The following is a 144,179-nucleotide window of genomic DNA, read 5'->3' on the forward strand; positions in this document are numbered from 1 at the left end:
TCTGAATGGCATAGGAAAAAGGTTTCCTTTTTAGCCCTCACACAAGACAACAGATGATTTCAGACACTTGTTGGCTGTGTTACTCATCACAGCAACTTTTCCTGAGCTATTCATCATTCTGAATAGGTCTCAAGGCTGTCTCAAAAGAATAACTCCTAAAGCCCCAGGGACGAGAGCTTTGTGTAGCTGAGGAAACAGATGAAGGCAAAGGTCCTATCTGTGTTTAGTTTCCACTGTGGTATTCCAGGGCCTAAAGAGTTGCCCAGACTCAAATGAGTTCAAGTGATCAGGAGGGATTTCCCTGGCACAATTTCCTTGACCTTCACAGGGCAGCGTGCACTGAGTAAGTGCCTTGCTCTCCACTGAGTAGGTGCCTTGCCCTATAGTTCTATTCTGCAGAAGAGCAAACTCAGGGTAGGGATGAGCTCAGGTTCTCATTTGTAGTGACACTTCCCAGGACTTGGAACTCCTATTTCAGGCTTTATTCAAGAACGTGGGTTCTTTTGTTTTCCATTTAGACTTACAGAAGGCAGTCTCTTGAGATCCCAGTAAATCTCTCTATTCCTCCCTCCTGATTCTCACCAGTTCCGCATGTGTCCTCACAGACAGACAGACACACATCAGTCATCACACTGAGTTTCTTATCAATCTATCAGTTACAACACACTGAGTTTATCAGTCTTCTCAAGCAGGGTTTCTGACACAGTAGGGAATACTTCCTGGTTCTATAACTGATCTGAGTGTTGAAGGTTAGCAACATCCCTAGGGGAAGCACCCCACTTGGTGACAGCAGCACAGCTGTCCATAGATCTGACAAACCCATCTCCAGACTTGACCTAAAGCTATCTGAGCTACTGTGTTGCCCTGGCTGAGAACACCCTGAAGTACAATATAAGCAGAGCTCTGCCTTGTGATTTCAGAGTGCAGGAAGAAGACTAATATTTTAATTATCTGGTTTGATAATAAAGTAGAGGAGTAAGGACTGTTTCTTTCAGATTGTAGCGGTCCATTAAGGGATCCACAAGTTCCTGAGTACTGGAATGACAGGAATGCACCACTACGATAGCTGGAGTTTGCATTCGAGTGCCTATTATTGGAAAGGTCAGAGGCCTCTCTTTCTCCAGGCATGAGGGTAAAGGGTTTTCGGTGTGTGCCTCTTCTCACTCCAGGCACCTCTGGAACCCTGCATGCAGGGGCCACCTCTCCTTGGCAACTGGGATGTTTGCACATCTTAGTCACTTGGGTCTCTTTTCCTTGCCCCCTTTATTGAGAAAATGCTAAAGTTCTGCAAATACAGAGCAACTGTCAACACTGGGACAAGAATGAGCATTCTCAGGGTGGGCCTTCCCTATCTCAGTGGCCAACCTAAAATCTCCAGACAGCACAGAGCTGAGCAGACAGAAGCCTCAGATCTCGAGCACTGAGTAGAAGAAAAGAGCCAATGCTGCTTTTGCAGAGCAGCACAGACGGGCAGCGTGGCTGGGTAGGGGTTTCAGTGCACTTGAGACACTGCTGCCTCTCCCAACCTGTCTTCTTTCTCTCTTTTCTGACATTAGAACTGTTCACATTTGTCATTTCCGTGTTATAACACAAATTAAAAAATCATTTCACCTCCTAAAGAGGTACACCAGGGAGTATGAACAGCAGTGCCTGACAGACCAGGTCAGTGTGGAGATCACAGAGACAGGAGGATTGTGTGTCAGCTGCTCAGCTTGTGCTGTGCTGCACCAATGGAGTCCGTGATTTTAACGGACTAGGTCATTAGGGACACACGGACCGGTAACTCAGCGCAGTCAATGGCCAATAGTGATATGGAGGATTCTCACAGATTCAGCTTATGCGTCCAGGAGGATGACTGGAGGACAGACACCTGTGACCTTTCTACTTATCTACAGCAAGAAACCTGACCACAGTGAACATTTTCACCAGAACATAAGGTGTTTCACAGGCAGGAATGAGAAGTTCAGATCACATGAGGTTATCCCATCTGTAGTCAATGATCTTCCCAGAGCTTGTATAGTATCTTGTTAGGGTTAGCTTTAGCTTGGGGAGAAGCATGTAGGGCTCAGCAGTACCCCTAGCGGACAAGAATACACACTATAAGCAACTACATACTAATTTATATCTGTTTGCTGAGGTATTCTGTAAGCTGGTGTTGTCAGTCAGTAGAGGGCTGAACAGCTCTGCATTATACATCTCCAAACCCCTGAGTGAAGGGAGTTTATTACTTAATGTTTGGTGATGTTTTAAATTTCACTGGAAGTGAGCATCAGAAAAATATTGCAGGCTTTTTTATATTTCAATTCAAATTCAATATACTAGAGACCAATCATCAGGGTAACGATTACTCTCAGCCTTGCCTGGGATACAGAATATATGTGTCAGCACAGCTGTGGAGTAGAACTGTAGGTGACAGGTTATCACATACAATGTAGGGGCATCAAGACCTCAGGAAAGAAGAAATTGTAGGCCTGAGAGATCCTCAGTCCATAAAGTGCTCATCAGGCAGTGTGAGAACCTGATCCCTAGGCTCTGAACCCAAATATCAACAATATGGATGATGACACCACATTCAGTGGGAAGGTGGTGCACACTTGTAATTCCAGAACTGGGAAGGAAGAGACAGGGTGATCCCTGGTATGTGCTAGCCAGCAAGCATTACCAAATGGGTAAGTTTCAATACCAATAAAAGATTCTCCCTGCAAAACCGAGGTAGTCCACAACTAAAGATTGACAACTGAGCTCCACAATAATATGAATGTGCGCATGTGTGCACACACACACACACACAAAGTACAATGGGGTATTGGAAATATTGAGGCTTCACACACACAAAGTACAATGGGGTACTGGAAATATTGAGGCTTCACTGTTCCTAAAGACAATTATATGATAATTCAGTAAGGGTGTAGTAACTGTGCTTTATGACTCTTGGGGTATGCAGGAGAGCATGGGTTCTGTATTAGCAAATAAGACCAGAGTAAAACTACACTTTGGTTCATATCCATGTTGAGACCTTTTTGTGAGCTATAAACTATAAGCATAAGTAATTTTTTCTTTTTGTCTATGGAAGGACAAGAAGAGGAAGCAACCCAGAAAGTTGCCCTCTGGTATGAACTGCAAAAAATAAAATAAAAATTTGTCTAGGGATTTCATCAAGGAGGTCCCATTACGTCAGTGGTGGCTGATTAGAAAATCCCTATGAGGAGGCAGGCTTCACTACATCATGGTCATCCACCAAGGTTGCAATTCCCTTCACAGAAAACACCTTAAAAAAGCACTATTGGCCGGGCGGTGGTGACACACGCCTTTAATCCCAGCACTCGGAGGCAGAGGCAGGCGGATCTCTGTGAGTTCGAGGCCAGGCTGAACAGACAGACTCCAAAATACAGAGAAACCCTGTCTCATAAAACCAAAAAAAAAATCACTATTGGTGCACAGTGCAGAAGATGCCTGTGAAGATATAACTTGGACTAGGGATAGCACCATTTTAAAAAAATGGGGCCCCTCAGCACATCAGCATCACCCTTTCAGAATGGAGAAGCATCATTCTAAAGGAAGTGATCTCCAGCATATCAGGACCAGCCACTCTGGCTATAAAGCCAGGTAAGTCACCACTGGTTCTTTACTTGCAAAAGTCTTCCGCAGAGGTGGCCCTCATTTCATCTGGAAGCCTGTGAAGTCAGAAATCCACACACTTCCAGATACGGAAGAGAGTCAGTATTCGTTGGCCTTGAGCCTATGCACTGGGCAATCTACAGACTTGCAAAAATCAATGGAAGTTCAGCAGAAGGGAGAAACAATCAAGAAGGAGGTGATTAGTTCCAGAACTCTGCCTACTATGACTTTGTTAGGCTCAGTCCATCAGATGCTGTCTCAGTTGGGAATCTCAGGACTACATCTTTTCCAGGTTGCAGCTTTCTGCACATTCTCCGTTACAAGATGGCGCCGACACCCGGCCGTTATGCCCTGCAAACAAGTAGAGTGCGCACGTGCCTGGTACTTTTCCATCCCTTACTCTCTGCCTCTCCCATGGCGTCATATGGGCTGATGAGCAGGAGCCAGTCAGGAGATGACACGTCCAAGGCGGGGACTGCTGGGCTATATAAGGGTTGGGTTTTTCGCTCTATAAGCATATGCTCTCCCTCTCAAGACACATTAAAGCTGTTCTGCAGAAGGATCCTAAGTGTGCCGCGTCGTTCTTGCTGGCGAGACGGTAGCGTGGGACACTATACTCCCACTCTTTGCCATAGAGGAGACTTACTGTGGGAAGCTTCTCTTGAGACAGTTTTTGTCTTGGCACTGAGGCTGGCCCTAGCAGTCTTTGAAATCTAAGTGAAGTTCCTCTGGGCCAACAGCTCTTAGGGGAAGAGGCCAATGTGGCTGAGTATTCCCACGACAGGCTTTGTGCAAGGTGGAAGCTTTGCATTACTGGTAGCTGGGCTCAGTCTATGTCTGAAAGCAGAGACCAGGGAAGCCACCTGTGCGAGCCTCAGTCTGAGGCCAGAGATCTGAGGACCCAGCACAAGTCCACAACCCAGAGTCCAGAGTCCAGCTGACTCAGAGTTATAATGTCTAAGGACAGAGGAAGAGCATATCTGTCCCAGGAGAGATACAGAGGAAAATTTCTTTTGCTCTGCTTGTTGGTCCCATGTAGCTCCTGCCTGGCTGCATGTTGTCCACCTGTGTTGAGAGTGGACCTTGCCCACAGAGCTCAGGCACCCACATACATACCAGTCCTTAGAAATCCCTCATGGTCACATCCAGAAATAATGCTTCAGTAAGGTGGACACTAAGTTCCATGGCCTCAACATCCAGTCACCTGTGGCAGAGGTTAGAGAAGACTTTATGCCCCCTTCGTGGTGCCATCAGGAAAGAGGTCCTCGTGGAGAGGAAACCAATGACTCAGCATTTTCTCATGTTCTCATTTTATAACTGGACTTTTTAAACTAACACCTCTTGGCTTTAGGAAATATTGTTCCGCACACGTAGAGGATTCCTTCCACATAAACAGGACACAACTCTGTTCTGTGTACACATCAAAGAAGAAATAAAAGCCATGTCAGCAGTCAGGACATAGAGATGATGAGTCACTTGGAAGTTCAGCCTTGTCACTCACCTTCCTAGAAATCCATAATGACCATGTATCTAGGATGCGGTGGGTGGTAGAAATGGGTTTTCTCAGCCTTGTCACCTGGATAATGAATGGGAAATATTTTGAAATTAATTAGATGGTATCTGGAAGTTCCTTTAAAATGAAACAGAATGGGACCAGGCAGGTCACAGTACAGATGAAATATGCCTTACATGAGTAATGGAATATTCTGGCACATGTACAGCCCAAATGAAGCCTGGAGACATGATTAGTGATTAGTGATTAGTGATGCAAGTCAGGCAGGAAGGGAAGAACATTATATGATTCTATTCGTACAAACAGAGAGAGCAGAGACTTCTAGGAGAAGCAGAGATTTTTGTTTTGGGATAACACTGGTTACGTTTCCAGCCTTGGTAAACATGCACACACACTGCACTTCTGTGCTTATCTGTGACCCACAACTGAATAAACTGAGAATATCAACATTAAAACAGAAATAGAAACAGTTCCTATTTATCTACAACTTAGCACTGAATTCTATTTCACAGATGTTCATAAAATTTTCTTCCCACAATTCTAATTTTCAATGAATTTCCAGTAGTCACCTTTTTGACATAGGAGAATAAACTATTTATGTTCCTAGTCTAGTTAAGCCAACACATTCACACATTAAAACACATTATTATAAATTTATTTTATTCATTAGAGTATTACAATGATGTGTTTCCCTGAAAGTACATGAAAGTCAATCAAATTGATCTGTGAGTTTCATTTCTGGTTAGTAAATTAATATCACACAGTCACTTTACTATAAGAAGGGAAAATGTAAAGCAATCTGGTTGAGAACTAGCTTTCTACATGGGATATTTGTATTTCTAAAAGAATCCTGCATTGATTTTCACTTACCTTTCACAAAGGAACTTTGAAAGCAGCAAAATGAGTCCCACGCATCACCAGTCCACTGGAAGATAGTCTTTCCACCTGTTACATAGGATCGTTGTTGGCCAAATTGCATGTTAGCCTTGTCCTCTTCAAGGAATTAAGGTGCCTTTATGGTGGACAGCCAATCCCATACAACATGTCCCTTCTCTCTGCTCGGCCTTTTCCCACTCAACCTATACACCTCCTAATAACCACCTCTACTTTCCTTCTTCCTGTTTCCATTTCTCAAAAATAGATAAACAGCAACAAAACAATGTAGCAATCTCCAAATATAAGCAACACCCCAAACCAGGTATGGCCAGAACTTCTGTGTACTTGATAAAACAACCTGAAGTCAAATATTAAGGAAACATGAAGGACAAATGAGCAAGACTGGGATTATGCCGGAGCAAGAAAGATTCTAAGAGGAGGGGAGAGGAAACAAGAGATGAGACTGGAGTATTTTTTCCACATGTGGAAATGTGTGTGTGTGTGTGTGTGTGTACATAGGTTTATATGCATACACACATATATGCCTGAATATATAAGGTTGATAATTTGGGAGAAGGAAACCAGTGGGAGTTGCAAAGGACACAGAAGAGAATAGTGGGGAGTGAACACGAGCAAAGTATAATGGTTACATCATGAAGATTTTGTTTGCTAACTAAATTTGTTAATGAAAACACTAAGGAGTAATAAACACCAGCGGGAAGAGGCCAAGCTCCAGCCTTTCCATACACAGTAGTCTTCACATAACTGACACCAATTCTGTCAGTAGAAATCTGGTTCTTAAAATGAACAACCTGCACATCACAGTCACACCAGGGGACACCGTGGAGAGTAAGACTGGGGCTTGTTTCTGTAGATCAATTACAGCTAAGCAGGGCTCATTCGGTGTGCCTGAAGCATGAGCGTGAGGACCGAGTGGCAAGAGAGGGCTGCAGAAAGAGGACCCCAGACCATCAGAGTCTTGTGTTCCATGCCACGAGGGGTTTCTTTGTGTAACTCTTAAAGCAATGCTGTCTATGACCAGACTCACAGTTTCAACCGCATCTCAGTTTTAAACAACTACATAAAAGTACCTAAGGAATGGATTAGAGAGAGAAGGGCAGAAAAATGAGTATCTGTAGAACTTGTCTGCAGTTATGTCAGGCAAGTTCTGAACAGGACTGTGAGGGGGAAAGTAGACACAGTATATATTCCGGGAATAAAACTAAAGAATGATTAGTAAAGGACAGCCTGGTCACCCCTGGAGATAATACGAAGAGCCACAAGGACAGAGTGTATCCAACTCAGACTGGATCCCTCACACAGTCAGCAGGACTTAAACAACCTTAGCACTGTGGAACCCTGTGATCAAGGGCCAACCCAGTACTGGCAACAGCACCATTCCGGGCATGCCCGAGCTCCACAGATTGGGACCATACAAATGAGGGGAGGCAGCATGGGGACCACTGGGAGGTGGAAGACAGGCAGGTCCCCGAGAACACCGAGACCCCATGGCGGTGGAACCAGGCAGGAACCAAAGCCTCTAACCTTTTCTGGACATGGTTCCCTTCCTTCTTCCTGAGTGGATCACGTCCATGAACCCACCACGACAATTAACGCCATGATGCCCCTGGCTCATGTAGGCGCTGCGATGCTGCCCACTCAACGGGGACAGCCCTAACGGCAAGCAACGACCTCCTTGAGGCCTCGAGATTCAGAAGCCAACGATCAACGCTCTCCTAGGCGCGCGCCTTGCTAGTGCACATGCGCTCCAGCCCACCATGATGACAACCGTGGCGAGGTTTGTCAGCAGGCCTGTGGTCCCACAGCACCTGTAGCTTGAGGCCTGTGGATCAGGTAGTGCACTGTACTCTGGGGTGTTATGATAAAGCGCAAGGGGAACCTTGGCAGATTGCATGGCAGGTGAGGGTGACCAAGCCGGGGGACAAACACACCAGGCAGACAGAGCTTAAGTGAGAAGTTTTATTAGAAAGGGGATGGAGGGGGAAGGAACGAGAGAAGAGGTAAAGAGACAGAGAGAGAGGACAGAAGAGAAGAGGGAGATGGAAAAGTCCTGTCTGCCTCCATGGGAACAGCGGGAAAGAGAGCATAAGTGGGCAGGGGGGTCTTTCTTTGGGGTCCTTTGCACCTGCCTGCAGACTAGTACTCATGGAACCCTGGGTGGACCAGGGTACTGCCTGAGTGCTATCTGCCAGGTGACAGGGGCAGGCCAGCATATTGCCTGAATCGTTACAAGGAGTAGCTCCAATCTCAGGACAGGGGACAGAAAAGTTGAATCCTCCTCCAACCCTGCTGCAGACACCTGTGAGGTCTTTAGGACACTGTCAATCGTCATCAATTTTGTATATCGTTCATAAATATGTATTTCACACATGTATCCTTTATCTGTCCAAAAGCAATATATTACATTTTACAAATTTCTCCTAATCTATGCACATACATACTTAGTATATCCATTCTAGTTTTAAAGACCACAGAACTTTTCTGTCATTTCACTGACTATAATCTACAGCCTAAAAATATCATAGTTTAACTGTCCGATATTGACATACCTCCTGCCTATTTTGGAGGTTTCCATTTGTTTCAGTTGCGATATTGATCTTGGTATAGAAAGTGCTGCACTGTGAATACCATTTTAAGTGTGGACTATATCTAAATTTCTAGATGTAGAATTGCTAGAATGAAAGAAACACACACTAATGCTCTCAGAAATACTGACTGACTGCCTCCCAAAAATTCTATCAGCCCATCCTTCCATTCCGTCAGTTTTACTAGAATCACATACCTGGTATCATGATAACTGTGGACAATATGGTTTTATGTTATAACCAATACCAACAGAGACCTGAAATCACCTGGAGTCCAAGAGTTTCACATAATGTTATGCACAGAGAACTATGGGTAATAATATGAATTCAAGAGGAAGGCTAAATGACAGGACATATGAAGTTAGAATATTGGTGTATGCTTGTTACAAATTGAAATGCAGAAATTTATGATAGGACTTTCAAAAGTAAGTTTTCCCTTTCGGTTTGAAATTTCTGTAAGTAGCTTACACACACTGTTAATATGTTTCACAATCTTAGATCTAAGTAAATGAGAGACAGGTCAGTTACTGAATGAACGAGTAGATGAATGGACAAAAGTCACTAAGTATACATGGGGGAGGACTATATTCTAACCAGTTTTAAAGCCATTTACAATTCTGAAAATTCTCCCAATGCCAGCACTTGGGAGTCAGAGGCAGGTGGATTTCTATGGGTTCAAGGCAGGCCTGGTCTACATAGTAAGTTCCATGCCAGTCTACATGGACTTGCCACAAAAAAAAGAAGAAAAAGAAAATTCTCCCATAATTAAAATATATCAATGCTTTCAATATTGCTATTTGGAAAAAAGAAATGTTTGTAGGCCTATGCTCATTCCAAATTGGCATTAAATTATAAAATACTCCCTTGAGAAGGTATTAAATTTGTTCATATGTGGCCCAATGTATAGTACAAATGTCTGCTAGCATGATGACATACAAGCCTGGCATAAATATGTAAAAACTAAATTGAGCCGGATGGTGGTGGTGCATGCCTTTAATCCCAACACTTGGGAGGCAGAGGCAGGCGAATCTCTGTGAGTTCAAGACCAGTCTGGTCTACAAGAGCTAGTTCCAGGACAGCCTCCAAAGCCACAGAGAAACCCTGTCTCAAAAAACAAACAACAACAACAAAACTAAATTGATTTTATCCTGCTTACTTTTTAATTAACTTAACATCAATGTAGACATATCTAGGAAGAAGTAATCTTACTTGAGAAAGTTCTTCCATAAGATTGACCTACAGGTGAATCTATGGGGCATTTTCTTGAATCATGTTTGAAGTAGGACAGCAAAGCAAACTGTAGCCAGTGCCATCCCTAGGCAGGTGGTCCAGGTATGTACAAAAAAAGCAGTCTGAGCAAACCATAGGATGCATGAGAGTAAGCAGCACCTTCCCATGAACCCCACTTTAGTTCCTGCTTCCAGGCTAGTGCTGTGATTGGTAATGAAGACAATCACAGTGGGGAGGTGGGCACTGGTGCAGCATGGTCATCTACAAAGGCTGAGCCTCTTGTATGGGAACCAGACTTGCCAAGCCACTGCCAGTGTGTGGCCTAGAGGAAGCCTCTGATGAGTTAGCCCCCAGCACATCGGCATCAGTCACTCAGACTAGGGAAAGTGTGATGCTGACAAGGCAAGGTTAGTCACCACAGGTCCCTGACTTGGAAAACACTTGTGTAGACGTGGTCCCCATTGCATCTGGGTCATCCACACAGGTGTGAGACGAGCTCACTGGTAACGTGAGGCAGCGCTGGTGGACAGGTGTCTGAGTCTGGAGCCCTGAGATCCACAGAGAATGCTGTGTCCCCTTGTCCTTGTCCTCAGACTTTGCTTCCATGCTCCCACTTACTCTGCTGTGGTGACAGAACCTCGAGTGATGAGTGCTGTTTGTGTGTCCTGCCCCCCTGACTGTCGTGTACAACTGGTGTTTAACTTAAGGCAGGTCAGTTTTCTGAAAGCTTGTTGGAAGTCAGACCCTCACTTTTTAAGGCTTCAATAGAGATTTGAAGACTCCAAAGTATCTACTGAAATCATCTCCATAAGGAATGTGTTGTGCTGCACTGTTATTCTCTGAAAGCCAGACTCTCGGAAAATCTTGTGACTTAGGGAGAGATGTGAAGTCAAGAGAATTTCAGTTGTATGTGATTATTTTCAGCATCTGGTAGACCCTCATAGGAAACCCTCATATAGCCAGGGAGATGTTGACTTCATGGATGAAGCAGGAGCAGTGACTGTGTTAGGGCCTGGGATGGAAGCTCCTGAAAGCACGTGAACACCAGGTAGGGTTAGCCACATACAAAGTTCTCTTAAGGTGAGGAGATGTGAAGACAGAGAGTCCCTGGCTTCTGACCAGCACCAGAAGCTAAGACAAGAAAATGGTGAGTTTGAGGCTAAACCTGAGTTACACAACAAGACCACCATCCTCCAAAAACAGAACAGTGTCTTGGGGATGAATATTATGGCGATGGTAAAGACTACTGTCTTGATGAGCTTAGCTCTCAGGGAAGAGAGATGAGGCAGCTCTTGGTAGAGCTGTGTTGGCAGAGTGCATACAGTTTGGACACATATTTTGACCTGGCCTTACTTTTCCAAAAGCTTTGTGTGTTAAAATATAGCCTACTCTCATGAGTGTACATGGTCTAACTGCAGTTTCATAAATCATTAAACAAAACCTATGTTTCCACACTATTTAAGTAAGGAAACAGGACCCTGCTAGGAACCTGTCCCACCCTTCCAACTTTGTACGTGCAAGAGTGAGCCACCTCCTGCTTACACCACCTTAAGCTACTTCCTGCTCCTAGCTTTCCTTAAGTGGGCATTCCTGCATGCTCTACTTGAACACTGTTTGGGTCTAGCCTTCTTGAAATCCTTCTTGAAACAAGTTGTCATTTTTACATATGACTTCCTTGCCTTAACCTCTCCAAGTTTCAACCACACTCTGGGTATGTAGTTATCTGATGTGTTTTTACATCTGGTGCACCAATGGAGGAGCCAGGAGAGATCCAGAGGGGTAAAATTATATAACAATAGTACAGTACCACATCAGAACTTTACAAGGCATTCATCTTTGAACAAGGAGAAAGCACACAGGTCTCAGATGCTGACCTCATGTCTGATGTAGTCACGGGAACTCTTGGTGGAGCTGGAGTCAGAGTCTGCTGTGAGCAGGAGGGAAGCAGAGAGGGTTCAAGGCTGGAGAACAAAGGTTACTGTTTAGACATCAGGCAGAACTAAGCATAGATGATAGAGGGATTTGGCCTCAGGGAGGGACCAGCTAGGAAGAAACTGAGATATAGATGACTTTTCTTCATCATTTCTTCATATTGAGATTTAAAACAAAATAAACTTCAGGAGGACAAAGTGAAATGCCCCCCTCTTTCTTCTCCACCAACAGATCAGCATTTCCTTCATGATGCCCCAAGCTCAGCCTCAGGCCTCTCCATACTTGGCTTCTTCTACTCCCCTGAGCTTTTCAAATTGATTTTACTATATGTGTTCTAGGGATTTATTATAATGACAGAATGCACATATTCTACTTTATTTTTATGAGAAAAATTGAATATACCTATGTATGATTATAACATGATATTTTGAGATGCTAAGTTGACTTAGTGCTACATTAATATATATTTTATCTTTTTATATAAGAACAGCATTACATTTTATCTGTACATTGAGCTGTTAAAGCTCCTCAGCTGTAAAGAGAAGCCTTCCTTGAGAGAAGCCTTCCTGCCAGCCTGATTCCAGAGCCGCATCAGGCCCAAATAAACACACAGGATGCTGTTTTAATTATGAAGCTGTTGGCATTGTTTGTTTCTTACTGGCTAGCTCTGACTTAAGTAATTACCCCATAATTGTTGATCTAAGTATTTCTCTTACCGGAGAACTTTCCGGGCTTCCTACCCCATGGCATTACATCTTGACTCTCTGTGTTTTCTCCCGTGTTTCTCCTACCCAGAGTCCTCCTGGATTCCTAGTCCCACCTATCTTGGTTCCCTATTGGCCAACAGTGCTTTATTGACATATACACAGGACTTCCCCCATCACTCGGCCCTGCCTTCTGTGAAGGAAGCTGGGCTCACTGGGAATTCTTCTTGGCTTGTTTTGTCTTCTTAGAGCCATCCAACCCAGAAAGCCTTCCTGTCCAGTGTTGACTTACACACACACTTTGGCACATCAAAAGATTCTGCCTGAATCAGTCATAGTGGTACTTTTGCACATCAAAAGATTCTGTCACAGTGGTGTGTTCCTCCAAATACAGTGAGTATGTGGGATACTGTGGGTCTCCTTTCTGTCGTGGGTCTTGGGCCACCAGCCCATCAGGATGAAAAGAGCAGAATCTGTAAGCAGGATTCGAACAGCCATGAGTACTACAGAAAGATCTTCCAGAAGTCTGCTTCAGACAGCTCATTTTATTCTTCTAGGGGTAAGGTATGTAAAGGTTCTCATTGTAAGAGCAGAAGAAAGGAGCGAGACTTAGGTGCTGAGTCATACAGAGTTTGGGGGCTGCTCTGTGCACGGGCACCCTCCAAATAAAGTCAGTCATCTGAGTATAGCAACACTCTGCAATTAAGGTTAGACAAAGAAGAAATATCCTTGCTGAGAAAGGGAGTCCTCCATTTTTGTGCTGAACTTAGAGAGCTGGCCTGACATGGACATGGTAGACTGTAACCTTAATAGCAGGGTTCTCCAACATTGCCCCTGTTTTATTTTATAATGGAGAGGTGTCATCATTGGCTTCAGGAGTCTTATAACCTATATCAGAGGGGTTCAGAGTCTCATAGTGGACCATAACCTGGTTGGTGGTAATTCTAGCAATGGTGGTAATCTGTCATCAAAAAAAATGAATAAGGCAGGGTCTTGTTGGTTATTGTTTTACTCTCTACTCTTTACTCTTTGTTTGGAGGGGCACCACCCAGCTCCAAAATGAGTCACACATGGAGGTTTATTCTTACTTATAAATTCCCAGTCTTAGCTTGGCTTATTTCTAGTCAGCTTTTCTTAAATTATGCCATAAATCTTTGCCTCTGGGCTTTTACTTTTCTCTATTTCTGTATATCTCTTCTTTCCTTTTTACTGCATGGCCAGCTGTGTTGCTGGGTGGCTGACCTCTTCTTTTCTCACTCCTTAATCCCGTGCTCCTCCTTTTCTTCTCTTTTTCCTCCTATCTATTCTCTCTGCCTGCCAGGCCTGCCTATCCTTTCTCCTGCCTCACTATTGGCTGTTCAGCTCTTTATTAGACCATCAGGTATTTTCAGACAGGCAAAGAATCACAGCTTCACAGTTAAATGAATGTAACATAAACAAAAGCAACACATCTTTAAATCATTAAATGTTCCACAGCATAAGCAAATGTAACATACCTTAAAGCAATATTCTACACTTCCCCCTTTTTGTCTAGATAAAAATGAAGGATTTTAACTTTAACATAGTAAAACTATATACAACAAAAACAGTTATCAAGTAAGGAGTAATCTACAATATACAGTCTATTTGCATTTAGCAAATTCAGAGAAAATACATTACCTATCTTAGTGAATCCAAACTTTTATACCTAACTTACTTTGTTTCATAATTAAGGAAAACTGCAACTGTAGCAGTCTAGTCTTCAACTCCATCCAAGACCCCAGAAGGAATTAATACTACCTAAGTAAACAGAAGTGCTTTGTAAGAAACGCCCAAGGCTCTAGAAATGACAGAGGCATCTGGCTGCCTGGACAGTCACCCAAAGTTTCTCTGCAATATTGGGGCTTCCATCTTTGGTTCTCATGCCTAAAGTATCTGACAGGCTTTTCAGTGAAGCAGGAAATTTGAAGGACTGTCCTACCTTGTGTTGACAGTTCAACAGTATTTTTCCTGTGTGCCCTGCATGTTCAGTCTGCACACTACATTATCAGCAGTCAAAGGCAAGAACAGTTTCTTTGCCCAGTGACTAGCCTTGCCACAATGAAAGCAAACTCCATAAGGAGTTTCTTCAGTGCCCATCATCTCTGAAGTAAGTTGATGCTGCTAGGAATAGATGTGTCTTACTGTCATGAAAAACTCTAAGCTAGCAATCATTTTAAATTTCATATTCTGTAGGTCTTTAAAGTGTTTGAAAACCATTTATCTATCTAAAATATATCTCTATATGATCTTGAAAACACACCTAATATGTCTACAAATTTGACTGTTATAGATGACTAACTACTAATCTATATTTCTTGATTATCCTGAATAGTTTATTATAATAGCTTTTCAAAAATTAGAATTTTACCTTACATTGGCAAATGAACTACATAAGTACAATACCTTAAACAAGAGTAGAAGCATATATACAATATGTTGTAACAAAATAACCTTAAATTGGCATCAATATACCAAAAAATCTTTTAAACAAAAATAGATATATACATACAGTATAACAAAAATAATTTTAAACTTGTATCAATAAGCCAAAATCCATGCAAAGTATCTGAGATTAATAGTTGTCTTTTTATCCTATATTCTTATATTCTCCTAAATATAACAAACATCCATGACCAAATAACCAAGAGCCTCCCATAACCCAACCCTTGGGAACGTGGATGTTGTTTTTGCTAGACTGCTTCCTGATGCCTGTGGATGAAGTATCTTTAGGGGTTCCTGAGAAAATTTAAGATAACAACCAAGTCCTGGAAAGATCAATGGTAACCTTTGTTGATAGAGGTCTTCCTTAATCAAACCAGATCCATATCAACCTGGAAAAAACCCACAGTCTCTTGTTTCCTATGGAAACAAAAGCAAAACTGCTTCTCCAAAGCAATGCATCTTTTAAATTACATTTTACAAATACATTTTTTACTTTCTTTTAAGTTAATGCATTCCTAAAGTATATATGCTGGTTTATTTCAACAGTCTCTCGTTCAATTCAAGGTCTCTTAGCAGCTGTTGTTTCCTTACCAGCATTCAAAAATTTCAAAGTCAACACAGTACTATAGAGGATCCCGACTCCCTGTGTATTTCCCATCTTTACATTGCTTTTTTTCTGTTACTTTTACTGCCTCTTTAAGGACTTTATTTTATTTTTTAACTATTTATTTCTCTAACTGCCTATTCCCATTTCTTTCTCTCTTAAGCTTACACACATTGTAAAACACACTGGAACCTGTTTAGAGGTTTGTTTTGTTTTCCCGTCTGGACTTCTTTACTACGTATCTTTTTGGCCTTTAGTGACCGCACAAGCAAACTTTAGACTGATAGGCTACACCTGGACCCTCTGTGTGCTCTGTAGGCTGGCTCTAACTGCTCTTGGGTCAGGTCATGAAAGCCAAGTCCAAAGTTTGTGGTGCACAGAGGTGCATGACCAGGAACAGCATTCAACACCCAGAGCTCTAGAATTTTGATGCTTGCCTGTGGCAGGCATTTCTTCTTCTTCTTCTTCTTCTTCTTCTTCTTCTTCTTCTTCTTCTTCTTCTTCTTCTTCTTCTTCTTCTTCTTCTTCTTCTTCTCCTCCTCCTCCTCCTCCTCCTCCTCCTCCTCCTCCTCCTCCTCCTTTCCCCCCCCCCTCCTCCTCCTCCCCCTCCTCCCTACTTAACACACTGGCTGCTCAAGGGTTCACCATCAGGCAAAAACTCTTATGGGAGTCAATTACTTTACTTCCCCTGCCACCTGGCCCCCATTTCTCAGACACTACATGGAAATACAGCCCCATGTTGGTATGCCAAAATGTTGCTGGATTTCTTTTCTCTAGCCCCACATTGGGCCACCAGAAAGGTGGTGTTGGTTGTTTTACTCTTTTGGCTTTTGGGGGGCCTGCCACCCAGGTCCTAAATAAATACACACAGAGATGTAATTCTTATAAATACAAGGCCTCATCTTGGCATATTTCTTGCCAGCTTTTCTTAAATTATCCCAACTACCTTTTGCCTCTGAGCCTTTTCTTTTCCTTACCTCTGTAAAACTTACTTTCACTCTTACACCATGGCTGGCCAGGTGACTGGCCCCTAATGTCCTCCTTTGCTCATTCTGTCTTGCTCTTCCTTTCTCCTTCCAGATTTCTCCTACTCATTCTATTTATTATTTCTATTTATTCTCTCTGCCTGCCATCCCTGCCTGTCCTTTCTCCAGCCTCACTATTGGCTGTTCAGCTCTTTATTAAACCATCAGGTGTTTTGGACAGGCAAAGAATCACAGCTTCACAGAGTTAAATAAATGCAATATAAACAGAAGCAACACATCTTTACATCATTAAACAAATGTTCCACAGCATAAACAAATATAACACACCTTAAAGCAACATTCTACAACAGCAGAGAACAAGCATTAGAATAAAAATAGCATAATTAGGGAGCTAACACAGAGGTCTCTGTTCAGGCACAAGGTGTGGGTCTCCTTTTCCTCTTGGGTTGTTGGCCAGTGGGCCATGAGGGTAAAGGGAGCAGAGTCTGCAAGCAGGATTCAGACAGCTATGAGTACTACAGAAAGAACTTCCGGGTGTCAACTTCAAAGAGACAACTCATTTTTTTTTCATGTTTTTTTATTTTAAATAGCTTGTTTTACATGTCAATCCCAGTTCCCTCTCCCTCCCCTCCTCTTGCACTCCCCTTCCCCCCACCCTCCCACCCTATTGCCAAATCCATCCACATAGGGGATATCAGAGTCTGTCATTTTACTCTGGGTAGGGTCCAGGCACTCCCCTAAGAGTCCAGGCTGAGAGAGCATCCCTCTTTGTGCTATAGGCACACGAAGACTGTATATCAGGGATAGACACTGATCCACAGCTCAGGGCCCCATAGGTTGCCCAGGCCTTCTCGCTGAAACTCACATTTGGGGGTCCAGATCAGTCCCATGCTGGCCTCCCCACTGTCAGTCTGGGGTCCAAGAGCTCTCCCCTGTTCAGATCAGCTGTCTCTGCTGGTTTTGCCAGCCCATTCTTTGCCAATTTGCTCATCACTCCTCTCTCTCTGTCACTGGGTTCCTTGGGTTCAGTTCAGTGATTAATTGTGTGTTTGCCTCTGCTTCCATCAGTCACAGGATGAAGGCTCCCGGATGGTTATAGACATCAAGTTCATTATCAGGAATGGGCATTCGAGGTGGTCTCTCCACTATTGCTTAGCTTGCCAATTGGTGTTATCCCTTTAGATCACTCGAGGTCGCTCTGGTGCCTGATCTGTATGCGATCCTATGATTCCCTCTTCCCCCTATTCTACCCCCACCCCCTCAACTTCCTTTTCCCACATGACCAACTCTCTTCCTCTTCACCCCCTCTCTTCTTCCCAGGTCCCACTCCCCCCCACCCCTCGCCGTGTTCCCCATCCATTCAGGGGATCTTGTCTCCATCCTCTTCTCTTGGGTACTATGCATATATGCATATCTTTTAGGTTCTTTCCTGTTTCCCAGACTCTCTATCAGTGGAAGTGCAAACTGGCACTATCCTGATCCATGTCTAAAATCCATATATGAGTGAGTACATACCATGTTTGTCTTTTTGCGACTGGGTTACCTCACTCAGGATGGTTTCTTCCAGTGCTATCCATTTCCCTGCGAATTTCAAGATTCCATTGTTTTTTTCTGCTGAGTAATACTCCATTGTGTAAATGTACCACATTTTCTCTATCCACTCTTCAGTTGAAGGGCATCTAGGTTGCTTCCAGGTTCTGGCTATTACAAATAATGCTGCTATGAACATAGTGGAACAGATGCCCTTGTTGTATGAACTTGCCTCATTTGGATATATGCCTAAGAGTGGAATTGCTGGGTCTAGTGGTATATTAATTCCCATTTTCCTGAGGAATCTCCATACTGATTTCCAAAGAGGCTGTATGAGTCGGCACTCCCACCAGCAGTGGAGGAGTGTTCCTCTCTCTCCACATCCTCTCCAGCATAAATTGTCTTCGGTGTTTTTGATTCTAGCCATTCTGACAGGAGTAAGATGGTATCTCAGAGTTGTTTTGATTTGCATTTCCCTGATGGCTAAGGATGTTGAGCACTTTCTTAAGTGTCTCTTGGCCATTTTAGCCTCCTCTACTGAGAATTCTCTATTTAACCCTGTACCCCACCTTTTAATTTGGTGTTTTGGAGACTTGTTTCTTGAGTTCTTTGTAAATTTTGGAGATTAGCCTTCTGTCAGACGTAGGGTTAGGGAATATCTTTTCCCATTCTGTGGCCTGCCTTTTTGTCTTTTTGACTGTGTCCTTTGCCTTACAGAAGCTTTTTAGTTTCAGAAGGTCCCATTTGTTAATTGTCGATGTCAGTGTTTGCGCCACTGGTGTTATGTTTAGGAAGTGGTCTCCTGTACCAACTCGTTGAAGAGTATCTCACACTTTCTCTTCTAAAAGTTTCAGTGTGGCTGGATTTATGTTGATATCTTCGATCCATTTAGACTTAAGTTTTGTACAAGGCGATAAACATGGATCTATCTGCAGTCTTCTGCATACCAGTACCCAGTTATGCAAGCACCATTTGTTGAAGATGCTTTCTTTTTTCCATTGTACAGTTTTAGCTTCTTTGTCAAAAATCAAGTGTTCATAGGTGTGTGGGTTAAAATTAGGGCTTTCGATTCGGTTCCATTGGTCTACCTGCCTATTTTTGTGCCAATACCAAGCTGTTTTCAGGACTATAGCTCTATAATAGAGCTTGAAGTCAGGTATGGTGATGCCTCCTGAAGTTCCTTTATTGTATAGGGATGTTTTGGCGATCCTGGGCCTTTTGTTTTTCCATATAAAGTTGATTAATGTTCTTTCCAGGTCCTTGAAGAATTGTGGTGGAATTTTGACAGGGATTGCATTGAATCTATACACTGCTTTTGGCAAGATTGCCATTTTTATTATGTTGATCCTACCAATCCAAGAGCATGGGAGATCTTTCCATTTTCTGGTATCTTCTTTGATTTCTTTCTTTAAAGACACAAAGTTCTTGATATACAGGTCTTTCACTTCCTTGGTTAACATTATCCCCAGATATTTGATGCTGTTTTTGGCTATTGTAAAAGGTGATGTTTCTCTGATTTCTTTCTCAGTCACTTCATCATCTGTATATAATAGGGCCACTGATTTTTTTGAGTTTACCTTGTATCCTGCCACATTGCTGAAGGTGTTTATCAGCTCTAGGAGTAACCTTGCGGAGTTTTTTGGGTCACTTATGTAAACTATCATATCATCTGCAAATAGTGAAAGTTTGACTTCTTCTTTTCCTATATGTATCCCCTTTATCTCCTTTTGTTGTCTTATTGCTGTAGCTAGAACTTCAAGTACAATATTGAAGAGATATGGAGAGAGTGGACAGCCTTGTCTTGTTCCTGATTTTAGAGGAATTGCTTTGAGTTTCTCTGCATTTAGTTTGATGTTAGCTGTTGGTTTACTGTATATTGCTTTTATTATATTCAGGTACGTTCCTGTTATCCCTGATCTCTCTAGGACCTTTATCATGAAGGGGTGCTGGATTTTGTCAAAGGCTTTTTCAGCATCTAGTGAGATGATCATGTGGTTTTTCTTTCGCAGTTTGTTAATATGGTGGATTACATTGATAGATATTCTAATGTTGAACCATCCCTGCATTCTTGGAATAAAGCCTACTTGATCATGGTGGATGATTTTTCTGATGTGTTCTTGAATCCAGTTTGCGAGTATTTTATTGAGTATTTTTGCATCAATGTTCCTGAGGGAAATTGGTCTATAGTTCTCTTTCTTAGTTGTGTCTTTGTGTGGCTTGGGTATCAAGGTAATTGTAGCCTCGTAGAAAGAGTTTGGCAGTGAGCCTCCTGCTTCTATTGTGTGGAATACTTTGAGGAGTATTGGAATTAGCTCTTCTTTGAATTTCTGGTAGAATTCTGCACTGAAGCCATCTGGGCCTGGGCTTTTTTTATTTGGGAGACTTTTGATGACTGCTTCTATTTCATTAGGGGTTATAGGTCTGTTTAGATTGTTTATCTGTTCTTGATTTAGTTTTGGCAAGTGATATCTATCCAGGAAATTGTCCATTTCCTTTATATTTTCAAATTTTGTGGAGTACAGATTTTCAAAGTATGCCCTGATGATTCTCTGGATTTCCTCAGACTCTGTTGTTATGTCCCCTTTTTCATCCCTGATTTTGTTAATTAGCATGCTCTCCCTCTGTCTTTTGGTTAGTTTGGACAGAGGTTTATCTATTTTGTTGATTTTCTCAAAGAACCAACTCTTTGTTTCATTGATTCTTCTCAGTGTTTTCCTGGTTTCTACTTGATTGATTTCAGCCCTCAATTTGATTATTTCCTGGCATCTGCTCCTCCTGGGGGGAGTTTGCTTCTTTTTGTTCTAGAACATTCAGCTGTGCTATTAATTCTCTAGTATGACTGTTCTCCAGTTTTTTCATGTGGGCACTCAGTGCTATAAACTTTCCTCTCAGCACTGCTTTCAAAGTGTCCCATAAGTTTGTGTATGTTGTGTCTTCATTCTCATTGAAATCGAGGAAGTCTTTAATTTCTTTTTTTTATTTGTTCCTTTACCCAGGGATGGTGCAATTGTGCATTGTTCAATCTCCATGAGTTTGTAGGGTTTCTGCGATTTGTGTTATTGTTGAATTCTAATGTTAATGCATGATGGTCTGATAAGATGCAGGGGGTTATTCCAATTTTTTTGTATCTGTGGAGATTTGCTATGTTTCCTATTATGTGGTCAATTTTAGAGAAGGTTCCATGTGGTGCCGAGAAGAAGGTATATCCCTTTGTATTTGGGTGGAATGTTCTATAGATGTCTGTTAAACCCAGTTGGGTCATAACTTCTATTAGTTCTTTTGTTTCTTTGTTAAGTTTCTATCTGGAGGTCCTGTCTAGTGGTGAGAGCGGAGTGTTGAAGTCTCCTACTATTAGTGTGTGAGATTTTATGTGCATTTTGAGCTTTAGTAATGTTTCTTTCATGAATGTAGATGCCTTTGTATTTGGGGCATAGATGTTTAAAATTGAGACTTCGTATTGATGTATTTTTCCTTTGATGAAAATGATGTGTCCTTCTTCATCTCTTTTGATTGATTTTAATTTGAAGTCTAATTTGTTAGATATTAGGATTGCTACACCCGCTTGTTTCTTGGGACCGTTTGATTGGAAGATCTTTTCCCAACCCTTTACTCTGAGATAACGTCTGTCTTTGATGTTGAGATGTGTTTCTTGTATGCAGCAGAAGGAAGGGTTCTGTCTTCGTATCCATTCTGCTAGTCTGTGTCTTTTTATAGGCAAGTTGAGGCCGTTGACATTGAGGGATATTAATGACCATTGATTGGTGATCCTTGTTTGTGCTTGATTTATTGTTAGTGAAGTTATTTTGTGTAGTTTCTCCTCCCTTTTTCTTTTGGTGTTTTGTAAAGTGGGATTATATATTGCCTGTGTCTTTGTGAATGTAGTTATCTTCCTTGGCTCTGGGTTTTCCTTCTAGCATTTTGTGTAGAGCTGGATTCATGGATACATATTGTTTAAATCTGACTTTGTCATGGAATATTTTGTTTTCTCCATCTATGGTAATTGAGAGCTTTGCTGGATATAGTAGTCTGGGCTGGCATCCTTGTTCCCTTAGCGTTTGTAGGACATCTGTCCAGGATCTTCTGGCTTTCATCATTTCCATTGAGAAGTCAGGTGTAATTTGGATAGGTCTGCCTTTGTATGTTACTTGGCCTTTTTCTTTAGCTGCTCTTAATATTTTCTCTTTACTCTGTAGGTTTGATGTTTTGATTATTATATGGTGAGGTGGCTTCTTTTTCTGGTCGAGCCTATTTGGTGTTCTGTAAGATTCTTGTACTTTCATAGGCATATCTTTCTTTAGGTTAGGGAAGTTTTCTTCTATGATTTTGTTGAATATGTTTTCTGTACCTTTAAGTTGAATTTCTTCACCTTCTTCTATACCTATTATTCTCAGGTTTGGCTTCTTCATGGTGTCCCATATTTCCTGGATATTTTGTGTTAAGGATTTGTTGGTTTTGAGATTTTCTTTGGTTGACGACTCTATATCCTCTAATGAGTCTTCAACACCTGAGATTCTCTCTTCTATCTCTTGTATTCTATTGGTGATACTTGCATCTGCAGTTCCTGATCGTTTACCCAGCTTTTCTATTTCCAGCATCCCTTCATTCTGTGTTTTCTTTATCGTTTCTATTTCAGCTTTCAATCCTTCAACTGTTTGAGTTGTTTCCTTCATTTTTTGGTTGTTCTTTCTTGGTGCTCTTTAGATTCTTTGAGATATTTGTTTATTTCTTGAATTTTTCCCCCATTTCATGGATTTTTTGTTTGTTTTTTCTTCTATTTCTTTGAGGGATTTCCTCGTTTCTTCTTTGAGGGTCTCCATCATCTTCATGAAATAATTTTTAAGGTCTGTCTCCTCTTCTTCGTCTATGTAGTGCTTTTCGGGTCTTGCTGGTGTTGGATCCCTGGATTCTGGTGGGGTCATGTTGGTGTTTCTATTGCTGAGTGATCTCTTTATTCTGTCTTCTTCCCATCTCTTCTTTCAGTGGGTGCTGGTGGGGTCTTTCCATCTCCACTGGTCTCCTTCCTTCCTGCAGCTGAAGCTGGGGATGCTGACACGGAGTTTGGGTCCTGGTAGGGCTGATGTCTTTCCTGAAGCTGGTCTCACTGGGGTTGGGGTCTTGGAATTGTTGACTTCTTTGCTGTGTGGGCAGGTCTCCTGAAGCTGTACTCGCTGGGCTTGGGGTCTTGGAAGGGCTGATGTCTTTCCTGAAGCTGGACTCACTGGGGTTGAGGTCTTGGAAGGGCTGATGTCTTTCCTGAAGCTGGACTCGCTGGGGTTGGGGTCTTGGAAGGGCTGATGTCTTTCCTGTGTGGGCAGGTCTTCTGGATGCCAGGAGCGGCCCCAAAGATCAAGCGGGATGGGGGAAGGACGGGTGGTTCCCGCCGGAGACCCAATCTCACCTGAAGCTGGACTCCGAGACAACTCATTTTATTCTTCCAGGGTTCTTAGGGTTACAAGCAGGAAAAGCTGATTGATCATAACACAGCACCTAATTATCACGCTAGCAAGAGGAGGGTGCAAGACTTATGTGCTGAGTCATACAGCATTTTCAGGAAACTCTGTGTGGGGTCATCCTCCAAATAAGGTCAGGCATCTGAACTTAAGACATACTCTCTAATTAAGGTAGACTGAGAAGAGGAAGCCCCACTGAGAAAGGGAGTCCTCCATTTTCCTATCAGAGAGCTATCTGGACATTGTGGACCCTTACCTTAATAGTGGGGTTCTCAACAGGATACAGTTCTGAGAGGTGTAGCGTGAAAAATAAATGCCCAGAGACTGATATTGGGGTTCAAGCTTCAAGCTGAAGGTCAGAAAAGCAAAGTAGCCGGCCACTAGCTCTTACCACTACCTCAGGCTGAAAGCACTGATCCTCCTGCCTCTCCTCAGAGTGGCTGGAGAATCCTGAAACTGAGTATCTTCCTATCTTCAATGTGGCCGGAGAATGAATGCCTGATACTGACTACTGAAGAAGCTGTTCCTATCTTTTATACCCCTTTAGTGCTGGGATTAAAGGCATGTGATCCCAGGTGCTGAGATCTTTGTGTGAGCTGTTTCTCTTTGGGACTGGATCAATCTTGTGTAGCTCTGGGTGGCCTTGGACTCACAGAGATCCCTCTAACCTCTTAATCCTGAGTCCTAGGAATAAAGGTATGTACCACCATCTCCTAGCTTCTAGATGCTGGGATTAAAAGTATGTATCACAATTGCCTGATCTCTATAGCTTGTGGCTGACTTTGCTTTCTGAATCATCGGGTAAGCTTTAATAAATCATAGATAATACATCCCCACAGAGAGGCACAGAACCATAAGGGCTTTGCGGTCAAGGCCTTTTAAAAAAAATGATTGTCTTCACTAGCTATTGAAAAGGCCTTCTCTTAAGTCCCAAGTCCTGATACACACAACCTTCTCTTTGGAAGATAACAATGTTGCTGGTTTTCTAAGAAAAGCCATCAAGAAACCAGAACTATTTGATGTGAATGACAGGACATCTAGAGCCAAACGTTAAAAGACCTCACACCACAAACAGTTCTGAGTGTCAGTTCTTTTCATTCAGAATGTCGGGTTTGCTCTGAATTCCTCAGAAGAGTTAGTGTGGAGACAGTGACGTGCCAGCCTGCTTTTTCTTTCTTTCTTTCTTTTTTAAAGATTTATTTATTTATTATGTATACAGTGTTCTGCCAGAAGAAGGCACTAGATTGAATTGTAGATGGTTGTGAGCCACCATATGGGTGCTGGGAATTGAACTCAGAACCTCTGGAAGAGCAGTCAGTGCTCCTAACCTCTGAGCCACCTCTCCAGCCCGCTTTCCTTGTTTTTTAAATTTTACTTATGTTTTTTTTTATGCTGGATGTTGTCCCATGGGGCCTTGTGAACTGTTTTTACTACTCTTTTTTTTTCTTTTTAATGCCTGTTTATTACATTGAGTAATCTGAAAAGATCCAACCACTGTTTGATTATTTCTTGTTTATACTCATTTCCTCTGTGGAGTTCCTATAAAGTATGTTTCTTTTCAGTTAGTCTTCAACTCAAGAATTTTTGTTTCATTTGTATTTAATAATTTCTAGATGAATCACTCTTTATGAACCATTAACTAGAGAAGAGAGCTTATAGTCAGTAGGTCATGAAAGCCGTATCAAAATTGCCTCTGCTCCACTGAGTCAGTGTGCAAGAGATAGAGAGGGCTAGAGGAGAGGAGAGAGGAAATGTGGGGATGAAAGGGTACCTCTGCTTCACCAAGCATGCTTTTATAACAGGCCTTTCTTTGGCTTGCCAGCTCCCAAATAATGACACAGAGTCTTATTATTAATTATGAAAGCTTGGCCTTAGCTTAGGCTTGTTCCCAACTAACTTAAATTGACCTGTTTGTATTAATCTACACTCTGTCACACAGCTTGTTACCTCTCCTTCATAAGGCACATCCTGCTTCCTCTGTGTTTTGATGGCGAATCCCCACCTTTCAGATCCCTCCCCTGTATTCCCCTCTCTGCTCAGAAGCCCCGCCTAGTCTCTCCTGCCTAGCTATTGGCCATTCCACTTTTCATTAAACCAGTCACAATAAAACATCTTCACACACTGAGATCAAATATCTACAACATATATTTTCTCCATTTCAGAATTGGACTTTTTAAACTGACAGCAAATGACTTGAAGGAAAGTTCTGCCTATACAGAAGGCTCAATCCACAGAAACAAGGCACAACTCTGAGTACACATCTATGCAGAAGAAATCTAGGCCATATTTGTAAGCAAGACATACATCTCATGAGGCTTATGGTCCTTCCTAACCCACCTAGAAGATCATTTGTCATTAACTTTCCTATAATTCAACAATCAGGGATCTAGGAAGCAGTAGAAACTGGAAGTAGGCTTGGATTTCATCTTTTTCACCCCAAGAACTCAGGTCTGTGGTGCTACTGACCCTAGCTGGGTCTTTCATCTGATATGCATGTTGATAATAACACATACTTTATAGAATGGTTCAGAAGATGAAGCGAGACTAGGATGTAGTTCAGAAACAGAATGTATTCTTGGCATGCATAAGACCCTGGGTTCAGTTCCCAGCATCACTGGGAAAGGAAGTAATAACAAATACCTAATGCATTATCTGCTTAGTAAATGTTACTTTGTTCAGTATCAGTTACTAAGTTTCAGTCAGCAATCTGAACATAAAGAGAAAAGTCATGTAAACTAGGTAAACTAAGCATATTCTACTTTGCATAGAAAATAGTGTTCTCACACCCCTAGAAAGTGGTTTCTTCTCCCAGCTTGTGTCCATGACAACTGGTTTAGCTGATCAGATCACAGAGTGACAGATCAGCCTCAGATCAACGAGATTCTGGTGCTTTACTCCAAACCAGCCTGAACGTTTCCATTTCTTTGGGGTTCAGAGTAAAGCAAATAACATAGAGAAAGGAACAAGAGCCCTGACCCATAATATATGAGTGACCTAGAGAGAGGTCAAAGTGAGACCTATGAAAGGTTAGGATCATGGGATCTGAGAGCTGATTTTGTGTGGTAGAACAGTAACTATATATGTATACTCATCTATACAGTAACTATATATGTATATACATATATACCTATGGGGGTTTGGTGTGCCTCACACTGATCCCAGTATTAATATTAATGCCTCATGAAATGACAGCTTTTGAAACAATATACATACATTACTGATAAGCTTTATGTTTACTTATCCATTTAATTTCATTTGTTCAGTCTTGTGAATAGACAATATTTTTCAGCTGAACATAAGAAAGAACTTTCTGGCAGATTTGTGCAAAAACCATTGTTCTGTATATGAATATAATAATGTGTAGGTAGCAGCATGATGAAATAGAGACTACACCATTTAAACATTGTGTTTTTCACAGTGCCCAGGTATCCAGTTATAAAAGCCTTTTTTTTGAACCTGGCCATAGTTCAACAATGATGCCAGCACATAGAGGCTGCCGCAGGAGGATCACTAGTTTGAGGCCAACATAGGCTACATAACTAGACTGCCTCAGATTAATAGATGAGTAAGATTTGTATGTCAGAAGTGCATGATCTCCTCAAAACTGCAATGAACCCACTGATTGTTTTTTAAAAACAGAGGAATATCTCACAAGTGACCCTAGAAAGTATGTGCAAAACTAGATGAGAAGACTGAGTCAGACCATGATGAAAGTTCAGTGGGAGGGGTGGTTCCCAGGTCCATTGCCATAGGTGCCACTGATGTCATGGTTTCACCTCAAGGTTGACAACCTCTGGCCTTTTAAAGAGCATCTTAAATAAGAAGCTTAAGGCTGGGGTTGTGGCTCAGTTAGGAGAGTGCTTGCCTTTTGATCACAAGGCCTTGGGTTCAATCCCCTGCACTACCTAAGTCTATTGTGGTGGTATTTGCATATAACCCATTACTGTGGAGGTGGGAGCAGGAGTTTAGAATCATCCTGGGGTACCTAGGCAATGTAGTTCTCCTTGGGTCACATGAAGCTCATTTGGGATATAATATAAAACACATACATGGATTAGAAAAAAGGCAGTTCCATTCCTTAAGCTTACTTCCTTATCTCCTATTTCAGGCTACAAACATGTTACCATTCTGAACAGCATGGTGACTCACAGGTTTAAAATAAGTCGCACCCCATACACCTAAATCATGGGGAATTTGTGTGTGTGTGTGTGTGTGTGTGTGTGTGTGTGTGTGTGTGTGTGTTTGGTGCACCTGTGGTGTGGTATCTGGGTGTATATTACTCTATGCCACGTATGTTCACTTATGTGTGTGTATAGCATGCTGACCATGTGCAGAGGCCAGAGGAGGATGCTAGTATCACTAATGGAACTTACATTCAGACAGGAAAATAGGGAGCTCACAACCCCTGTATGTTGATTTTGTTAGACAGCATGTCATTTAATAGGTTAAGATGTTATTTTCTTCTGAAATAAAAATTAACTTTTGTGTTGTGTTGTGCTCTAGAATGATCTGCCTGAAGAAGCTAAGAACCAAGGAGGACCCTAAGAGAGACATGCATGGTCCCTGGGAGAAGGGGAAAGGAACAAGAGCTCCTGAAAACAAATGGAAGCACAGGGGAGGGGGGAGGGAGGAGAAAGAGGAGGGGAGAAGAGGAGGGGGAGGAGAACATGAGGGATCAATAAGAATGAGTCAGGGGATAAATAGAGGAGAGCAAGAAAAGAGATACCTTAATAGAGGGAGACATTATAGGTTTAAAGAGAAATCAGGCACTAGGGAAATGTCCAGAAATCCACAAGGATGAACCCAACTAAGAATCTAAGCAATAGTGGAGAGGCTGCCTTAAATTCCCTTCCCCTATATTGAGATTGATGATTACCTTAAATGCCACCTGGAGCCTTCGTCCAGTAGCTTATGGAAGCAGAAGCAGAGATCCACAGCTAAGCACTGTGCCAAACTCCTGGAATCCAGTTGTAGAGAGGGAAGAGTAATGAGCAAAGGGATCAAGACTGTGCTAGAGAAACCCACAGAAACAGCTGACCTGAGCAAGTGGGAGCTCATGGACCCCAGCCAGACAGCTGGGAAACCAGCATAGGACGAACCAGGCCCTCTGAATGTGGGTGACTGTTAGGAGGCCTGGGCAATCTATGGGGCCTCTGGAAGTGGAACCAGTATTTATCCCTAGTGCACAAATGGACTTTAGAAGCCCATTCCCCCATGGAGGGATACTCTCTCAGCCTAGATACATGGGGTGGGCCTAGATCCTGCCCCAAATGATGTGACAGACTTTGATGATCCCCTATGGAAGGCCTCACTCGCCCTGGGGAGTGGATGGGGGGGGCTGGTAGGGGGGCCCGGTGGGGAGCATGGGAGGATGGGAGGGAGAGGGAACTGGGATTGATATATAAAATAAGATTGCTTCTAATTTAAATTAAAAGAATAAAAAACGATCTATCTGATCAGGAATCACATAAGCATATTAAATGAAAGGAAGGTCTTATTGCAAGCAAATGGGAGTGGAGAGGTGCTGCATGAAAGTCTCAATTCACTTTAAACTAGTCAATGAAGTGTTTTATTTCATAGGTATATACACACACACACACACACACACACACACACACATATATTCATGTTGATCATAAACTCCTCTTCCATTCATTCTGGAATGTTGAAGGGGGAGAAAGAAGCAATTCTATTCACATTCTAGCTGGCTTCAGAGGTACAGAACTCTCCATCATGCTGCAGTCCCAGGCAGAGTCTTCAGAGAGGCTGTTGTGCTGGTCACAGAACTGGCCTAAGCCCCTCACCATCACTTGCATATCCTCCTGGATGAACAGACCAAAGAAAAGAAACCTTTTTCCTTCCACTGCTCTTCAGGGTGCCAGGCACCAAGCAACTGAAAACTCAGTGTGGAAGAAGCATTCTTCAGTGGGGTCAATAGCAAGGAGGATGTCTTATGTTTGGAAGGCAAAGGCTTTTCTGTTAAAAACTATTTTAAATTGGAAGCTCCTCTCCATTTGACTTCTGCAAGGAGAGCTTTTTGTTCTGGAAGGGTTCTGCCGCCCTTGAGAGCCACAAACAAGATTTAATTATAGATCTGTTGGCCAGTGGCTAGGGCTTCTTATTGGCTAGCTCTGTCTTAATAAGCCATTTCTATTAATCTAAGTATTTCCACGTGGTCTTATCTTACTGGAGAAGGGTCAGAATCTCCTACTCCCTCCTCCGCTATATGGTGTCTGACTCTGCCTATGTTTCCCAGAATTTTCCTCTGTCCCGCGCTACCGTCTCGCCAGCAAGAACGATGCAGGACACTCGGATCCTTCTGCAGTAAAGCTTTAATACATCTTGAGAGATAGATGATCAGCTTCTGAGAGGGAGACCCCAAGCTAAGAAACCCAGCCCCTTATATAAGCCTAGGAGCTCCGAGTGAGACGTGTAGAGCCGGGATTGGTGGTTTGCTCATCACCCCAGATGACGGGTGAGGCACAGCTTAAACGGTAAACTCAACTGACAGCAGATGTCAGCGCCATCTTCTAATGGCGATAGCGATAGCGAGGGCGGCTCCTCACATCTCCCCCTATTCATTTATTTTTGAAGCCATAGGACACCCACAACTTTGGAGTGGAGATAGAGGTCAAATCCCCATGTGCAAATTTGGAACATGTACAAAGCTCCTCTCCAGGGTCTTATCCCCAGAGGGAGCCCTGACCAGTCCCGATGTCGTTTTTCTGGGGGAAGGAGATCATGACATAGAACCTTCATGCAAGATGACTTATCTCCCAGGAGAAAGTCGTTATACCGCAGACCTCTCCTGTGCAGTGCTTAGCCTTGCAACTCCTTGGGCTGCTGAAGCCTACCCACTCTATCCCGTGCAATGAGACTAGCCTCGTGGGGTGCAAGAGCCGGGAGGCCAGCGACCTATTGCTTTAACATGGTTAACCAAATGTCAGGGGAGGCTCCGTGTTCTAAGGCAGCAAGTGCTTGTGCCACCATCACTTTGTCTCTTTTGTTTGGGCTCTGAGCTTACACACCATCCAAAGCATCAACACTATTCCACAGCAGAGAACTAGGCTAAATGATCCCACCCCCACCCATTCCTTAAAATAAGAAAATGCAGATGAAATCCAGGAGGAGAGGCCTTCCATCAGAGAAAGATCCAGACGCGTCGAATTCACTTGCAGGATCGCCACTCTCAACTCACGGAGTGTCTGCTCAAACTCAAAAGTCCAATTCTGTAATAAATGTTGAGACAGAGCTTTTGACAGGTTAGCTGCTCTTGTAAAATTCTCATATTGTACTGAAGTGACACAAAGGCCAGGCAACTTTTGTTCACATCCCAATTGGGCCATCTGCCACAATATATCCAATTGTTCCTGAACCAAATTAATCTGTTGGTTTACCAACATCAGGCCTCCTTGTATCTGAGAATTGGCAGTGGCCTGTTTATCTAGGGCCATGGTCACAGTGGCCGATAGTTCATTAATGGTTTGAGTTGTCTGCACAGTGGCGGAAAGTGCAAGGGCCGAGGCGGTAACCGAAGCAGTAACCGCGGCGGCGGCTATCAGGCCCACAATAATAGCAGAGATCCCAAAAATCTCGCTTTTCCCTAAACAAACTCAAACTACTTGGCACCTCAACAGGAACTGGAACAAATCGAGGCATGCGCATTACCAAAGCAAAAGGGTGCTTAATAGCATCCCAGCATAATGCATAAAAACAATTCTAAGCAGAGCAATTTATTTCTTTCTGATTCTTACCTAAGGTATCATTACTCACAACCCAAATAAAGGGCAGCCAAACACAAATTGGAGCAGCTGAATAATTAGTTCTCTTAAAAGGGGTATACTTAACATTGGAGGAGGACCAATCAGATGATCCAGAGCTCTGTCCCTCACTCAGACTGTTGCCTAATGCCCCTTTCCAATCAAAAGTAATCTGTCCCTTCTCACTATATCCTCCAGCAATCATTGCCATAGGAGAAAGATCAGTACAGCTTCCATTAATTCAAAAGGATTAGCACTAGATCTTTCTGGATCCATATGAATAAAATTATCCTTTAATGAAGAAATCACAGTAAAGCACAAGCTTCCTACCAATGACAAGGTTCTCTCAATCCTGAAAACTCTGTATCTGAGGATCTAAAGGCAAAAAGGCAAGCCCCAACTCTCTATTAGTTGTGAAAAATCTAGGGAACTCCTGGGCATTATGCATCACTGGCATCGGTAGGGGAAGGTAGACATGATGGCCCACCGTAACTCTCCCATCATACTAGGAACCATCATCCCGAGTAGGAGAGTCTTCATCACCCACTTGGCCTCCATCCTTCTTATTCTGGAGTTGTGAAGGAGCTCTTCGAGTGAGTCTTTCAGGGATCCACAGGGGGTTTTCTTCCTCCTGTGGAAAAACACACACAGCTCCCCTGGATCTTATTAGAATAGGATCCGGGCCTTTCCATTCATTAGTTAGCACATCTTTCCATTTTACAAATTCTTTTGGCCTATCAGGCTCTAAACTGTGGCGATCGGCCGCAGTGTGGCCTTGGGCATCAGAGTTCAAGAAATTAAGGGTAAAAAGTGCCATGGACACAGCAACTCTTGGTACCGAGGGTAGAACATCCTCAATACTCCCCTTTTGTTTAATCAGATATGATTTGAGTGTACGATGGGCACGTTCCACAATGCACTGTCCTTGAGGGTTATAAGGTAGGCCAGTTAGATGGGTAACATCCATTTGCCGACAAAACTGTCGGAATTTTTGAGAGGTATATGCTGGTCCATTGTCTGTTTTTAAAATTCTGGGTTTTCCCCAAGCACTCCAGGCCTCAAGGCAATGTTGAATCACATATGAGGCCTTTTCCCCTGTTAGGGGCGTGGCGAACATTACGCCAGAACAGGTGTCAACAGAAACATGAACATATTGAAGCCTTCTAAAAGAGGGAATATGAGTAACATCCATCTGCCACATCTGCAATGGTCTAATGCCATGCGGGTTTATTCCCACGTGGGGAGCAGGTAAGAATTCACAGCAATTCTGGCATTGAGTAACAATTTCCCTAGCCTCTTTCCTGAATAGAGCAAAACGACGGCGCAAGGTCTCAGCCATCACATGAAAGCGGTGATGGAACTCTTTTGCTGCTTGTGGGTGGGTAGACAAGGCAGCGGCCACCAGCTTTGTAGCCTTGTCCGCTAAGTCATTCCCTAAGGACATGGGACCTGGGAGTCCAGATGGGTAATGAAAACAGGAAATCTCCTATTTAACAAGGCAGCTTGTATCTTCTGAAAGATGTTAGCAACTCTGCTGGAGGATCTTATTATTCCAGCTATCTCAAGGAGATTAACTGCATTAACCACATAAGAGGAATCTGATACAATATTGAGGGGTCCTGGAAAAGCCTCAAGAACCTCCAGTACTATCAGACATTCTACAACTTGAGGTGAAGTTTCATTATATTGTTTAGATATAACCCTATCCTTGACCACATAAGCTCCCATACCAGTTTTCGATCCATCAGTGTACACCACAGTCCCATCTGGGAGTGGGTCTTTAGCTGTCACTTGCGGAAACACTATAGCCTGGTTTAGGGCAAACTGTAAAATTGGATGCTTTGGAAAATGATTATCAATTTGTCCTGAAAAGGAAGTAACTAAAACTGCCCAATCACTAGATGTGGCTGCCAAGGTCTGAACTTGTGCAGCAGTATAAGGCACAATCAAGGAATCAGGATCCCTGCCAAAATGCGTAACAGCTGCTTTTATTCCGTGAAGCGCGAGCTGTGCAACAGCATCAGGGTACCAGTCAATAATCTTAGCAGGGGAAGCATTTGGATGAATCCAAAGTAATGGTCCATGTTGCCACAGGACTGCAGTTGGCAATTGAGCTGTCTTAAAAACACACAGATTAAAAGGTTTACAATACGTTGTAATTGTGCTTCCTGTAAGGCCTCTTCCACCATCTGTAAGGCTCGGTGGGTGGCAGGGGTAAATTTTCTGGGTGAGGAGATATGAGGCTCACCCTCCAGGAGATCGAAGAGGGGTTTTAGATCAGCAGATGGAATTTTTAAAAAGGGCCTCAACCAATTTATATCTCCCAGAAGTTTCTGAAAATCATTTAATGTTTGTAAGTGGTCTTTGCGAATTTCTATTTTCTGAGGAACTATATTTTTGGGAGTAATCATTGAGCCCAAAAAGAGGCCTGTATCTGCAATTTGAACCTTTTCTGAGGCAATCTCTAATCCCCACTGTTTTAATTCAGCCACCAGCATGGGAAAAGCCTTTTGTAAAACATCTAACTCTTTGTGACAAATAAGAATATCGTCCATATAATGGATCATGATTAAAGATGTAAATTGCTTCCTAATTGGCTCCAAAGCCTCCTGCACATACAGCTGACATATTGTTGGGCTATTGGCCATGTCTTGCGGCAGTACCTTCCACTGAAATCTCTTGTCTGGTTCCATATGATTAAGAGAAGGGATAGTGAAGGCAAACCTTGGTCTATCCCATGGGTAAAGTGGAATAGAGAAGAAACAATCCTTAATATCTATAATAATAAGCTTCCAATCTTGAGGAAGTGCAGAAAGCAAAGGAAGGCCTCTTTGAACAGGGCCAAAAAGATGCATCTGATTGTTAATGGCCCGCAGGTCATGGAGTAATCTCCACTTCCCAGATTTCTTCTTAATAACAAAAATTGGTGTATTCCATGGGGAGGTAGAAGGCTCTAGATGCCCCAGCCGTTCCTGTTCTTGCACTAATCTTGTGACAGCCTCTAATTTTTCAGAGGATAGAGGCCATTGAGAGACCCATAACGGCTCCTCTGTTTTCCACGGTATGGGTCGTGAAGCCTCAACGGCCCCTAAATAAAACCCAGTCCTTTTCTACCCCGATTTCCATGTTGCGTAATGGGTTTTATTCTGCCTTGTTCTTGCCTACCCAAGCCTCTACCCTTTGTATACCCCATCTTTGCCATAATGGCTGATGCCTGGGGGAGTATTCATTAGTTAGGGTCATGCCCATGGCTTGTAACACATCCCGTCCCCATAAATTTACAGGGAGTGGCAACACATAGGGGGTAAAACATCCCTGTTTTCCCTCAGCGTTCCGCCAGGTTAAGGCTGAGGCACTGATGGCAGGAGAGGACTGGTATCCAAGACCTTGTAGAGAATGAGATGAAACAACAGTGAGCCAAGACTTCAGCCACCAATGGAGTGAAATAATGCTTTTGTCTGCTCCCGTATCCATTATCCCTTCAAATTCTTTTCCATTAATTAACAATTTTATTGTAGGTCTCTCATTTAGGGGTATAGCCAGATAGGCTGAATCACTTCCAGAAGATCCCATAGCCCTTTTTTGTAAAGTGTAGGTTTCTCCATCCCCGAGGGAGGGCAGCAACACCAGTTGTGCAATTCTATCTCCCTGCTTTATAGAAAATACACCCCGAGGGCTAGAACAGAGAACTTGAATCTCCTCTTTATGATACGGGTCAACAATCCCAGGATATATAATGAGTCCCTGTAAAGTTAAGGAGCCACGGCCCAGAATAAGCCCAATGGTGGCAGGGGGCAAAGGTCCAGGGGAATGGACTGGGACCGGTTGAACATTCATTTGGGGCATGAGTAAGAAGTCGGAGGCGGCACACAAGTCCATTCCGGGGTTCCTCGGAAGCCTCTACTTCCTCTTGATTGCTTTTCTGAAATCGGTTCCCATATTTCTGAGGGCCCTGGGACCATGGGCCCCGTGACCCGTTTTTTGATTGGGGTACCTTGGGTTCTTCAATAGGGGGCAGAAGCCTCCCTTTCATATCCCGGACTGACCTGCATTCACTAGCCCTATGATAACCTTTACCACAACGACGGCAAAGCTCCAGTTCTCTTGTTCTTTCAGGGGCTTGACAATCTTTCTTAAGGTGCCCCATTTTCCCACAATTAAAACAAGCTTTTCGACTAGATAAATCTCCACGCCTGTGCGTTTGTAAAATGGCGGCAGCTAGTCCTGCATTGGTTAGGGGTCCCCCCAGCTCCCTGCACACTCTGAGCCAATCTTGTAAACCTTTGCTTTTGTGAGGGGCGATAGCCGCTCGACATTCCTGGGTTGCTTGTTCATAGACAAGTTGCTCAATCAGGGGCATAGCTTGTTCTGAATCACCAAAGATGCGACCGGCGGCCTCGGTCATTCTGGCCACAAAGTCTGAAAATGGCTCTTGGGATCCTTGGACAATCTTTGTAAGGTGTCCACTGGATTCTCCCCTTTTGTGAGGGCCTTCCATGCTTTAATAGCGGCGGCCGACACCTGACCATAGACGCCCCAGATGTAGTTGGTTTGATTAAGGGCATGTTGACCCTGACCTGTCAGCATTTCAAATGTCCACTGCCTCTGATTCTCATCTTCAGCTGTGGCATTAACTCTAGCTTGCGCCTGGGCTGCATCATACCAGAGAGCCTTCCATTCCATGTATTGTCCCATGTTGGGAAGCACTGCTTTCACTGTCGTCTGCCAGTCAGTGGGAGTCATGGCAAAATTAGCAAGCCTTTCCACCTGTATTGTGGTAAAGTTAGCATTGACCCCATAATTACGAACGGATTCGGCCAATTCTTTGATTTGATTGTAATCTACGGGGGTATGTACTCTTCCGCCTTCCGCATTCTCGAATACTGGAAAAGCCATTTGTATTTTTCTCCGTTCCTCTAAAGGTAAAAAGGAGTCAGTACCAGTATTCAGCCGAAGCTCATACTGCGGAGGCGCCGAAGGCGTGAGCCCGCCGGATTTATAGGCGGTGGCCTCACATTCATTTTTGTTTTCAGCGGCCGGTGTCTATCAGGGTGATATCTTTCTTCCTCATACCGTGCCACCTCCTCCTCTAGACCACCTTCTTCGCTAGAATCCAGAGTGTCAGAATCGGAATTATCTAGCTCCAAGGCTTCTAGCTCTACCGTAGGGTATAGGCTAGATTCTGGCTTTTTCTTTTTCTTAGATTTGTTAGGGGGTGAATGATCACTTCCTTCTTTCTCTCCCCCTTTCTTAACTTCTTGGGGAGGGCCTTTTTTCTTAGACATGTCTTTCCTTTTGCGAGCTCCCATTCTCTCACTCCGTTCAGTTTCTGACATGCTATCCTGAACTTCCTCTAAGGTTCCCTGACTTTCTACTATAGCAGGGTGACAGGCCTCATCCTCCAAGCAGTTTTTAACTAGCTTCCAAATGGCTTTGGTACCTAAGCGGAGATCTCCTTCTGCATGCTTCCTGTCTAGTTCTTTACCTAGCTTGTTCCATGAGGCCACAGTGAGGGACCCGGAACAAGCATACCATGGTGCCACTCTATCTACCTCCTTCACAAAATTTTGAAGTGTTCGTGGTGCAATTTTAAAATCTCTTTGTTTTAGCACAGTCTGTAGGGCAGTAACCACTGACTGTGACAACCCCATCGCGCTGGCAGCTTATCTAAAAAACGGCGCTCGACTCCTTTACCAGACTGACAGCACCGTTCTGTCAGCACCAGCCACGATGAAGAAGAAGGACAAACAGGACTAGCACCAAAGCCTCCACTGACCCGTCCCACGGTGATGACAAACTAAGGCCAAAGTCGAGAAAAGGGGTGTTCAGGATAAAGCATACCTCTCTGAACTTACGTCCCTGCAGTTCTGAATCCGCCCTGTCTTCCGAGGGGTCTCCCGCGGTGCCGGCGATGTTGAAGAGTTCCCGGGTTTCGGCACCAGATGTCCCGCGCTACCGTCTCGCCAGCAAGAACGATGCAGGACACTCGGATCCTTCTGCAGTAAAGCTTTAATACATCTTGAGAGATAGATGATCAGCTTCTGAGAGGGAGACCCCAAGCTAAGAAACCCAGCCCCTTATATAAGCCTAGGAACTCCGAGTGAGACGTGTAGAGCCGGGATTGGTGGTTTGCTCATCACCCCAGATGACGGGTGAGGCACAGCTTAAACGGTAAACTCCAACTGACAGCAGATGTCAGCGCCATCTTCTAATGGCGATAGCGATATCGAGGGCGGCTCCTCACATTCCTCATCTCCTAGTGTCACCTATCTCCCAGTGTCACCTATCTCTCTGCGTCTATTGGCCATAGTGTTTTATTAATCAACCAATAAGAGAAACATATATAAAACATATATACAGAAGGCCATCTCCCATTAGATTTCTGGTGACTTCTTTTAAGGAGAAACTTTCAAGTAGGCTTGGGTGGTAGAGGAAGGCCACTGAGGACAAAACTTGAATGGCAGATGTCAGAGGATTTGAGAACATCATTTTAAATGGTTCCATAGAAAATAAGTTAGCTATTGGTCTAGCGTCTCTCGTCTCATACTTTTGTGTTAAGTCTACTAGGTGTAGAAGACAGCTTGCCTGAGGATCACTGACACATGTGATCCCACAGAAGAGATTTCAGGTCCAGGCTCATTTCTTTCTGTGAGGTCAAAGTAGATTGCACCAAGTTAGGTGTGACTCTCCATGAGGGCAAGTGTGATTGTCTGAATCTCAGGCACAGGACAGAATGATGAGAGGGAATGTGAGCCAACCTGACACCATGATGGGACAGTCAGGACAAATAATACTGACACTGTGTCTTGGTCAGTGATCTGTTGCTGTGAGGAAACCCCATGATCGTGACAGTTCTTATAAAAGAAAATTTTAAATGGGGCTTGCTTACAGTTTCAGAGGTTTAGTCCATTTTCATCATGGTGGGAAGTCCATTGTCATCAACGCACCACACAGGCAAAAATGGTGCTGGATGAGTAACTGAGAGCTCCATCCTGTTCCAATGGCATAGAGGAAGGCTCTGGGCTTGGCCATACCTTTTAATCTTTTCAAGTAATGCTGCTCCCTGATGACTGAGCATTCAAATTTATGAGCCCATGGATGCAATTTTTATTCAAACCACATTCCCAGCCACTGCCTTGTCTACAGCAGAAGCTTATGACCCTGACACCCAATATTGTGACATAGTGTCCTTGATGGTACAACTGATTTCAACCACCATATTCCATATAACAGGCTCAAGAAGGGGAGTGACCCCTATTAAAATCTCCATGATAACCTGGAAAGACTCCAAGGGAAGGGACCCAGGTGTGTGGCAATTTGGAGTGGGAGAGACAGGTTTTGGACAGTTGAGCATGAAGGGCCCACAGTCACCTGGATGCAGCTCTGCAGGCGACAAGTGAATATTTTGTGGATTGTGTGTTAAGTGTGGTGAAGTGGGAACTAACTGCCACAGAGCTGGTGGTGGACACTGTGGGGGTATGAAACAGCTGCCCAGGGAGAGAATGCATTGTGTAAGAAAATCCACAAGCCCAGGACTCTGGAAAGTTGTGCCTGCCCGTGGGTCTTGCTAGGTGTGCTCAGTCTTGAGGACCCTCATTCTGCATTCCCCAGCACTTGGGGACGGGTGGAACAACTCCAGGAAGGAGGTCAGAGTTGTGGTCCTCAACCTGTGGGCTCTCAATCCTACTCTGGGGATCACATAATCAGATATTTACACCACAAATTTTAACAGTAGCAAAGCTACAGTTATGAAGTAGCAGCCAAATAATTTCATGGTAGGGGAGGCCACGATCACATGAGGAACTGTATTACAGGGTTGCAGCATTAGGAAGATTGAGAACCACTAGTGTAGAAGAAGCTCAAGGAGACACGGAATCCTAGAGACACCAGACAGTGGGGGCACATGGGATTTCTTGCCGAGCATGGGTGGAATTTCCCCTCAGCCTGTCTTGGACTTGCACTTGAAAAAGCACAACAGTATTCATTTTTGTGAGCAGTGCATGAGTGTCCCAGGTAGACCCTGGAGGCAGTGGGCAGAGGGCCAGAGGAAGGAAGTAGGGACAGAGAAGGCCTCTACCATAGTTGGTATGGGTCTCCCTCCAGGAGTACCACTCTGTCTGTCCCCACTCTGGGCAGCTTATACTTCGATCTTTGTTTGTGCAAGCATGACCTAAAAGTAGCAAATCCAAGGCCCTATACCACGGTTACTCTAATAATCCTTTTGCACACAGTTTTCAAATGGGAAGTCACTCTATCCACACCCTTCCTCTAGCTGGCATATTAAATAATATACCTTATGGTACTATTGCAACCACACCATCAGCTGGCCTTTTTAGGGACTTTGAAAAATACCAGCTGTGAGGCTAAAACCCTAACCCTAACTCTTTGGGGCCTTGGGTAGTAGATCAGTATTTATCCCTGGCATACAAATGGACTTTGGGTGCCCATCCCACAATGAGGAATGCTCTCTCAGCCTGCACTCTTTGGGGAGGGCCTAGGCCCTGCCCTGGATGAAATGACAGACTCTGGCGATTCCCCCATGGAGGGCCTCACCCTCCCTGGGGATCAGAGTGGGGATTGGGTAGGGGACTGGGGGCTCTGGTGGGGCGTGGGGGAGGGGGAGGAGGGGAGGGAGAAGGAGCTGGGATTTAAACTTTAAAAAATGAAAAAAAAAATAAGGACAGCTCCATGGTTAAGAGCACTGGGCTCTTGAAGAGTAGTTGTAACCCCAGCACCCAGGGAAGGTAGCTTCAACTGTAACTCCAGCTCCAGAGGATCCAATGAACTATTGTGTTCCCTGCACACCAGGGTCCCTGTACACACGAGCCATAGGCATATGTACATGCATACACAGAGAGAAACAAGAACAAAACTAAATATTAATAATAAAAAGGGTTTATATCATTCCGGTGTTTCTGAAAAAACTGTCTCCCAGTTCTCAGTGAGAAAGACTTTCTACACCTATACCACCTGGCTCCTGTGGCCTCTTTTCTAAGGTGACCTGCCCTCCTGTGTGTCTGCTTTCACACAAATTCAGTTTCTGTGAGGCTGGCAAGATCATACTTGAAGGTCTAAGTGGCAGTGGTGCCTTGAAGCACAGTGCTGTCTGAAAAAAAAAAAAAAGCATTTCTAGCCAGGAAGTGTTCTGGGACAGGGTGGCTTGGAGGCAGCTGTGGTGTGGAGCCTGTGACCTCTGTGTGTCCTGCTCTCCTTGTCAAGGGTCAGCATGTCAGGGAGACAGGCTGTTTTAGGGGAGATCATAGAAAACAGTTTCCCTTTGGATCACAGTGAACAGTGACCCTGCTATCCATGAGCTACCTGTGTCAAGAATAGGAAAGAACCTCCTTCAGTAGGCCTCGGTTGGTCTCTCTGTCCTCTTGATTTGATCTTTTCTGAGATGAATGGAGAATTTTCATGGTAAGGGGCAGCTCTAAGGTCATTGCCAGATGACAAAACTCAGAGGTGAAGGATGAACAAATGTCCTATGGTTTCCTGATTTTTTAGGGATAAAAGGCAGCTAATTTGTTTTCCTCTGATGTCACTGAGGCCCAGGGCAATTAAGTAACTTTTCCAAAAAAATAAGAGCTTTCTGGTATACAGGCTTATACCTGTAGTGGCACTTGGGAAGCTGAGGTAGCAGCATTACCATGACTTTGAGGCAAGCCTGGGCTACATAGTAAGACCCTGTCTTAAAGAAAACCCATCCCAGCTAGGAGGTGGCTCACCTCTTGAGGTTGTGTTGCTCCTTCATCAGAGAGTGCCAAGAATCTCTCAGATGTTGTCCTTATCTCAACACAGACAAGAAATCAGTGTGGCAGCACAGGCCTGTAATCCAAACATTCAGGAGTTCAAGATCAACCTTGGTTGCATAGCAAGTTTAAATCAGTCTGAGTTTCATGATATCCTTTGTCAAAATAAATAAATAAATAAATAAATAAATAAATAAACATAGCTAGGAAGGAAAGAAATGCTAGAAGAGAGGAGGTTTCAATCCTTTCACTCCTCCCCATCTAACTTGATACATTCCCCATCAATACAGAGGAATTTTGATTTTCCTGTCTGTCTAGACAGCCAATAATGAAAATAAATGTTGCCTCTTTCTGTTGTCACAGGAATGGATGTCTGACTGACAGTCTTGAATGGCATTTCACTGTTGAAAGTCCCCAAAGAGCAAAATCCAGACAATATAATTTTGGAAATAACTAATTATTTAAAGACAGAGTGTTTACCTTTACATATACCTTTTCCCCCTTTTACTTCTTATTCCTTGACTTGCTGTGTGGCTGGTGCCTGGCCCCTGGAGTCCGCCTGTCCTCCTCCTTTTACTCCCAGATCTTTCCTTCTTTCTATTTATTCTCTCTTCCTGGCAGCCCCACCTATCCCCTTCCTGACTAGCTATCGGCTGTTCAGCTCTTTATCAGCCCAATCAGGTGTTTGGGACAGGCTTCATAGAGTTAAACAAATGCAACATAAAATAATGCAACACATATTGGCATCATTAAACAAATATTCCACAGCATAAGCAAATGTAACATATCTTAAAATAATATTTCACAACACCTTGCTTTTTCTAGAGTTCCCAGGTCCCCTATTGAGAAAAGGCAGACAGGTTTGCCTTGATAACAGGATTCATATTGAGAGTTAAACAGATTTCAGATATAACTTTCTACTAAAGAACCATACTTTACAATGACTGTTCTCTGTAATAACTAATAGTGTCTCTGGTAAATGATTATATGGGAAGGAAAAAGGAAGGAGAAAGTCTATGTAAGTTTTGAGGATCTAAGAAAATGATTTAAGATGTGTAAATGTAAGTTGTAAAGATATAAATCATTGATTTAAGGTATATGAAAATGGGGAATGTTTCAGATTTCTTTCTATGCTATTATTACACTAAGATTTCAAAAGTTCAGAGTTTTAACATTGATTCATGGAGTTCTGACAAGCTGGTGGAGCACTATTTACTTACTGAAGTAAATAGCATTCTCATTTCCAGGTTCCTTTTAGACAGAAACTCTGATGTCAACCACCACAGGGCCTTTGGCCAATCTGCTTCTGCTAATTGCGGTTGACTCTTGCATCACCGGGGACTTAACTAAATGATAATTCCTGTTTGGGCACCATTAAACTGATGGTTTTTAGATTCCAATATAAACAGGGAGCCATCAACAGAGTCAAGGATACAACTCAAGGGGGAACGGGAGAGCCAAAGTTACATTTTAAAGTTTAATTATTATGCCTTAGAGATCCATGAAACAAAAATGCTCTGACGTGCAAGTCCCTTGCCCAAAGACATATAGGTCCTGAGATGCTGATGGCTACTGTTTATGGGAGATAAGCCATGTGTTTTCACTCTCCTAAACAATTTGTTTGGCTCATCTGCACCAGATGTGCTTGATCACACACGGGCAGGAAATATGCCAGGATGTATCTTTGTTACTGATTGGATGTAGGAGAAATTTAAGCAGGAAGCACATCTGGATGTATGCTTGCCCCTAATTGGAGCTCATGGGAAATGCAATGAATTTGGGTTTTGCCATCATAATCCCTCGAAACATGACTCAGTGCTATTTCCTGGGAACCCTGGGTATGGAGTTGGCCAGCACCCATCCATCTGGCCAGTATTTAATTAAAGCTTGCATCAAATTTGGCTTTAAACTGTGGTAGTAATCTTACATTCTGACCAATGGGATTAACATAAGATGGTGTTGGGGTGAGGCATGCTGCTGGTGTTATAACCTCCAAAGGTCGAAGCATGGAATCTGATACTTATGGAAGCAACTGCAAACTTTTATCACAGCTCTGAGAGACTGACTTACCATCTGGGTTTACTCTTTCTAGCTTGCCTGGGACCCATCCAGATGTCAATGTGAAAACACAGTGCTCATCCCAAAGGAAATACGGCTATGGAGACAAATGAGTGGCCATGGCCCATAAGCCTAATTCTAATTCCACGGTCAATGTGTAAAGTTTTATGAAGTTTTTATAGTAACAGGAAAATGAATGTCATAAACCAAAGCAATCTAAAAATACACTGGTAGAAACGTTGAGCGGCCAAGAGTGCAGCAGGGAAATCTCAGCCATAGGACTCAGATGCTATCTGGAGCATCCTTAGTCTTTGACTGGCAGAACTAGTGCCTGCGGCTTCCATTCTCACCGTCTCTCTCAAGTGCTGGTTCTGCCAGGCTTCTAAGCTGTTCATCTGATGGGTTGAAACAAGAGTCCACTAATCCCTTCCCCAGAATTCAGCTCTCAACTCCTGTAAGATCCTTCCCAACAAGCAGGAGTTTCAATTCTCTGTAAGTCCTATGCCGAGACAATCTTTTGATTTTGCTCATCATTTAAGCTAAATGTCATCGTTTATCCCTCCATTCCTGTCTGTTCTGGGCGGGATGTGCAAGTCCTCTCCCGGACCTCAGTCATAGAAGTTGCGAGAATGTCTGGGACAGTATTTTTCTTGTCCTACTCAGGAGAACTGTTGGGCTCAGCCAACTCTGGCCATAAGTGTGGACCCGCGGCCCAGCGCCGGCCGGAAATCTCACAACTGCGCATGCGCAACCCGAGGCGTGCGCTTGCGCAGGCGCTGGAGACAGCTCCTGGGGACGCGCGCCAATCCTGCTTGTATTATGGCTCTCCGGCCGCAGAGGACTTTCAGGCGGCGCCAGGTCGAGTCCAGCGACAGCGACAGCGACGGCGCGGAGGAGCGGCCTGCTGAGGTGCGGGCGGATGCAGGCCGGCCGTCTGCAGGCGGCAGGGCAGAGGGAGCGGAGCCGCCGCGCAGGGCCCGTGGCACCCGGGGCCGAGGCCGGGTGTGGGCGAGTTCCCGGCGCAGCCCCGGAACTGCTTCCCGCAGCGACTGCGGTGCAGGTGAACAAGGGGCGGGATGGGGTCTCTGTGCTGCCCGGGATGTTGGAAGGCTCCTGTAGATTTTGGTGGCACGTCGGAATTTGCATAGTCGGGTGACCCACACCTGAATCCTCAAAGAGGAGCCGAACTACTCCTGATGCTGTTAAAAGTAGCTGAAAGTTAGATGTGCCTTTTGGAAATTTCTTAACAGTTTTCCAAGAACACCTGACAGTTCACTTAAAGAATAAGGGACAGGGTTTGAAACATTGTCATTGAAAGGTTTCTACACCCCGATATAAGTCTCTCCGCCCATGCAGCAGGCCAAATCAGACCAAATCAAGCTGAATTAGAAAAAAAAAGGTTAATGGGGACGATGCTCTCGGGTGGCCTTCCAATCCCCCAGAGAGGAGAGGGGAAAGGGATACCAGAAAAACCACGAGTCTGTTCACTGGGACACAGTTTAAATACCCTGTGGGAGTGGTCTCGGGTATCTCTGGGGGAGGGGCCATCATTTGGCGGGCTTTCTGAGATGCCGCAGGGGCAGGGTTTGGAGAGAGATGAGGGAGGGGGGTCTTGGGTGGAACTTACACCATAACACTCCAGATGCTTTGGGTATATGAATGCCAGGGGCTGGGGTGAAGCTTCTACCTTAACAGTCATTATAAACATCAGTTATCTGCAGTAACAACGAAAGGTGAATACAAATAATGTAAAACGATATATTGTGGCTGAAATTGGTGACACCGTCGACTGTTCCATTTATGTCGTCAAGTGCAAAATCACTTGAGCGAGAGAGGCCACTCAGCACTTAGGAGCACTGGCTGCTCTTCTAGAGGACCTAAGTTCAGTGTCCAGCACCCCCACATGAAGGCTCACAATAGTCTACAACTCTAGGAGTTGGGAAGCCCTCTTCGTCCTTGCTGGGCACCAGACACACACATAGCAAGCATGCAGGCAAAACACTCAACACTAAATCAGTCTGAAGTGCTGGATTTTCTCCCACTGTTTTTAGCCCCATTAAATATTAGTGAGTTCTCATATATGCTTACTTATAAATGAAAGTTGGATATACTTAATGGTGTACAAGATGACTTGAAGTACTTTGGGTTGTTTGCAGGGATCTAATTTCATTTTCATGGTGGGGACACTAAAATCTTCCTGCCATTTTCAAGTAGAGCATACAACAAAACACACTGATACTTACTAATATCTCTTTTGTACAATAGATACTCTAAACTTACTCTTGTAAAATTTTGTAGCCTTTGCCAACATATCTCCACATCAGCTCATATTAACCACCATTCAAATTGTTCAGATTCTACATATTAATGAGTATTTGCCATGTCTGTCTTCGTGTACCTATCTTATCTCACTTAAAATAATGTCTTCAAGGTTTAGGATCTTTGTGATTTTTTTTTTTTTTTTGTCACTGTTAGGGCCCCCTGTTCATTGGAAGTTTGAACCATCTTTTGTATTTGTAACATAAAGTATGTCAGTCATCTGCTCCACCTAGAGTACTGAAGCCTGGAGACACCATTTCCTGTCATCTAGAACAGTGGTTCTCAAACTTCTTTTCCCTTTGAACTTTCTTTGTAATTCTTAAAAATAGAGGTTCCAAAGAGCTTTTGTTTCTGTGGTTTATTTCAATTTTGTTACCTCTAATCTTAAAGAAGATGTGCATTCTGTTCAAGACCTAATGAAATTAATTATTTTCATTGGACCATCAGCAAGTGTGAATGAGACTGGCTTCTTCTTCTCTCCTGGGGTATGGGAGTCGTTAGCTGTCTGACCCAGGTGCTGGGAACCAAACTCGGAGTTCTGCAAGGACAGTATGTGTTCTTGACCTCACCCTTTGAAATGTTTATGTGCTCCAGTCTGTAGGGAGAGATCTAATGTAAGTGACTTCTCCCTAATAAAATATCATGTGACATCCCTACCTTGTGTAGCTTAATATTCCTCAATACCAGTCCTTTTTGAGCTCCATATAGTATTGAATTAAGAGGAAATCTTATGAATTGTACATGTGTATTTTGGCTATTGATTCAAATATTTTGTCTTTCTTGCTTATAAAGATGTCCTCCGAGAATCCGGAACAGTTGATCTCTCAGAGGATGAAAAGGAAGAAGCACATCCGTCGTCGGAAAGTAAGGATGGTCAGAGTCCAGCCTCCAATAGCTCTAGTTCCCTGGAAGAAAAAGAAGTTTCACCCATAGGTTGGTGATCTTTATAATTTTACATAACTAACTTAACTTCCTTCCTTTTTGGAGACAGGGTCTCACTTTGTACCCCAGGCTGATCTGCAATTCATTCTGGAGCTTAAGCTGGTCTCAAACTCACGATCTGACTCCTGAGAATATAATGTATTACTATAACCAGCTCTAGTATCAGTACATTATACCCCAGTGATTCTTATGGTTGATAAAACAATAAAAAGTATGGAGCAAATTGGTCCTTATTCATTACATGATATGTCTGAGATCAAACAGCTTATAAACAGTCCAGACAGGGCTAAACACCAGGGAGACTGTTCCACAGTATGATCTTAACTACTGTGCTTTGCCATCTCATAACTGGAGGCTGGTAAGAGTTTGTCTGTGAGAATGTTGCTAATACCAGAAGTAGCATGTCTAAAACCTGAAGGAGGACAATACAGTATATGTGAGAAACTCATAATGACAATATAGTATGTGTAGGAAACTCATGATGACCTTTTCTCTGTGAAACAGCCCTGGCTGTCCTGGAGCTCACTCTGTAGACCAGGCTGTCATCAAACTCACAGAGATCCACCTGTCTCTGCCTCTCAAGTGCTGGCATTAAAGGCCCGTGCTGCCACCACCTGAAAAACAAAAAAGACATTTTAAAAACACTTTCAGATACTAGTTCTTTAACTCTGTTTTGGCATTGCACTAGCAAAGTTGAGAAGTAATCATGGGCCTTACCTTATGGCCCGTGAAATCAGAAATGTTCATCCGGCTCTTTAAATGTAACTCGGGTGTTCATAGCTTGTTTTCTGCTGTGTCGACGCTTTTCAGTGGCACTTAAGACACCATTGAGAAAGTAGTGCAATTCCCAGCACCTGTGTTGGGGTATTCACAACCACTCTAACTCCAGCCCCCGGGGTATCTGATGGGTCTGGCCTCCTCAGGCACCAGCCCTCGTGTGCACAAATACACAGACATAATGAAGAATAGTAAAATAAATCTTTTGAAACATTGAGCCTGGTAAGCAAATGCAGTCTGGAGTAGATCCCCGTTGCAGTCCAGTAGAATTCTTGGTTAAGATGGAAAAACCCTGTGTCACCACCATCTGGTACAGTAGCCACTGGCCTCGGTTGGCTATTGGGCTCTTCAGACGTGGATATTGTAGCTAAGGAACTGAATGTTATCTAATTAAATTGATATAGTAAGATATGGCTAGCGACTGCTGCACTCAGCTGTGCTGCTGTGGATGGACAGTGTGAGAGAATGGCTCTGCAGTGTTAGCTTCCCGCTCTCCTGAGGAGAGGCCAGTCTGTGACAATGTGTGGGTAGTTTCTAATCGAGAGAGTGGAGCTGTGCAGCTCCGCAGAGGAAGGGGGTGGTAAATTGCCTTCAGAGTGCAGGACAGTTCCACGGGTAAGAAGTATTTGGGTCCTCGGCATCACAAACACTGGTCATGGTGGTCCATGCCTGTGTTCCCAGCATTTGGAAATGTGAAGAAAGTGGGAGGATCGAAAGTTCAGAGCCATTCTTGCTTAGTGGCTGCCTGGACTACATGGGACTTACCGTCTCTGTTGTTTTCAGATGCTTGAAGTGGTAGGAATTTCTCCTGCCATCTTATTTATGGTGGTATTTTCTTAAGAAACCATTTTTTATAAAGTATAAGGGTAAATTTCATGTACAAAGAAACCTCTGTCCTAAATTACAGGAATTCATGTCAGTGAATATGTGCTATAATATAGGAATAAAACAAAAGATAAAGTTGCATTAAAGTTGTCATTTAGGGACAGAGGAGGTGGCTCAGCAGTTAAGAGCAGTGGCTGCTCTTCCAGAGGACCTGGGTTCATTTCCCACCCACATAAGTAGCTCATAGCTGTCTGTAACTCCAGTTCCAGGGCATCTGATGACCCCTTGTAGCCTCACCAGGTACACACATGTGCACAGACACACATGTAGGTAGAACATCCATATATATAAAATGTAAAACTCTAAAGGAAAAGGAAAATGTTTAAAAACAAAAGTTGTCATCTAATTAGGTTCCTTTATCTGGTGAAAAATATTTTCTTTACATTTAACTTCTCATTGTTTTTCATGTGGGTCTCACTACAAGAACCGTGATCTGGCTTGACGTGGCGTGGCTATGGGCTGTTACTGTTTCTCACTTCTCTGTGTGTGGGTACCCACAAGTGGAGGTGGTGTGCAAGAGTCTTCCCTAAGTCAGGCCATGTGCCACTGATGCTAGCTCCTGTCTGTCTCACGAAGGTCTCACCATGCTCAGGTCCTTCATGTTCCTGTCCTGACACAGAGCCTCCAGAAGTGAGAGAGAGATAGCAGCTCCCAAGAGACACAAGGGAATGGTGCCAGTGTATTTCCTGGTAGTGCTAGATTAGGTTCATTTCTCCATTGTGCGTTTTATATCTATTACATTAATTTTCTTCCTTTACTGACTGGACTTGGAGCCATTTATTGCAGTCATGTGAATCTATCTAAGTGGTGGAAAATTTAGGAACATGGTACCTTTTTCTTGCCTTGAATGCAAGGAGCATTCATTCTGTAACTGTTCGGTTTTCATTGTCCTCTTCATCTGTTTCAGTTAAGATCCCTGATGCAGCTTTTATCCAGGAAGCCCGCAGAAAACGTGAGTTGGCCAGGACCCCGGGTGACTACATTTCACTGGATGTAAACCATCCCTCCACCGCTTGTGACAGTAAGAGAAGCAATGAAGAGGACCCAGTGAGTGACCCTGATGACTGTGAAAAGAGAATACTGTTTGCCCCAAAGCCTCAAACACTCAGACAAAGAATGGCTGAAGAAACATGTATGTGTTTAATTTATTTACTGGAATATAAAGATCAAGACATTTTCTTTACAATAGTGAAATTTCTGTTTGCTCATGACCATATTTCCTGTCATTTCTAAGGAGATGGGGATGCAGCTTAGTTGTCAGAGTCTTGCCTAGTGCACATGAAGCTTTGGGTTTGAGCCCCAGTAACACAGTCGAGATGGCTCGTTCCTGTAATCCTAGCACATACTTAGAACCTGTCTTACCCCACCCCCCCAAAAGAAGCAGCATCAAGCTGAATTCCCAACACATGTCTTAATGTTTTTTAAAGAGTGTTGATGTTGATTTTTATTATCAATTTTGGTCCACAATATCATGGCTTTTAAATGATATGATTCTATCCTATCATATATCATTATCTCAGAGTGTGTGTTGTGATGTTTACAAATGCTGGATCCCTTCCTTGAATTTTGAGAAGTAAAAGAATTGTACAGTCTCTTGTTTTTGCAATGTCGGCAATCATTGCCACCTTTTAGAAAGGTTTTGTTGTTAGTGTGAAAGATTACAGGGTTAGGTATTTTTGCTAAGATCTTCCCTACTCTAATGAAACATTCCTCTTGTCGGTAATGCTCAAGTTGCAGAGCTCAAGTTCACATTTCTCATTTGTAACGTGTGCCTTACTGTGGTTTCCCTCAGAATAAAACTGGTTCCTTGTACCGACAATTTTTGTTTGTGTTTGAGGCAGTGTCTCATGTGTCCAGGCTAGTCTCTGACTTCAGACTTAACATGTAGCCAAAGATGAACTTGAGTTTCTGGTGTCCTATCCCTGCTTCCAAGTACTGGGATTCTGTAGGTGTGTGCCGCCACGACCACATGAGACTTACTAGGTCCTGGGGATTGAACTCAGGGCTTCATGCATGCTAGGCAAGAACTCTGCCAACTATGCAACATCCTAGGCTCCCAGAAACTATTTTTCAAATGTTCAATTCTCAGGTATGAATTAAGTATCTTTTTCCTTAAAATAATACATTTATTTATTTACTTTAATTTTTATTGATTTTTGCTTATTTTATGCGTGTGAGCTCACACACGTGTAAATGTCAGTGCTTGTGTGGGCATGCGGAGGTCAGGGTGCACATGTGGAGGTCAAGAGGATAAACTGCAATCGTTGTTTCTCTTCCATCATGTGTTATGGGTCCCAGGATGGAACTCAGGTCACTAAGCCTGATGTCAGACACCTTTACCCATTGGGCCATCTTGCTAGCCCCATTTACTTACTTTGTGTTGTGTGTAAGTGTATGGGCACAACGAATGTCACAGAAGTATGGAGGTCAGAGGACAACTTGTGGGAGTTTCTCTCTCCTACCTGTGGGTTCTTCAGGGTTGTCAGTGGCCCACATTAGACGTTTTTAATGAGAAAAACCAACCTTTCATTCTCCCCAGCACATGGGAAAATAGGTGGCTGGTAATGTGCGTTGCTGGCCGTAGACCCGGTGGCTGCATTTGAGTTCTCAATGCAAGACAGCGCTTCAACCAGTTATTTAGCCTGAGTATTGGTCTCATTTTTAAGATGACAGTAATACTGGTTCCTAATCCTGGATTATTATGAAGATGAAAGGCATGTGAATTACAGCTAAGCCTGCAGAAAGTAACCTCCCAAATCTGAGTACTGTTGTCAGAGTGGGAAAATACTGAGTGTTAATGTGTTGACTTCCGATTGTATAGCAATCAGAAGTGAAGAAGCAAGCGAAGAGAGTCAGGAAGATGAAAATCAAGACATCTGGGAACAACAGCAAATGAGGAAAGCAGTCAGGATCATAGAGGTAACTACTTCCGTGCCATACCACACACCCAGTGACTTTATTTTTACTTTTAAGAATTGTTGTGGGGGGACACCCGTGCCACAATACATGTGTGATGGTCAGAGGGTAACTTTGTAGAGTTGGTTCTGTCTTTCCAATGACATGAATTCTGGAGATCAAACTCAGGTCTCCATGCACAGCTTTTCTGCTGAGCTATCTTGCAGTTGTCAGGACTATGCTTCCTCTCCGGAGACCCTAGGTAAGAACTGCTTTTCCTAACTCTGGGTGGCCTGTGTGTTCCTGGAGCCATGACTACAGAACTGCAGTCCCTGCCTCTGCCTTCACGTGCCTTCTCTGCGTCTTTGCTTGATGGAAAGTAGGAGCAGTGACTTAAGTTAGTGGCTCCTGTCTTCATGCCGTTGTCTGAAACAGTGGACTTTGAGAACCTGCTGTACACAGCTAGTGTGGTAGTGATGAGCTAGGGTTTCCAGAGAGACTGAGGATAGGATACTCTTTTAGGATGCATTCTCTCCAGGTTCCAAATTCCAAGCAACCATGGCTTTACTTACTCATGCTTTTTTAAGAACTGCATGAATTCCCAAGAATGTATCAGAAAAATCAGCAAATCTAGCTCTAAAACTTCATGAACTAACTTTTGTGGAAATCCAAATTTTAAAATTTGTTCTGTACATATGAATGCAATAGACTTGGGCCTGGAACTATAGCTCAGTGGTAGTGCACTTGCCTGGTATACATCAGGTCCTCGGTGTACTTCAGTACTGCCAAGGCAGGGGTGGGTTGGGATGGAGCCTGGGGTTGGTTCGTTTCATTTGCTTGATTTTGGTCTGGAGGATTGTTTCTTTAGACAGGGTCTCACCATGTAGCCCTGACTGCCCTGGAACTTGCCATGTAGACAAGGCTGGTCTCTGTTATCTGGGTGCTGGGATGTAAGGCATTTACCACAGTGCCTGGCTGGAGAAAAACACCTTAATATATCCTAAAATTGATGATTTTTTTTTTAATGTTTTATTGTGACCATGGTATTGCAAAGGCTTGGAAATGTTATTTAGTCTCCTTTGTGTGGAAAATGAAGTGCTTTTTAAAAAGTAATTTTTCACATTTTTTTAGGGCCAAAACATAGACCTTTCCCACAAGAGTGACTCTCAAACATTGAAGAAGTTTGATACTTCCATTTCATTTCCACCAGTAAATTTGGAAATTATAAAGAAACAATTAAATAATAGGTGAGTAATGTTTATTTTGTAATTTGTCCTCAGTGATTAGTAGTAAAAAAAAAACTATGTTCTTTTAGTTACTAAACATTAATATTAAATAGGTTTATTAGGAAAAATTATTTTACTATATAAACAATAGATTTTCTTTGTCTTGTCGGTCTTAATGGCAGATAATCCTTACATGGTTAAAAACAGTAATTACAATTTGTTTTTTAACTTAACATGACTATAGGCATTTTTCTATACTGCTGGATTTTGTTATTTTGTTTTATGTTGTCTTTAGAGACGTGATCTTGGTTTGTAGCCCAGCTGGCCTTGAACTTCTATCCTCTGAGTTCCTATGTTACATAAACCTCTATGTGCTTCCACGGTGTGTTATCATGCTCACCTTCTACAGTACACATTTCATGTTTGTTCCTATAGTTAATTTATTTCTCTGTTGTAAGTCTCATCCACATGTTGCCATAGTAGTGAATATGTGTCTTTGCTTTGTTGCATTTTGTTTGTTGCCGTCTTATTCTGCAGCCCTGGCCAGCCTCAGGTGTAACTGTATGGCCGTGGCTGGCTTCAAGTCATGGTTCTTCTGCCTTGGCCTCCTTAGTGCTGGAATTACAGGTACACATGTGTGATTGTATCTGGCTTTGTGTGTGCATGTTTTTTCTTAAAATCATTAACAGGGAAAATTTACCATGGCCAAGAGCTTATTTTTATGACTCTTGGTACAGTGCCTTCCTAAAGCACAATTCTCTTTTACACTGTGGGCATTGATAATTACACTGAGCAGATAGTGCTAACCTTGTAACTGTGCTTTGCATGTCCTGTCAGAGGCTCTTTGTTCTAAATATTTTATTATAGAATGTACTCAGAATCTAGTGTCTGCCAGTCCCTGTTTATGATAGAGTAGATGTGATGGTCAGGGTTTGATTAGCCTATGTGACAGTTTGGTACAAGGGGCGCATTCAATTCTGCTACCTTTTAAAAAATACCTTCATTTTTTTTTCAGAGTGTATGTGCACACATGCATGACACATGGGCGGAGGCAGAGCGTAGCTCTGAGGGGTCGGTTCTCTCCTTCCATCTTTACATGGGGCCTGGAAATTGAACTCGGGGCATCAGGCTTGTGCATTACCCATGAGCCACTAGCTTAAGATGTGTTTTTTCTTACCTGAGAATAGTTTCAAATTTTCCTTACCTGGTATCTGTAAGTCAGCTTTAAAGTGACCGAGTTCCTTAACCACATTGCAGAATCTGTCAGCTGTAGCTGTTTGCTTAAAGATATTTTTATAGAGAATTTGTAATAGTATGAAGTAAATACTTGAAATTTTAAGGTGTGCAGCATTTAGTGTCTGAATTCCTGGGGGGTGGCAGACTCCAGCCCACCGTGTGTTGGTAAAGGAAGTTTTATTGAAACACAGCTATGCTTGAATGTCTAGTACTGCCCGTGGGTACTTTGGTGATACAGCGCAGAGCTGAGTAGTGGCAAGAGCAATGATGTGACTCTAAACGCTGAGATATTTACTGTCTGACCCGCCACAGAATAAAGCTTGCCGCCTTCTAAGTGAGTGTTCTGGAGTGGGGATGTGGAGTGAAATTACTTCAGCAAATTCAAGACTATCTCTGAAGTACACACATTATCATTTACTGGTGTTTTAATTAGCTTTCCTAGTTAGAATAAAACAACTAAAGCTACTGCATCTAGAATTGTGTGTAAACCAGAAGCCATCTGGTGTTTCTTGGGATTATGTCAGAGAGAGTGATAGAATGAGAGACAGTGGGTCACTCATGTAGATTAATGTTTCAGATTCTCTGAGTAAATGCTACTTTTAACTTTATTGTTTTCTGTTTTCAACCAGGTTCTTTATTTTTAAAAATATTTTAATTTTTTTTAATAGGCCAGTGCAAAATGATACACACCAAAAGGAAATTTGGCTTTCCCAAGGAAACTTGCCACCAGTTTCTTATGTTTTCTTCTAGAAATCGCCTACTGTGTGTATCTTATAGAAGTACATGGCATTTTTATATTGCCCCAATTTTTTCTTTTTTATAAAAAAAGAAGCCAATGTATATCCTGTTGTGTGGCTATCTTTTTAACATAATATATGCTTAGAAAATCTGTCACTTAAAAAAAAACAAGAAAAAGAAAATCTATCACTAATAATGTTCTTCAAATAATTCATTAATGATATTTGCTGTATGTTATTTTTTTAGCTCTCACTGGTGTGTGTGTGGGGGGGGGGAGGGAAAGAGAGAGAAGGAGATGGAGGGAGGGTGGGTGACTGGCCTGGAACCTGCCATGTAGGTTAAGCTAGCTAGAGAGAGCTATAGGGTTGCTGTAATTACAAGTGTGCCACCATGCTAACCTTGTCATGTGGTTCTGGAGCTCTCCCTGGTTCTCATGTTTACAGGGCAGGCGCTTTTCTCTTTTATTTACACAAAATGAGGGAAGTGCTTTTAGACAGACAGGTCGTGTCTTTTCACTACATTTAGGAACAAGACATATGGCTTAAAGGCTGGAGAAGCCTTTCTGTGGCACTCGCTCCTTTAGTTTGTAAGTTCTGATCAGTCTTAGGCTAAAACTGAGTCAGTGTACCTTAAAACTAGCCTATAAATGGACGTGGTGGAACGTAACCTGTAATGTCGGGGGACAGGAGGATCAGGAGTTCAAGGTCATCCTTTCCCTTTGAGAATGGCAATTGTGATCTCCCTGGGTTCACACACCTAGTAAATCTATGTTTATATAGTAATCACTCTCCCTAGTTGTGTTTGAAAACATCTTCATTAGAACACTGCCTAAAAGGAAAGGTATGAAAAATGAAACTTTTATTTTATTTAGATTAGCATTACTACAAGATACTCATCGCTCGCACCAGAGAGAATATGAAAAATATGTAGAAGACATCAAGAGTTCAAAGACTGCAATCCAGAACCTGGAGAACGCATCGGATCAAACTCTAAACTACAAATTCTTCAAAGGCATGAAAATTTATGTAGAAAATATAATCGATTGTCTAAATGAAAAGGTATATATAAATATGCATGAAGCAAGAACCCTCCATTCTGGTCTTTTAGCAAAGAAAAGACAGACTGGAGAGATGGCTGGGCGGGCCAAGTGTTAAGCAAGCATGAGGACCTGAGCCCTGAGTCTGAGAACCCATGTAAAGAGGAATGGCGGGGTGGGATTTCAACAAGTTTTTACTGTATAACCCAGGGTGGCCTTGACTTACAATCCTCCTGCCTCAGGCTCCTGAGTCCTGGGATTACACTTAATATGCCACCATCCAGATTTTTAACGTGGTATTGCATAGTCTCTTTAATGTTAGACATGGGCTGTTAATTTGGGGGTTTTGAGTTTTTTGTTTTCATTTGTTTTTTGGTTTTTTTAGTTGCTGTTGTAAATTACATAAAATTTTACATATATATGCATCTCATATATTACTTCCCGACTACAGTTTCCCCTCCCTCCTCCCAGCCCCTTCCTCCACCTCCTCTGCCCCAGATCCACTCCTCTGTTTCCCTGAAGGAAAGGGCAGGCCTCGAAGGGATATCAACCAAACATGGCATGTCATGTTGCAATATGACTAGACACAGCCCCTCATATTAAGGCTGCATCATACATACATTTTTGTGTTAAAATTTCATCTAAGACATATTACTGGAAAATAAAAGTAATTGCTAAGTATAAAGTATAAATAATTTTAAGGTTCATGCAGCATATTGACAAACTGTTCTCAAGAATGAATGGTGATTTATTACTTTGCTAGATTAGTAACAAATAGAATCTGTAAAATGTCTGTTTTGATTTGGGGAGTCTTCGTTTTATTAGCTGGATTAGTTTTGCTTGTGAACAAGCTCCTAGTCTGAAGCTTCGGCTGACTTGGAGCTTACTGTGTAGCTGATCTTAGCCTCACACTTGTGAGCATTCTGCCTCAGCCTCCCGAGTTGTGGGATCCCAGGTGTGTGAGCCACCACGCCCTGCGTGGATCTTTTTCTTGTGAGTTCTCTGAGTCCTTTGCTCTGTTCACATCTTGGTTCTAGGGGAGATTTTTTTTTTCTTCTTTGCTTTTAGAATTTAAACAGATCTTTAAGGTTTCAAACATTTTTTATTTAATTTATATGAGTGTTTTTGCCTGTATGTATGTCTGTGCAGCACATGTATTTGGTGTCTGGAGTATAGAAAAGAGCAACAGATTCCAGGAACTTAAGTTTCAGATGGTTGTGAGCTGCCATATGGGTGCTGGGAACTGAACTGGGGTCCTTGGAAGAGCAACCAGTGCTCTTAACCACCGAGCCATCTCTCCAGCCCAATTTATAATTTTTAATGTTTAACCAATTTGATCTAAAATTTACCAGTTTTTTTGTGAGTTTTTTAAATACTTGGATTTTAAAAATTTTTTACGCTATAGGTTTTTAAACCTTTCACTTTACACATTGTGTTTTGTGCGTATTCAATCCTGACTTTGTGATCCTCTATTACCTTTTTACAAGGTACGTTATTTAAACCACAGAACTTCAAAAGAAAAAAGATAGTCAAAAAAATGCAACTCTACTTTCCATGTCTATTCTACCCATGAAGTAGTGTGTGTTCCCTACATGTTAATTGTCAGTTGATGCTTGCTTTCTGTCATATTTTTAGTCTAAATCTTTGAGTTACTCTGTTAAAATTCTCACAACCTACATGGAGTTGCTACAGCTACATCCCTGGAAGCAGCTATAGGACACGAATGAATCAGCTGCTCTTAAGAAGAAACAGTCACATATTTTTATAGCAGAGTCCTCTCATCTGTTCCTAGTGACTCTCTTCCATTTTATAAAGTTTATTCTGGTGCCAGGGCTCAAACCAGACCTTACATATGCTAGGCAGACACTCTACCACTGAGTTGCATCCCAACCCCCATTCTTCAGTTTCTCAGATTTTACCAGCTTCTTCTGGTATCTCCTTGGTCCCTGACCTCTCATTTCCTTCTCTATCTCTCTCCAAGAAGGATCCTCCCTTTTACCTGTCTCTCATGCACAAGCTCCTGATCCCATATCATTTGGTTTCATAATCTGTGATACTTGCACTAGTATTGAAATTATTTATTCAAGAATTGAATGTGTACATGTGATTACAAATGATAGCTTTTACTTTTTTATAATTCATCATTGATAACAGTAGAATGTGATTTGTGTTTCAGATTGTCAGCATTGAGGAACTAGAGTCATCTACGTACACATTGCTTTTTAAACGAGCAGAAGCACTTTTGAAACGCAGGCAAGATGAATTAAAATGTGAATCATCCTATTTGCAACAGTTATCACGTTAGTGGTTTTCATGTTCCATTATTTGCTAAGGTAGATTGCCATCTGGAGAATAAAAATATTTTTAGTTCTGTATGTTTTTAAAAAAGAAAAAAGCTATCTATTGTAGAATATTATTTTAAGGTGTGTTACTTTTGTTTCTACTCTGGAGCTTTTGTTTAATGATGCAAAGATGTGTTTATAAAATTCACCTGAGGTCAGGAGGCTGGGTCAGCAACCAGCTGACAGGAAGTTGTAGGGAGGAGCCAGGTGGAAGAGGGTTTATAAGGAGGGATGAGAATGAACACAAGGACTTCTTGGGAGACATGAGGAGATGCGGTAGGTGAGCTGCTTGCTATTTAGCCTCTCTGGGAAGCAGGATTCTACCTCAGCCTTTGAATCTTGAGTTCTTTAGTGGGACGGAGATTTCTGCAAGTTTCCTTAGTAGCTTTGAAAGAGTTGGTGCCTGAAAAAACAGAATTCCCTTGGGCTTCGACTCTTTCAGGCCTTCTGGCAGCGGCAGAACTGCAGTTTCTGAATAGGATAGCTGAAGCATAAAAGGTCGAAACAATTAAGAGAAAAACAACAGCTATCCTAGTTAGGATTCTATTGCTGTCATGAAACACCATGACCAAAAGCAAGTTGGGGAGGAAAGGGTTTATTTTCACCATAGTTCCATATAACAGTTCATCACCAAAAGCAGGTAGGGCAAGAACTCAAAACAGGTCAGGAGCCTGGAGGTAGACGCTGATGCAGAGGCCATGGAGGATGCTGCTTACTGGCTTGCTCCCCATGGCTTGTTAGAGAACCCAGGACCACCAACCCAGGGGTGGCCCTCCCACATCAATCACTAATTAGAAAATACCCGAAAGGATTGTCTATAGATTTTATGGAGACGTTTTCTCAGTTGGGACTCCCTTCTCTCTGATGAATCTTAACTTGTGTCAAGTTGACATAAAACTAGCCAGTACAAAAGCCTTTTCTATATTTTCACGTTGATCCTTTACCTAAACCTGTTCAAGAAAGAGTTCCAATATACTTTGTATAAGGTCAAAAATCAAATAGCAGAATTTCTAGTCACTTAAGCATTTGAGACAGAATTTGTCTTTAAGTATTTATTTTTCTAGGTTTGTGTATATGAGTATATGTACATCACATGTGTGCCAGGAGTGTTCAGAGTTCAAAAGAATGTCCGATCCCCTAGGACTGGCATTACAGGCATGAGCTGCCGTGGGGGTGCTTGGAACTGAACCCTGGTCTTCTGGAAAATCAGTCAGTGCTCTTGACTGCTGGACCACCTCCTCAGCCCACTGAGTATTTATATACCATTAAATGAGCAGAGTGGTTGGAAACAACTTTCCAGCAGTCCAGCTCGATATGAAGGCCTATGCAGGCGGGTGGGTCTCAGCAGCGTAGGAGAGGAATGGCCATTCCACGTCCTCAAACCACACTGCAGTCACATAGCATCTTGGCTTTAGGTGCTTTGGGGAATGAGATCCCGTGTGGGTGACACTTTACTGTCAAGTTCTCATATTTGGTCATTTGTAAACAGTGGAACATGCTAACAGTAGGAGCAAGCCATACATAGTATAAGTAAGATGCCGGCAGTGTAAATATCTCTGGTATATGACTGTGGAAGCAAAAATTGGTGTAAATTGCTTGAAAAGAAAAAAAATAAAAGAATGAGAGAAAAGAAAGCTGCTGTGTGCTAAAAGGCAAACATCAGCAAGGTACGTATGTTTAGGCCAGTGGGCTTGATGGCTGTTAATACTGATAGGTAATAGACATTTAAATTCATTGCATAACAAAATGTACATTTTGAGCACATTTTGTGTTCTTATCTGTACACACACACACACACACACACACGATATTACCTATAGCTTCAGTGATTCACTATTTTGATGCTGTAGTAAAAAGCTAATTTTGTCATTTAACAGGTAAAGCTGAGACATCAGCAAATGGAAACTTGGCTCTAGATGAAAAGGATCAACGGATTTTAGAAGAGATTGAAGCTCGAAGGTACCTGTATAAAGTGAAGACAACACACTGAGCAGTTTCACTGTTTCAGTATAATTAGCTGTATGAGACAGTCACCCCACCTAACATGCTGATTCTCAAGACTGTAGTAAAACCAAAGCTGAGTTTGGCTGGCCTCACAGCTCTAGAGACAAACGAACTCAGGGCAGTACTGGTGAGGTGGCCTTTGCTAGATGGATCCCTTTAAACTAGAAACTACTTCTAACTAGTTGCATGCACTTCCTTTCCATTCAGAGAATAATCTGAATTGAACATAAAAACCAAAGAAGCTAAGAAAGCAAAGTGTCTGAAATAGTTACATAAAATGGTGTCAGTACTTTTTTTGTTTTAAGTATTTTCCACAAGAGCTGTTTGCTTTTGGCTTACTTTATTGCACAATGCAGGATGCAGAGAAGACAAGCAAGGGTGCTCTCTGGCAACTGTGACCATCAGGAGGGGACTTCTAGTGATGATGAGCTGTCTCCTGCCCAGATGACCAACTTCCAGAAACGCCAAGGTCAATTGTCTAACCTATTTTGAAGTGTTGAAATAGTGAGGAAAGCTTTGTTGAGAGTAGTTTTTTTTTCTTTCCTTTTCTTTTCTTTTCTTTTTTTGGTCTTTCAAGACAGGGTTTCTCTGTGTAGCTTTGGAGCTCTATAGACCAGTCTGGCCTCAAACTCACAGAGATTCACCTGTGTCTGCCTCCCAAGTGCTAGGATTAAATGCATGCACCACCACCACCACCCAGCATTGTAGTTGTCTTTAAATCCATATTACTAAGACAGGAAAATTCAAGCAAACACTTTCTGCATCAGACTTCTGCCTCAGAGAATGGTGATACAAGTGCTCTGGTACCAGCAGGCTCTCTCCAGCCTCCTGGGTCACACAAGAGAGCATATTGGCTGCATTGCTTTCCTCATTTGTAAACAATTTTAATTTGAAACAACTAATTTAATAAAACCACTTTTAAAAATACCACTTTATTGTAATGAACTCAGATTAAAAGTATCATGAAGCTACATTAAATTAAATCCTCAAAACACATTTGCCAAGTTCCCAAATATGCATCTCAGTGAACTCCATAGTTAGCCTGGAGCCTCCTTGGGGTTGTGCACTTTCATTATCAGTTACATTTTGTTTTCCCAGGTTGGTAACAGAAGTTTATCCTGTTGGACAGACTAAGAAGGACCCACTGTCCTAGAGCAGTGCTGTCCCACACAACCTTTGGAGGGTTCTCATAGTAGTGTTGAAAGATGTTGGATCTTGAGTTAAGAGTGAGATACTAATACTTGGGCTCATCATTCTTGCCACTACACTTTTATTTACCTGTCCACCATGCCTGTGAATACACACACACACACACACACACACACACACACACACACACACACAGGAAAGTGCTATGGCAGAACTGAAACTAGAGAAGCAAGTAGCTTTAGATCCTTTCATGACTATATACCCTTTACCTGTTTTGTATCCCCTAATATTACCCTTCTTGTTCTCCTTTCTACATGCTACACTGTACTTCCACTTACTTTGTTTCCATATATAGACTACCTTCTGCATAAGAGGAAGAATAGGAAGTGTTTTTCTTTCTGAGATTAGGTGACCTCTCTCAATATTTTATATTCTAAGTCCATCCATTTTCCTACAGATTTTGTGATTTCATTTTTCTTTACTGAATAGTATTCCATGCTATATATGTACCAGTTTCTCACTATCAGCTCATGTGTTGATGAACGTCTTGGTTGGTTCCATTTCCTGTCTTAGAGAGCATCAAAAGACAAAGATGAGCAGATATCTCTATGATAAGGTATAGGGTTGTCTGGGTATGTGCTTATGAGCGAAAGAGCTGGGTCATTGATTCTTTAATTTTTTTAAGGAACTCCAAACTGATTGCCTTATGGCTTTGTTAGTTTTCACTCCCATTGGCCATGAATAAGGTTCCTCTTTCCCCATATCATCTCCAACATTTACTGTTGGGTTCTTAATGGCCTCTCTGTCTAGAGTGAGGCAGGATCTGAAAGTAGTTTTAATTTGTGCTTCCCTGATGACTAGGGATGTTGAGCAGCTTTCAAATTATTAGCCATTGTGTTTCCTTTGAAAGTGTTCAGTTATTAGCTCATTTGTTGATTGGCAGTTTTATTTCCTTAGTTTTTAATGTCTGTGGTTCTTTGTGAATTCTGGGTTCTAACTCTGTGCCTGAGTACAGTTGGTTCAGCTTTTCTCCCATGTCTGTGCGCTGCTGAGAGGTGACCCAAGAAGGTTCATAGTGCAGCTCAAAGATTCTGGGCTTTGCTACTCACTAGACTCAGTGGAAAGGGGCTTTTGTTCTTGCCCGCCTCAGTTCAGTGCGCTTTGCTTACTTGTTTTATTTAAATCAGTGGGTTTTATCTACCTTAAAGGGAAGACGGCTATGGTAATGAAATGAAAAAAAGAAATGTATGATATTTTGGCATATAGCCATGGACTCAGATACATGGTAGGCTTGATTAGTGTCCATATTATCACTTTTGTTACTAAAGTGACTTTTTAAATAAGATGAATGTATAAAAAAATGAAGTGTACAGCCCCGTTGGTTAAATAGTAAGTCATAACTAACTGTTGGTAAGGAAGTAGCCTTAAAACGCATGACATAAAGAGACTTACTTTGTTTGCAGGTGACATTTTACAAGATTGTAAGAGAGTTTTTGAAGATGTGCATGATGATTTTTGTAACGTCCAGAATATTTTATTGAAATTTCAGCAGTGGCGAGAAAAGTTTCCTGATTCCTACTACGAAGCCTTCGTTGGTTTCTGCTTACCAAAGCTTTTAAGTCCCCTGATACGAGTACAGTTGCTTGATTGGAATCCTCTGAAGGTATCAGTGCTTACTATGTGACTGTCCTGGTCATGTCAGCCTTTTGTGTGCCCTGGCCATCAGGCTAACTATAAAATATGGAAACTTCAGCCTGGCAAGATGGCTTAGCAGGTAAAGGTGCTTGCTGCCAAGGCTTATGACCTGAGTTCAGACTCTGGAACCCATGTGATGGAAGGAGAGAACTAAATTCCACAAGTTGTACTCTGTGTCCCTCCCCTCCCCCACAGGCACACAAGTAAATGAATAGCATTAAAAAATAAAAACAAAACCGTTTACCCTTACAGTTGTAAGAAATATTTAGAGCCTTGGAACAGCTATCCAGAAATGTATACTCTAAACTACATTCCTCAGGACTCTTAACATGATTTTTCCTTTTTTGTGATGTTGGGGTGAAACGCAAGGCTTGTGTATACTAAACAATCAGTGAACCATTGAGCTATGTCCCCTGCCATCTTGCTTGATTTCAAAGCATAGTAAGACCAAACATCAGTAATTCAAACATATTTTTAATGCTTTCATAATGTGTAAAATTTCCCTAGAATTAGGTAGCATATAGGTTTGGTAAATTTGACTTAAAAACCTTTTCCAAGGATTATGAAGTCGGAGATGACAAACTGGGAAGAGTTGGTTAGCAGAACACATTGAGGAGGAGGCATGTAAGTGAGGCCTTAGGAGTGTGCAGGATTTCACGAGGGGGATACTTCCCTGAAAAGGGGGGTGCCAGTTCAGGGGTGAGTACACTGGCCTTCAAACCTAGTTTCAGTGTTGAGAGCTGGTCTTTCAAAGTAATGTGAAAAGTCATATATGGAGGTAATGTGGAGTTTTAAAAAATGTTTTATTACATTTATTTGTGTGTGCCTTGAGGTGCACACATGCCGTGGCATGCTTGTATGGGTATTGGTTCTCTCTGTTATGTGAGTTCCAAGGATCCAACTTAGGCTGTCAGTCTTGGTAGCAGGTGCCTTTACCTGCTGAGTCATCTCGGGGACTTGAAAGTAATGTCTTAGGAAGCTACTAAAAGTAGCTCACTTGGAAGAAGAATGAAATGTAGAAGACTATTGATACAACTCAAGTTCAGGGTTAGCCTAGCAAAGGAGGTCCTGGACTATAAGCACCATTACCAAGTAAGAATTAGTAAAATACAGAGTAGCTCTAACCCCCCCATATGTGAAGACAGCCCAAGGCCTGGATCCTGCATACTGGAGAGTGAAGCTCTATAAGGAAAGCTTTCAGGGAGAGTAAATGATGCAGTGTTCCTTCCTTGGTCTTAATCGTCTGTCTGCAGGCTTCCATAGGACCACAGCACTTCTCAGAATAGAGCAAGGTCATTTCTCAGGAACTGTAGGGAGTTGTGTGGGCAGCACCTGGGGTCAAGTCAACCATTCAGGATATTTCATTCATCCACTCGTAGTAACAGCCATCTGCTGTTTGCTAATTGGTTAGTAAGCTAAGCCACATGCAGATCACACATTTATTCTTAAGAGAAATGAAAGGACTGGAGTAAGTTTTGCTTGGATAGATGAATGAGTTTTATCAGTAAATCTCATGGTGATTCCAAATGCCTAACTCGTATATCATCCATGTGTTTTCACTGTAAGCTGCTGCCATTGCTGGTCTCTGGATGTCCTGGCACTCGGTGGGTCTTGGCTGCATTTGTGTTGTGTGGATGAATGCATAGAGCACAGTTTTTAGTTACTCTTCCTCGATGCTTTGCATCATGCCATCCTGCCTTACTTTGCTTAGTGGTCTAGTGATGCTTACACTGTTAAAATCAAAGTGATTATTCTCTCTGACCTTTAGAAAAGTTCTAGGAATTTGGGGGAAAAGTTACCTTACAAAACACATGTTTAAGAATGTATAACTCTTATAACCTCGTCTTACAGTTGGACTCCATGGCTCTAAACCAGATGCCCTGGTTCACATCCATAACAGAGTTTATGGATGGCAGCACGGAAGATACAAGGAAGGACGATGATTCTGATAAAAAAATTTTGTCCGCTGTCATCAACAAGACAGTTGTTCCTCGCCTTACAGGTAATCTTGATTCTGTTATAATCACAAATATCCTCTGAGAAGTTTGGAAACACAGGGAATGCTGTATGCAGTGAAGGTTTCAAATGTAGTTAACCTGGTTGGAAAACACTTATTTGTACAAACGTTGGCTGTCCACACTAGTAGTGGTAGCACACTAAGTCATTTGTGCCTCTTTGTCAATAGTGGCACACTTTTCATACGTGTTTCATATATTCCCTCCCTTTTCTTACATCTCCTCTCCGTTTCTCCTTCTTTGATAGCCCAACAATTCACGTGCACTTGCTACTAGCAGCTACTGATCCTAACTTCTGTCCTTAAAGGCTTCTTTTCCTAAAGTCAGAATCTTTTTACCATACTCCGGAGAATGAGTTTAATTTGATTGAACTTTGAAGATTGTCATTCCCTTTGAACGGTGATTTTTAAAAGTCCAAACTCTTCTGCGTGAGCTGGCCATCCCATGACTAGGGAGCTTAGTAAAGAGATGAGCGTGGCCAGGCCGCTAGCGGTTGATTCTGTGTTCTGGAGACAGCACTCCCAGTGTGTGCCGAAGGGTCTATTGTGGGGCAGGGGAGCAGGAGGACATTAAGAATGGTCCCACAGTTTTGACTCAGTTGCCTTTTCCTGACTTGGGACTCTGAAGTAGGCGGTTTAGAGTAAAGGAGATGAGCAGTGCTTTGGTGGGCTGTGCTGCACTGGGCGCCTGCCACTAAGCGGAGTGTCAGGTGGGCTGTGCTGCACTGGGCGCCTGCCACTAAGCGGAGTGTCAGGCAGGAGGTAGCTGTGTTTTGATGGCACTTAATGCCACGAAGTGATGTGAAGTAAGGAATGAGAAGGAAAGGAACTGAGTTCTAAGGTCCTTTAAAAGTCACATAAATGACAAGTACCCAGCAAAGTCCAGAGTAGGATACAAGGAGAACAGTGTCCCAAAATCCAAGCAAAGAAAGTATTTCCAGGGAGAAATTAACATCAGTCTTTGGAGTTGGCTATGCAGATGTCCTGTTTAACTTGAAAGATGCACTCACCACTATGTGGAGAGTCCCAAGGCCTGATTGAGAGGATTCCAGAAAGAAATAGCAGAGAGACATGTAGACAGTACTTTGAGGAATTTTGTTGTAAAAGGAAAGAGAATGGTCGACAGTACTGAGAAGATGTTAGGGATTGTCGGAGCTGAAGAGATAGTGCACTGTTTGAAACTCTTGCACTCAATAGTGAGGACCAGAGTTCAGATCCCCAGAACCTACATAAAAACCTGGTAAGCGCACACAGGCAAGCATGCATGCACACATGCACGCACACAATCAAGTACTCACACACATGAACATGTATCCATACTCACGAGGGTAGGGAGAGGAAGAAAGTAGAGAGATCCTTCAACTGAAGTGAGAACCAGGAGAGTTAGCCAGGCAAGTGAGAAGGCCCGGGAAAGCAATTCCTGCCTGACATGCAGGCTCACTTGAATTTTGGGAGATCAGTGTGAAACACCTTTCTTTAAAGCTACATTTTAGCTGCAGATTGCAGACACAGTTAGTAATTCAGCTAGGCTTATAGGGTAACCTGACAGGCGTAGCAAAACCCAAGGAGGACGAAGAAATTGAGGGTATATGCAAAGAGGAAGTGGTAATGATTAGAAATTATATGTAAATAGGAAGTGTAATGATTTGGCCATGGATTCAACCTCAGTAAAGAGTGGAACAGGGTATTTGTACATGAGAAGCAAGCGATCTAGTAACTTGTGTAACCATGGAAATGTGTTTCAGATTTTATAGAGTTCATTTGGGATCCCCTGTCAACCTCACAGACAAGAAGTTTAACAGTGCACTGCAGACTGCTTTTTGAACAGTCGGCTTCTGAAAATGAAGTTAGTAAAAGCAAACAGGTAATGATTTCTGAAGATTTGGGCTTTAGGTCAATGGTAGAGCGCTTGCCTAGTATTTGTGAGATCTTGAGTTCAATCCCCAATACCACAAAAAGTAAATAAAATAATTTATATGAGCTCAGATTCTATTGTTTGGATATTACCTAGAAAGTGATCCTTATTTTTAAGCCAGAATTGAAAGTATTTAAAAGGTGGGGTAAAATAAAATTTGAGGGTTTTTTTTTTTGATGTTGTAAGTATTGACATGGGGCTTTTAAAGTATATGTACTTATAATTAAGTAGAAAAAAAATAAAATTCCATTTCGTTCAGTATGCCTTTATAGAAAAATACATTTGCCTAAATTGTACATTTATGGACAATATTCTTGGTATATAACAGTTTGTGTTACATACAGCATCTTTTTATTGGTACTGTAAGCCAATTTCAGTTTTCAAAATTAAAATCTTTCTAAGAATGAGAATAATATGTCACTATAGAAGTGTTGCTGATACATGGAATATTTTAAAGTCCCATCATCTCTTCATCTTGAGATAGTGATAATTAGGGCTGGATATTTTCACTCAGCCTTTATTCTCAGTTATCCTAATGGATCTGAGTGTTTATATATATTGCTGTTGTCAGAGGCTTTAGCTACTGTTTCATCCAATAAATGAATATAATATAATGTCCTTAAGTGAGTTACTGAATTCAATGTTTGCATCATTTGTAATTGTTGATACACAAACCGAATGAACTATCCAATGTGTATTTACTGTGTCAAAGGACATAGGCAAGCCAACAAAGCCCCACACCTACACTGTATGAAAGGCTTGCAGGAATCAGAAGGAAAGGACCTCATGACCTCCCCAATCCATGATTGACTCTTGGCATCCCAGTCTTGCGCAGACTGCCACCGCTGCTCAGATCTCATGTTTGCCATGGCTGTGCCAAGTCCTGAAGATAACATTTCCTATCTCTTCTCCCTTTACATTCTTTCCATTTTCTCTTCTACAGCATTCCTTTTGCCTTGAATTAGGGAGTGGTAGAAATGTCGTATTTGGGGCTGAGCACATGGGTCTCAGCATTCACTCAGATTTACCATAAAGACAAGCTTCTCTAGTTAAGAATGAGTAGCATTTGTCTGTGGGTATAAACATAAATATGTAGGCTGCATATTGATGCCACCTCAATTAACTTACATAGTGGGGAGGCTGCTCCTAGGGTCTATAATCTCACTAGACACTGGGTTTCTAGTCTCAGATACTGCCGTCTTAGTTTATCATTCAGTACAAAGTTGAATACAAGGTCATAAGCTATATTCCAGCAATTCCATTTCAGTGTATATACCTATTTAAACTATCCTTATATATATACTAAGAGACTTCTGCTAGGTATTTTATAGCATCATTAAGCATAATGGACCCCTTAATAGGAAACCATTAAGTGTCTAATGAGTAGTGTTCATGCAACAAAATGCGGTATAGCAGTGAAAGTGATTCAGTGACAGCCACATGCATCTCCTAAATTTCTTACAGTATTGTGCCAGTTGGCTCAGATTGGAGACCAATTTACACTATTAAAATTATTTGATTTGGTTACTATATTTCCAATTCTGGCATGCTAATGCTTTCCAAATTTTTAAATAGGATTTACTTAAATCTGTTGTTGGAAGAATTAAGAAGTCAATAGAAGATGATGTTTTTATTCCTCTATATCCAAAGAGGTAAGATCTCCTAGTTTTTACACTATTGGAAATAGCTTTTCTTTTGGGGGAAATGGGGTTGTATAAGACACAGCCTGATATAGTTCACGCTATCCTTGAACTTTCTACAAAGTTGACAATGATCTTGAACATCATTCTGTGCATGTTCCTGCTTCCCCTTCCCAAATACTGGAATTAGAGGCATGTGCCATCCTGTCTAGCCTAGAAAGAATACAGATTTGTTTAAAGATGTAATGAAGAAGACACTATTCTTTTCTAAACTAATGTACATACTGTTTTAAGATGCAAACAGATTTCCACAAACATTTCTGTAAATCTCCTGTGTACTACAAAAGAAACTTAGCACTTGAGTGTTTCTTGTTTACCCTAGTGTCAGGAGGTTGTAGCCTAGAGAAGTTAAGAACATGGATTCTTAGCTCCACCATTTCTTGGTTGTTTGACCCCGGGGCCTTGCTGTGTCATTATCATCAGGGAGAAATCAGTAGCTACCCCACAGGATGGCAGGATGATGAAGACAGTGTTCAGAACAGAGCAGGGGCATGTACAGAGGAAGCATAGCACAGCCTAGAGCATCCTGGATGTGGCTGTGAACTCTCTTTAATCTTAGGAAACACAGGAATTGATTCATGGTCTTATACTTGCCAAGAAACCCTTCTTGGTAGTGATGATTTGTGAACTGTAGCTACCCAATAATACTCCCAAGATGGAAGTTGGGGAAGGTGGGGGTGTTCTTGGAGATTCCTGATTTGAGTAAGGAAGAAGTATCTGCAAATAAAAATTATGCTCCAGTAAGTTTTGTTTTTATACTTATAGGTAACTAATACATTCACATGGTTCAAAATATGTGAGTGGTTTATTTTTATTTAAAGCAATAGCTTCTGAGCCTTTTGACTAAAATCAAGTGAGTCTTTAAAATGAAAAAGGTGTTTTGTTTTTAAAATTTATATACTATGAGCATTTGCCTGTGTGTATGTGTGTACCACATATGTGCCTCATGAGTGAAGAGATCATTGGATCCCCTGAAGCTGAATTACAGGCAGATGTAAACCAGTAACTGAACAATGTCCTCTGCAGGAACTGCAAGTGCTCTTCACTGCTGGACTATTTCTCTAGTTCCCCAATATGAGTTTTATTTACTCTTACCCTGATTTCTGACTGCAGATTTTGCCATTTATCTTGTATATGCTATAATCTCATCTCCCCCCTCTATATAAAATGAAGTATATTATAAGCAGATACAAGAAATTTTGTACTTTTTTCACTAGTACATTGTTAAGTTATTGCATGTCACCATGTAAGCAACTTTCTTCATTTTCTTTTCAACTGTCCGACAGGCATGTAGGTGCCCTGTAACTGACCGGCATGGGGGTGGTAGTCTCTTACCAACAATGAGGTTATAAGCAAACTGGCAAATAAATACCATTCTGTGCAAAGGCAATCATATCTACAAAACACACTTGCAGAAACTCACCATTGGCTGAGTGTGATACATTTGTAATTCTTGGTAGATACCATCAGAGTACCTTGGTTCATTTTTCACTCAGGTTGTTTAGTTGCTTAATTAAAACTAAACAATAGGGGGTGGTGATTAAGAGTGTGATGCTCTTCCAGAGGACTAGAGTTTGATTCCCAGCACCCAGGTTGGCAGCTCACAGATGCCTGTAATTCCAACTCTAGGGACTCCAGTGGCCTCTTGTAACCTCTGCAGGCAGTGCACTTTGTACTCATGTGCACAAACCACACACAGACATTCAGATATACACAGAATTCAAAACAAAAGCAAACAAGAAAAAGTCGTAGTTTTTGTGGTTTTATTCTGAAAGAGACCTTTATATCTCCTCTTCTTCTCCCCTCTTCTTCCTTTTCTTCTCCCCTCCTCCTCACTTGTTTCAAATTAGTTCTGAAGAAGGAAAAATGTCACCACATTCAAAGTTCCAAGAAAGACAGTTCTGGGGAGCTCTAAAGGTAAGCAGAATACTATTTTTAAAATGTATCTATATTAATCTTTGCAGCCATACAGTGTGTGTTGAATTCCACTCTGACATTCACTACAGTACAAAAACACTAATAGGCTGTCAGTATGTAAGCAAATGAACTTGCTGTTTGGATAAACTGTGCATATCAACACTGAACTTTGAACATCATATAATTTTCACATATTAAAAATATTCTGGGTAAGCCGGGCGATGGTGGTGCACGCCTTTAATCCCAGCACTCGGGAGGCAGAGGCAGGCAGATCTCTGTGAGTTCGAGGCCAGGCTGGACCGATAGCCTCCAAAACAATACAGAGAAACCCTGTCTCATAAAAACAACAACAAAAAAAAATATTCTGGGTAGGGTTTGTTTTATTTTTTTTGAGACATAGTCTCACTATAGAGTCCTGGCTGGCCTGGTCCTTGCTATGGAGACCAAGCTGGTCTTCTGCTCCATAACAGGCCTTCCTGCCTCTGCCTCCTGTGTCCTCTGTGTCCTGGAGCTACAGGTATGTGCCACCATGCCCAGCCTTATTCTGTTTTGTGTTTTAGTATTTCTAAATGTCCTTTAAAAATGTAAAAGCAGTTTTCGTCTCATAGACCCTACAGAAGAAGCATTGGGTTGAATTTAATCTCAGGTCATACCTGGCTACCCCCTGGTCAGAAAGCTAAAGTTAAAGCCAAAGCGAGTCAGTGGAGGTAGAAATGACAAGGAGATGAGTTCAAATGACACTAAAAGGATTTCACAGCTGACTAATGCCATGTGAGGACACAAGGCTTATCATAGCCAGGTGCCTGATGTTGGCACCTGTGCTTATATCATTCTTAGACATTGCAGGAGATTCAGGAAGAACAGGCTTGGGAGAGACCCTGAAATCTGTTTTGGATGTAGTAAAACACACAGAACTGTGGAGATGTAACACAGTACAGGTGACATATACATGAGTGACAAGTTCTCAGGAGACTAGGATAGAGCCTGGGGAATGGAGTGGGAGTCTTCAGATTCACCTTTTAATGAGCTGCGAACCTTTGTGCCTCAACCCAAGAATGAAAATGAATATTAAATGCCATGATAAAGGGTTAGGGGGTAGTAAAGATGCCCGTTGTGTTTGAGAATTAGTACATAAATGTTTCAGTGCAGTAAGCGAATATGTGTCCTGGCTAGGTCAGGGAAGATGCTTTCCAGGACAGTCAGTGCTGTAAATGGCAGTAAAGTGTGGCATGTTACTAACCCAAATGTCATTCAGCACTCAGAATACTGGAAGAAAACTCAGAATTCTCACATTCACAGAAATCTCTAGATTCAGCCCTCTAAATACAAGTATTTATTGTAGGTCTTATATTGGGTACTTGACTCCTGTTATCAGCAGACTCTTAGGTTGTCTTGTTTTACGTATCAGCAGTGAGGTTCTTGGCATTGCCAGGTCTCCAGCCGCACACATTGTTAACACTGGCACCAGCCTTGTCGGTGCTTTCTGATCTTGGCAACCCACACTCTTACTTAGTAGCCCCAGTGGGTTAAGTGGGACACTGATCCAGAGAGGCTCCGCTGGAGTTACATGAGACTTATTGGGGTTGGTCACCCTAAAAATGAAAATAGGATGAGCAAATACATGGAGGTGAGAATCAGGTATTTACTTGGGGATGTTTTCCAAAGCTGACATTTACAACAGGGCCAACGAGTGAGTGGGGAAGTTTGACCAGTTCTTTATTTACCATTATAGTTTCTAGGGAAAACACACATAATTACTTGGTATTTTCTTTTAGCTCTTCCGCAATATTCTTCTTTGGAATGGGCTTCTCCCAGATGATACCTTGCAAGATCTAGGACTGGGGAAGCTGCTGAATCGCTATCTTATTATTGCTCTTAGTAATGCCATTCCTGGACCAGATGCTGTTAAAAAGTGCAGCCAGGTAAGCTGTATAGAAGTCAATTCTAATTATGTCATTAATGTATATAAATCTCAGTACAGTGACTTACATCTCTTAACTCCATTACTAAAGAAGCTGAGGTAGAAATGTTGCAAACTCCAGGCCAACCTGGGCTACAAGGTGAGACCCTCTTAAAACAGCAACAGCAGAGATTTAGGTAGTAGGCCTGGAGAGGTGTCTAGGTGGCTAAGATTGCATACTGCTCTTGAGTTTATTAGCTCATAGTTCCTTCCACATTGGGCATCTCACAACTCCTGTAACTTCAGCACTGATGAGGAATCCAATGCCCTCTTCTGGCTTCTTCAAGGAACTTGCACACAAACATGAATGAATCTTAAAAGATTTAATTATTGAAATCTATATTGTATTATAACAAAATAATTAAAATTGTGGAGCTTGCACGTGATTAAACAAATCATTTTAGCAGAGGAGAACCCAGAAGCTGCTCTGATAAAAGAAACAGTATTCTGGTTTGAAACAGCAGTAGTAGAGAAAATATTTAGTAAATGATGCCAGGAGTCCAATGTGGTCTGGACACTCCTGTAGTCTCAGTACTTGAGAGGCTCAGGCAGGACGATCATGAGTTCAAGACAAACCAAGAAAGAAGGGAGGCAGGGAAAAAAGGAAAGGAAGAGAGGAAAATTAAAAACAGTTAAAGAACTATGTCAGAAACTAGGAAAGAAGCTGTAACGCGTAAGATTAAAATCTACACCAGATTTAAAAAGTCTTGGCAAGCCAGTAGCAAATTCAAAGATTTCTTCCTGGAAATGACCCCAAAGTATACAAGTCAAATCATAACAAATGGGTATGGAAAACTACCTGCAAACGTGACAAAGAGTGACAGCACCAATAGAGAACAGAGAACTGCTCGTTACCGTGCTGTGAAGACGCCTGCACAACCAGCAGTGCAGAAGTGTGTGGCTTTTGCTGCTAGTATTTAACTAAAATCCCCAGTTGTGGTGTAAACCTGGGCTGCTACCATTCTGGGGCTTAGAAGCCTTGTGTCCTGCAGGGTGAGGGGCACAGGTTCTGGAAAATAGGTCCTGTACTTACTGACAGTAGCAATACAGCTGGACACTGTTTAAAGTTTTAAACTTTGACTTGTAAGAATTTATCCTAGGACAAAAAGCAAAGTTGAACATACAGATTTTAAGATTATAGCATTAGCTAGTGGAGATATCCCAAACTACCTGTATTAGTTACTTTTGTGTTGCTGCAGTAAAACACCAGACCAAAGGACACTTACAAAGGATAGAGTGGGTTTATTTGGGGTTATAGTTGCAAAGGGAGAGTCTAATAGAGGGGAAGGCCTGGCAGAGGGGCGATACTGAGAGGTCACATCTTCAGCCACAGACAAAACAAAGCCAATGGGAAGTGGGGCCAGGCTGTGTGAACTCTCAAACCCCACCCGGCACCAGTGATAGACTTCCTCCGGTAAGGCTCCACCTCCACAGGTTCTGTAACCTCCCTAAGCAATGCCATCAGCTGAGGGACCAAGTGTCCAAATTTTCAAATATGGTTTATTCAAAACACTACAATACCTAAATGTCCTCAAAATTGTTCATCTGCCCATAAGGCAAAAAGTGGTATTAAGTGGTACTTAGGGAGCCAGGCTCGGAAGCACATCTGTAACCCCATCATTATCATAGTTCTTAAGTTTAAATCATTCTGTGTGTAGAATGTTTTCAGGTTGACTGTAAAGTGTGTACACAGCTTCTCCACAGTAGGGTTTGAGAAGCAGGCCACGGGCCAGCAGAATGTGGTCCCACTTGATATATGGACAGGCTTGCTGGCTCCACGAGATATCTAAGCACTGGAATTCAGGGACAAATGACAGTAAGTTCCAAGTCAGTGGAGACTGGTTCCAAGACTTTGGGGAACAATTTGACAAGCAAATCTTCATGCTTCTGCCTTCTGCCGTCATATCTGCATTTTTTCTGAATAATTAATGAACAATACAGTAAGTCTGTTTTCCTGGCTTTCATTTACTTTGTATTGCTTTTGTTGATGGTGGTGCTGCTGAGTCAGAGTCCCTCATGCTTTAAACACTTGTTCTGCAGCTACCTACACATTCATTGTTTTAAGACAGGATCTGTCTGTGCTGCCGAAGCTGGCTGGCTTTGAACTCTGATCCCTTTCTGCCTCAGGCCTCTCAAATACTAGAATTACAGATAACTGCCACCGAACCCAGGTCAAACCCTTTACCGTCATTTTTGACAACTGTTTTAAGGCTGATACCAGGTTTATTCAATAAGATGCTTTCCAGAACTTGTATTCCCTTGCAGTGCGTGTGTGGTGCTTTTGCTGTCTCCTTTCTGCAGATGCTAGTCTTAATTTTACCAGTGGCCTGGTGAATGCCCAGAACTCCACGTTTTCCTCTCCCATTTTCCTTCTTGTAGCTATGAGGAAGTGCTTTTTTTCAACATTTTTCTGTCTTTCTCCCAAATTGTGTTATTTTTGGAGGATTGATTTTGTTGTTTTGTGTGCACTGCATTGGTCTCTTTGACCTCCATGGACACAGAAGGCACACTGGTAAAGGACAATTTATCATTAGTTTCCTTCCATTCAACTTATTTAGAATCACCTGTTAATTCCTTCTCTTAAATGTTCTTGTAGATTGTGGAATTGTAAGCATCGCTAAGCAATGCACAGAGCAGATTCAATCTGCTTTATGCTTTTAGCAATGAGAGTTTTTTGTAATCAAGTGACTTTCCCCCCCTCATTTCACTTATTTTATAGTAAGGGTGTTGTGCCTGCTTGCATATTTGTAGTGGAATGTGCAGTGCCTGAGGGCAGAAGGGGACATCAACTCCCTTGGAACTGGAGTTACAGATTCTTGTGTGCTGTCATATGGATTCTGGGAATCAAACCTCTGAAGAGCATCCAGTGCTGGTGCCCACTGAGCCTTCTCTCCAGCCCCTGAAGAGTGATCTTTTTAATGTCAAGTTACCTCTGATACAGGAAAGAGAATCTCAAAGTTTCTTTGCTCTGGGTGTTGTAAACCTGCCATGTGTCTTCACAGATAGCAGCTTGTCTACCAGAAGAATGGTTTGAGGACTCTGCTATGAGGACATCCATTCCCCAGCTAGAAAACTTCATTCAGTTTTTACTGCAGTCTGCACATAAATTGTCCACAGGTGAATTCAGGTAATGCTCATTTAATTTCTCATCTCCAAAGCATACTTAAAGGATTTTGAATGCTTTCACCAACTTTAAGGAAGATTTGTACTTTTACTATAACTTTTGAAGTCTGGGTCTAGGGATGTAGCTAGTTTGGCAGAGTATTTGCCTAGCAGCACAAGGCCCTGGGTTCAATCCAAGTCCTCCCAAACCAGGCATTGTGGCACATGCCCAGAATCCCTCTGCAGTGTTGATGAAGTGTCTTGGTGTGGCTGTTCCACCCAGCTGGCAGCACAGCAATGTGGAGACCTTGGTGACAGGCTTGCTCTCTATTCTGCTTTTTATTGCCATTCACATTCAACTTTTCCAGGATACTCTGTATTTGGACTTTGCAATTACAATCAAGAGGTATATGGAACTGGGGTCAGTCTAAGAAATACATCGTTGGGCTGTTTTATGTCCGTGCCAGTACTACCATATGCTTATGCAAATAGATATGATACAGGGTGCTACTGATAGGCTGCAGTGTACATGTGCATGTGTGGTGAATACAAAAATGAATAATGTAGTCAGTGTTGAGTGTTGTGTAATGTGCACAGCTCTGTGTGTTATGCTTTTATGGAACTGTCAGCACACATTTGTTCACGCCAGCAGCACCAGAGCATGTACATGTTTTAGTGTGCCATGATAGCTAGTGTCACTGTGCCTTAGGGATTGACCAGCACTTTGCCCAGTGATGTAAAGGGAACAGCGTCTTTGTATTCTATGTGACTTTAAATACTGACAGGTGAGGCTTCTGTTTCAGGTCCTGAGTCACCACTGTGATTCCCTTCACACATGTTATAGCACTGTTTCTTTTTTTTCCTTTCATTTTATTTCATCTTATGTTTTGTCCTAAGGATCAAACTTAGGGCCCACTGCATGCTAAAAGGCTTCCTGTCACTCATCACCTCTAGCCTGTACTGCATTAGAGGGGAGTAAATGCTTTCTTTTTTCTTTTTGTTTTTTTTTCAGGAATGAAGTCAATGAAATAATTCTTATCCTGGTGAAGGTAAAAGCTTTGAATCAAGCTGAGTCCCTCAGAGAGAAGCATCACCTGGAGCCCCCCCCACCCCCAGTTTCAGGTGTTTGAGTGCACTGTGGGAGATGTTGAGTGGTTGATAAAAGTACTCAGTTCCTTTGCTTGTGTGCAGCTGGTGCCTCTTCCCTTCCTCTGCCCACCTTTGGTGTCCTGAAAAGCTGTCCCTCTGGAGCTATGGGACTGAGGGTGTTACGTTCACAGCAGCAGCTATTCTTGCTCAATCTGGGAAGGGACTGAAGAAATCCGGATACACAGAAGCATGTCCGGTCAAACCCAGATTTGGCTCTTTAAAATTCCCACTACTTACAGATCAGCTAATGAGAAAATCTTGGAGTGAACTGCTTAGTTATGAAATGATTAGCACATTTTTATAACAAATTGTTCTTCCAAAATCTGTACTGGTTGATTACATAAGCTCAGTGAAAGAGTGCCGGTGAGTCTCCAGTTTTGTAATTCTTTGTTAATTTATTAAGAAAAAAATCTTTTTAAAAAAGATTTCTGTATGTGTGGTCATTTATAAACCTGGATAATTTTATGTACACCACTAAACTTGCAGAGACCACCAAAGGCCAGAGGGATCAGATTCCCTGGAATCAGACTTCAGGAGGTTGTGGGCCACCTGACGTAGATGCTGGGAACCAAACCCAGGTCCTCCGGAAGAGATTTAACCACTCCAGCTCCTGTTGAAGAATAAAGATGTGTTGATTTGGGCCATTTGTAGTTCTTTTTCAACTCCCCAACTTTTTCTAGAGGCTTATAGTACTTCCATGATAAAAAAAATAATAATATTGACCTTTTGCCTGTCCTCTGGCAAATAGTTTATCAGAAAACTTAAATTTTCTTTGAATTTTGTGTAAGATTTTTTTATAATGAAGTCATCACTTGGTAGCAAGTTAGGCTTTTTTGTTGTATTATGTTATGTATCATTCATGATAGGATTATAAGAAGGCCACTGTTATTTTAAGTATGGAAATGTAAAGTATTTGATTAAGGACAGTTGAGGCAAGGTAGTTAAGAAATTAGAGATTTTTTTCAAAATGATTATATTAATATTCTTTTTTTTGTTTTTTGTTTATTGTTTTTTGTTTTTTCAAGACAGGGTTTCTCTGTATTGTTTTGGAGGCTGTCCTGGAACTAGCTCTTGTAGACCAGGCTGGCCTCGAACTCACAGAGATCCGCCTGCCTCTGCCTCCCGAGTGCTGGGATTAAAGGCGTGCGCCACAAAAACCCGGCTATATTAATGTTCTTAAGAATGTTATGCAACTCAATGATGAGCCTATGTATATATTTTGCAAGTTACTAACTAGAAAATGTTCGTTATAGTGTAAGATGTGACTTTGTGGCCTGCGTTTACATACTGGAAGCCCTATTTTCAAGACAGCATGTAATGTGAACAGCTGACATGCTGTTATCACTGTAACAGCGAAGGCTGTGGTTCTCTAGGAAGACTGTTACACACTGTACACAACAGAATCCCACATAGAAAGATCAAACCCTGCGGAATCCTCAGAGAGGTCATGTTAGTGTTGTCATTTTAGACAGTTGCTCATTACAAAAGCGTGTGTGTGTGGGTGGGTGTGGGTATAGAAAGTTTTGGTTTTGTATGTAAATGGCAGACTTTATTACATATGAATTTTCTAATTTTTTTACTGTTAAAGTACACTTTTGGAAGCTGTTCTCTGGCTTTGGATTTCTCTCATTAAACTGGGTGGACATCTTAAAGCACTGTAATTGAAGCATGTTGTGATGCTGTGGAATGGAAGCATCAACACAGCAAGAGCAAACATTCATCTGGTGATTCACGTTGAGCTCCAAGCCGGTAGGGGCTACATGGGTCCATGACAGAGCCTTTCATCCTTTATCTCTGCTGGTTTCCTTTGTTTTATTCTTTATGGAGACTTGAGTTTTATTCTGAGGTGTAAGTGACACTGATTTTGGGACCCTCCTGCCTCTGCCTCCCAAGCCCTAGGATTGCCTGTGTCACCACAAGAAAAACTTTTAAAAGCTCTAAGTGGGAAGAGATAGACCATGGTCGTGAATTGGAAAACTAACTTGGGGTAGTTTTTATTCTCCTTACACTGACTTATAAATTAAATGTCAACACTGAGACAGGTTCAGCTAAGCTAAGACCACATTACTCAGTAGGGGGATCCCCAGACCAGTGCTGACAGGACTAGATAACTAAATAACCCTAGTTTCATCTCATTTGTCTACCCATCCACAACACCCAAACAGAGACAAGTCACAGATCTAACTGGGAACTCTGAAACAGAGACTCAGGGAAATCAGAAGACCTGTGCCTCAGAGGCAGAGACTAGAGAATCTCAACAGAGTTCAGTTCCCAGCACCTATACCATGCGGCTCACAACCACCTGCAACTCCAGCTACAAGGGATCTGATGCCCAGTCACACATGCACACACTGGAGACTGGGTATCTAAACTCCAAATAAGGGTTCCAGAAAGACAGACGATAAGAGAAAGTCAGCAACAAGTGCCAAATTTCCCAGAACACGAGTCACTGTGTTGAAAGGCTCACACCAAAATGTGGATATAAATATACCTACGCCAAGGCACAACACTGATTTCATTACTGTGAAGACTAAAACTACATACGTAAAAGTCATACACAGGGAGCAGAAACCAGAATGACTGTGTTTCTTAACACAGCACTAAAACACTTATCAGTAGAATTGTAACAAGGAAACTTAAAAGCAGAGTGATCTCACAGGTCAGACAGTCTTTCTAAAGAGTAAAATGGGCCACATGAGCATGAGAGGCATACCAGGTACGCTACGGAGGTCAATGACATCTCTGTAAGCTAAATTAGGTTTCCTCTAAAGGGTTAGCCAGGAAAATGAAAACAAGGACTGCAGAAAGTGCTCACAGAAAAGCAGCAGCCCTCAGACAGCCAGGCTTGGGGGGAGGAGGGCAGGACTGGGCTCTGAGAGACACTGATGGAGACACCAAGATCTTGTGATGTTTCAGGTAGGGTAATCTTTACTCTGCGATGCCCAGCCTCCCAACCCATGCTCTGCTTCATGGATTACCAAGTGCACTCCTGTCCCACAGAAGGACTGTTTTGATCCCCATGTAGAAAGTAAGAAAAATACACTCTTTGACAACCGTCCTGCTGGACACTCATCGCTAGTGCACACTGTGGCCATGCCAGGTGCCCTGGGATGTCTTCTGTTTAGCAGAATTCACTCATCACTTTACCCATAGAATCCCTCACAAGATGTTTTTATAAACTGAGGGGGAAATGAAGCCAGACCACAACTAAGACTGCCACATTCTCCTCGAAACATCCACAGGGCAAGACAGCATCCTTTCCTACCTGCTGATGAGCCTGTCCAAGCAAGACATTTAATACTGTAGGGCTGGAGCAATAGCTAGCGATTTAAGAGTACATTCAGTTCTTCCAGGACCTAAGTACCCGCAGCTCCCATGTCAGGTGGGTCACAAGCAGCGTAACTCCAGTTCCAGAGAATCTGATACCTTCTTCTGGTCTCTGGATATCCATACACATACATACAGACCTGGGTGCTGGGAACTGGACTCAGGTCCTCTGCAAGAACAGCAAGTGTTCTTAACTACTGATCCACCTCTACAGTCGCTACTATTACACTCGAACTCTACAATGCTGGGTATTTGACCATTTCCTAATTTACTCCCCTTGCTCACATCCCAGTACACCTCATTTTGGTGATGCTGACTCCACCGACTGCAAAGGGGAGTGAATGATGGGTGACTTCTCTTTTTAGAGCCATAAACTGGAATGCAGACTTTATACTAGGTACTGACAAGGTGAGGGTGCTCTTTCATTTGATGGCTGTGTTCTTACAAAGCAAACTAATGGCTTTCAAGCCAAATCCTGAGCAATTAACTAAAGGCATCCTCAGAGCAAGGGCATAAAAGGAAAAAACACTTTAATGGATGTGTACAAGTTCAGGCTCACGTGTGCTAGGGTGTACACGGAAAAGGCAAAGGACAACTTGTAGGAGTCAGTTCTCTGTCCACCCTGGGTTCCAGAGCTGAACTCGGGTCATCAGCCTGAGCAGGAAGAATGTTTACCTGCTGAGCCGTCTCACAAGTCCCAAGATCAAGACTTCTTTGATGCTTCTATTTCTTCCCACAGTGCAGCTTCAATTTTTGAAGTGTCATATTCTCTCATCATATCAAACTCAAGCCATGGCTGGCTCCACTTCTGGGCTTCTTTCATTTGCTCTTCAGTTAAAGCAAGATCAAATCTGATTCCTTTAATGTTAAAGCACGGACGTTCCCAGCGTTTGGACCATGGTTTTGGCTTCATCTTAACTTTCAGCTAAGGAAAATAAAAGAATTTGGGCTGGTGAGGTGAGATGCACATAAGCCTCCCCAGGTTTTCTGCAGGGTGCTTCTTCATCCTTGTACCTAAGCAAATGTACATGATCTACCTTGTTAATGGGCACTTCCTGGCAGGACTCAAGTGGGACCGGCTTCATGTCAACATCAAAGGTGCTGAACTCGGGGAGGGCATCTCGTAAATACAGCAGGCTGTCATCCAACCGCTTCTCCAACTTCACCACTTGGATCTCGTGGATTCGAGGATTATACAGTTCAAAGCAAATCTCCACACCTAAAAAGAGAATATGCTTACCACCGAAGTCCAGACTCCTGCAATACTTCACAGTACTATAAAATAAGAAGCTAGCAAGTAGGACACGGAACAAACACATGTAATTTCTAAAGATGAAGATTACTAAAGCAAAACTAAACTTCATTTAAACTAAAAAGTAAAAATTGAATGATGTTGCATAAGAAGTCTATAAATATGTCATCCCATCGCTTCAACTATGATAACATACAATAGCCTCAACTGAGGAACAGTGGAGATCAGATTGGTCTATGAGTATATCTGTAGATCACTGTCGTGATAGTCAGTTGATATGAGGGCCTAGTCCCCCATGGGAGCTACCATCCCCAGACAGGTGGTCCTAGGCTATATGAAGAGTTGGCTAACCATGAGCCTATGAGTGGACCAGCAAACGGCATTCATCCATGGTTTCTGTCTCAGTTCCACTCAAGACTAACCTGAATGTGTAAGCTGAAATAAACTCTCCTCCCCTAAGTTGCTTTTGTCAGTGTTTTATCATAGTAACCGTCTAAACTAGTACACCAGAGAAGGGCCCTCTTGACACAAACACAGTAATTTGGTGAGCAAGACACTGTTTTCAATGTGACCCCTCCAAAATTCACCTTGAAGGCCTGCTCTTATAGTAGCAATTTCTCTGTAAACTTGACTGTTGAGAACCCTGAAGTGCATTTGTAAGAATACACTCTCACTTGCCATTTCAATTCTTCGTCTTCCTAGAGCTTTACTATTTGCTCCTCTGCTGTGTTTGTCATGGCAGATATGACTGCTTCTGAATTCATAGTGAAGTGACTGTATCATAAGATAAAGCAGGAGCCTTCATCTTAGAATTCAGACTCCTAAGAATACCATCCTGTCTGTCCCAGTGGACAGACTGGAAAAAGGATGATCCTGCTAAATGTGAAGGCTCACATCTCTAATTCTCTGATCGCATTCCTCAGAAGACAAAGACTGGAAGACTGCTTCAAGTTTGAGGTCAACCAGCTCTATCTAGCAAAATCCTGGCCATTCATGGTCTACATGGGAAGACCCTGTCTCAGAAACACTACAATAAAGCAAAAGGAATCTCTCTCACTGCTTTATACACTATCTGCACTCTTCAAGATGCCACGTTTATTTAGGCAGGGTCTTACTATGTAGTCCAACCTGGTTTCAAACTAAAAATCTTCCTGCCTCAGCATGTCCTTATGCTAGGACAACAGGCATGAACAACCATACCCACCCCAGGAAGTCTAATCCATATAATAAAAGAAGCTTTCAAAACAAAGTGGACCCTCCAACAGTTCATTAAACAGTGAGCAAATCCCTGCCTACTGCAAAGCACATGTTATCTCTTGGGGAAAACCCACTTTCACATTCTGGAAGCACAAATATACCTTGTCCTTCAATCGTGTTCCTAAGGGTGAAAGTAGCTCCAAGCCCTTTTCCTGACCGCTGGATGCAAATCCCCAGGAACTGGCTGGTTTTCCCACTGGCATACGGGTCAGCTGTGGTGACACGCAGTATGCTTCCTACAGTCAAAAGATAAACAAGCTCTGACATGACATGCAGAAATGAACAAATAAGGTTTATAACTTAGTGTGTTAGAAATAACTAACAGCAAAACCCAGACATCTGGAATTTTTATGCAAAGAAAACTATCCCCCAACACCTGCTGACAGACACTCAGACTTTACTCACCAACATAGAACTCTGGAATGTGAAGCACCTTCCTCCTGTCTAGCATATCTTTTCTTTCTAGCTGAAATTTCAGAGGGTTTGTTCTTCCCCTTGGAGGAATGAATTCGGGACTCAGGAATCTATAAAGGAAGAATTTTTAAAATAAAAAGGTAATGTGGGCTAATACAAGGGGGAAAAAGGCTGGTTTACAAAGAAATGAAAGGGTAATATGTTGGTGCATTTCATTTAAATAAGGAATCATCTTATTTCTAAAATTGTTGTTTCCAAAACCACTGTTAATGTTCATGAGAACTGTCAGCACTCCTGAGTCAAAAGCTTATAAAACATCTAAGTATCCCTTAAGGTCTGGGCCTTAATTGCCCAAGAAGGTGCATATGCTAAGAGTTTAGCTGCCAGTCTATGCAGCTACTGGGGGTTAGGAAGCTTTAAAAATTGCGGCCCAGTAAAGGAAACATATGTTACGAAGGTGGACTTTTCTGTCCCAACTGCCTGCTCCCAAATAACCACACAGAGACTTACTAATTATGAATGGTTGCCCAATAGCTTAGGCTTGTTTTTAGCTGGCTCTTATAACTTAAATTAACCGATTTTTGCTAATCCATGTGCTGCCCTGAGGCTCACTGACCTCATGTGTATACTTCTCATTCTGCTTGCTGTTCGTCTCAAGACTTCACCCTTCTTCTCTCTGCCCCCAAAATCCTGCCTAGCCATCAGCTAATCAGCTCCATACTAACCACTGAGAGTCTACATATTTACAATGAACAGGATTATTCCACAGCAACATCACTGGGCATGTACCTTGAAGACAAGACTGGAACCCAGGCCCTTTCTGTTTCTTCTTTGGCTTTACCCAGAGGCTACTTCCTGCCATGCTGTACCATGTCACTGCAGGGCCAAAGTGACAGGGCTAGGACCATGCAAAGTTAACTAAAACTGATGAAACCCTGAGCCAAAGTAAGTATTTCCCTCAAGCTGATTAACTTGGTAGCACAAATTAATCTTCAGAGAAATTGGGTGGTTTTGCTGTCATCTATTTACAAAAAAACAAAACACTACTGGAGCTTAAGGATGAAAAACCACTGACACATTACTATTCCTATTAGTTACAATCTTTTCAGTTTCAACACTGTATGCCTCTCAGTCTGCACAGCCTATGCCCACAGGTCACACACTGAACTACAAGTATGGAGAAAATACATACAAATCACCAGTTGCAAGCCTTTCACCAAGCATAGTGGTGCCTACCTTGATCCTAACCCTCAGCAGGTAGTAGCAGACAGATCTCTATAAGCTCAAGGCCAGCCTGATCTACAAAGGGAGACAAACACCCACATGTATATAGTTATTGTGTACTAGGGGTGGGGTGCATACCATAGCATCCATGCAGGGGTCTGGAGACAAATTTTGGAGTAGGGTCTTTCTTCCCACTGTGTGTTCTGGGGATGGACCTGGGAGGACAGGCTTGCACAAGGGACACCTTTACCACTGCTGGTCCACACTGTTAGCTTTTGAAGATTCACTTTTTTTTATGTGTATGAGTGTTTGTCTGCAATTATGTCTGTGCATCACATGCATAACCAGGTTTCCTCAGAGACCAAAAGGAGAGTGCTGGATCCACCAGACCTGGGATTACAGGTGGTTGTGAGCCACTCTGAGGGCCCTCTGAAAGAGCATCCAGTGTTCCTAAGGGCTAGCCATCCCTCCAGCTTTTAAAAGATTATTCTCCCACCTCAATGAGGTAATGTTGTCATAAGAAAATACTCTTTTCTTGGAGCTGGGGAGATGATGACTCAGTGGTTAAGGGCACTGAATACTCTTCCAGAGGATCTGGATTCAATTCCCAGCACCTTCTTGGCAGCTCACAACTGTCTGTAACTCCAAGATCTGACAGCTTCACACTGACAGACATACATGCAGGCAAAACGCCAGTGCACATAAAATAAAAATAAATAAGTCATATAAAAATACAGAAAATATTATTTTCTAAATCATTAGCTTTCCTAAGTCCAAGCCGATTTCAACTTAGAACTGCAAGATATTTGAAATATTTAAGCCCAGAGACAATCCTCTCAGCAAGCTACACCCTTTCTAAAGAGCCTATAAAATGGCACCAAGTTTTTCTTACGAAAACAGGTTTGTTTTGGCTGTGAGTGCTCCGAAACAGCCTCTAGCTCAGAAATCCACCGCGATGAGCGTTGGCCAACAGACTCTACCCAGGGTTTGGGGAGGTCAGATCAGCTCAAGCACGTTCGCAGGTGCAACTACGATGAAAAGTTTAGAACAAACAAAACTGAGGAATGGGCGTCCAAGCCAGCGTCCTTCGGGATCTAGAGTGGGACAGACGCGAAACTCGAGAACGAATGTGCAGCCCAGCTACAAGGTGAGCCGGTATCCAAGGGCGCGCACACCCCTGCAGCTCCGAGCTGCAGACGCTCACGCATGACAAACCCACGAGGCTGAGGCCGCCTCACCTTCTATGTTCGTCCGGGGCTCGGCGCCGGTCCACCATGACAGGTTTCGGAGGTGGCTTGAACCCATCGGGTTTGGAAGGCCCGGTGCTCTGAAGCCGGCTGGATCCCGTGCGGACGCAGCAGATATCCGACGCGAGTGCAGCCAGCCGCGGTCTGGCCGTTCGGAAGCTCCGGGTCAGGTTCAGGGACACCCTACAACCTTCTGCCAAGGAGGCCGCCATGTCTACGCAGGAATGCAGGACTACAGCTCCCAGAAGTCAGTGCGACGAGGTGTGGCCGGACGGTGGCGCCTAGGGGACAAAACCTGCTTCCCTGTGGACCGCCGCTCGTTTGAGGGGACTGCGTTGGCAAAAGTATATCAGTTCCTCTTCTCCGTAATTTGCAAAGTTACACCCCTCCAAAGGGCAGAATGTAATTGCCGGCGACCATGGAGGCCAGATGATTCCCTGGAGTTGGAGTTAACTGGCAGTAACAAGGTACCCTATATGGAAGGGTGCTGGGACTCAAACCTGGATCGTGTAAAAGATAGTAAGTGTTCCTAAGTGCTGGACTGCCTCTCCAGACTCCTCGTTTCCGCTTTCTATTTGCTGTGCCTACATGAAAGCACACAACTGTCACCTCAAAGCGAATAAGAGATAACTTATTCTGGAGTATAAGTGACCATGGCTCAGGAACACAGTTAAATCATCATAAATCCATGTTCTAATAGGGTAACAATCTCATGACATTTTCATAATATCAGAACAAAGAAAGCCATAAAACACCCCTTAAATATATTACTGGATACATCAATTTAGGTGTGCTTTAATGAAGTGGAGAAGTCTCCGCTGTAGGACTCAGATGCTAACTATTGACATTCTTATCCTTCCTGTTGGTGGGGTTGAGGGCGTCTCCAGATGAATTTGCCTAATAGTCACAGGCTTTTGGTTCATAAATGGGTTGGTAATAAATGACTATTTGAGGGACTAACAGCCCAAGATAGTTTGGCTCTAGATCTGCAACAGCCTGGGGTCCCCAGTTCTCATCAGTTAATCAGCCTTGTAGAATGGTGTTTGGAACCTTTCCTTCACCTCTTGTAAAATTACTATGTTAGTATTGAGTTCCTCTGCTATGCATTCCATGGGGGAAGAGTGAGTATATTCTTTTGCCTGCATTCTGTCTTACTACCCAGCACCACCTGGCTCCCACTGACTCCAAACAGAATAATAGGTGCTGACTGGTTTGGTTAACTTGACACAAGCTAGCGTCATCTGAGAGGAGGGAATCTCAACTGGGAAAATGCCTCCATAAGAAGATAGATCTGTAGGCAAGCTTGTAAGGCATTTCCATTGTGGGTGGTGCCATTCCTGGGCACCAAACACTCCCATGCACGTGCGCTCGCGCGCACAGACACACACACACACACACACACACACACACACACCATTAAAAAGCAAAACCCCACCACTTTAAATGCCCAAAGTCTTTTTCACTGTGAGCTCATATAAAAGGTGCTCCAGGCTCTCTCCACCTCCACAGCCCATCTCTCCAGTCCCTCTGGTACCCCACATTCCAGCCACATCAGCCTGCAAGGTCTCCATTAATGTCCTTGAGTTATCAACTCAACACAGTGTGGTGACAGGAGTAGGAAGAACTGCTTCCATCCTCGCATCTACATTTTATGTAATAACTCTTGAAGGGACCACCCCCCCTGCCCCCCGTTTTAGCAGCCATGACAGGCTAACTTGTGCCTGACTTTGCCCCTCCGGTCCTGGTCAGATGCCCTCCTCGTGGCAAGGAACCAATCAGCAGTTAGCGGCAGGGCTGTGCTTTTAAGGCTCTGGGTGTGTTTTACTGACAAGTGCACAGCGGTGACCTGCAGAAATTAGCAACTGCCCTGGGAAGGTCTATGGGCCATAACAACCAGTTGACCAATCAGCACAGGGAAGGTTGTCCAAGCCTGGAAGCTCACTAATCCTGAGACTGTTGTGTACCCCTAGACACTCCTCTTATGCTGCCCTATAAGATCCCTGCCTCATGATTTCTCTTGGTCTTTTCTTCAGCCAACCCCTGCAGTGGATTCGTGAAAGGCCCGAGCTAATGGGGTTGGCTCTTTAAACAAATACAATAAAAGACTCTGCTTTTGCATTGAAATGGGCCTCTTGGTGATTTTGAGGTTCAGAATTTGGGCACAACACTCTATTTTGGTTTTACAATGGAAAAACATTCCTTGAAGTTTTAAAAACGGGAATACACAGACTATTCTCTTTTTTCCTTTTTACAGTTTTCTTCACAAAACCAAAAGTAACATTGGTCTCCATTAGACCAGTATCTACAATGACAGAAAATGGTAAGGCTGACTCACCCCTCCCGGAAAAAAAAAAAAAAAGAAGAAGAAACAACAGCATTATGCCTATAATGGTTAGGAGATGAGATAATGTACTGTATAGAGATTTTCATCCAAATGTCTGGACGGGAACGACTGTTCACTGCGGAAGGCTACAGACTGTGAAAGCCTGAGATCAGCAGCAGTGGTGGGCTGGGTGGCTGTAAGGATTCAGGCTTTATGCTAGCCTGGCCGTGTCACTTGGCAAAATGCATTCAGGCAGTACGCTGGTCAGCCCAGGTGCAAGGACCCCTTTAAAAGAAAGACCCCACCCACTTGTCTACTTATGATCTCTTCTCTTTCCCGCTCTCTCTGTGTTGTCTCTTTTATGCTCTCCCGCTAATTTTCTGCTCTCTTTTTCCAACTCTCTTTCCTGCTGTTCCCTTGGTGAAGACAGGACTTGTCCTGTCTCCCTCTTCTCTTCTTTCCTCTTTGTGTCTTCTTGCCTATTTTCTCTCCCCCACCCCTTCCCATTCTAATAAAACTTCTCACTTAAGCTCTGTTTGCTTAAGTGTTTGTCTCTTTGTCCGCTCCCGTCATGGGATCCGCCAAGGTTCCCCTCGTGGTTTATCAGAACACTGGCCTCTGTTGGAAGTAGTACCGCACAACAAGGTTGAGCCTTGGGGATCCAGTCCAGCTATTTTAAGTCTCTTTAGGGGATGTGTTTGGTGCACGAGTGTACGTGGGCACATGCTCACCAATGTGTATGTGTGTGTGTATGTGCACAAGTGTGTGCATGTGTGTTTGTGTGTGTGTGTGTGAATATGTGATTCATTTGATTGATTGTTAAGACAGGGTCTTTTTGAGTAGCTCTGATTGTTCCAGAACTCACTGTGTAGACCAAGGTTGGCCTCAACTTCACAGTTGCCTCCCAAGTACTGGAATTAAAGGTGTGCACCTCAGCACCCAGCTATGTGTTTGTCTTTTTATAACTAAATGTCTGATAGCCTTGATTTCTGGACAGAAATTTCAGATCTTAAAAATTAATAATACCATGCAAAATGTTTAACCTAGTATTTTCCTATTTTAATTTTATTGTGGGGTGTAGGTAGCATGTGTGCATGTGTGTACTTGTTTGAACATCAGAGGTCAATATTGGGTGTTTTACTCAGTTGCTTCCCACCTTATTTGCTGAGATAGGCAACTCACTGGGCCTGGAACTCTCTGAATTGGTTAGACTGGTTGATTAGAGAGCTCCAATGATCAGCTTGTTTCTGCTTCCCCAGTTCTGGGATTACAGATGTGCACTGCCTTGACTGGCTTTTTTTTTAACCTGGGTCTGGGATCTGAACTCAGATCTTCACATGGCAAGTACTGCACCAACTGAGCCGCCTCCCAAGCTCTCTGATCCATCTTCTCAGGCTGTTGTATTTTGGTTTGTTTGTGGGGGTTTGTTGTTTGCTTTTTGAGACAGGGTCTCATGTAGTTCATTCTAGCCTCAAACTCACTATATATCCTAAGCTGTCCTTGAACTCTTTAAAACATTTTTAAGCATTTATTTACTTACCATATGTGTGTGTATGTCTGTGCCATAACATGGTTGTGGAGGTCAGAGGACAACTTTTGGACTCAGTTCTCTTCTTCCACCAAGAGCATCCTGGTCATCAAATTCATGGCAGGTGCCTTTACCCACTGAACCATCTCTCTGGCTCTCTGGTCCTGGCTCTCAGTATTTGATTTTGATTCTCATGCTTCTGTCTCCCAGCTACTGTTCTTAATAATCTGGATAGATTACAGAAGAAGAGGAAGGAGGAGGAGGAGGAGGAGGAGGAGGAGGAGGAGGAGGAAGAGGAAGAAGAAGAAGAAGAAGAAGAAGAAGAAGAAGAAGAAGAAGAAGAAGAAGAAGAAGAAGAAGAAGAAGAAGAAGAAGAAACAAAATTTAAAAACTGGGTCTGATGGGGAATAAACATCCTCAGAAAGGTTCATGCATTGAAATTTTGGTCCCTACCTGGTGCTATGGAGAGTTGACACCATCACAAAAGTGACCATGTGGTCTATTAGGATACAGGGCCTAGCTGAAGGAAATGGTGCACTTGAGGGACTTTGATGAGTCCCTGTTGTCCTACCCTCTTTTTGTTTTCTTTCACCCTCTCTTTACTTCCATTAAGTCAGCAGTATCTGCCTGGGTCACACACCACAGCTACCTCACCTCTAGTCAAAATCAGTGGAGTATGCACACTGTAAGCTGTAAGCTCCTCCAAACTGAGAGCCAAAATAAATGAGCAAAACAAAATTCCTCTTCTGAGTCATTTAGTCACAGGAAGGAAAAGCACAGACGTACAAGATTCACAAGGAGAGTAGAAAATCTTTCAGGTGCCTGGGGAGATGGCTCTCACCACAAAACAGTTAAACATGAGGATCCAGGGTTAATCTCCAGCACCCACATAACCACCAGGCATGATATCAGGCTCCACACACATGTACAAATGTGCTGTCACCCAAGCATGTGTTCAAAGACAAAAATAAAAGTACCTAAGCATCATTCATAGAGAAGTCATATGATCCATCTGTTGAGCCCTTCAACAGATCAGCTATAAGCACCATTGCACTTACTATGGTCATCAAGGAAGATTTGGGGAAGTGATTTAATCTGCAGAAGTCCCTGTAGCACTGAAAGGCTGTGGGATGGTAAGAGCATGTGGGAATGCATTTTCCTCCAACCAGCACAACCAAGGAAGCTTCCAGAAGAAAGGAGACCTGAAGCAAACCTCAAAGACATGCTTAATGAGGCCAGTCAGAAGAGATTAGGATTAATCAGAAGAGATCAGAGAATGCTAATCCCCTGTCATGCTTAATCTTGATTGTCAACTTGATAGGAGCTGGAATCACCAAAGAGACAAGCCTTTGGGCATTGCTGTGAGGGATTTTTCTAGATTAGAGTAATTGAGGTGGTGTATTAGTCAGGATTCTATAAAAGAACTAAACCAACAGAATGAATATTTATGTATGCAATGACTCTGTGTGTGTGTGTGTGTGTGTGTGTGTGTGTGTGTACAAATAATGAAAGGGAACTTATTAGGCTGATTTGCAGGCTGTGGTTCAGTAGTCTAACAATTGCTGTCTCACAACTGAAAGGCTGATAATATGGTAGTTGTTCAGTCCACGAGATCTGATGTCCCAGCAGTCCAGAGTTGGTGCTGTGGAGACCTGGGGGATTCTCAGAGAGCTGCTGGTTTTCAGCCTACACTGGAATGCTGAAGAAGTTAGATTTAATACCAGCTACAGCAACAGCAAAGGGAAACATGTTGGTGAGAGTAAGGGCAAGCAGGGAAAAAGGAAAGTTTCCCTCCTCCACACCCTTCTATCTTGGCTGCCACCAGAAGGGGGTGGCCCAGATTTAGGGTGGGTCTTCCTGCTTCAGATAATTCGAGTAAGACAATTCCTCACAGGAGTGTCCAGCAGCTTGGATTTCAGTTGGTTCCATGTGGCCAAGTTGAAAACAGGTGGGAAAAGCTATCCTGAATGTAAGCAGGGCATTCCGTGGACTGGGGTCCTACACTGTGCAAAAGCAGAGAGATTGAGCTGAATATTCTCATTCACCTCTTTACTTCTCGACTGGATGTAATGGGACCACCTGATTCAACTTCTGTTGCCATGAAGGACTATACCCTTGAACTGTGAGCTAAAATAAAGCCTACCTTCTTGAAGTTGTCTTTGTCAAGTATTTTGTTGGAGGTATAAGAAAAGTTATTAATTCACACCCCCCAAACATAGCCCAGGGTATTGCTTTTAGCAACCAGATGTAGAATGACACCCAAGCTTTCACAGCTTCAGAGTCCTTGTTATACTAGACAACAACTTTTCTGGTTACTGCTTTGAGCAGTAGACTTGGTCCCCGAGAGATCCTCCTACTCTTCCTAGATGGTTCTTCTTCCTCTCCTGGTTCTCTGTCTCTGAACTAGCAAAGCCACCAAGCCCATCTCCCTCCTGGAGTCCCCAGTGCTTCTATGCAAAAGCACCTGGAGTGAGTGATGGGCGCTGTTGGCACTCGGGACCCTTTATCTTCACCCGCTTCACTGTGTCCTGAATCCTGAAACCCAAAGCTGACTTCCCCGTTTACATTTTCCCAGGACAGAAAGTGCGAGCGGGAGGAGGGTTGGTGTTGTGGAACACTGTCCTCGGCATGACATGAGGTTCACACCTTTGAACTCTCAGTAGCTGTGATTGGTCACAGGAAACATACACAAAATTAGGTCCACTAACTGTCATGGGTTGGTGGGTTGGAAAATCATGAGTCCCTGCCTTTCCTAAGGATTTAGATAGTTAACAGTTTGCTGAGAGAGAGAGAGACAGAGAGAGAGAGAGACAGAGAGACACAGAGAGAGACAGAGACAGAGAGATAGACAGAGACATTTTTTTCTTCAATGGCATAGCACTGGTAAATTGTCCATGTTTCTCTAAGGAACTTCTCACCCACACTCATGTGGAAAGACAAAGTTCAGCTCACTGGCTGGCCAAGCTACACTTGGCTGGAAATCCAAGAAGACAATGACTTAGGTTGTGTTCTGCATCTGTCACTTGTCCAAAGCCTAAAGAGAACAGTCATTTGGGGGACAGCCCAGCTGGTGTGTTCAGTTAAAGCAAGTAGTGATAGGAAAGACGTGTGGGGAAGAATAATCTTCAGAACAGCAGGAAACCAAAGAGCAGGCAAAACCACAGTCAATGAATACTATGCCCCAGCCTTCCTCTCCCTTAGCAGAGAGTCCCATCTGACGGGTCTCAGCACCCAGCTAGCTAGGGAGCAGTTTCAAATAGAGGCCACATTCCAGAGGCACCCGTGAACACAAGCTTTCCCAATTTATAGAAAGAACAAAGAGTTTAATAATACATTCAAGGTCGCTGTGGTAGTTTGAAATAAAATGGTCCCCAAAGGAGATGTGGCTTTGTTGGAATAGGTGTAGTCTTGGGGAGGAAGTGTGTCACTATGGAGGCGGGCTTTGAGATCCCATATATGCTCAAGCCATGCCCAGTGAGACAGTTCACTTCCTGTTGCCTTTGGATCAAGATGTAAGGACTGTCAGCCCTAGCACCATGTCTGCCTGTGTGCTGCCTTGCTTCCTGCCATGACGACAATGGACTGAACCTCTAAACTGCAAATGAGTCACTACAATTAAATGCTTTCCTTAATAAGAGTTGCCATGACAATGATGTCTCTTCACATCAATAGAAATCCTAATTAAACAATCACCTCCAACAAAGTCCAGAAGGTAGCACACCAGCTGTTAGCCCTTTCCATCCCAACAAACAGCTCTGTCCCCATCTAGTTCCAGAGTGAGTATGTGGCTGAGGTGTGTGTGTGTGTGTGTGTGTGTGTGTGTGTGTGTGTGTGCGTGTGTACAATTTTTGAGAGTCAGTTCACTCCTTCAACTGTTTTGGTCCTGGGGATTGAACTTAGATCACTAGACTTGTCAGCAAGTGCCTTTACCAACTGAGCTCTCTCACTGGCCTGAAGGAACACGTTTGCTGGCAAGAGAGAGAAGGAAAAGGAACAAATAAAGGAGAATCCTGCTACTCAGATATTTTGAGGCTGCTTTAATTAAGGCCAGGTGTTAATGTTTGTTAGCAACATTCACAGCTCTGAGTGTGGCTCTCAAGTCTCAACTTCATCAGAATCAGCTCCAGTGTTAGCCTAAACTAAAGGGTTAGATCTAATTACTCTGGGGTGAAGAACACAGACTTGCAGTATTGACCTGTGCCCAGGAAAACTGATAGCCGTGCAAGAAACTTAACATTTTGACTGAGCACAGGCAGTGGCCTAGGCTCAACCATTCACCGTAAACACAATCCCCACCTTTGGACACACTACCTGGAGGGGTCTCTTCCTCATTCTGAGTTTGGAGAGACTCAGACTCATTCCTGCCGTGGGAAGCAGTAGGTGAGACCTGGACTCAGTGCCACACCTCATACAGGTAGGTAACTTTTGCCTAGGGGCCTCCAGAGATAGAAAGAGAAAGTATCTTAACAACAGGAAACCTGGCAGGGCGGTGGTGGTGTACACCTTTAATCCCAGCACTCGGGAGGCAGAGGCAGGCGGATCTCTGTGAGTTGGAGGCTGGGCTGGACCGACAGCCTCCAAAACAATACAGAGAAACCCTGTCTCATAAAAACAAAAACAAACAAACAAACAAAAAACCAGGAAACCTGGACTCAGAAGCAGTGAGAACAGGAAGAAACAGGCAGGGAAGTAACTCTCCTGAGAGACAGTGTGGGGTAGCTCTCAGGAGACAGGTAACAGTGGTGAATATTGCGAACTCAGCAGGGTCTAGAATCATAAAGGAGACAATCTCTAAACATGCCTGTGAGGATATTTCTAGACTGTTTTAATTAAGGGAGAAGGTTCACCTTAAATGTGAACAGCACCATTCTGTGGGCTGGGGTCCTGGACTTTCGATAAAGGGGAGAGAGGAAAAAAATCAAAATAAAAAGGGGAATCAAAGAACAATGTGACCAGCAACCTGAGGCTCCTGCTGCCCTGCCATCCCACCAGATGGATTGTGTCCTTGAATTTTAAGCTAAAATAAGGCCTTTCCTACTTACGTTACTTCTTGCCAAGTGGTTTGGCCGAGGCAATGAAAAAAATTAACCCATAGAGAGATGTACAGTGACTTCCTTATTCATAAGACAGCCTGGCAGCCAACCACCCACAGGTTTCTGTTTTACTATCTAGGGGTCATCTGTCCCTTTCATTTGAGAGCAGTGCTCTGACAACACTCTGTTGCACTCAATGACTCCAGGAAGTCATGGGGGTGGGATTAATGAGCTCCTGATGTTTGAAGTGGAAGGAATCAGGGGCAGCTGTCCACCGGGCGGGGGAGTCCAGCTGAGCTTTGCATACGTTACTGCAAAATGTAGCCCACATCCATTTTACTCCTCAATGGCTACAAGGGGGCAGCATCCCCAGGACTGGGTACCTGCTATAGAATGGGATGGCCCGCTGGCTATGCTTCCTCCAAGCTCTGCAGTTTCTCCCAGGAGACTCAGAGCTGCCCAGGCTCCAAGGTTAAGTCAGCAAATGGTTTGCATCAGCTCCACATCTGCATGGGCCTATAGGGAACCTGAGAGATGCCCATATGGACTCAAGGTCAGCCCCAGCCCCTGTGCATGGTACATACCCTCAAGGTCTGGGGCTGGCTTCTCAGAGCTGTAGTTGATCTAGGATAAGGAGTGACCTATGTGGGCTTCCAGGACGTCTCGTTTGTATGCTACTAATCTTCATGGACACACAGTGGTCTCTACCTGGCTGTTCTCATCCCACATCCTCCATACCTCTTTCTTACATGACTAAAGATTTCTGGCTTGCTGGCCATCCCCACAGAGCCCTTCAGCTCTCTGTGTTCTTAATTGAATTACTGGCATAATCTCAGCTGCACAGACCTGTCTGGGTGCTTTCCTGGTTTACCATCTTGGGGTCTAGGCCGGATTAGTCTTCACTGCCAGTTAAGGAATTAAAAGGCAGGGATAATCTCATATGCAACAGGGAACAGCAGGGATGTCCCCAGACATATCAAATGGTGAAAATATTTTACTGAAGGTGTATGTGTGCCTGGGAGTGTACACACACACACACACACACACACACACACACACACACACACACAGAGGCAGAGACAGAGACACAAAGGGACTTGGGAATCTGAAGTCCTGTCTCTCAGGCTGGGTTGTAGAGGTCTTTGAGGAGCTGGGTGGGGGTTTTCTTCCCTTAACTTAAGGGGAGTCAATTTAAACAAAGAAAGGGAAGCAAGGGAAGTTGTGAGGCCCATAGATTCCGTTAAACTCGACCTAGTTCAGTCCTGAGCTTGCCTGGCATGAGTTGCTGGCATGGGGCCCTCAACTAGTGGGAGACAAAGTTCACCAAAGTCTTTGTCTCATGCTGGGGGGTGGTGAGGAAGAAGCCAGAAGTTTGGCATCTTTATTATCCATCTGTGACCTCTCCCTGTCTGCCTACAGGGCACTGTCTAACTCCTAGTCCCCACTAAGCCCTCGATAAGGAGAAATAACCATCCAGTTTCCTAACCTACAACGTTGACTTCTCTGTCTTCCTCATCCTGGATGGCCCTGCTGGAAGCTGGGGATTACTTGAGCGTTTTTTCCACCCAGCCCTCTCTGGGGGGCCTTTTCTGCTGCTCTAGTTCAATGTTGATCGTTCCTCCAAGAGATTTGTGACAGCTTCCTTACTGGCCTCGCCAGTTTCTTATTCTTTCATTTAAAGGATTTATTTTTAGTGTGTGTGTGTGTGTGTGTGTGTGTGTGTGTGTGTGTGTGTGTGAAGGTGCTTTGGATCCTCTGGAGCTGCAGTTACAGGTGGTTTGAGGCTACCCAAATATGGAGAGTAGGAATGAAATTTGGTCCTCTTTGCATTCTTAGTGTGTCTGTGTGGAGGTCGGGGTTGTGTGTGCATGTGTCATGGGGGGTGTGTGGACACCAAGGGGCAACTGTGTGGTTTTGCTCTCTGAAACACCTACCCAGCCTTTCTCTACAGTTTGTTACAAGCTTGGGAATGGGGGTTAGCTTAGTCATGGAAGTGCCTGCAATTATGAGGGTCCATAATTCAATCCCCAGAGAGTACATTAAAGATAAACAAAACAAACAAACAGAAACAAAAACCAAAGTCAGGCATGGTGGAATATAATTGTAATCCTGAGCTTGGGAGGCAGAAAGAAAAAGATTCTTGAACCATGCTGGACAGCTAGTATAGCCTATCTGGCTGCTTCCCTGCAACAGACTCTTCATTTGGTTTTGGTTTTTCAAGACAGGGTATTTCTGTGTAATGGCTCTGCCTGTCCTGGAACTTGCTTGGTAGACTAGACTGGCCTCGAACTCACAGAGATTCTGCCTCCTGAGTGGTGCCCAGGGCAACAGAATCTTAATGAAATAAAAGAGATGGACACACTCTGAAGGGAACATTCAAGGATGTCCTCTGACCAACCCACATACATGCACATATGTAAACACACACACACACACACATACACACACACACACACACACACACACACACACACACACACAGAGTTATTAGCATGTTGAGATTTTCACTAAATATTCTGAATTAGATTCCTGAGGCAGGAGTGGGTTGGGGCAGAGAGCTACACATCTCTGCCATTGAGAGGCTGCAATAGGAGGACCATAGTATCAAATCTAGCTTGGGCTACCTAGCATAGAGCCTGTCTTGACAAAACAAAGGAGAAAAACAAAAAAGTGGTGGTTGAAGAAACTAATGTAAGAATTTTAAAGGCCTAGATAGATCTTACCTCAAAGAGCAGTCACCCACAGTAAGCAGAAACAACCAGCAGGTGGCACCACCTACCCACAGGAATTCCTGCGGCTCCCAGATCGTCCTTGTTCACTCCTAAACAAACCTTAAATTAAGCATCTTGCTACCGCTGGAACTAAGAATTCTACTTCTGTTTTCATGATGAGAGTATTATCTCCTGTTCCATTCCCACTATCATTGAAAATAATTTTTTATTTTCATCCCACAAATGTAACAAAACACCATCTCTTAAGAAAGCCCTTCACCAGTCTGAGCACAGTGCCTACAACCATCCTAAGCCACAGTGGAGCCCTGACACATACCAAGACCAGTAGGAGACCCTTGCTCTGCAGCTGTGCACTCACACCAGGATCCCCATCGGTGGAGTGTCTTTCCTGAAATTCGGGGAAGTCAGGTTTTTTTGTTTTTTGTTTTTTTGTTTGTTTTTTTTTTTTGGTTTTTCGAGACAGGGTTTCTCTGTGGCTTTGGAGGCTGTCCTGGAACTCACTTGGTAGTCCAGGCTGGTCTCGAACTCACAGAGATCCGCCTGCCTCTGCCTCCCGAGTGCTGGGATTAAAGGAGTGTGCCACCAACGCCCGGCTGTATGACTTCTTTCAAAGTAGGCTTGGGGTATTGTTAGTTCTTAAACGTAGCATGCAAAATTGTGAGTTCATTATGACATTTTGTAATATATGTCATTATACTTTCTTCTTATTCATCCTCCCTCCCCGGTATCTTCCCTAGCTCATCTTGCTGTCCTCTTCCGCCCTCTATCACCTCCTGGTTTTATGTCCCATTACCCTCTGTTGCCAGTTAGTTTTTGTCAACTTGAGAAAAGCATGTCTCCATCAGATTGGCCTGTGCATATGTCTGTGGGACATTTTCTTGATTGTTGATTGGTGGGGGAGGGTCCAGCCTGTAGCGGTGGTGCCATCCCTGGGCAGGTGGTCCTGGGTTCATAAGAAAGGCTGATGAATCGAGTCTGGAGCAGGTCAGTGAGAATCTTTAATGTGTGGTCCTGCCTCTTCCCCTGCTTGAGTATCTGCTTGACTTCCCTCAGTGACTGTTCTATTCTGTGAAGAGACACCATGGCCAAGGCAATTCTTACAAGGGAAAGAACTGAACTGGGATCTTGCTTCCAGTTATCATCAGGGCAGGGAGCACCATGGCACACAGGCAGGGCAGACACCGTGCTAGAGAAGGAGCTGAGAGTTCTTCATCCTGATGTACGAGAGAGAGAGACAGAGACAGAGACAGAGAGAGACAGAGACACAGACAGAAAGAGAGATAGAGGCAGAGACAGAGAGACAAAGAGAGAGAGAGAGAGGGAGAGAGACAGAGAGAAAGACAGGGAGAGAGACAGAGATACAGGCAGAGACACAGAGATACAGACAGAGAGACAGGCAGAGACAGAGAGAGACAGAGAAACAAAGAGAGAGAGAGACAGGGAGAGAGAGAGGGAGAGAGACAGAGAGACAGACAGAGACACAGAGAGAGAGAGAGAGAGAGAGAGAGAGAGAGAGAGAGAGAGAGAGAGAGAGAGAGAAATGCTGGGCTTGACATGGGCTTTTGAAACCTCCAAGCCCACCCCCAAATCACCATAGTGATGGACTGTAAAATACCTAAGTCTTTCCTCTCTAAGTTGCACTTGGTCACGATGCTCACCACAGAACTAAAAAGCAAACTAGCATATTCCCTTACCCACTTAGGATCTATTCCTTCTCTCTTATGAATCCCCATCTACTTTCATGACCTCATGTATGCATGTGTGCATGCACATACGCACACATGCACACACACGTCCTTACACATACTACTCACACATAAAAAGATTTGGCCATAAGAGGAAACACATTATAAGTGGTCTCCAGCTCTGTCCGTTATCCGCAAATGTCATGGTTTCATTTTTCTTTATGGCTGAATAAGGTTCTACTGTGTTTATGAGCCACATTTCTTGGTCATCTGTTGGTGGCCATCTGGGCTAGTGTCATTTCTTGGCTACCTGCACAGTGCAGCAGAAACATGGCTGTTCAGGTCTCTGGGTGGTGTGCTAACTTGGAGTCATCTGAGTGCACACTCAGGACTAAAACCGTCTCTCCCCTCCCTTTTACTGAAAATAGCTTTATTTCCTCACATAGTATAACTTGATGGTTTCCCTTCCCTCTACTCCTCTCAGTTCTTCCCCACTTCTCCTCTCATCAGGATCCACCCCTTTTCTGTCTCTCATTAGAAAAACAAGCAGGCTTCTAAGGGACAGTAATATAATAATGTGCTATGGTATGATATGATATAATGGAAACTTGTTTGGGGGTTCAGCACCAGAAGCTTCATTTGGTGACAGGAAATGGCCAGGTCTACCCTGTTATTTGGTGACTTCATTTAGATCTCCCTCATATATGTAGATATTTATAAAGCTTCCACTGAGCTAGGTTTCACACCACCTCTCAAATGGCCCTTAGTTTTACCTTTCTTTCTCCATATTCCTTCTCTTGTCCTCCCTTCCCTCCTCCTCCCCACTTATTCTCCCTTTCAAGCCCCCCTCCCCACCTATCATAGCTATCTATTTCCCTTTCCTAATGAGGTCTATCTGTACCCCCAGTCTCTTACTCTCTACCTAACCTCTGTGGGTCTATGTATTGTATTTTGATTATCATTGACCTAACAGGTAATATCCACACGTAAGTGAATCCACACATTTGTCTTTCTGGGTACTAAGACTCTTTCTAATCCTGTTGTGACAGGACTTCAGTGTCAACTGAGATTTTAATGTTTGAGATAGCAAATAGTTATGTCTTGTCATTGTGCTTTTTTGAATACCCAAGTGGAAACAGTGAATTGGTATGAGTTTGGGGTACAATGGAATGATCTGGGTTAGAAATGTGGGACACTTTTCTGAGGTGATACAAATAACTGAATACCGTTTTTAGACAACAATTCCTATTTTTCTTTTCTTTTGTTTCCTCCTTTTTTTCTTAAGTCACCCTCCCCACACTTTCCATTCAAGAAAGTAAACCAGCAGAAGCGAATTGCCTCAAACACTTCTGTTGGTGTCTGGTGGAAGCCCACACTTACTAGGGAGATGTTAGATGTAAACATTACAACAGAGAAAGTGCCTTTATCACTGTCATCACAATTGGGAGTTCCCACAGGTAGAGAGGAATGGGAGAAGGTAGTAGAAACAGTCTAGAGTGTTTGGAAGATTCCAGAAAGGCACAAACAACCACACCCTGGAGAGGCTCCCAAGCCCAAGGGCACTGGTAAGTCCTAAAGGGTAGGACTATGCATGACATTTTCTGAGCAGCATGTCAGAGTACCTGTGACAAAGAAACAGGTACCAATGTCTACATGGGACAATAAATTCTCAACAGATCCCCATAGAAGGCTGAGAGCTACTGCCTCCAGAAGACTCAGGTGGCCTCTGGTGGTGGATTGGCAGATATTACATCTCTATCACTTCTTGGAAGGTAGATGGTGGTGACTGTGTGGGGCTGTGGGCTGCTTGACAGTTTGACGCTACCTGGAGTCACCCGAAAGAAGAGTGGAAACTGCCTGAATCTAGGTGATCTGTGGGCATGTCTGTAGGGGTTGCCTTGATTTCTAGTTGATGTGGGAAGATCCAGCCCAATGTGGGTGGCACCATTCTCTAGACAGCAGCCCCTGAACTGTGTAAGAGGGAGAAAACAAGCAAAACAGTAAGGGTGTATTTATTCTCTCTCTGCTGTGTATGTGGTGTGAATAGTTATTTGAGTCCCTGCCTTCATGCTCCTGAAATGGAGGACTATAAACTGGAATTATAAGGCAAATCAACCTTTCTCCCTTAAGCTGTTTTTGTCATGATATTTCATCACAGAAATAGCAATGACAAGCTCTAGATAGAGACAAAGTTGAGTCTAATTGAGCCTAAATTCCTTTTCCACATATCTGAGGGCTGAGATAGGCTTCTGGATCGTGACACAGATCAGCAGTTTGGGGGTAGACTTAAGGACAAATGCTAGGTCTAGATCTGACACTTTTGAACTCTAAGGAACTCTACCACACACAGAAAGAAGGGGGCTGCACTCACAGACACACACACAAAGAAACAACTGTATCCATTTAAAGTTAAGAGAGATTCTTTCTGCCTTTGACCAGTGTGGTTTTATGATGTTATTTTTATTTTTAATTATGTGTATGTTTATGTGTGTCTGTGTGTCGGGTATGTACACAAGGGTTCAGGTACCATGGAGACCAGAAGAGGGCGTCTGATCACTTGGAGCTAGAGTTACAGGTAGTTTTGAGCCAGCTGACCAGGGTGCTGGGAACTGAACTTTAGTGATCTGCAAGAGCAGCAAGTGCTTTTGGCTGCTGAGTCATCTCTCCAGCTCCTTGTTTTATATGTTTTATTTATTGTGCTCCTATAGTCACCAGAACACAAATATCTCTTAACCTATTCTCTTTTTATCTTCTCTGGGAAAAGTAACAGCAAGAACAGAGCATGAAATTCTCACAGTAGTTAGTGTCAATGCGATTATATCTTCCCGAGCCCTCTAGACAAGGACTGCTGTGATTTCTGTGTTCTCATCATTTTTCCTAAGCCTAATTAAAGTTTTTGGAGCTTCTAATCGGATTACACCATAGCAAGTTCCCCGAGGGCAAGCATGGTGTCTTCTTTCTCTTGCTACTTTCTTGTACAAATCCCTTCATTAGAGTTAGAAGGAAACTCAGGTCCTCTCCAGGGCCTTGCACCTCCCCACACTGGGTGCTCTCCTGTTATTTCAGAGGCGTCTCTTAGCAAGTATCCCCATTTTCAGTAGCTGGGTTTGTTAGCCTTTTTTATTTCTTCTGTGCACAAGAACGGTGACCCCACCCACCCCCACCTGTCACACCCACTTTGTGAATTCCTCATCCTTTAGATCTTAGCATTTCTTGTCTAACCTGGTTCCCCACAAATGTTTTCACAGCAACCAGAGCTCTTCTTTCAGACTATTGTTCACGTCTTGCCATTGGTCTTTTTTGTTTGGTTGTTTTCTTACTTTGAGATCTCACCCCATGGAGCATAGGTTTAGCCTTGAATTTACTACATAGCAGAGGAACTCCTGATCCCCCTGTCTCTGGGATTATATAGGCATGTACGTACTACCATGCCTAGCTCATCACCTTTTAAAGTACTTACTTAGACTTAGAATGTATAATATTGAATTTACACAATCACAGGGGGAAAAAAGGCTGTGTTTGACCTCGTGTGCAAAGCATAATCTATAACGTGTACTCACAAATGCACATGCGGGCACAGCATACGGAGTAGAGCAGAGATCAAGAAAGACTGACTACTGTTAGGGAATGAGGAAGGATCCCATGTAGGTGACGGACACTCCAGTCATGAGAGAGAATACAAAACTGTTTGCCTAGTTCTAACTCTGTCATGGGTTTCTCAGTTTGGGGTGGTAAAAGTACATAAAAAAAATACTCAGATTGAGGCTCCATAGCTTCAGAATGGCTCCTCTGTGGAGAAGTTCATTGAGATGTCTAGGCTTTGGGTCTGGTGGAGTTCAGTACACGGTGTTTTTTTTTTACTGGAAATTCTTTGTAATCAGGTTTGAATGTCAAGATAATTACTTACTATGATCATATGGATTTGGGAATGAGGGACACGCGCATACCATGGTGCACATAAGGAGGTCAGAGGACAATTTGTAGAAGTTGGTTCTTTCCACTTTGTGGGGTCCAGGGCTCAAATAATATGGTTTTTGTTTCTAGATTTTCAGAGTCCTTCTCTCCAAATTAACATAACATGTGTTTCATCAATGTAAAATAAGATGTCAGAGGCACTCTCCCGAGTCAGTGAGCATGTACTTTCAGCATCTGTGTGGATGCTTGCCAGGGGTTAGCTGATGAGGTTGCTCACGCTTCACTTGGCTGAGGCCCTTGTGGGGGAATGGAGGGGATGGAAATGGGTAGAGAGGAGTAGAGGGGTAGAGGGGGTGACATTTAGGCCATTGATGAACAACTCGGAGGTCATGCCAAGCAAAGCCGGAGAATGTGGTCGATGGCGGCTGGGAATGGATTATGTAGTTATTAGTCAGCAAGCCCTTCCCACTGTTCCTTGTAGTAGATGCAACCTCGAAAGCTAATCTGAGTATTTTGTGAAAAACAAAACAAGTAAGCAGAAGCTACCCATGACAGAAGTGGATTGTGCGCTGTTGCCGTCCCCCAGCTGTGACAGCGGCTGCTGGGAGCCCACTGAAGATGGAGAAGGGAAGAAGTGTCATCCTCCTGATGACAGGGTCTTCATGGGGTGGTTTCTGAAACAAAGTGGCCTAAAGAAAAGCACAACGGTTGCTTTAAGAATGCTCTTTATTCCCATTTGTATGATGATCCTACAGAGACCTCCCAGTTCCAATGAAAACAGGAGTATGTGAGAGAGTTCCAGGGGTGACCTTGACACCAGCATGATGGGCCTGCTTTCTTTCTTGCCTCCTTCCCTCAGGTTTGGGTCTCATTTATCTCAGGCTGGCCTGGAGCTCACTCACTGTGTGGCTAAGAATGGTCTTGAAATTTCTCCCTCCCTCCTTCTCTCCCTCCCTCCCTCCCTCCCTTTCTCCCTTCTTCCCTCCTTCTTTCCTTCCTTCCTTCTTTCCTTCCTTCCTTTCTTAATATCTTTTGAGTCAGGGTCTTAGTGGTTACTTATGAAACCCTGACTTGCTTGGAACTTGATATGTAGACCAGACTGGCTTTGAACTCACAACTCACAGAGAACTATTTGCCTCTGCTTTCAGAATGCTGGGATTAATGACATGCACCACCATTCTTGACCTTTAAATCTCTCTCTCTCTCTCTCTCTCTCTCTCTCTCTCTGTGTGTGTGTGTGTGTGTGTGTGTATGTGTGTGTGTGTGTGTGCCTGTGTATGTGTGTCTGTGTGGCCACACGTGCATCACATTTTGTTTGTGGACACACAGGACAACTCATGGGAGTTGGTTTCCCTTCTTCCCCCACATGGGTGTAGCAGATTGAACCCAGCTCACCAGGCTTGGCAACAAGCACCATTACTCACTGAGCCATCTCACTGGCCCAAACCTTGAATTTCTGATTCTCCTGCTTCTACCTCCCCAGTGCCGGGATCACAGGCCTGTGGCCCCACTTCCAGGTTATGGGTTCTGGGAATTGACTTTAGGGGTTAGTGCATACTAGACAAGCATGTTACAAACTGAAGCACACCTCTGCCTCCCTCCCAAGTAAACACCTGCTTTTTGAGCACCTGCTTTGTGCCAGGTGCTTTGGGGGCACTCAGGGTACAAGCTCTGGCATGTGGAGATGGTGTGCCAGCGATGGACGCTCTTATGGTTCCTTGGTGCAGCCGGCTATAGGAACAAATGTGTGAGTGCCAGTGTACAGTGGAGTGACAGACCTCAGAGGAAGACAGACTTTGTCATCTGTCTCGGAAAGCCGGAGATATTTGCAGAACAGCTGCTGTTAGAGCCAAATCTAAATCTTGCCAGTTATGAAGGAGAAGGGCTTGGCTTGCGCAAAAGCACCGAGGGGAAGACTGTGAGCTCTCTATGCACAGGGAGTCTCAGGTGTGCTGGAGTCTCAGGTGTGCTAGAGGTAGAGCTGAGACTGAGGGGAGCAGAGCCTCATACCTCCTGCGGAGATCAGAGGTTTTCCTCATTATGCAATAAGGAGACATCAAAGGATGCTCGGTGGAGAAACAATGTGGTTGGTCAAGATCATTCCCAGTTCCTTGTCTTCCGGCACACTCTCCCATGAACTCTACTTCCAACCCTACCTTCCTTTTTATCTACTTACCCCTGACTCATCCTTCCAATTAAGAGTCTTCACCTGCCAGTCCCTGGCCGGCAGGTGTGAATGCTTTCTCCAGCATCCTGCTAGAGTGTCCAGCTCTCTCAAGCCCTTAACACGCTGAACTATTGTACAGCTCGAGAGTCTGGTGCCCATCCGGGATGGTGTGATTTGATCTTCCCACCTGGCTCCTAGCACAGAGTGCTGTCGCCAAGGTTCACATTTGTCTTCTAAGGCCCACAGCCTCTCTCCTTTGCAAACCACATTTCTTAGGAGCATTTGCGAACCGCCTTCCTGTTTACACTGGCTGATGGAGGTGGTGCCGGTGGTCAGGGGGGGAAGAGCAAGATGTCTGTTTGCTTCCCCTGCTTTGAGCAACACTGTCGACTGTAATAGTTTTTTTTTTTCTCTCTCTAAAATGGCTGAAAGACACTTAAGAAAGTGCTCAACATCCTTAGCCATCAGGGAAATGCAAATCAAAACAACTCTGAGATACCATCTTACTCCTGTCAGAATGGCTAAAATCAAAAACAACAATGACAGTTTATTATGGAGAGGATGTGGAGAAAGGGGAACACTCCTCCACTGCTGGTGGGAGTGCCGACTTGTACAGGCACTATGGAAATCAGTATGGTGGTATCTCATGAAAATGGGAATCAGCCTACCACAAGATCCAGCAATTCCACTCTTAGGCATATAACCAAAAGATGCACATTCATACAATAGGGGCATCTGTTCAACTGTGTTCATAGCAGCACTATTTGTAATAGAATCTGGAAGCAACCTAGATGCCCCTCAACTGAACACAATGGAGTACTACTGGGGGGGGGGACTGGAACCCCAATGGAATCTTGAAATTCACAGGCAAATGGATGGCACTAGAAGAAACCATCCTGAGTGAGGTAACCCAGTCACAAAAAGACAAAGTATGTACTCAATCATATATGGATTTTAGACATGGATCAGGGGAGTGTCAGCCTACAACCCCACCGCCAGAGAGTTTGGGCAACAGGGAGGAAAGGGACAAGATCTCCTGAGCAGATTGGGAGCATGGGGGGAGGGAAGAGGGAACTGGAAGAAAGATGGGGGAGAAGAGGAGGGAAGAGGAGGACTTAGGGGAGCAGGAAGTTTGAGTAGGGGGAAGAATAGAGGAGAGCAGAATGAGAAATACCACAATAGAGGGAGCCATTATAGGTTTGAGGAGAGATCTGGCACTAGTGACATTTCCAGAGATCTACAAGGATGACACCAACTGCCAATCTAAGCAATAGTGGAGAGGCTATCTTAAATGCCCTTCCCCATTAATGAAATTGATGACTACCTTGTATGCCATCCTAGAGCCTTCATCCAGTGGTTGGTGAAAACAGAGGCAGACACCCACAGCTGAACACTGAACTGAACTCCTGGAACCCAGTAACAGAGAGGGAGGAGTGATGAGCAAAGGGGTCAAGACCAGGCTGGTGAAACCCACAGAGACAGCTGACCTGAACAGGAGAGCTCATGGACACCAGACTGACGTCTGAGAGGCCAGCATGGGACTGATCCAGACCTCCTGAACGTGGGTGTCAGTGAGGAGGCTTCAGCAATCTATGGCATACAAATAGACTCGGGGAGCCCATTCCACATGGAGAGATGCTCTCTCAGCCTGGACACATGGGGGAGGGCCTAGGCCCTGCCTTGGATGATATGACAGACTTTGGAGATCCCCCATGGTGGGGCCTCACCCTCCCTGGGGAGCAGAGGGGGAGTGGGATGGGGAGATGGGGGTGGGATGGGGGGTTGGGAGGGTTGGGGGGAAGGGTTGGGGGAGGGGAGGAGGAGAGGGAGAGGGAGCTGGGATTGACATGTGAAGCAAGCTTGTTTCCAATTTAAATAAAAAACATAAAAGATATTCTTTTTTCTCTTTCAGCTCAGTTTCTGCTGGAAAGCTTATAGTTCAAGGTCTTGTCTTGTTATTGCTTCTGGTTCTGACGGCACCATCCTCTTCCTCTGTCTGGCCAGCTGTGGGATACATCCTCTTCCTATTTTTTTGTTTTGTTTTGAGTTTTGTTTTGGGGTTTTTTTTTTTTGCATGCACATATGTGTGCAGGTGCAAGTGTGTCTGTGTGTTTGTGAAGATCAGAGTTGTCTCTGGTTCCGTTCTTCAGGAGTTTTCTACCTTGTTTTAAGACACAGGGTGTTTCAATGGCCAGGAGCTTGCTACTGGTCGGTGAGCTGCAGGGATTCTCCTCTCTTCCTTCCCGGTGCTGGGATTACAAGTATGCAGCACTGTGTCTAGCTTTCTATGTGGGTTCTGGGCGGCAAACTCTGGTCCTTGCGCTCGCATGGTGAGCATTTCAGCAACCGAACCAGCTTCCCAGCCGCAGCCTACCGATTTTATTACTTCTCAGTTGCTTTACTGTTTCACACGTGTGGCTTTTCAGCTATTTCCATATCATTTACACAGAGCTCAACAGATTGGGGAGCCCTTTTTGGGTCTATGGGTGAAGTTTTTGGTTTTTGTTTGTTTGTTTTTTGTGTTAGCTTTGCATTGCCTTGGAGAACCAAGCTAATTGATGGTAGAAAGAACTTATCTTGGCTCATGGTATCTGAAGTTCCAGTCAGTGAGTTTGCGGACTGTGGCGATGAAGCGCATGACAGCAGAGTGTATGGAAGAGGAGACTGCTGGCCTCCTGGCTGCTAGGATGAGAGACCAAGACCCCTCTGGTCATCACTAAACACCCCTGCGTGCGTGCACATGTGCGCATGCTCAAACACACACACACACACACACACACACACACACACACACGCACGCACGAACACATGCTCACAAAGACTAGTGAGAAATAACAAAAGAAGAAAGGTAATTGCTACCCCCACAGCTGACAGGAGAGAGGAAGAAGATGGGGGTATGAAAGAAGAGAGAAGGGGGGGAAGGAGAAGAGGAAGAAAAATCAACACAGAGCGAGGAGAGGGGCGGGGGAGAGAGAGCAAGGAGGGACTCAGAATCCCCTTCAGGGACAGGCCTTGGCTCCCCTCACACTGTTTCAGGCCCGTGCCCTGCTCCAAGGGGTTGTCACTTCACAGCATCTGGAGTCAGCCTCCCCATGCAGCTGTGAAGGGTTTCTCAGAATGCCCAGGAGGGAGGGATTCTTTCGATGGATGGACAAGGTTAACTGACCTGGGAAGACTATTCCATGGGTTGGGATCATGCAGTGTAAAAAATGGACAAGTAAATGAACTGATAGCACTCGCCAGTCTCCGTTTCCTGATTGTGACATGGTGTGGCCAGGCTTTGCAAACTTCTGCATCTGGCTTCCTCATCATGACGCAGTGGACCCTTGAGCTGTGAGCCAAAAGAAACCCTTTCTTCCTAAAATTGCTCCATGTCAAGGTATTTCATCACAAAAAATAATGAAGATATGAAGTCTTCAACATATAGTCTGTCAGACACTTATGACCCAAACCCCAACATATATACATGCCTAAAAATCCTGTGTATTCAACAGTCTCACAGAGTTTAGAGACAAAACACATCTTCAGTTTGGGTCTCCTACTATTTTTTTTTTGAAACACATTTGCCTGGAACAATTTATTTTTCCCCTTGCACCAAAGTAAGGAAAATCTTGTCTTCTAATTGCAGGTAGGTCTCACTGGGTACTTTGTGGAATACTAAAAGCCTCAATTTCTAAAATTGTTTATTTTACTTTTAAATTCATGTGTATATGTGTCTTCATGGGTATGTGTGTGTGTGCATGCAGGTGCCTGCTATGGCCAGAGAGGGACATCAGATCCCATAGAGCTGAAGTTATGGGCAGTTAGGAGCCACTTGACATGGGTGCTAGGAACTGAACTCAGGTCCTCTGCAAGAGCAGCAGGTGCTTTTAGCTGCTGAGTCACTTCTGCAGACCCAATAGAAAGCTTACATTTGTCCCTTCCTCCTCATTGGAACAAGAGGTATATAGAAGTCTGCTTTCTTGAGATAGCCTAGTGGTCAGTTCCTCGGGTTCTTAGCTGGTATTTCTTTAGCTTGCTGAAGGAAATTGATGGCTCAGTCGGAGATGACCTCATTGGGGACAGAGCCAGTCTCTGTGGCAGGGGGAATGTGTGTCTGAAACAGTCTCATTGCAGGGCAGATTCTGAAGTGACCTCACACCGTGGCACACTTTGTAGATGCTTCAGAGATCAGGCCCTGTGACTAGAGCTTTGTGGACCACGCACCCCATTTTATCATGTCTTTCTCTGCACAGATGGCAAGGTTTGGAAGTCCCTCAGCTTCTCATGTCATACTCCCTCTCAGAGCAGCCTAGCTGCCGCCTGGCTTTTCTCTCTTTGTGGTCTAGGGAACTGACATCCTAGCTCTGAGGAATTCTGGGAGTTCAGCCCAATTCCAGAGCAGCCTCTACTCCCCACTGCCCAGGCTGCCTGAGTTGTCTCTGCTTGTTTCTGCATCCCCAGGCTGTAGAACACTGTGCCAGGGCCATCTGTGGCCCCACAACTCTAGACTGTCCCCTCACCCTGAGTGAATGAGACCAGGTCTCCGCACACTCACCAAAGTGAGTCAGGGACTTAGCAACAACATTCCTCTTTCTCTCCTCTCCAGATACTCACACAGCCCCCATACACTCTCTCAAGAAGGGGGCAGCATTCCGCACAAAAGGAAGTTTCCTTTGAGAGTCCTATATATGCTGGGTAGCCCTCTACACAGTCATCCCCAGGCGTCTTTTGGGATGGAGTTAGGAACACTATCTCCCAACAGGTCTGTCCCTGTGAATGAGAACCCCAGGAAGGGGGCTGGTGAGATGGCTCAGTAAATAAAGACGCCTGCCACTAGCTCTAACGTCCCGAGTTTGATCCCCAGGACCCACGTGATGGGAAGAGAGAACTGATGCCTGCAAGTTGTCCTCTGACCTCCACAATCTCACCTGTGCCACCCAACCTCTACCTAACACTGGCACGCATCAAGCATGTCAGTATTTCATGCTCTTCTAATTGGATTGCATCTAAATCACTGGCTTTTAGGGGAAGCAACTGGTTGACACTGGGAGAAAGTCAGGATGGTTTCCCTCACTAGGACTGCGAAGCCCTTTTGTTTTGTGGATTCAGGGACAAATAATCTTCACACACCTGTCTCTTGCAGTGCGGCGCTCTTCCTCAAGCCGCCGCACGAGGGCGCTGTCTCACAGTCCCGGAACCTTTCACAAAGCGGCTTTTGTCCCTGTGGGCCAGCACAGCCCATGCTCCCTGGGCAGTAACCTCGGCCAGGAGTGACCCCGACTTGAGCTCACGAGGTTGCAGCTCAGCTGAGTCACAGCTACCACCCAGGTGCCAGTTGGTCCCCGGAGCCCCGTGCAGCCCTGTGAGCCTTTGTTACCAACTCAGAACAAAAAGGATCCTGGTATCACTTCCCTTGGAGGCATCTGAACTTCTGAGACAGTTTCTGGGGACTCCTTGGGGGATTTCCAGTGCCCCCACTTCCCTGCCACTGCTGGGCAGGCTGATGTCAGTCCCTCAGTGTTCTACAAGGCCTAAGACCATAGCATGTTTCTCACCAGACCGGGTTCTACAAACTTAGTTTTTAAATCTTTAGCAAGTGCTACTCCTGTAAATCACCCTGCCTCGGAGAGCTTTACAAGGGAAATTTGTCTAGCAAGCCTTACAGACCACAGTCTGTAGCCTTGACCTTGAAAGCCGACCTCCCGGGGCACCTTTGAAACTCATGTAGCCATCTGACCCCCATAAAGTAAGTGACTTTGGATTCCAAGGGCTTGCTGGTGCATGACAATTAGTTAAAAAGCGTTCAGGAGCTGAGGGAAAGCTCCCTGGAGATGCCAAGCGGGGAACCCAGTGTTTTTGTGGCCTAGATGGAAGTCACAAAAAGTCCTGGCTGTCATGCCAAGAACAGGGCCACAACCCGCGGCACTGGGGAAGAGCCAGCAACCAAAGGGAGCTGTGGTGGCCGCAGCTTACAATTCGGGGTGGTGTCAGTTGCCATCTGAACAGCGGCTGAGGATAATGCATTTTGGGCAGCCACCTTATACAATATTTCTAACGACTACTTTATTTGATAGATAATATTAAGCCTATTTTATAGACAAGGAAGGAAAGGGTGACTCAGAGAGGTTAAGTCACCTGTCCAGCGCCACACAGGCATTATTAGTGGAGCTGGGGTTCAGGACCCTGTGACTCAGACATGATTCTGTTACTGTAATTGCATGACCCTTCTTGAGATCAGTGTCTACATTAGAGGGGGTGCTGAAGAGAAAGTAGCTGGGTTGATCTTGTTGGAATAAATACCGGATTCCCTTAGAGGTGTCGATTTAAGGCAGAGGATAGCTTTGCCTGTGAGTCATCCAGGAACATCATGGTATCACCGAGTCCCCATGGGGGATCTGCCGGTGGAACAAAGACCCCAAGAACCCCACCACTTCTTTTCCTCTGCGGTGGATGGGTTTCCTGTTCGTCATCCTCTTGTCTTTGCTCCATGATCCTCTGCTGGGGATGCACACACACACACACACACACACACACACACACACACACACACACACATACACTATCACGCCCAGCCTACTCACATACTCACGAATTCACATGTCCCCACCTCTCCACTCCCTCTACCTGGGAAAGTGTCTTGGATGACAGTTGTCTTCTTCCGTGTTCTCCACTTCTTTGCTGAGGTCTGTCACCTCACCAAATCCGGTGCTCACGGACGTGGGCTGGGCTGGCCAGCTTTCCCCAGGCCACCTATTCTCTCCATTCTCTACTTTCGGAAGCACCAGCTTTTAATGTTGGTTTAGCAGTTATCAGTCCTCGTGCCTAATGGCAAGTACGTTATCTACTTAATCTCCCCAGACTTTTCATTTGGTATTTATGTTTTGAGGCAGGGTCTTAGCAATCCTTACCGCATAGTTAAGTATGACCTTGAACTTCTGAACTCCCTCCCCCATCCCCAAGTGCTGGGATTATCAGTTTGAACCACCTCACTCAGTGTCCAGGGCCTTGAGCACAGGAGGCAAGCTCTCTAGTGAGCTCTACCCCCAGCCCGTGGGAGGTGCTTTCTTCCCCTGCAACACTCAGGTGGACACCCCCACCCCTCCTCTCCCCTGCCCTCCTTGGTGCTGCTCCTGAATCACAACAGCAGCGATAATCTAGGCAGGGAAGGAATGGAGGCAGGGGAGGGAAGTGGGGTGGGCGGCTGAGAGCGAGGCACAGAGATACGCTCACAGGAGCATGTCACGGTGAAGGTCATTACATCATAAGCTTAAGAAATTAATAATAAGGGGCCGTGGGGGTGACTCAGTGGGTAAAGCACTTACTCAGTGAGTGCTAGCACTCATGTCAAGGACAGAATTTTCCACTTGTGCCTGTAGCCTCAGCACTTGAGGACAGGAGGCAGTAGAATGTGGAGTTAAGAAGATTCTGGGTGCTCAACGGCCAGGCAGTCTAGCCTGGGAGCCAGGAACCCACAGGCTTGGGAGAGCCCCAAGGGTAAGTGGGCTCCTCCCTGACACAGCGTCTAGCACAGGACCAGCCCCGTGATAGTAAGCGGGTGATGGATGGGGCAGGAAGGATGCAGGATAATGAACAGCCTTTATTAAGCCAAACCCAAGGCTCCATTTGTCACAGGCAGTTAGTTACCACAGTCTGCTTGGTCAAAATTCTCTACGGAATTCCTTAGGCTCCTGGGATTGCCCACTCTATTTCTCAAATGATTGTCCTATGCGCTTGCACAGGCACGGGCCACTTGAACTGGTAAGCCACGGCAACATCCGGGCTGGCTGCAGGACAGGGGCAGGCGTCTGTCAGGGTGCCTGCCCGCCGCTGGGGTGGGTGAGCCCTATAGAGAGGCACGGACAGCACAGCTTCCCTGGAGGGGGCAGCCTGTGCTCCTGGCCACGGGTCCGGAGGGGGACCCAGCACCCCCTTGTTTTTCTAAGTGGGTGTTGAGAATTTCCTTGGTTAAGCCTGCGGGTCTTCCCTCCTTCCGCATTTAATGAGCTCATTTATTTTTCCTTTTCACTCAGTGAATTTTAGGGCCAATTAATGAGTGGTGGGGTCTTTATAAGAGCCAAGCTGGGCTGCAGTTCAGGGCATTTTCTTACATTTCCAGCTCTCAGCATCCCCAGTATGTCCCCACATTTCTCCCCCACTGACTGCCCCAGTGCAGTTTCCATATTTAGAAGTTTCTGGAACACACTGAAGTCCCTTCAGGGCCCTTCCCTGGGACAATTGTTATGAGATGAGTTTCTGGTCTTTTCTCTTCTTTTCTGTTCCCTTCCTTCCTTCTCTCTTTCCTTCCTTCCTTCTTTCTTTCTTTTTTTCTCTCTCTCTTTCTTTCTTCCTTTCTTTCTATCTAAGCAAGGAGCTGCACAAACACAAGGAAGAGGCCCTCTGAGTTGGCTCTAAAGCTCATTTGGGGTTGAAGAGGCCGGCTCTGCCTCTTCTGAGCTACTTAGCCCTCCTTTGTGTGGAGTGTCTGACAGAGCTGCCAGGCAGGAGTGGTGACAGAATTGGCTTTGGATGCCTCGATGAAGTGGTTCCTGCTCCTGAGACCCTGAGCCCTGAGAGGATGAAAGGACACAGGGTCTACACAGCAAGAACTAGGGTCGCCAGGGAGCTGGGTTTCTAGAATCCTTGTGTGTTCAGCTTCCCTTCATTCAATAAACAGGATGAATGCAGACATTGGAGTCAGCACAGAGGCATCAGGAGGAAGAGATGGACATGGTCTGTTGGGTGTCCACAGCTCATTCCTCACATTGCAGAGACGTCCAGGTGGCTGTGCTAGCAGAAGACAGACATTGGGGAAGCACCTGAGGATAAGACATGGGGACCTCACCGCCTATGCTTAGACAGTTTTCAGAGCAGGACTGGGGTGCTTACCTAACACCCTCAAAGCCTGGGCATGGTGGCACAAGCCAGTAATCCCAGCACTTAGGAAGTAGAGGCAGGATGAATCAGAGTTTAGGGGGGCATCCTTAGCTACAGATGAGTTAAATCAAGACCAACCTGGACTACATGACACCATGTCTCAAAAATAAATGAATGAATAAATAACTAAATGCAAGTTGGTTGCAGAGCAATTGCTGAGAGACTAGTACTTGAGCACAATACTACCCACAAGGAAAGCAAAGTCTCCAGTGGCTTCTGCTTGGGGACCAGGCTGAGGGTAGCAACAGGGGTCCCAAGTTGTTCTGCTAAATCTCCACACTAATGGCAAGTCATGGTTCTGAACACCAATGCTCTTGCAGTGAGAATATATTGTGAGGGTTGTGCTAATGACTTCCTATTGGGCCCAACAGTGCTGTCAAGAGAGAAGGGTTACTCACAGGGAAAGGCAGACTGCCTTCATTCTTATTGAGCTGCTGTGTATACCGGCTGTCTGGGGCTTCTGTAACCAAGTACCTCAGTCTAGATGGCCCAAAGAACAGCAATTTCTCATCTCCCAGTTTTGGAGGCTGGAAGTCCAAGACCAAGGCATTGGTAGGGCTTGTTGCTAGCAGTCTGTGATGTTCCTTGGCTTTTAAGAACTGCTGGATAATCTTTACTTTCATCTTTAATTTTTGAGGATCTCCTGTAGTTCAATCTGGCCTTGAACTTACTATCTAGCCAATGCAAGATTGATTTAATTAACAAGCATAATTAGAGTTGGGCACTGTTATCAGGGATCTGTAGGCTTTTCTCTGAAGAGAAAAGTTGGGGACATCTGCCTTTCTAAACATTAAAATTTAAGATAGAGTGATTGTCATCAGAAAAGCATATGACTTAATGGTCCCTTGGAATGTTCTAGAACTTAGGAATAGACACAATATGCATATGTTTCATTCTCAAGCCCTGGCTGACCTTGAACTTGTAATCCTTCTTCCTCAATCTCCAGAGAGCTGGAAATCCAGGCATTCACCACAATTCCTAGTCGGTTTACATACTTAACCCATAATAGAAGTACTCTTTTCTCTGTATTAGGAAAGTATAATTCATTTGGGGAATGATTGTTATAAAAAAACAATGTGGACCTAAACAAAAGAAATAAATACACATATAATGTATTTGACTTAAATCTAATGAAAAAATTGTGTGACTTTAAAATAGAGGGGATTTTTAAAAAGATTTAATTACATTTACTGATTCATTTGGGGGAAACAGGAGAGCATGTGCTACTGTGTATGTGTGGAGATCCAAGGACAACTTTTATGTAAAAGTCAGTTCTTTTCTTTTACAAAGAGGACTCTGAGACTTGAACTCAGGTCTCATATTTGGCAGCAAGAGACTTTACACACTGAACTACCTTGCTGGTCTAGAATAGAGGGGGTGTTGTTAATGATTGAATCACCAAAACTGTAAGGGGAAGAGGAGAGATGTATTCCCATTCGTGCTTTATAAATATTTCCTGGACTTTAATTAATAAACTCAGGGCCTTACACATGCTAGGAATGCACTCTACCATTGATCCATATCCCCAATCCCTTTTATCCATTTTGGGACAGTCTCACCTTTTGGGTAGCTGCCCTTGAATTTGGAATCCTCCTGCCTTAGCTTATTTAGTAGACACAGGCATGTACCATCATGCTGGACTCCACATATTTTACTCTTAGGATTTTTGAGAGAGAGAGAGAGAGAGAGAGAGAGAGAGAGAGAGAGAGAGAGAGAGAGAGAGACTAGCGTGTGTGCATGTGAGTGTAGGTGCTTTAGAGTCCAGAAAAGGGCGTCAGATCCCTGGAGCCAGAGTCACAGGCCATTGTAAGCTGCTGTCAGTGGGTTATAGGAAGAGCTCTGGTTCTCTGCCAGGGCAGGAAACACTCTTAACTGCTGAGCCAAATCTCCAGCCCTCACAATTTTTTTAAGTGTAAGAAAAACGGCTTCACTATAGTCAAAAGATAAACTATAGATTCAGATAAGTCCCTGCAACACACATGAAAGGATATCATTCTTAATATGCCTAAAGTTCATCTAAATTGGTGATAAAACATGAAATACAGCAGGAATACAGAGAGAAAAAGACAGCTCACAGAGGAGGAAATGAAGGTTTAAATTGGGTAGAGAAGGATTAGCCAAAGAGAGGAAAACTTAACTACTTATTCGTTGGATTGACAATGACAAAAAGAGCAGTGACACTATGCGTAGAATGGGAGCAATTAGCACTTGTGAACCTTGCTGGTAGATTGTCAACTGCTAAAGACTCTATGGAATAATAATCTATCAGTGTCTGTTAGGGTTCAAAACACATACGCAATGGTACAACAACTCTCCTTTGAACAGCAGCTGTTTCAATAGATGTGAAAAGCCAAATGCTTGAGAATATATTAAAAAGGGTGTCTGCAGAAGCATTGGGTCTGTGGGGGGGGGAAATCAGAGAATCAAGATTATCCATCACTGATGAGACAACTGAGCCTTCGATAAAATGCGGGGCTTCTATGTAGCTACCACACAAACGCATGTGCGTGTGTCTCGGACGGTGTTACACTATGTTCCAATTTTTGTACAAATGTAGGAGAAAAGAGAACCCAATCCAAGAGTCTGTTCAGCATTGGGTGTATTTCTACCAGTTCTGGAAAATGATTTCACAGCATCAACACCCTCAGGGTCCAGAAAGGAGACAGCATTCATCTATAACTTCTTGCTTCTATGTCTTCGATGTTTCACTTGTTACAAGAATCTTCTTTCAAAAAAAAAAAAAAGAAACACCAAATACACAGTTAATTCTAAAGAAGAAAGAGAATAATTAAAACACCTCTAACTTGGGCTGGGGAGACGCTTTCTGCACGAGTGTGAAGACCCAAGTTCCTATCTTGGAGCCCACATAAAAAGCCTGGGATAAGCCGGGCGGTGGTGGTGCACACCTTTAATCCCAGCACTCGGGAGGCAGAGGCAGGCGGATCTCTGTGAGTTCGAGGCCGGGCTGGACCGATAGCCTCCTAAACAATACAGAGAAACCCTGTCTCGTAAAAACCAAAAAAAAAAAAAAAAAAAGCCTGGGATAGCCATGCCAGCCTGAAACCCCAGCAGGAGGGGTTGGGTGGCAGAGAGGCAGGAGGACTGATGGGATTTGCTGCCCACTAGCCTAACTCCAGGTTCATTGAGAGACCCTGACTCAAGGGATTAAGGTAGAGAGTGGCAGAGTAGGACAGGTGACGGGTGCCTCCGACTTAAGTGTGTGCACACCCATATACACGGTGCACACATCCCTCCAGCACACTGCTCAAAAAGAAAAACATATGATTCCCTAGGTGCTGGAGATGAAGCTTGGCCTCCCCAGCTGACTTTCACGACCGCTGGGATCCATTTAACAAGGCAGCACCAGCCTTTCTCTGTGCCTGCTGCTGCTTCTGTACCTTCGCCATTGTCTCCAGCTTTTCAGGACCAGGCTTGATCCAGGCCGCATTCTCGAACCACCTTCACCTCACGTCCGGTGGAAATCCCAAGGCCGAGCAGAGGACTTCCCACTTACTCCTGTAACTCCTTGTGTCTTCCCCAGACGCCATCCGAGCCTCCCCTGTGACTACATATGTGCCCTTGCTTTAAGACAGGCAGTGCTTTCTCCCAGGGTGCTGCCAGCACCTTGTTGGGCTCATTGTGGATGATAAATAGAATGTACAACAGTTGAATGAAGAAGCAGCAGGAGAAGTGAAGGCATGCGTGAGCGCCAAACATTACAGATACAAAGAAATCACAGTCCGTGTCCCCAGAACGATGCCACAGAGAAGCAGGCATGTCATAATCCCTGCCACGGGACAGAATGAATTTACTGAAACTGCCCCCTGGGGGAGAGTCTGGAAAGCTTCTCAAGTGAGGAAATGTTTCATCAAAATCTTCAAGGATGAATGGATGTTTACAAGGACGTGAGGATGGAGTGATGTTGCTGACAGAAGGGCCAGCGACAAGGGTACAGCCCCAGGAAGGAACCTGAAAATCCCCAAAGATTTCATTTTGCTTGAGTAGAAAAAAAAATCAAGGTTGGGGTATCGGGGGTGGGGAAATGGATCAGTTCATAGATTGCTTGCTGTACAAGCATGGTTCAATCTCTGGAGTCCACATTTTTTGTTTATTTTTAAGAGCCAGGCATGGGGTTGACTAGATGGCTCAACAAATAAGGGTTTGGTTCCCCGAACCAACAGAAATATGGAAAAGAGAGAATCACTCCACAAAACTGTCCTCTGACCTCTGAATGCGAATGCTTGCCATATATGACATGTTGGTGTGTTACCTCTCTCTCTCTCTCTCTCTCTCTCTCTCTCTCTCTCTCTCTCTCACACACACACACACACACACACACACACACACACACACACACACACACACCCCTCCACTACAGAGAGGTGTTGAGCCTCAAGGGCATCTCTTGAAGGACTTGGCAGCACCATTACAAGATGTTATGCTGGCCACCTCCTGAAACTCAGCACTACAAAACCCCATTGACTAAGCACATAAAGCCAGCTTGTTTGTATTTTTTTCTTCAGAAAGAGGCTGGCAGTTTCGTAGTAACACCAGAAAAATTGTACTTTAAAGGGCACCAAAGTATTCCTGAAAGGCCATAGAAGCATTGGTTGTGGCATCCTGTGGTGTGGGCAGTATTTCCCTCCTGTACCCCACCCTACCCGAGAGGCCACCAAAGCTAACTTCAGGTATTGGAGAAAGCTGCAGATTTGAGAATGTGAGACAGAGGAAGGGTGGACTGGAATGGGCCAGTCAAAGGCCCCTTTGCCCAAGCTTCTGAAAGGTGTGCTTTCCACATTGGACAGATGCCCACATTTGTGGGAAGCTTCGCTGCCACCCAGCAGGGTGGCCCCATCACCCAGGCAGTCCCTCAGCAAATTCCTCCAAGGTCTTGGTAACCCAAATATCAGATTCGTGTTCATGTTTGTGTGTGTGCATATGTGAATGGGTACACATACGTGTACACACTGGTATGTATACATACGCATGTATATGCATGGGGGCAAGTTTGTGGAGTTCAGAGAATGACCTTGGATGCCCACTCAGGTACTGTCCACTTTTATTTTTTTATGAAATATAAAAAAAAAACTAGCCTGAAACTCTCTAGGAAGATTAGGCTGGCTGGCCAGTGAACCCCAGGGATCCACCTGTCTCTGCCTCCCCACTGCTGGAATTACAAGTATACATTGTCATTACATCCAGCCTTTTTAATACTCAGGTCCTCACACATGCAAGGCAAGCTCTGTGCTGACTGAGCTGTCTCTCTAGCCTGCATAGGAGATGTTCAACCACTCTAGGATTACCAAACAACTAGCTAACATCAAGAAACACTCAAGACAGTCATAGTCCCCTTTCCCTATGCAGAGATATGATAGTGAATTTAAAAATTATTGCTGGTCTTGTTATTTCCGTGTGTGTGAGTGAGTGAGTGACTGTGTTGGTTTGTGAGTTTTTAGTATGAGTGTGTGGATGCCATGGATCACAGCTCTAGGGAGTCAGTTCTCTTTCTGTCTGGGGCTTGGACTCTGGCCATCAGGATTGCACAGCAAGCCATTTACCTGATGAGTGGCCCTGTTAATTCTGATTATCGGCTTGATTGGATCCCACTCTTTAGGACCTGAGTGAAGCACACTTTTTTGTGTATCTTTGAAGGAGTTTCCAGAGAGGATTAACTGAGTGGATAAGAACAGCACCATTCTCCAGGCCTGGGTCTTAGGCTGAATAAAAAGGGAAAAGTCAGGAGTGAACGGAGGCCAGCATTCCTCTTTGTCTGCTTCCTGATTCATTGAGATGTGACCAAGCAGCCTCTCCGTGCTGTGCTAAGACCTGCTCCTCCCAATGGGCCTCCTCGGCTGTGGTGAACTGAGCCTCCCGAACTGTGATCCACAATGAACTATTCTTCTGTTCAGTTTCTTCTCTGGTTTTTAGGCATGGTAATGAGACAAGTAACTGAAGTAGGAGGCCTGTGGTCAGTGGACAAGCCTAATGCACATGGCAGTCCTGCACCTTTTACAGCTTTGTGGGAACACCAGACCTTGAGCAGAGACCCACTTCCCCTTCTGCCTGGGAGTAGGCAGCTGTAAGACAATGTTTAGTAAAAACATGTTTACTAAAAACGATACAATGCCCGGGGCAATAAGTTCCTGGAAAAGGCCTTCCCACAGAAACCGCCCTGACCTCGACCTTGTCCAAAGACTAACCGCACCTTCAAACCCACACACATCCACCTCTGGTGTCAGAGCAGAACCAGCCAGGGGAGAGGAGAGAGCAGAAGCTTCTCTGGAGTGAGCCTTTCTTAGGAAGTTTTTCTTGAACCTTTTTGGGGCCTGCTTAAAGTTTTCTTTACATCGTTGAACGAGTCTCTGTGTTGTCAATCCCCGACACCCTCCGCACTTTCTCGGACACAGGCCGAAAAGCAGACGTGACACAGCCTGTTCCTGCAAGAGCCATCCTTTAGACCTCTGGGAAAAGCATGGAGACACGCCTCCCTTCCAATGTCTTCATAAAAACATGGCTGATAGTTGATGTCTACTGTGTGCCTGCTGTGGAGCAGGATCTGAGCTCAGGGATCTACTTACATGATTTTGATAACCTTTACAATGATTCTTCCAGTGAGGAGCTATTTACTTCATTTTCAAAACAGACATGAAGTTCAGAGAGATGAAGTCACTCCGCCCTGGGCCTTGCATAATGAGAATTCAGTGCTGGGACAGTCTGCCTCTAAGTGGTCACTGCTGAAGCTCTCCTCACAGCTCTGGGGAGCTTTGCCTGGCCCTTTCTAGGATTGCTTGTCCACTTGTCACAAGTTTAGCATACGAACTATCACTCAAGTGATAGGGCAAGAATGGTGTAGCTGGTTAGGCAAGGCACAGGCCAGCAGCTGTCAGGCTCCAGGAGTGAGAAGAGACTTTGGTTCTGCAGAGAACAGAGTGCCACACAGGGAAATGCAGAGGAGCCTAGTGGGCCAAGGTCATTGCTATGTCTCTGGCTGGTTAAGCTTAGCAGCTGTTATATGCAGCCTGCAGTAACCATATCCTCCCAATCTCAGCTTTGCTGGTCAGCAATTGTGATGGTTTGTATCTGTAAACCCAGATGTCCTGAAGGCTGAAGCAAGAAGACTACACTGGGGATGGGGACAGAACTGGGGGTGGGTGCTGCTGGAGACACTTCCATGACAACAAAAACACAGGGCATGAGTTTCTTTCTGTTCTTGTTTCTGTGACGAAATACCCACCAGAAGCAACTTCAGGGAGGAAGGTCTCATTTGTCTTACAAAAGTTCTAGGAGGTACATGCCACCATAGTGGGGTGGCAGTTGGTCACCTTGTATCCATAGTCAGGAAACAAAGATGAATGGATGCTGGCACTCAGCTACTTCCTCTGTTTTGTTTAGTCCAGGACTGCAGCTTACGACTGGGCACCATACATACTTAGAGTAGCTTCCATACCTAAGCATTATCCAGAAAATCCTCACAGATATCGCCTGAGGTTCAATCCCATGGTGATTCTAAATCTATCAAGTTGACAGTAAAGATTAACTGTCATGACAGGAGTAAAACAGTGGTAGAATTGCTTGCCTAACTTGTGTGAGCCTGGAGGTTCTATACTCAGTACCAAAAGACAATAAAACATGTATTTGAACCAGTAACCAGCTTTGAGGGATAAGCAAGAACTTTGAAGACAACCCAGTTTCACTTTTGGGTTTTACTAGTGAATTTTTTTTTCTTTTAGAGTACTTTGATTCTTTGAGATGTTCATGTACTTTGTGGTGGTTTGAAAGAAAATAGCCCCTTAAAGGGAGTGGCACTATGAGGAGGTGTGGCCTTGTTGGAGTAGGTATGGTCTTGTTGGAGGAAGTATGTCACTGTGGAGGTGGGCCTTTAGATCTCATATATGCCCAAGTCACACCCAGTGATTCAGACTACTTCCTGTTGCCTTCAAATCAAGATGTAGTATACTTGGCTACCACTCCACCACCATGTCGGCATGCATGCTGCCTTGCTTCCCACCATGACAATAATGGACTAAACCTCTGAACTTTAAGAGACCCACCACAATTAAATGTTTTCCTTCACAGGAGTTGCCAAGGTCATGGTGTCTCCTCATAGCAACAGAAACTCTAAGACGTACATATACAATGTAACTTTGATCATATTTATCCTCCATGTCCACATGACTTTTCAAATCTACTTCTTCCATCCTTCTCAACTTACTGTCCTCTATTTTGCTTTGTTTTGCTTTACACCACACTGATTTCAATAAGTGCTGTACATAGATTTATGGGTATGGAGTGGGTTGACCTATCAGGGGCCATGCCTTTTTTAAAAACCTGACTCTTTCTTGCCCAGAAGCAATCAACTATTCAAAGTTCCCCCAATCAGTGATCAGGGCTTGTTTTAGTTAGGGTTTCTACTGCTGTGACAAAATACCATGACCATAAATCAAGTTGGGGAAGAAAGGGTTTGTTCGGCTTACACTTCTACATTGCTGTTCATCACTGAAGGATGTCAGGACAGAAACTAAAACATGGCAGGATGGTGGAGGTAGAAGCTGATGCAGAGGCCATGAAAGGAAGCCTTTTACCAGCTTGCTTCCCCTGGTTTGCTCATTCTGCTTACGTATAGAACTCATGGGCACCAGCCCAGGGATGGCACCACCCACAATGGACTGTCCCCCCCCACCTCATGAATCACTAATTGAAAAAATGCTCCACAGCTGAATCTATGAAGGCATTTCCTCAGCTGAGGTTCTTTCTTCTCTGATGACTCTACTTTGTGTTAAGCTGACACACAAAACCAGTCAGTACAGAGTTCATGAGTCCATCTCCCATCTGTACTGTAATGTTAACTGGCTTGGTCTTGTTCAGGTCTTGTGCAGACAACCACAACTGCTATGGGTTCATGAGTGGGATAGGACTGTCATATCTAGAAGATCCTTCAGTCTTTCCCAAGCTGAGACTCTTGAAATCTTTCAGACCCCCTCTTCTGCAATGCTTCCTGAGCCTTGGAAGGAAGGGATGTGATATAAATGTCCCATTTGTTGCTCAGCATCCCATGAAAACTGATCCTCTGCTTTTTGACTAGGGAGATTCTTGAAGCACACAAGGCAGAGCCAGGATACAAAAGATAAAAGATGACTACAAGTCAACAAGAACATAGAATTCTGTCCTATAACATCACACCATAAAATACAGTTTAACTATGAGGAATGCCAATTAGCATATTCTGGAATAACTTTAAACAGAAATAGAATGTAGTTAAGTGATGGTTTAAGTTTGTAAACCAAAAACACAACAGGCTGAGGCAGAAGTTTCCATAAGTTTAGGTGAGCTTGAGTTACATAGTCAAAAATTGTCTCAAATATTAAAACAAACTTAGGTAATAAAATCTTGAGTGACAATTTTGAAAAATTGAATGAATCCCTTAAATCTAGCAAACAAACTTGACCATGTAAACAAACTTATGCATTCCCTAAAAGTTTGAAAAGCAACCATTGGACCAAGTAATTTTCAGGAAAGAAAAATCTTCTCTAGTCTCAAAAAAATGAGCATTTTTCATAGATGTGATGTTACTTTTTTAATAATATAGGACATTTAATGATGTTAACGGTAGGTAAGTGACATGACATATAACCTGTAGATTCCTTTTGACAGGATGACCACACTATTAATTTTATCCATCAATGAATGATTAGAGAGCTTTCTAATCTTCTGGTATATTCTTCAATTTCTTTCAATAATGCTTTGATTGTTGTTGTTGTTTACAAGCATTTCACCTACTTTTTCAGAATTATCCCAAGATAACGTATTTTTCTTTAAATAGAAACCATTTTGCCTTTAGGATGGTATCATGTTTAAAAAAATAAGAACAGAATTGAATTATTTGTTTTATTTTGAAATAAACCAATTGTTCAAAGGAAAAAAAAGATGACTGTGATTCTTTAACACATCTCCCACAGAAATGCAAAAGCTCTATCCCTCCCCTGAATCTTCTGTAACTGCTCAGACTACCTAAGTGACACTGCTTGTTTCTGGCCATGGATTAGCAGGTTCCACCTCCTACTCTGGGGATGTGAACTCATTGTACCAGCTGCCATGCTGTGAGAAGGTCGGAGCAGTGATGTCACAAGCAGGGAGGTGAGAGTCCTGTTCAACAACCTGTGAAGACAGTCAGCAACCCGGAAGCAAGTGCTACAGGCACAGATTCGAGCCCCAAGACATTTGCTGAAGTGTTCACCTTCTTGGGCCCAAGGGGCATGATTATTAAAATAAAAGTTTATTAGAAAGAGAAAGCAGTCGCAAAAATGGGAGTGGTCTTGTGAACTAGGAAAAGAAGGATTCACAGGCCATTTACATGTCTTTCTTCAGCATGATTTTACATCACAGCTCTCCTTAACCGTGCTCTGATCATCACATCAGCCCAGGAGAGGAAGGGCTTCCAGTCCTCTGCCACTCGGCTTCTTTCTTACGTTAATCTCGACCCAACTCTGCCCAATCCCTACTTTCCTGCCACATGCCTGAACAATGGACCCCCTGGTTCCTCTCATTGTCTTTTGCACCCCCACCCTAGCTGCCTGATCACCACCGACTTTGGAAACACAAATAACTCTTGCTCCAAATGCAGATTTGTGAATGAAAGAAATGGCTGATGTTATTGGGACAGTACATTTGTGGATGGCCTGCTGTACAGTCGTGGGACACCAGGGCAAGAAGCAGGCGGTAGTTTTATTTTGTTGGTTATTTATTTTGTTGGTGTTCATTGACTCCCTTTGGGCCATCCAGTAGCTCAGCAGTGTTAGTGGTCTGTATAATTGAAAGGCTGCTGCATTGCCTTGCATGAGAGCTGCTGGGGGACTGGTTGTTTTCTGCAAAAGTCACCAAATCTAATGTTTGTAAGAATTCTTTGGAGGTGTGTCAGGTGCTGCTGCTGGCCTCCTCCTTTTCCTCCTCCTCCTCTTGTCTCCTTCTCCTTCCTCATCTCTTCCTCTTCCTCCCTTTCTTCTTAGAAACAGGGTCTTCCTATTCAATTGAATGAAACAGCTTCTGTTCTCCCACTGTACAGGGCTCTGATAATGGCGAATACTCCTGCACCAATTAAAAACAACAGCAACATCAAAACTTCTCTGGAGTAAAGCTTAGAGTATGTTGTGGAATGTTGCCTTTGTAACGTACTGAGAGGCAACACGTCAAATGACATGGGTCAGACACCATGTGATGGCAGTTCAGTGACAGAAGGACAGCATGCATCCCTGTGGTCCCATGTGATTATGACAGGGTCGAGAAGCCTCACCTTGATGTGAGGCTTGTGACATGATTATGCTGTGTGTACTGCCTGATGTCAGGGATAAGCAGCTATGCTCTTCCTTATTACTGTGTGCTTACTTTGCAATTTTGAGAAAACAACAAACCCTACTCATTGCTTTGTTTGAGGAGTGTTACATGTGCTGCAGTGCTGTGCAGAGTTCAGAGATCTTTCAGGAGTTGGTTGTCTCTGCCATGTGGGGCTCAGTGATTAAACTCAGTTCCTCACTCTTAGCAGTAAGCACCCTCACTCACTGAGCCATCTTGCTGGCCCTATACTATATTTTCATCATTATTTTAGACTATATTGCTTCTTAATTAAAAATGCTATAAAATGAACTCAGATATGGCCATCAGGAGCTATTCCAGAAGACATTATTATCACAGGTCTATGTGTGTCAGTACAAGCCCACAGAAATTCCAGGGCAGGGTTGAGGTAAGAAAACAATAATGGTATTGATGAACCCGATTGTCTTAGTTAGGGTTTCTACCGCCTCAAAGAGACACCATGACTATGGTAACTCCTATAAAGCAAAACATTTAGTTGTGGCAGCTCGATTACAGTTCAGATGTTTAGTTCATTATCATCATGGTGGGACATGGTGCCAAGCAGGCAGACGTGGTGCTAGAGAAGGAGCTGAGAGTTGTTACATATTGACTCGAAGACAACGGGAAGTGGTCTGAGACACTGGGTGTGGCTTAAGCATATAGGAGACCTCAACGCCCGCCTCCACAGTGACACACTTCCTCCAACAAGACCACACCTACTCCAACAAAGTCATACCTCCTAATAGTGTCCCCCATTGGGGGGCATTTTCTTTTCAAACTACCACATGGAGCTAAAGCATGATGGCTAATATTGATTATCAACACAACGTGGAATAGTCTGGCCTTAAGCCCACAGAGTTTTGTCTGCTTCTGCCTCTAGAGTGCTGAAAGCTAGAGTTACAGGTGGCTATGAACCACCTAGTATGGCTGCTGGGAACTAAACGTGGCTCTCCTGTAAGAGTAGAAAGAGGTATTAAGGGGAACCTGCATAAGACCAAACTAGACTCCCTTAATACAGGTGACAAATAGTGTGACTGGGACAATATATGAGGCCACTGGCAGTGGGTCCGAGATCTAACACTAACGTCCAAACTGACTTAATGGAGCCCATTCTATATGGAGAGATGCCTTGCTCAGCCCAGACACAGGGGTGTGTGGGTGGGTGGAGAGGTGCCTTGCATGCCTTGGTCCTGCCTCAATGAGATGATGGGACAGACTTTGTAGACTTCCTAGGGGAGGACTTACCCTCTCTGAGGAGCAGATGGGAGGTGGGAGGGGGAGTGGGGGGACCAGAAGAGGAGGAGGGAGGGGGAATTGTGATTGGAATGCAAAAAATAAATTAATGTTAAAAAGGAAAAGAAGCAGCCAAGACACTAGAGACTTCTTACCTTACCAAGGCTGGGTGATCTGCAGACTGAGACCCTGAGCTCCTGTCTCCTCCTGTCTTATATTCCTGTCTAGTGCTGGGATTAAAGGCATGCAGCCTCACTGCTTGGCCTATATGGCTGACTAGTGTGGCTAGCTTTGCACAAAAAAAGAAAAGAAAAGAAAAGAAAAGAAAAGAAAAGAAAAGAAAAGAAAAGGAGAGGGGTCTTAACTGCTGAGCCATCTCTCTAGCCTCCATTTTGTTTTAAGAAACTTTTGTCTCTGCTGGGCATGGTGACACATGCCTTCAATCCCAGTATTCTGGGGGCAGAGGTAGGAAGATCTCTATGAGCTTGAGGTCAGGTTGGTCTACATAATGTGTTCCAGGTCAGCCAGCATGATTTAGTGCAAGCCTATCTAAAAAAGAAAGAAAGAAAGGAACAAAGGAAGGCAGAAAGACAGAAAGAAAGGAAGGGAAGAAGAAAAGAAATGATTTTTATCTCAAAAGCAAAGATGTTTCTGTTTGTTCTGTTTCTCTAGTTAGTAGATAGGTGAAGATGTTTTTATATTCCCCTTTCCACCCCTTTCCTCATTTCCCTTTTCTGCTTTAATTCTTCTTTTTTGTTGCAACAGGCACTTATTCATAAGTCACAGATTACTTATGGAGGCTGGGAAATTCAGGGTCAGGGTTCCTGCATGGCTGGACCATGGTGAGGTCTCTCTTGCCCACTTCTGGAGGGCTGCCTTCTCAGCGGGTAGAAGCTTCTCCTTTTCGGTTTACGAGGGTTCTTTATGTCCACATACTGTTCCTTTACCACACTCACTAACGTCCTTTCTCCGAGTCTGCCTCTTCTAGCTCTGCTTCGTAGCTCCTCCCTGGTGCCTCATCACCTTTGTTTTCCATTCGGATTCCGCAATTTCTTGAGTTGGAGGATTTTTTTTTTATTTTAATAGCATAGCCTTCCTCAAGAGCTTAACGGCTTGTGAGTGAGCCCTTTTACTTGTTTTGTCCCGTTAACGGGTGTGTGTCACTTACTTCCAGCCACGCACAAGGCAGGGGCTGCATTCCATGACGCTGTAACTGCCTCGAGTGTAGGTAGTGAGGACAGCTCCCACGGAGGCCAGCCATATTAGGCAGCTCTTCAGATCCTCAGACATGAGAACCTACACTCACACTGCCAGGAGGCTGTGAGTTGTCCAAGGAAGCATGCTGTTCTCTGTGCAAACACACCCCCTCGTTACTCGTCTCTAAGCCCAAGCAGCTGTGTTGCTTGTTGTGCAATCAAAGCGATATGGGTAGGAGGAAGGCTAGAGAGACAAGAGAGCCTTATGGTGGGACTTTAAATTGTAACTCTGCTATCATTTCCAGCTCTGTGTCTGAGAGGCGACTGCCCCAGCCCGGGTGTCTCTTCTCTGCAGTTTGCTGTTTATCCTACGACAGATCCTCCTTCTTGTGTACATCTTGTTTACGGTTTAGTTCCTCAGTTGGACTCTATCTCCCATCATTTCCTTCGTCTGGGATTTTTCCTGGTGTTGTAGTTTGAATGAGAAATGTCCTCCCCAGGCTCATATCTTTGGTCACTTGGTCCCCAGTTAGTGGCACTGCTTGGGAAGGTTATGGAACCTTTAGAAGGTGCAGCCTTGATGAAGGAAGTAAGTCAATGTGGGTGTGCTTTGAGGTTGTATAGCCTGGTCCCACTTCCCCCCCCCCTCTCTCTCTGTCTCACTCTCTCTCTCTGTGTCTCTCTCTGTCTCTCTGTCTCTGTCTCTGTCTCTCTCTCTGCTTCCTGTGTTCAGATGAAATGACATTCGTCTACTTCCTGGCCTCCAGGTTGGCCCCTTGCTCTTGCTGCCTTCCTTCTGCCGTGATGAATTGTATCCGGGTCTGGAACTGTACACCAAAATTAACCCTTTCATCCCTAAGTGGATCACCAGGGTATTTTACCACTGCAGCAGACGCGCAGCTAATACACCTCATTTCTGCTTTGCTATCTTGTTTCTAAAGAAAGGCATCCTTTCTAGGAATTTGGATAAAGGGAGACATTGCCACATGTGATCTGTTAGCTATCTCTTCTTTCCTCCCCAGTGGTGGATTGGAGATGAATGACTCCTCCTTTCTAGGCAAGTTCTTTGTCCCTGAGCTCTGCCACTGCCCTGTCTCAGTCACCTTGCATCAGATCTCGAGCCATCTTACCTGATTTATTGCACACTTCCACCCCACATTTCAGAGACATTAAATTTTGTTCTCTTGAGCAAGAGAGAACAGAGGATTAGAAGGTTTGCCTCATTAAGGTGATAACCTTCATTCAGGCAGAGCTATGCTGGATGGATTATTTACTTAGGCTAAAAGGGATAAATCAAAGAATGCAGACAGGATAAAAGACGTATCTTCTAATTTATCTCTGACAATAGTGTCTACTGGAATTGCCCCACAGGCCCCATCCTGACTTAAGAGTTGTATGCATCAATTGTGTTTGACTATAATTTGCATATTTATATCCAAGTTGATGTGTAAGTTGCAATACTTATACAATCACCACTCACTAATGAATCCCAGGGAACAGAACCATCTTTTAACAGACCTGGCTTTCTTAAATGGAAACAAAGACTGTAAATCACCCAGAGCTTTGACTTGTGGCTTGTAGCTCAGGGGCAATATTTTTCTAAGTTACTCATGCCTATGACAAATATACACCCATGCAGCTCCTTGATTGAGACTTGCTACCATGGGCAGGGGAATTCCTCTCATGGGCTGGGGCCTGCATGAGTAACTTCTTTCTCTTAGTCACTTAGGCCAGGTTTCCTATTTTCTGATTCTGCCTGTGAGAATAGGAAAGAATTGGAAAGATCAACTCTATAGCTGAGTGAGTTTCTGTTAATTTGTTGTTCAATCCTGGGGTAACACCTAGTAGGCATGGTGTCCCACATCAGTAGCATACATGATATTATGAGAAAATCTGGTTTACCAACTACAGATAAGTTAACACAACGAAAAGAACTGACATCCACTTTTATGTCAAAAGCAAAGGCAGGTGACCCCAACTTCCATCAATCTTTCATTCAAAAACTTACCCCAGTAAAAGAGCATAATTATTTTTTGTATACAGTTCAACAGAGAAAATGAGCAAGGAATTTCTTCCCTGAATTAAAGGGTGGTGTTCTTATAGCCTGGGAAAGCTTACCGTGCGGCTTTCCTTGTCACTCTGTAAGTAGCCTTCTGGTTAGCAAGCTGCAGGTCTGCCTGTACTAAAGGCCTACGATTCGTGCTAACTGGTCTGTGTTTTGCCTGGAGCATCACAGATGTCTGATTTGAAATTTTTTTCTACTCTGTATTTGGTGGTGGCATGAAGTGTTTTGTTTTATTGTTTTTGTTTTTTGGTAATAGGACTTAAATGCTTGCTCTGGGTAAATGCCCTACTCATGCTGATTACTGCCACAGGTATTATGTGTCTGAGCTGCAATGTAATGTCAGTTAACTATCTCTGGTAGCAGTTCTCAACCTGTGGGTCATGATCCCCAAAAGACCACTGGAAAACATAGATATTTGTGTTACTACTCACAACAGTAGAAAAGTTACAGTTAGGAAGTTGCAACAAAAATAATTTTATGGTTTGGGGTCACCCCAACACGAGGAACTGTATCAAAGGGTCTGAGTATTAGGAAGGCTGAGAACCGCAGCTCTATAGTATGGCAGAGCCAGACCCCTTATCTTCTGGTTTTTGTTTTTCTGCTTGTACACCTTCTACCCACCTCCACTTGATATGTCTCTGACATACTCTTGTCTCTTGCAGGACTTCTTTGCCTCTAAGCCATGGCCGACAAGCACAGAGATTACTTCTTTGTAGTTCGTATGGATTTAGTCATAGACCTTGCTCTTAGTGGCGCACACCTTTAATCCCAGCACTTGGGAGGTAGAAGCAGGCAGATCTCTGTGAGTTCAAGTTCAGCCTAGTCCACAAAGCAAGTTCCAGGACAGACTTCAAGGCTACCTATAGCCAGCCAAAGCCTGGGGGAAGGAGGAGTGACTCTGATCTCTAAACTTTACTGTAATGAAACCAGCCACATCTTTTCATTCAGTTTTCTTAGAAGTGGCAAACAGAGAAGAAAACTCACAAAACATATCTTAGTTTTGAGCATTTTAAAAAGGAGTTTTAATTGTGTGTATGTATGTGCTGTGCATGGGTATGTACACGTGAGTGCAGTGCCGATGGGGACCAGAAGAGGGCACCAGATCTCTTGAGCTGAAGTTAAAGGTGGTTGTGGGATGTCCCTGGAGGGTTCTGGAAATCAAACTCCAGTCCTTTGCAAGAGCAGCAAATACTTTAACCATTGAGCCATCTCTCCAGCCCCAAGCATCTTTTTGTTTTCTAACCTCTTTTTCTACTTACTTAAAGAGTATAGTAAATAAGGTTAATACTTCAGATGTATACCCCACTTTTAAATTTCCCATTACAAATATCTATTTATATTAATATTAGCTTCATAAAAATTGATAATATCCATAAGACATTTAATCACAGATATGTAACATAATTTAATAATTCTTAAATTGTTAGAGGTTTTATTCTCAATTTATACATAATACATACATAATGATATATATATCATATATATCTTTGTATATATAAATTTTAAATTACTTTCCTACACTGGTGGTTTGCTTGCTAAAAATAGACTGAAAACTCCCAGCACTTGGGAGGCAGAGGCAGGCTGAATAGACTGAAAACACCAGAGTGTAAACAATGTAAAGTTCAGATATTTGAAGAGAAATTAATCTGAGTCAGCATCTTATATAACCATGACTTTTTTGGGGGGGGTTTCGAGACAGGGTTTCTCTGTATTGTTTTGGAGCCTGTCCTGGAACTCTCTCGGTACACCAGGCTGGTCTCCAACTCACAGAGATCTGCCTGCCTCTGCCTCCCGAGTGCTGGGATTAAAGGCGTGCGCCACCAACGCCCAGCTAACCATGACATTTTTATCAAAATGTCATTGACAAAATCTGTCAATTACAATATAGACTTATTTCACATTTCCCTACTTTTTGTAACATTTTTCTTTTAAAAATAGATACTCACTACACAGCTCAGGCTAGATTAAAACATCCAATTCTCCTACCTCGGTATCTGGAGTGCTGGGATTCCAAGTGTATGTTGCCGGGCCTGGAGAATTGGTTTAGGGTTTAAGGGCACTTGATGCCTGGGATTCAGTTCCTAGCTCCCATGTTGGGCAGCTCACAAAGGCCTGTGACTCTAGTTTCAGGAGATCTAATGCTCTCTTCTGGCCTCTATGGCACCAGAAAACACAGAGGCAAATAAAAAAAAATAGAGGAAAAGTAAAACAAAGTGTGTGCCACCATGCCTAGTGTGTTATCTTTGGGGCTTTTTGTTTATTTGGTTTTTTTGCTTTTTTATTTTTGGTTCTTGGTTAGCCGAATGGAAAATGTGTTTTTTTAACCTTTGCTCACGAATGATAACTCAGAGTGGGCCAATTCTGCACTCACAATTAACTCTCTGGTTTTTGTCTAGAAAGTATTTTAACATGATCATCATTCTTATACATTTCTTTCCCTTTGGTCTATTAATTCAGCTTCTTGTACAACCTGTTCCTGAGTTATATTTGCTTTGTTTTCCACAATTTTGAGGCAGAACCTCATGGATGGTGATGTGGACACGGTGTTACTGAAGAGTACGTCTAAATTTCCTCTACCTCGTCAGCCTCTGGCTCCCTCTTCAGTGCGTGGCTTTTGACATAGGATACCTTGTGAGAGAAGCTCTATGTCTCTATTCATTCACACGCATGTGCTTTTATGTATGTGGGAGGGGGTGAGGTGTGCTTACGTGTGCATGTTTTCTACTATGATCAAAAGCAACTTGAGGAGGAAAGGGCTTATTTGCTTCACAACTTACAGTCTGTCAGCATTGTGGGAAGTCAAGGGGAGAGCTCAAGGGAGCACCCAGGGACAGAAACTGAAACAGGAACCTCAGAGGAACACCGCCTATCGGCTTATTCCCTGTGGCTTGCTCAGCTAGTGTTCTTACACAACAGAGGACCATCTGCCCAGGGTGGCACTGCCCACAGTGGCCTGGGCCCTCCCAAGCCAACCACTAATCAAGAAAATGCCCTACAAACTTGCCCACTGGCCAGTCTGACGGAGGCGTTCTCAGTTGGCTCAGTTTGCGTTAAGGTCACATAAAAAAATTAACCATCATAGTATGTGTTCACATGTGTGTTTGGTGTGTTTGGTGTGTTGTGTGTGTGCGCGCGCACGCGCGCTCACAGGCCACGAGTTAATTTCAAGCATCCTTTGTCCTCTTTTTTATTGTTTAAAACAAGGTCTCTCACTGAGCCTGGAGGTCATCGGTTAGCTAGGTTGGCTGGCCCATGAAGTCCAGGGATCTTTCCGTCCCCATTCTCTTCAGTCTAGGCTTTCAATATCAGCACTCTTGGTCTGAACTCAGTTCCTCATGCTTATGCAGCAGGCACTTAATAACTAAACTATGCCATGCCCCCAGTCCTGAGGATGTGTTTCAATAACAGCCCATGCCTTTCCCAGGGAGGGCTGGGGGAAGGAAGCATTAGCCGTTGTAAAGGCTTGTGGCTCTCTCAAACTGAGCCCAAACCACCCAAATCTTATTCCTTGAGAGAAATTAAATACTTTAGTTTTTAATTAAATATTTGAATTTCTCCAAGAGAAATGAAATCTAATTAAAATTTTCTCTTCAGGGAAGGCAATAATGAAAGTAAAGCAGTTATTAAATAACGTTATCTTCAACAAACTATAGATCGTTCTGATGTGACAAAATGATTTCAGTTCCATGGAGGATTAAACGTATCCATATCATTACTATGAGTTGATTCACACAGTGAAAAGGTAGTAAACATATTAAACAAGGAGGCGTACCCTGAATTTTGGCTGTTAGTGGCTTGATATGGCTATTCACAGACTTAATTATTCTTTTTCACAGCACTGTAGCGGTTTGAGCAGAAAAATATAATATAAAATAATTACAGGACCAGAGAGATAGTTCATCAGTTAAGAGTGCTTGCTGCTCTTCCAAAGGACTGGAGTTTGGGTCTCAGCCCTCACACTGGGCTCACAATAGCCTGTAATTCCATCACCAGGGTATCCAATGCCCTCTCTGATTTACATGGGCATTGTGGTACATGTGCATGCATAGGCACACATATTAATAAAACTGAAATATATCTTTAAAAAACAAAAGAGCGCTTCAGTAAAATGAAGACAGATTAGGGCTAACAGTATTTGTTCCCTTAATGAAGTTACTTCATATCATAACCAAATGAAATAACAAAGTTATTCTGGAATAACTACTAACACACTTATAAATAACCATCATCTTTATTGAACAACCGGTGTGTCCAGGTTCAATGACAAATGTATGGCATTTATTACTGCTTCTAATCCTCACAAAATCCCCTATGAAGCAGTATGATAGTTAATTGTCAGCTTGGTTAGATTTACAATTAGCTAGGAAACTGAGGAATGCCTGTTGGGTGTGCCTGTGAGAGTCTTTCCAGTGGGGATTAATCGAGGAGGGAAGATCCGTCTTGGATGGGAGTGGCACCATCCAATCCAACAAGGCTCAGCTCCTGGTACTCCCCCCCCACACACACACACACATGCACGCACGCACGCACCAAGCAAAGGTTCTGGCCAAGGAAACAGGTCTGTAATAGTGTTCACTTAGTGTGACTGAAGCCTTGAATTCCATTCTCAGAACTATAACAGACAAACATAAAAAAAAATCACACATTATTTAAATGCTAGACTGAAGGCTTCCTAGAGCTAACATGTGACTTAGACTTTACTATAACATGGTGGGAGCTCTAAGAAACCTTAGGAATCAGTCAGATGGGGGGAAAATTAGCCTCCCCAAGGAAGAGCCCCAAAATTGATCATCCAATACTGTTTGAGTTTCTATTGCTGTGGAGAGACACCATGACCCCGGCAACTCTTATAAAGGAGAAACATTTAATTGGGGTGGCTTACATTTTCAGAGGTTTAGTCCATCATCATCATGGTGCGGCATGGTGGCATGTAGGCAGTCATGGTGCTGGACAAGTATCTGAGAGTCCTTGACTCACAGATAGTAAGAAGTGGTCTCAGATACTGGGCATGGACTGAGCATATATGAGCCCTCCACACCTACTTACACAGCGACACATTTTCTCCAGCAAGGCCATACCTACTCCAACAAAGCCACACCTCCTAATAGTGACACTCCCCGTGGCATTCCCTGGTGTTGGAGTAACAGGTACCTGTGAGCCATCACACATGGGTGTTGGGAACAGAATTCAAGTCCTCTTCCAGAGCAGAACACACTCTTTTTTTTTTTTCTTTTTTTTTTTTTCTGGTTTTACGAGACAGGGTTTCTCTGTATTGTTTTGGAGGCTGTCAGTCCAGCCTGGCCTCGAACTCACAGAGATCCGCCTGCCTCTGCCTCCCGAGTGCTGGGATTAAAGGCGTGTGCCACCACCGCTCGGCACAGAACACACTCTTAACTGCTGAACCATCTCTCCAGGCCCCAGAGCCTAGAGGTTTAGAAAATACAAATGAGATGGTATGAAAGACCAGGGAAAAGTTTAAAAAAAAAGTCCATAATACCAGAACTGATGTTTGAAGGAGGACTCCCAGGCTCTTGGTGGAATGGAGTCTGAAGGAGGACTCCCAGGCTCCTGGTGGGGAGGAGTCTGAAGGAGGATGCCTAGGCTCCAGATGGGGTGGAGTCTGTAGGACATGGTAGACCTGCAGAGTATGAAGTCTAAGAGGAAGTTCTTAAAATTTAACTGAAAGAAGAGTGATTATACTGACAAGAGACTCTTCATTAGCAATGGATGATGCCCAAAGACAAAAGCATGTGACCCTCAAAGTTATGACACCATGTCACTGTCAACCTGGAATTTGAAGCCCAAGCTATTATACAAAGGGAGGAAATATGACATTTCAAAAGTATAAAAATATGAGTTAACCTTTCATAGACCCTTGGATAAAAATTAGTTAAAGGCAGTGTGTGTGTGTGTGTGTGTGTCTGTCTGTCTGTCTGTCTCTGTGTGTGCATCTACCTGTATGTGTGAATGCATCTGTGTGTGTATGGGTGTATGCATGTGTGTGCATGTATGTATGTGGGCACATTCATGTGTGCATACTCATGGGGAGGGCTCAGGTCAATACTGAATATCTTCCTCTACCGCTTTCCACTTTATTTTATTTTATTTTTTGAGACAAGGCATTTTACTGAACCGAGAATCTGATGTTTTGACTAGATTAGCTAAGTGAGACCCAAGAATCCCTTTGCCTCCAAACCCTCACCTCCCCAAGTGCTGGGGTTATAGGAGTGTACTGCCACACCCAGCTTTTATGAGAGTGCTAAAGGATTTGAACTCAGCTCCTCAGACTTGACAGCAAGCACTTCACCCACTGAGCTATCTCTCAGCTCCTTACGGATATTCTTTGGTAAGAAATCAATTGACAAGGAGTGAGCTCAGTTGAAATTCCTTCCAGGAAGACATGCTGGTAAATTGAATAAGATGATTTAAGATGGGGTTTAAAAGATGAGACTAGGGATGGGGAGATGGCTCCTTGGATAAAGCACTTCTCACACAAGTATGACAGCCTAGGTTCGAATCCTCAGAAGTCACATAAATCCCTGCTCCGCGATGCATGTCTGTAATTCCAGTTTTCCTCGAGCAAGCTGGAAGGTGGAGACAAGGAGTTCCCTGTACACTCTCAGGGCATATGCAGTGTCAGAAACCAAAGAGACTGTCTCAACAAAGTAGAAGATGAGATCCAACACCCGAGGCTGTCCTTTGTCCTCTCCACATGCTTGCTGTGGTAAATTCACACTTGCCCTAACACACGTGAGCAAGCACACACACAGGCACGCACGCACGCACGCACGCAAGAACGAACGCACAGGCATACACAAAGAGACTCGCATAAGATCTGTGTGAAAGACTGATAAATGTAGGTCCTTTCTCTTCAGCCTGGGGATGGCCAGTGATCACTTAGCGTAGGGAGTAAGGACACCATTTGAAGGGGCCTAACTCGAGCTAGTAGTGTTGAGATTTTAGAAGCTGTTTTTCAAGCAGGGATCATATCTCTTGTCTCCTGGGAAAGGTGCTTCTGGCTTCTGCGAGCCCTCGGGACTCTGACCTCACCTGCCCATCCCACGTTCTTTCCGGCTTCACCCTCTCACTCACAGAGACTTTTGTTTTGCTTGGGAGCCTGCTGAGTGTTACTTCCATTTCCCATTACAGTTTATTACTATATTTGGAGCAGAAGAGAGAATTCCAAGCCAAAAAGCACAGCACGGAGTGTGTTTCATTGAAGATATTTTCATGGAGAGCTCCCTCAAGTTTGAGCTAGATTAGCCCACTTCCATGACATTTCCCAGAGTCCCCTTTGCTCTGTGATTCCAGATTAGGATCACGATGTTGGAGGTATTTTCCTGAGAGCCAAAGGTCATTGGAGTGGGAGAGCACACTTCTTGGAAGCAGACACACATACACGGAGACAGAGGGCTGGGTACTTCAGGGTACTCTCTTATGAGAAATTCTATTTCTTACTGCTGCGGGCACCTGACATAACCAGTGTAGCTAGTCAAGAACTTCTCATTTCAGGGATGGAGGGATGACTCAGTGAGTAGTGGCAATTACCACCAAGCCTGATAACCTGAGTTTCATCCCAGGACCCACATGGTGGAAGGAGAGAACCAACGCCCACAAGTTTTTCCTCTGACCTCCACACACGCCTTGTGACACACATGTGTGTGCACGCACACATCTATACAATAAGTAAAGCTTTAACCCCTCTTTTAGGGCTGTTTGCTAAGAGGTAATGATATCTGGAGCAACCTCTGCTTCAGTACTGCCTGGGTCAGGGTAGATAAGCACCAACGGCCCTTGGCTTTGTTCCTTAGTCCTACAACATGGAACCCTCAAGGATTCTGTTTTAAATCCCATGGTACTTGGAAAATGTGTAAGAGCCTCCAAGATGGCTCCCTGTGATGGTTCCCTACTGGTGTTTGTGACTTTGTGGAATACTCTACCATGCAAACCATGGTGCTCTGACGTAATCCAAAGAGTAGGGCAGAAGGGATGGCGGGTGACTTGTAAGGCTGCATCTTTAAAGTCATTGTGACTTATGCTTCAGCCCTTTTCTTTTTCTTTCTTTCTTCCTTTCTTTCTTTTCTTTCTTTCTCTCGTTCTACCCCCCCTTAGGCGTTCTGTCAGGAAAGGCTGTCAGTAAGGAGGACACCGATGTCTTCTGAAAACAACGGCCACCAACTGGCAGCCACGTGTGTGAGTGTGCTGGTTAGTTTTTGTCATCTTGACATGAACACATAGCTGGGAAGAGGTAAGTCTTCAGATGGCTTAGGCCCCAACCAACATCTGACTGCAGCCTCCTGAGACTCTGGACCCTCGCACTGCTGATGAAACAAGTTAATTCTGTGAGGCCATCGGGATGGAATTCGTCTGACCTATGGGAAGAATGTGAATCTGGAGGGCAGTGGGTATACACTGCTGTGACTAGAACAGGGCTTCCCAGCTTGTCTTAGAAACAGTATTCAAATTCTTAAACTATACTGAAGGCCAGCTGAGACATCCAGCCTTGTGGACTGAACAAATACTACATTCTTAGATATGGATCTTCTATTGATAGGCAGCTGTTGTTGGATTAGGTGGACTACAGCCTGTAGGTTATTCTAACACACACACACACACACACACACACACACACACACACACACACACACACACTTTCTGTAAGTTCTGTGACAGTAGAGAACCCAGATGAATACACGCCCTAATGTGGATGGCACTATTCCACGAGTTCAGATCCTGAACTGAGTGAAAAGGAGAAACCTGAGCTCCAGTGCCCCGCCCCCCCCAGCCCTGAGCCTCCACTGGATGCAATGTGACCAGATGCCTCATCTTCTGCTGTCTTTATGCCTTTCCCTCCACGATGGAGTGACCCTGGGACTGTGAGGCCAAACAAGCCCTCCTTCCTTCGGTTGCCTCTGTCAGTGTATGAGATGTCACAACAGCAGGAAAGTAACGAATGCAGGAGGTCATTAGGGTAGGAACTTCCTACAAAAGTTGGCGCCTGTGTCCATTCTTCAGCCCCTCATTTTTCCTTAACTCATCTTTGTAAGTCACCCCATTTGTGGAGGTCAGTTATAGCAACAGGAAGCAGACCAAGACATCACCTAGAGTCCTATTTGTTACACACCTGCCTCTCAGCAAGGCCACTGTTACTATTCCTGTCAGGTTCCAACTTCCCTTCCAGACATCCACCAACAGTCCCATGACCCTTAGATGACCTTGCTAGCCTTCTCCAATAGGGCTACCTGTTCCTTGTCTTTCTGTCCAGGGCAAGCCCAGCTCTGTCTAGGGAGGGTTTTCTTGGTACCCCACCCTCTAGGGTCCCTAAAACTGAGGTTGGGAACATGGCTGTTAATAAATATCTAGTGGACAGTTTTATAACATGGCATGCATGTGCCTGTCATTGGACAATTTCTGAGACTGAATCTTCAGTTTGAATGTCGTTTTTCCTATCTGAGCCTAGTAGAAATCGTTGCAGTTATATTCTGATATAATAATATTTCTAAATCTTTGCTTATTATATTTCCATGTGACTGGTACACTGTGAGAGTCAGTGAATGGAAGAGAATTGACAGTTACTGAACAGCTAGGGAAGCATGAGACTACATCCATCATCTCACCTGCTCTTCCAGAACATTCTATAAGAGCAGTGTGTGGTTCATAGGTGACACTTGAAGAAGCTGAGGGTTGTCTTGTTTGTTTGGTTTGGTTTGGCTTTTGGGGTTTTTGTTTGTTTAGGAGACAGGGTCTTACTATGTAGACTTTGCTGGCCTGGAAATATAATGTAGACCAGGCTGGCCTTGATTCATAGAGATCAGCCAGTTTTTGCCTTTGCATCTGCTCTTTAATCCTGGGATTAAAAGCATGTACCAGGTGACTGGTCTGTTTATGTATGAATTTTGCTTTCTTTTCTTTCTTTCTTTCTTATTCTTATTTTATTTTTATTTTATTTTTTGAGATAGGGTTTCCCTGTCTAGCCCTGGGAATTAATCCTGTAGATCAGGCTGACCTCAAACTCAGGGATCAGCCTGCCAATGCCTCTACTTCCCTAGGGTTGGGATTAAAGATATTTACCTCTGTGCCTGACCTAATTTAAAAAAATGTTTTTTTTTCTGTTCACTATGAGGGCATCTCATCCTGTAGAACTGGAGTTATAAGCAGTTGTGAGCCTTAATGTGGGTGCTGGACATTATACCTGGGTCTTCTGGAAGAGCAGTCAGTGCTCTTAACCACTGAGCCATCTGTCCAGGCCAGAACCCAGTCTTTATTTGGGGAGGGGGTATTTTTTAATTTAAATTAGAAACAAGGTTGCTTCACATGTCAATCCCAGTTCCCTCTCCCTCCCCTCCGCACCCACCCCCCTTCATCAGGCCTCTCCAGCATACCACCCAATTCCCACTCTGAACCCAGGAAGGGTGAGTCCCTCCATGAGGGATCTCCAGAGTCTGTCATTTCATCCAGGGCAGGGCCTAGGACCTCCTGCAAGAGTTCAGGCAGAGAGAGCATCCCTCATTGTGGGATGGGCACCCAAAGTCCATTTGTATGCCAGGGATAAATACTGATCTACAACCCAAGGCCCCATAGATTGCCTAGGCCTAATCACTGACACCCACATTCAGGGGATCTGGATCAGTCCCATGCTGGATTCCCAGCCATCAGTATGGGGTTCAAGAGCTCCCCCTTGTTCTGGTCAGCTGTTTCTATGGGTTAAACCAGCCCAATCTTGACCACTTTGCTCATCAGTCCTCCCTCTCTGTCACTGGGTTCCAGGAATTCAGTTCAGTGTTTAGCTGTGGGTATCTGCCTCTACTTCCAACAGTCATTGGATGAAGGTTCTGCTTCCCAGACTCTCTGACAGTGGTATTGTAGGCTTGCACTCCCCTGATCGATGTCTAAAATCCATATATGAGTGAGTACATACCATATTTGTCTTTGAACCCAGTCTTTTAAGTTGCCTTGGTTGGACCTACTAGCAAGAGGGCGAATCAGCATTGAATGTGAGGTCTGTCTGAGGCCAAGGCCCTTACAGTTTCCTTTATCACCGCCTTGGCTCTAACTCCCTTGAAACCCAGTTCCCTGGGAACAGAAGGGCAGCTGTGTGAATATCTGGGGACTGTGGTTTCTAAAGCCCTTGAACCGTGAACTGCCCTGGCTGAGGCCACGCTCGTCAGCCAGGCTGTGCACAGCCATCTACTTCACCCGGGACCCAGAGTTAAATATTATCCCACACGAGCTTTGCCTTCAATTTCTCATTTTCCAACTCTCATGACTCCCAGTGGCTTTGGTCAAATAGACCCTGACCATTATTATTCTTTAAAATGGCTTCTGGGCATCATGACAACGTGTTTGGAAACACTGTGGCATATTTGTGGTGATTAAACTTCATGGAAACATCTGGATTCCAGGCTTCCACAAGCCTGGGTGGCTCTAGCGCAGCCCCCACTTAGGCCCTGGTTGGAGGAATCTCAAGCTAGTACTTGTGGCTTCTATTCCCTAGCCTCAGGGGGCAGAAAAATCGCTGGCCAGGCATTTCCACAGGGGCTCCGGGGGATCAAAGAGAGAAAAGCAAACATGGAAACAAAATGTGCTATTTATCCTTGGAACAAAGTTGAGTTGGCAGCCCTCTCCCCTCCAGTAACACTTGCTTTCCTGAGAGGGTTGCACTCACCCTGGCTTCCTCTCGATGGATTTAGCTGCCACTCAGCTCATGACCTGTGGCTCTAGCTCCCACCCTCTCCCAAGCATGGTTTTCGTTTTCTCATTGGGTGGGCAGAGAGTAGATGAGGTTGGAATCATTCACTAGAGAAAGGGGGTTAGTGCAGCCTCTGAGAACACCCTGAGTCTGCCCTCAAGTCAACTGCTCACAAAACCCATCCCGGGAGCCAGCCCTGTTCCTGGGTTGCAGAGGGTCGAGGCCTTTGTCCTCCCTGGGAAGGAATAAGGAGGCCTGCCTGGTGGAGGTGTCTTTCTTTGGGACAATTCTAGTCATTTGTTTATGGGCATTTCAGCTTTTAATGAAGTCATTACACAAATCCATAGTTACTTGACATGTATTGGCTGGCTTATTTATTTTGGCGACAGAGTCTTACCATGTAATCAATATGGGATTGCAATTGTGTGCCGCTGTATCCAGTGTGTGTGCTTCTGAGGGCTAAGCCTGGGGGATCTGTGACTGCTAGAAAAGTACTCTACCCACTGAACTACACTACCAGATGTCCTTTTTTCTTTCTTCACTGCTAGGATGGAGTGTAGAGCCTCTCAAACCTAACAGGTAAGTGCCACACCCCAAACCTTTTCTTAGTCCTTTTTAGCTTGAGACAAAATCTTAACTGGCCCAAACTGGCCACCAAGCTATGATCATCCTGCCTCAGCCTCCCAGAGTAGTTGGGATTACTGGCCTGTGCCACCCATCCAACCCCAGCCCATAGCTTTTCCAAAATTGCCTGTTCTCTCAGAGAAGAACCACACTGCCTTGCTGGGTTGGGAGCAGGCATTTTGCATTTCTGAGGGCGCAGCATGACAGGTTGGTGGCGGTCGGGGGCAGGGAGCAGCCTACTCTGAAGGGCCTTGTGTGCTCTGCTGAGTCCACTGTCCTGCGGTTGTTTCGGTGACATGGTCAGATGTGTTTGCAAATGCAAGGTGCCAGTGCAGGGGCCTCTGAGTGAGGATGAAGAATGCACTAAGAACATGGAGCTCATGCTGCAGGCAGATGGGGACCCGGTGGAGGGGGCGAGAGCTGATGAGGGGAGTTTGAAGAGAATGTAGGGTACAAAAGTCAGACTGCCATGAACCGAAGGCCAAGTTCAGGGATGAAGACTCCCATTGGTCTGAGAAGTTTGGGCATAAAAAGAACAAGTGAAATAAAAATACAAAGAAATGTCTAAAAATGGACCCAGAACACAGCAATCTATCCAATAGTAATTATTAATATTTAATTCATTTTATGTATCTCATATTATTATAATTTGACATGAATAGTTATATTTCTTTATGGGATAAGAAGAGATGTTATGATTTATGAATGTAATTTGGGATAAGTAAATCAAACTAATTAACATATGCATTGTCTTGAACTCCTTTTTTTTTTTTAACTGTTTGATTTCTTTTGGAGACAGTGCCTAACTATGTACCATAGGTTGGTCTCAGGCTCACTTCAGTCATTCTGCTTCAGCCTTCTAAAGTGCTAGAACAGCCATCATTGACTTCAAATACTTATTCTGAGGCTGGAGAGATGGCTCAGCAGTTAAGAGCACTCGCTCTTCTTCTAGAAGACCAGAGTTTCCCTGTACCCATATCAGGCAGCTCATAACTACAGCTCTAGCTCCAGGGACTAAAATGCTCTCTTACAACCTCTGTGGACACCTGTTCACATGCACTATACACACACATAAATTTTAAAAACTTCTAAATCCAAATGGGGAAAACATTTGAAATTTACTCTCAGAAATTTTGAAATGTGCCATACCATTATTAACTGTATTCACCATGTTGTACAATAAAGCTATAAAAAAGTCCTATGTTCCTCCCATTTACTTGATACATTATACCCTTGAATCATCCTGCCCTCCCTTCTTCCCTCCACTCCCAGACCCATAACCATCATTCTAATTCTGCTATTTGCCTCCAAGCTTGTCTGCTTTTGATTCCACACATACATGGAAATGTGCAGAATTTGTCTTTCTGTGCCTGGCTTATTTCACTTAGCACAGTATCTTCTAATTCCATCCACACCACTAATGGTATGACTTCTTTCTTTTTGAATGATGAATAGTATCCCCTTGGGCACACACCCTGTTTTCTTTAACTATTCATCCACTACAGACACAAGTGGATTCCATAGCCTGGCTATTCTGCACTGTACAGCAATGAACGCAAAGTGCAGACATTTCTTTTTGGCAAACTGATTTCAAATATTCTGGGTAAATACCTAGAAGGAAGACTGGTGGGTGATGTCGAGATTCTATTTCTCGTTCTTTGAGGAAGTTCTGAGTGGTGGTCCACAGTGGCTGCAGCACATTTTAAATGATGGGGTGTGTTCAAAGCAGAGGGGAAGGAGACAGTTGAATGGCTGAAGACAAGGAAAGAGGAAATGAAGTGGCGAGGGAGGGTTTGGCAAATAGGGGCTTGAAAGTCAGAAAAGACCCCCCACACCCCAAATTCCCATGCGCCACTCACACGGGTAGAAACTCTGTTGCTTTTCACATCTCATTTCATTCAAACCACAGACCTCTGTGAAGCCTAGCAAACCATTCCAAATGAGGCAAATTGCTCACAGTAGAATACAGTGTAAGTGTAACCAACCACATTTGCTAGCTTAAAGGACTTCGAGTGCAGAAACTTACCTGAAGCAAATGAACCTGCCTTTTGTTGTTGTTATATATTAGGTTCAAAATATTAGCTACCCTCCTCTTATTATATCTGCAGCTGATCTATGTGCTCATGCAGGAGGCTGACCAGGTACTGGTTGCATATAGCAATTTGGAAATGTTTGGGAATGGGAAGAACTCTGGTTTGGAAATGGGGAGGACTCTAGTTTGGGCACTAGAGTCATAAATACATTGCTACCCAGTTAGGTTGACTTGATCTAATTTATCTGTGCATAAAGGAACCTTGTTCTAGAATGTGCTACCACACAATTTGTGAAATAGAAGATGGATCAAATACATGTCCTATAGGGTACTCAGAAATTTGAGACCCCACAGCCGTTTGTTCTGGTTTAGTGGAAACTCATTTTAAAATTTAACTTCAAAAAGGTGTATGTGTGTCTTGGGGAGCCCATAAAGGTCAGAACCTCTTCCAGATCAGTTGCATTGCCTAGAGTTGAAATTTCAGGTGGTTGTAAGCTTCCAGAAGGGGATACTGGGAACCAACCCAGGTTCCTCTGCAAGAGCAGCAAGCAAGTACTCTGAACTGTTGAGCAGTCTCTCCAAGACCCTTCAAACCTCTTTAGGGAAACTAAGAACATGGAACAGTCTTTCCTCTCTCTCATTTGCCCATTTATCTTTGATATAAAGTCACCCTATTAAGCCCACACCTTCCGCTGAAAGCAGCATCTGAGGATGCAGCTAGCATTCATATGGTGGAACTCCAAACACCTTGGGTTGGTTCTGCTGATTTTGAGGCACTTAAAACACTTAAAATCAAATTCATACATCATTTCTGACTTAACTTCCTTTTTGTTCTAACCATGCAGGATTTTCTTCCTAGGAGAGGTGCTTTGGGGGCTGGAGAGACATACTCTT

The 144,179-nt window shown here is 43.8% G+C and overlaps 2 protein-coding genes and 2 long non-coding RNA genes across 14 annotated transcripts; 1 reads left to right on the forward strand and 3 right to left on the reverse strand.

Moving 5' to 3' along the window:
• Positions 1-4,147: 4,147 nt before the first annotated feature.
• Positions 4,148-7,697, reverse strand: LOC110342461. Its single transcript, XR_002384534.2, has 4 exons — positions 7,553-7,697; positions 6,002-6,076; positions 5,120-5,194; positions 4,148-5,028 (listed from the first exon to the last, which is right to left on the reverse strand). It is a non-coding gene; the product is annotated as an uncharacterized LOC110342461 (long non-coding RNA).
• Positions 7,698-37,249: 29,552 nt separating this feature from the next.
• Positions 37,250-43,789, reverse strand: LOC121137139. 3 transcript variants are annotated; one of them, XR_005874369.1, is made up of 3 exons: positions 43,092-43,789; positions 40,998-41,097; positions 37,250-37,290 (listed from the first exon to the last, which is right to left on the reverse strand). It is a non-coding gene; the product is annotated as an uncharacterized LOC121137139 (long non-coding RNA). The 3 variants fall into 3 exon arrangements; XR_005874368.1 differs by lacking the exon at positions 37,250-37,290 and adding an exon at positions 40,185-40,378 and having other exon boundaries at positions 43,430-43,789; XR_005874367.1 differs by lacking the exon at positions 37,250-37,290 and adding an exon at positions 40,185-40,378.
• Positions 43,790-43,841: 52 nt separating this feature from the next.
• Gcfc2 (GC-rich sequence DNA-binding factor 2) lies at positions 43,842-77,732 on the forward strand. 7 transcript variants are annotated; one of them, XM_013119247.3, is made up of 17 exons: positions 43,845-44,139; positions 46,191-46,331; positions 48,910-49,134; positions 50,824-50,921; positions 52,029-52,144; positions 54,969-55,155; positions 57,310-57,433; positions 59,353-59,434; positions 59,836-59,948; positions 62,092-62,291; positions 64,175-64,325; positions 66,083-66,201; positions 67,828-67,904; positions 69,803-69,869; positions 71,645-71,791; positions 74,832-74,956; positions 75,944-77,732. In XM_013119247.3, the coding sequence occupies exons 1-17, from the start codon at positions 43,899-43,901 to the stop codon at positions 76,059-76,061; spliced, it is 2,331 nt and encodes a 776-aa protein (XP_012974701.1). In that variant the 5' UTR covers positions 43,845-43,898; the 3' UTR covers positions 76,062-77,732. The 7 variants fall into 7 exon arrangements, 2 of the variants coding, with proteins under 2 accessions (XP_012974701.1, XP_040593659.1); XM_040737725.1 differs by having other exon boundaries at positions 57,310-57,403; XR_005873837.1 differs by lacking the exons at positions 62,092-62,291; positions 67,828-67,904; positions 69,803-69,869; ... (1 more) ...; positions 74,832-74,956; positions 75,944-77,732 and having other exon boundaries at positions 43,842-44,139.
• Positions 71,190-85,047, reverse strand: Mrpl19 (mitochondrial ribosomal protein L19). 3 transcript variants are annotated; one of them, XM_021231958.2, is made up of 6 exons: positions 84,793-85,047; positions 82,322-82,440; positions 82,018-82,152; positions 80,445-80,626; positions 80,083-80,332; positions 71,190-71,461 (listed from the first exon to the last, which is right to left on the reverse strand). In XM_021231958.2, the coding sequence occupies exons 1-5, from the start codon at positions 85,011-85,013 to the stop codon at positions 80,111-80,113; spliced, it is 879 nt and encodes a 292-aa protein (XP_021087617.1). In that variant the 5' UTR covers positions 85,014-85,047; the 3' UTR covers positions 71,190-71,461; positions 80,083-80,110. The 3 variants fall into 3 exon arrangements, with proteins under 3 accessions (XP_021087617.1, XP_012974702.1, XP_040593660.1); XM_013119248.3 differs by lacking the exon at positions 71,190-71,461 and adding an exon at positions 76,456-76,690; XM_040737726.1 differs by lacking the exon at positions 71,190-71,461 and having other exon boundaries at positions 79,921-80,332.
• Positions 85,048-144,179: the final 59,132 nt, after the last annotated feature.

This window comes from Mesocricetus auratus, unplaced genomic scaffold (assembly GCF_017639785.1).
Source record: "Mesocricetus auratus isolate SY011 unplaced genomic scaffold, BCM_Maur_2.0 Super-Scaffold_100676, whole genome shotgun sequence".
NCBI classification, from domain to species: Eukaryota; Metazoa; Chordata; class Mammalia; order Rodentia; family Cricetidae; genus Mesocricetus; species Mesocricetus auratus.

Excerpts from the sequence above, each read along its gene's own strand:
- Mrpl19 (XM_021231958.2), bottom strand. The coding sequence starts at position 85,013 with ATGGCGGCCTCCTTGGCAGAAGGTTGTAGGGTGTCCCTGAACCTGACC. Across the intron at positions 82,153-82,321 it reads CATTCCAGAGTTCTATGTTG|GAAGCATACTGCGTGTCACC; the intron begins GTGAGTAAAGTC and ends TTTTGACTGTAG. Across the intron at positions 80,627-82,017 it reads GAACACGATTGAAGGACAAG|GTGTGGAGATTTGCTTTGAA; the intron begins GTATATTTGTGC and ends TTCTCTTTTTAG.
- Gcfc2 (XM_013119247.3), top strand. The coding sequence starts at position 43,899 with ATGGCTCTCCGGCCGCAGAGGACTTTCAGGCGGCGCCAGGTCGAGTCC. Across the intron at positions 62,292-64,174 it reads TTGATTGGAATCCTCTGAAG|TTGGACTCCATGGCTCTAAA; the intron begins GTATCAGTGCTT and ends CTCGTCTTACAG. Across the intron at positions 64,326-66,082 it reads AGTTGTTCCTCGCCTTACAG|ATTTTATAGAGTTCATTTGG; the intron begins GTAATCTTGATT and ends AATGTGTTTCAG.